This window comes from Chionomys nivalis, chromosome 3, assembly GCF_950005125.1.
Source record: "Chionomys nivalis chromosome 3, mChiNiv1.1, whole genome shotgun sequence".
NCBI classification, from domain to species: Eukaryota; Metazoa; Chordata; class Mammalia; order Rodentia; family Cricetidae; genus Chionomys; species Chionomys nivalis.
In genome coordinates this window covers 103,918,413-104,051,266 of record NC_080088.1, presented here as the reverse complement: position 1 = coordinate 104,051,266, position 132,854 = coordinate 103,918,413, and the positions used below count along the sequence as shown (strand labels likewise).

General features: G+C 44.6%; 2 protein-coding genes across 3 annotated transcripts; both read left to right on the top strand.

Annotated features, from left to right (window-relative positions):
* The first annotated feature begins 15,009 nt into the window (after window positions 1-15,009).
* Window positions 15,010-71,678, top strand: Tpst1 (tyrosylprotein sulfotransferase 1). 2 transcript variants are annotated; one of them, XM_057765753.1, is made up of 6 exons: window positions 15,011-15,253; window positions 35,859-36,807; window positions 50,111-50,309; window positions 65,652-65,702; window positions 70,487-70,530; window positions 71,169-71,678. In XM_057765753.1, exons 2-5 carry the CDS (start codon window positions 35,963-35,965, stop codon window positions 70,502-70,504), a joined length of 1,113 nt encoding a protein of 370 aa, XP_057621736.1. In that variant the 5' UTR covers window positions 15,011-15,253; window positions 35,859-35,962; the 3' UTR covers window positions 70,505-70,530; window positions 71,169-71,678. The 2 variants fall into 2 exon arrangements, with proteins under 2 accessions (XP_057621737.1, XP_057621736.1); XM_057765754.1 differs by lacking the exon at window positions 65,652-65,702 and having other exon boundaries at window positions 15,010-15,253.
* A 40,694-nt stretch (window positions 71,679-112,372) lies between these two features.
* Window positions 112,373-127,433, top strand: Kctd7 (potassium channel tetramerization domain containing 7). Its single transcript, XM_057765038.1, has 4 exons — window positions 112,373-112,702; window positions 115,641-115,810; window positions 120,181-120,359; window positions 120,796-127,433. The coding sequence occupies exons 1-4, from the start codon at window positions 112,559-112,561 to the stop codon at window positions 121,170-121,172; spliced, it is 870 nt and encodes a 289-aa protein (XP_057621021.1). The 5' UTR covers window positions 112,373-112,558; the 3' UTR covers window positions 121,173-127,433.
* The last annotated feature ends 5,421 nt before the right edge of the window (window positions 127,434-132,854 follow it).

The window sequence follows — 132,854 nt, the reverse complement described above, 5'->3', positions numbered from 1 at the left end:
TTCACCCAGGCATTCTCTAGAACCTGCTTCCACGTCTCTGAGAGCGCAAGCGCATTCTGTTGCACCCAGCTTTCTTCCCTGGGGTCTGGAGGGTAAAATTCAGGCCCTCATGCTTTTGTGACAAGCATTTTAGCAACTGAGCCACCTCCCTAGCTTTTCTAGTGACTGGATGCTGAGGCTTTGTCGTCTCTGAGAGTACTGGGTCGATTCTGTGCTTCAAGCCCAAGGCTGGAGCAGATCAATGTGGATGGGAAGTGTCTGCTTCGCTGCAGGATGGGGTGAGAGGAAGGCCAGCCAGCATCCTGTGACAGCCCAGCTGGGGCGCTGAACCCCTTCCAGAGTAAAGTGTGCCACTGGCGATTCTGCCTGGTGTGACCAGAGGCTCCCAGGCCAGCTTCTCCCGAGTCCTTAGATGCTCCTTTATTATCTAACCTCCCTTCCAACACTCAGCAGAGTGTAATTTCTAACATCACCAACTTGACTGAAGCCACCAACGTCTGGGTGTGGCGGAGAGGAAGTTTCTAGAGAAGGTTCATGAGGGAGGAAGACCCGCCTGAAGTGGGCAGCATTGTTACCTGAGCTGGGCTTCTGAACTACATAGAAAGGAGGTAGTGAGCTGAGCGCCATCGTGCGTCTGTCTGCTTTCAGATAAGATGGAATGGACCAGTTGCCTCATGCTCCTGCCCCGTGCCTTTCCTACCACAGAAGCCTGTACCTGCTCGAACTGTGAGCCAGAACAAATCCTGTCATCTATTGTATTGTGTCAGGACTTGGTACCAGCAATGGGAAAAGGTTGGCTTACATACCGGTCTTTAATGTGAGGCTTGCCATAGACTCTCTATGGTCTTTTCTCCAGATCTGAATGGGTGGGGTTGGGGGGGGTTATTTTAGTTACTGTTCTCTTTGTCATGACAGAGCCACTCAAGGAAAATTCTCATTGTGGAAGTCATGGTCACAAAGCACCTGCTGTCGGGAAGCAGGGAAAATGAATACGGGTGCTTGGATCACCTTTTACTGTTCTGTTTAGCCTAAGCCCTCAACCCCAAAGCTGGTGCTGTCTACATTTAGAGCGAGTCTTCCCTCCTGGGTGAACACAGCCTAGAAACTCACGGATGTGCCTGGAGGTCGGTTTCCATGGTGATTGTAAATCCCATTAAGTTTGCGAACAAGGCTAAGCGGCATAGCTTTAAAAGCAGTTTTGGTGGCACACACTTGTCAGCCCAGCACATAAAAGGCTCAGGCGAGGAAATCGTGAGTTGGAGGCCAGCCTGGACTACAAAATGAGTTCTGGGGCAACCTGAGCTACTCAGAGAGACTCCACCTCAAACCAACCAAATAAACAAACAAGCAATGAGCCAGACTGAAGGGTGTGTTTACAGCTCTGTGTGACATATGAGATCACTTTTTACGCTTTGTAATGCCGTTCTGGATGAGAAATGAGCTCTGGTTGGGTTTCAGAAGCACAGGGGAAATAGGGTCATAGCTGGACTGTGGAGGCGGGCCTCCCCGATGGCCACCAGAGCCAGAGAAATGTGGTCTCTCTGGAAGGGGGTAGCCGCTGGATTCTCTTCTCGCTCCTCACACCCTGCTTGCATACGCCCTTCCTGAGAGCTGGCCACCGTGCAAGGGCCCAGCGTTCCCTCCACGCTGGCCTAATTCTTCAGTGTCCTCCATCAAGAAGGCCTGGAAAAAGCGAGAGGGCAGGGTTTCTTGGAAAGCAATCTGGCCCGCATCAACGCTAATGAGTAAAATGTGTCATCGTCCGTTCAGAACTTACAGTTCCAGCTTTCCTATTTCCAGTTTCTGAAATCCGGATCCTTTTCACTCCAGGGAATGTAACCTAGATACAATTGCCCGGAACACTCTATAGGCTCCCTGAAATTAAATTATCTATCTGTCTGTCTATCTGTCTATCTATCTGTCTGTCTATCTACCCACCTACCTACCTACCTACCTACCTACCTACCTATGTACCATCTCTAATCTCTTTTCTTGTTTTCTTCCCAAGTGATGAGATTATAGGTTTCTTTTTTTTTTTTTAAATTGATGTTTTTGAGACAGGATCTCTCTATGAAGATCTCTCAAGATTTTCCTGCTTCAGCCTCCTGAGTGCTGGGGATTATAGGAATACACAACCTGCTCAAGGGCTATCTATCTATCTATTAATCATCTATCTATCTATCCATCCATCCATCTATCAATCATCTGTCTATCTATCCATCTATCAATCATCTATCTATTCATCTATCAATCATCTATCTATCTATCTATCTATCTATCTATCTATCATCTATACTGTTTTTCAAATCTGTCATCTATATGATCTATCAACTCTATTATCTATCATATATCACCTTTCCTTTTTAATGTGTCACTCATACATAAGATGAATCCTTTAAAGAAGAAGCAAATCAACTTGTACATTATGCATAATTTTTTATAAAAATGTCACTATATTCTTCCTTTTGGGTTATTTTTTTTTTTCTGAGACAGGGTTTCACTGTAGTTTGGAGTCTGTCCTGGAACTAGCTCTTGTAGACCAGATGGCCTCGAACTCACAGAGATCCACCTGCCTTTGCCTCCCGAGTGCTGGGATTAAAGGTTCCTTTTGAGGTTTTGAGACAGGGTTGCATTCGGTAGCTGAGAGTAGCCCTGGAGCTCACTGTGTGTGAACTCATAGGGGCGCTCTTCCTTCTGTGTGTGAACTCATAGGGGCGCTCTTCCTTCTGTGTGTGAACTCATAGCAGAGCTCTTCCTTCTGTGTGTGAACTCATAGGGGTGCTCTTCCTTCCAGCCCTGGAACTCACTGTGTGTGAACTCATAGTTGAGCTCTTCCTTCCAGCCCTGGAGCTGGAACTGGAGGGGATCACATGACTCAGCGTTATTCCTAATAGAGTTCAGTAAATGGATTTTAGGCTTATATGAAAATGCACTGCAGGAACCTGGGGAGATGGCTTCATGGAAGAAGGTCATTGGCTAATAAAGAAACTGCCTCGGCCCATTTGATTGGCCAGCCTTTAGGTGGGTGGAGTAAACAGAACAGAATGCTGGGAGGAAGAGGAAGTGAGCTCAGATGCAGGGCAGCTCCTCTCAGAGCCAGACACGATGAAGCAAGCCGCCAGGTCAGACATGCTGAATCTTTCCCAGTAAGACTGGTGCTACACAGATTATTAGAGATGGGTTGATCGGGATATGAGAATTAGCCAGTAAGGGCTAGAGCTCATGGGCCAGGCAGTGTTTAAAAGAATACAGTTTGGGTGTTGTTATTTCGGGGCATAAGCTAGCCAGGCGACCGGGAGCTGGTTGGCAGGAACACAGCCCGCAGCTCCTACAACAATGGCTCAGTGTTTACAACGCTTGGTCTACAAGTACAAGCTTCTTAGTTCTCTCCTCAGAATCCACATGAATTCTGAGTGGATGTGGTGGCTTACCTGTAACTCTGGCCCCAGTTACAAAGGCAAAGACAGGGGATCCCCAGAGCGTGCTGGTTAGCAAGACTCTATTGGCAAGCTCTGGGCTTGATCTAGAGACCTTACTTCAGTGAATAATGTGGTAGAATAATCCAGGCTGGTGCCTAACATTGCCTTGGGCCTCCATATGCACAGATGCACACACACCTACACGCATGCTCCCTCACCCCACACATGCAAAAACATGCATGCACATCACACACACACAAGAAAAATGAAAAAAGAAAAAAATGTCAAAATTAAATTCAAATAGTCAAAAATCCCAGTCTTTCTAGAAGCTCTAGTCTGTGAGGTGATCTGTGTCTGACACACTGAAGACGTGATAAGCACAAAAATGGAAGTCAGATGTGGTGAGGCAGGCTTGTAACCCAGCACTTGGAAAAGTGGAGCAGGAGAGTCAAGCGTCCAAGGCCAGCCTAGGCTAAATTGTGAGTTCCAGACCAGCCTCCACTATAGGCTGTATGAGACACACCTTCCCCACCCCCCCTCTCTGTCTCTGTCTCTGTCTCTCTCTCTCTCTCACACACACACACACACTCCTAATGGTTTATGAATATATTATTTTATATGGCAGTGCTGTGGGCATCACTATCCTTATTAAGGTGATCCTGGACTGTATAAGAAACTGGTCAAGCCTGAGACTTTGAGTAAACCAGCAAGCAGCATTTCTCCATGGTCCCTGCTCCAAGTCCCTACCTCCAGGTCACTGCCTCCAAGTCCCTGCCTCCAGGTTCCTATGCTGCCCACAGTGGGCTGGGCCCTCTTGCATCAGGTAACAGACAGTCCCCCAGCGACATAGCCACGGGCTAATCTGACTTAGCCAATTTCTCAATTGAGGCTCTCCTATCAGATGACTGTAGACTGTGCCTCATAGACCATAATACCTAAAAGAAGCCATGTATTGAAGGAAAGTGCAAATTTGGGATTTGCAATTCTAGGGTGCTTCATTCCATATCTATCTGTCCTCATGTGTTTGAGGAAGATGTCATGATAGTGGAGGCATGTGAAGGAACTGTTCATGTTCCAGCAGACCAGGATGTTGGCAGAAGTTTCTGTCATGCACGGTCCCACAGCCATTTAGTCCCAGCAAAACACACAGAGGTCTACATTAATCATAAACTGGTTGGCCTATTAGCTCAGGCTTTTGATTAACTCTTATAACTTACATTAGCCCATAATTCTTGTCTGTGTTAGGCACATGGCTTAACACCTTCTATCAGCTAGGCAGTCTCATCTTGCTCCCTCTGCAGCTGGGTCATGACTGCTGATTGAATCTTTCTTCTTCTTCCCAGAATTCTCCTGTTCTCATTGTCCCGCCTCTACTTCCTGCCTGGTTGCCCTGCCTATATTTTCTGCATGGCTACTGACCAATCAGCATTTTATTAAACAAGTACAAGAAACAAATCTTCACGGGTAAAACCATCGTCCCATAGCACCAGGATGCAGAGAGAGAAGGGCAGGAGCCGAAGCTGAGTCCTGTCTTCAGAGGCACACCTCGGAGGGACTGGAGAGTAGTACAACCAAGAGGGACCTGAGTTTGATCCCCAGAACCCCTGTGTTAAAAAGCCATGCGTGAAAAAAAAAAGTCACGCATGGGCTGAAGAGATAGTTCAGTGGTTCAGAGTTCCTGCTGCTGTTCCAGAGGACCTGACAGTTTGGTTTTCAGCACCCATGTTAGGTGGCTCACAACCTGTATATTTAACTTCATGGTGATCTGACACCTCTGACATGAGGGTAGCCTGTACACACATGCATGCACACACACATACACACATACACACACATAAATAAATAAATTTTTAGCTGGGTGTAGTGCACACACCTTTAGTGCCAGATCAATGTGAGTTCCAGGTCAAGCAGGGCTACAGAGTGAGATCTTGTCTCTCTCTCTCTCTCTCTTTCAAAAAGCAAAAGAAAAGGAAGGAAGGAAGGAAGGAAGGAAGGAAGGAAGGAAGGAAGGAAGGAAGGAAAGAAAGAAGGAAGGAGAGAAAGAAGAAATGTTACCTTCAGGTTGCGCTTGTCAAATGGTGCCCTAGGAAATTAATAGATCTTCTGTCAAGCCTACAGTGACATGACTCATGGCCAACTCGTCCAGGTTTGTTTGTATCCTGTGGGCTTCACGCCCACTTTCCTCCCCCATTCCACACTGACCATCAACCCAAGGCCTGCAGCAACTGCACAGCAAGTATTTGCAGCAGCTGAGCAAACCAGCAGGGGCATGTGGAGTTGCCGCGGAGGAGGCCACACCAGACCCAGAAGCCTGCTACCCTCCTTGGAATCGGGAAATGATGCTGCGCTTCTGTCTCTGGCATATTTACCCCGAGGGACCATCAGGGACCAGTAGAGGGTGAAGAGGGACTCGTTGGTCTCCAGCCCCTTCCTTTCCTACAAACAGGCCCCCCTCCTAGCCACGAAGGCAGAAAGGTAAGCCTCACTGATGCCTGCTCCACTGAGACCCTGCTCAGCATGCAGTCTGTCCATGGTCCTAAGCACAGATTTCTGCTCTAGTTACTCTCCCTTCCCTGACCCACCTGGCACCGGATCTTGGTCACCTCACATCCTGAGCACTGACTAGCTCCGCTTTCCTTGAATGACTGGCGAGCATAGTAGGGCCAGGCAGGGAATCAGCAGTCGTACTAGAATATTTCCGTGGACTCAAAGTAGCTCTTAACTTGTTTGTCACAAAGGCCTATGGGGACATGATACTGGAGACACTCAGCAGATTCTGCCTTCGCCAAAGGAGGTGCATAAAGGCGGAGTCCCTCAGCTGGGACAAACAACGACCATACCTTCTCACCGGAAGAGAGAGGACATGGTCCAGAGTAAGAGAGACAAGATAATAATTCAGGAGAAATATTATGTGAGAATGTTGTTTGTTAGATAACAGAATCAAATTAATGCTAGATTTCTTATCTTTTTTTTTTCAGGTATGGTTTTACTATGTAGCCCAGGTTAGCCCAGGACCCTTCAGCTTCAGCCTCTTTCCTGCTGGGTTTGCAAGCATGCACCAACATGCCCATTTTAAATTTCTTTCATTTTGTCATTATATAAGAGAATGCGCTGTGGCTTGAGAGATGGCTCGGCTGTTAAGAGCAAATACTGCTTCTCCAGAGGACCAGAGTTCAGTTCCCAGCACCCACAATGGGCAGCTACAACCATCTGTAACCCCAGCTCCATAGATTCAACTATGTTTTCTGGCCTCCGTGGGCACTACACTGGCATGGTATACACAGACACACACTTGAGAATTAAAAAAATAAACATGGGGGCTGGAGAGATGGCTCAGTGGTTAAGAGCATTGCCTGCTCTTCCAAAGGTCCTGAGTTCAATTCCCAGCAACTACATGGTGGGTGGGTCACAACCATCTGTAAAGAGGTCTGGCGCCCTCTTCTGGCCTTCAGGCATACACACAGACAGAATATTGTATACATAATAAATGAATAAATATTAAAAAAATAAACATAGATAAAATGTTTTTAAAAGAATACTTTTATTGCTAGGTGATACTGATGATGTCTCTGGGAGAAAAGAACAAAGACCGTCTGAAGTTTACCCTCAAATGGATCAGTAGTGGTAATGATGGTGAGGTCTGTCCATCTGTCTGTCTGTCCATCTGTCAGTCATTTACCTATCAGCTGTCTATCTAGCCATCCGTCTATCATTATCCATCCATCTATGTTGGCAGAAGGATCGCTTGTTCGCCCCGGCCGCCCAGTCATGAAATAACCACTCAGAAAACCATATTATTTGCAATACTGTTTGGCCAAGAGCTTAAGCACATTTCTGGCTAAACTCATATCCTAAACTAACGCATCTCTATTCTTCTGTGTATCACCATGTGGCTGTGGCTTACCAGCTAAAGTTCCCAGCGTCTGTCTCAGGTGGCAGATCCATGGCTTCTCCTAACTCTGTCTTCCTCTTCCCATGCTGTAGGCCAAGCCAGTTTTCTTTATTCATTAACCAATAAAATCAACACACAGACAGAAGAACCTCCCACACCACATCTATCATACATTGCCTATCTGTCTGCCTGTCAGCCATCTCTCTTCCATATTCAACAAATATGATAATTATTCACACCTACTGCTCCCACAGCTCGTTCCCCGCTAAAGAGTAAGCACCGCGGAGTTAATTTCACATTGGTTACTTCTCACCATTTATTTTATTGCTTACTATGTTTTCTAAATAAAGGTTCGACTGTTCTTTTTCATTTTTGTTTTTTGAAGCAAGGACATACCATGTAGCCCAGGCTAGCCTTGCATTCCTGATCTGCCAGTCTCTCACTGTGAATGTAAGCCCATTGCACCCAGTCTTTATTTTTTTTAAGGATGTGTAAATGTATATAAAATTTTGAACACTAGTTCCAGGACAGGCTCCAAAACCACAGAGAAACCCTGTCTCGAAAAACCAAAAAAAAAAAAAAAAATTTTGAACACTCACGAAGCACGTGAACCCAGTAACTGCATCCTAGTTGAGGGACAATCTCACTGCCATCGCAGCAGCGGCAGTGCTGACCTGTGTCCCCGCCTCTCTGCCATCACAGCTGTGCTGACCTGTGTCCCCGCCTCTCTGCCATCACAGCTGCGCTGACCCGTTGTCTACGTCTCTGAAGGCTAATGCAGGAGAATCAAGAGCTCCAAACTATCTTTGGTAATATAGTAAGTTTGAAGCTATCCCAGGACACATGAAACTCTGTCTGAAAACAGAAGAAAACAAATTAAACAAAAGCAAAAGTAAATGAGCAAAGCCAGGTGCCATAGCTCATCTCTATAATCCTAGCAATCAGGATACGGAGGCAGGAGGTTTGCCACAAGTTACAGGGCTATATGATGAAAATGAAATAAAACAACCAACCAAACAAACAAACAAAAACTCCGAGTAAATCTAGGGGATGCTTGAAGTTTTCAGCCTGAGGCTTTGTTCTAGGCTCATCCTGGTCTGCCTTCCCGTCCAGGTAGTAAGCATTTCCTGTCTGTGGGGTCTGTAGAGCATGTGATGGCATCTCCTGGGGCATAGGACATCCCATTGGCTGGTTCTAGCCTGGGCATGTGGCCCTGGTTCCCTGGCATGAGTTACTCAAAGTGGTATTTTTGGAAGGTGCAGAGTTCTGCAGCCGTTTGGAAAATGCCTGCTCATAGGTTGGGCTGGCTTTTAAGTTGCTGATGTGGCCGAAGGGCCTGACCTGGCCAGGGCTCTGGGATCTAGAGGTGGGAAAAAGCAAGGAGGCACGCTCATTTTTCTCTTTTTCCTTGAAATCATATCACTCGTTTCTTTTTGCCTCCACTCAGCCTATGCCACAAGCTTCCAATGGACCGTGAGGGGTCTCCTGCTGCCGTCTGCCTCTTTGATGCTATCTGCAGGTAAGCGAGCACTTTCTTGTCCCAAATTAGCCAAGGCTCTTGGATCCCTTTATGGAATGCAAGTTTAACCCTCAGTTTGTACATCACAGATCTTGGCTCTGATGCCCTCACCTAGAATCTCCCTTCGTTCCCCTGGCAGGACCTCACTACTCTTCCGTTTCTTCCCCGTGCCTCTGGCCCCCACGAATGGCTACAGAGCTGTCATTCATTTATTCCTTGCTCACCCACGCATCCACCCACCCCCATCCAAGCAGTGGCAGGTCAGAGTGGAAGGTTGGACAGACAACCATCTTTGCCACATCATTTCTGTGCCCTTCACAGCCCTCTTTGTAGCCACAGTCTCCCTCATGGTCATGTCTGTGTGCACCTCTGAGGTACCTTCCCTCCCCCCGAGGACCATTTCCACATGTGAGCCCTTTGCTGCAGTCTTCCCATTCCTAGCTTCTCGGGGGCTCGGTTTTTCACTTCTGAGCTCCCCACCTCCCCCTCTGCCCCACTATACCATTCTTTTGCTAAGCCAGATCCTGGAGCAATGATTATAACAGGAGCCCTGTCAGGTTTTAGGTTTGTTTTGTTTTCAGTTCTGGGGATGGAACCCAGGCATTGAGTGAGCTGGACAAGGCCTGTACTGTTGAAGTTCCTCACTGGAGATTCTAGGTAGGTGCTATACCACTGAGCCACACCCCAGCCCCTCACTGGGGGATTCTAGGCAGGTGCTCTACCACTGAGTCACACCCCAGCCCCTCACTGGGGGATTCTAGGCAGGTGCTCTACCACTGAGTCACACCCCAGCCCCTCACTGGGGGATTCTAGGCAGGTGCTCTACCACTGAGCCACACCCCAGCCCCTCAATGGGGGATTCTAGGCAGGTGCTCTACCACTGAGCCACACCCCAGCCCCTCACTGGGGGATTCTAGGAAAAGCTCTCCCGCTGAGCGGTGCCCCCAGTCCCTTACGGAGTGCAAGTAAGGCTCTCTTTGTGGCTTTTATTTTTTGAGGCGAGGGCTCATCAAGCTACCCAGGCTAGCTTTGAACTCGCATTAGAACCCCAGGCTGGCCTTGAATTTTCAACCCTCATGCCTTAGACTCTGAAGTAGCTGAGATTACAGAGCCGTGCTACCAGGCTTCGGCATTTTTGTCTCTTTCAAAAGCAATGCTGTTAACCAACCGTGAGTGCTTGAGGTCTATGGTGCCTTTTCATCCATCCTCAAACATTGCCGTAGCGAGATGTGATGTCCTTAACCTCAGCTGACCTTCTCTCCGACGAAGATGCACAGCTACTTCCCTGAATGGGACACGCTTCTGGCTCCTTGCTCAGGTACCAGCAAGCACTTCTTCTCACTTCTGAGACTGTGGGTACTGCTGGGGCTATTCCCCGAAACAGACAGGAGCGATGCCTTCTGAACTCCTCAACAACATTCAAGGGCACCTGTAGTCTGTGGTCTCTGGGGAGAGTTTAGGAGTCTGCTCTGGTCCTCTGGAAGAGATAAGGCTGGAGCAGGAAAATAGATAACACAGGCAGGATCACAAACATATTCAGGGCGTTAGCTTTTTTTATTTTTATTCTTTTTAAAATTGTGTATATAGTATTCTGCCTGCATGAATGCTTGCAGGCCAGAAGAGGACACCACATCTCATTACAGATGGTCATAAGCCACCATGTAGTTGCTGGGAATTGAACTCAGGACCTTTAGAAAAGCAGGCAATGCTCTTAACCACTGAGCCATCTCTCCAGCCCCTATTTTTATTCTTTAATTTAGTGTAGTATCACTCTTAACCACTGAGCCAGTTCTCCAGTCTAAGAATATTTATAGTCAGGATGAGTCTTGGTTGATTCAGCTACTTAGGAAGCTGAGGTAGAAGGATCACAAATTCAAGGCCAAACTGGGCTAGCCACGCAGAGTGGTATACACTTAAACCCAGAACTGAGGAGGGTGACGTAGGAGGAGTAAGAGTTGGGACATCTTTGGTCATATATCAAGTTCTTGGCCAGCCTGGGCTACATGGGACCCTGTCTTATTTGTTGTTACTTATTTTGTATTTTGTATTTTGTTTTTGTACTGGGGATGGAACCCAGGGCCTTTTACACACTAGACAAGTTCTTTACCACTGAGCTATATTCCTAGCCTGAGACCCTGTCTCAAAACAGAAATCAAACAACCAAAATGGCTAGCTTGCAGACTGCTGAGATTGCTCAGTAAGTGAGGATGTTTGTTGCCAAGTTTGGCTTCCTGAGTTCGATCCCTGGGACTGGCATGATAGATAGAAGGAGAGAATCAACTTTTGAAAGTTGTCTTCTGACCTTTGTGTGTGAGCCATTTCCACACAAATAAATGCAATAAAAATCTTCTAAGATTATATTAAAATTTTTAATTGCATGTGTGTATGTCTTGCATATGAAGGTATGTATGTATGAATGCAGTGCCCACAGAAGCCAGAGGCATCAGATTCTTTGGATCTGGCATTACAGGTAGTTGTGAGCTGCCTGATGTGGATGCTGGGAGTTGAACTTGGAGTCTTCTGCAAGAGCAGTGCGTGCTCTTAATCACTGAGGCATCTTTCCAGCCCAGCAACAACAAAAGGATTCATGGGAAAGACACTGACTGCCAGGCTGGACAACCTGAGTTCATTCCCTAGGAACCACGGGGTGGAAAGAGAGAGAACCAGCTTCCACAAGTTGTCGTCTGATCCCATAAGTATGGCATAGCACTTGTGCACACACACACACATATACACACCACATGCACACATAAGCTCGCTTGCACACACACATACACACACACACAAAAAGTAAAATTTTAACAAATTTAAAGGCCATCTTGGGCAAATTAGTGATACTTATCTCAGATTTTACAAGGAGGGACGAGGGGTCCCAGGACTACACCTCAGTGATAGAGCACTTACCCAGCAAGCAGAGATGCTAGGTTCCAAGAGCAGTGTGTCATGGAGCTAGCTTCTACATGCTTTAACAGCAAGTTTTCTAGATAAGGCTTGTTATCTTTAAAAAAAGCCAGATATGGTGGCAAATGTCTCTCTCTCTCTCTCTTTTTTTTTTTTTTTTTTGGTTTTTTGAGACAGGGTTTCTCTGTAGCTTTGGAGCCTGTCCCAGAACTAGCTCTTGTAGACCAGGCTGGCCTTGAACTCCCAGAGATCCGCCTGCCTCTGCCTCCCGAGTGCTGAGATTAAAGGTGTGCGCCACCACCGCCCAGCCCGGTGGCAAATGTCTTTAATCCCAGCACTCAGGAGGCAGAAGTAGGCTGACTTCAAACTTGCTGTATAGCCAAGATTGTCCTAAATCCCTACGATTTTGATTCAACCTCCTCAGGACTGCCTGTAGAGGAAGACTCAGCTCAGGAACAGGAATAAGAAGATGTCAGTGATGGGTGGGCAAGATGGCTCAGGCCAATGAAGACCGGCAAGCTGAGTTCGATCTCTACGACCCAGGTGGTGAAAGGAGTTTCCCAGGAGCTCTACACGTTCACTGGGGCATGCATGTGCTCACACATACATCTGCACAGACCTCCAAACAGATAAATTTAAATTTTTATTTATTATTGTGTATGGGGCATAAGTGGTGTGTGTGTGTATGTATGTGTGCACATGCGTTTAGAGTTCAGAGGACTACTTTGTGAAGTTGGTCCTCTGCATCCATCAGGGTTCTGGGGGTCAAACTAAGATTGCCCAGCCTATGCGGCAAGCACCTTTACTCACTGACTCTTCGGTTATTTTAAAAATTTCAATTATTGTCGGGCGGAAGTGGCGCACGCCTTTAATCCCAGCACTTGGGAGGCAGAGGCAGGCGGATCTCTGGGAGTTCAAGACCAGTCTGGTCTACAAGAGCTAGTTCCAGGACAGGCTTCAAAAACCACAGAGAAACCCTGTCTCGAAAAACAAAAACAAACAAACAAACAAAAAAAAAAACAAAAAAAATTCAATTATTATTGTTACTGTTGTTTTTCTTATTTGTGTATGTGTGTAGGCATGCTTATGCCATTGTGTGTCTGGGTAGGTCGAAGACAACTTGTGAAAGCTGGTTCTTTCTCCCTCCCCGCGGGCCCTCGGGTCGGAGCTCACGCTGTCAGGCCTGAACAGCAAGCACTTTTGCTCACTGAGCCGTCTTGCTGACCCCGTGTATCAATTCTTAATTCTTTTTTTTAATGATTGACCATGATCTTGTTCATGTTTTGATTGGTATGAATCAGTTGATGAGCATCGTGGTTGGTTTTAGCTTTTTAATACATTTATATCATTTATCTCTGTGTATATGTTTCTCTCTGTGTATGTGAACACACATGCGGGTGCCTATGGAGGCCAGAGAGAGTGTCGGATCCTCTGGAGCTGGAGTTACAGGTGGTCGTGAGTCGTGTGACATGGGTGCTGGAAACCAAACGCTGATCCTTAGCAAGACATAGCAATCTGTATCATTGACTCAACTTGTTTTTGAGTCAGGGTCTCATGTAGCCTTAGGGTACCTCGAAGTGGCTTATGTAGCTAAGGCTAGCCTTAAATATTTACTCTCCTTTCTCCACCGCCCAAGTGTAGGGAGTGTATGAGTATAGCCATGAGCCACAGAGACCCACATTATGGGCTCCTCTTCTCTTTTTCTTTTCCTTTTTTTTTTGAAGCAGGGTCTCTCTATGTAGCTTGGAACTCTATATAGTCCCGAACTCCTGATTCTTCTGCCTTAGGCTCCTAGCGCCAAATCCATCTTGAATTTTACTCTTTTGTGTGCAGGAGGAGGAATATAATAACTGATGTGGCCACGAACATTCATGGCTCCCTCCTTTAGTCTTCTCAGTAAATTTCTAAGATTGGACATCATTCTCTAAGTGACATTTGCTCGAGGATGATGACAGGAATTTTGGATTTAGCATCTCGGTCCTTGAGCCCATGCTAACTCCCGTCCATATCGGTAGAGTTGAAATTGCGGCTTTTGTAAAACCTGGCCTCAGTGTGCTTCGGGGTTGGTTGTAAGCGGAAATGGCTGGTTTTCAGTTCTGAAATCCAGCCTTCTCGCCTTCTCACTTCTCTTCCCTTTCCACAGTGTCCTTCTTTTGTGTAATGATTTGCTTACGTATTTATTTATAGCTCAGACTGGCCTCAGATGCAGTACGTAGACAAGGCTGACCCTGAACTCCTTGCCTTCCTGTCTCTGCCTCCCTAGTGCGTCACCATTTCTAGCTTATATCGAGCTCGAGAGGCAGCTCAGGGCTTTCTGCACACAGAGCAAGCATTTGAGCATCTGAGCTCCATCTCCAGCCTTCCTGTTTGAAAAAAATTAAACTCTGAGACAGATCTTGCTATGCAGCCCCCGCTGGTCTTAAATAACACCCTGCTTTGGCCTCTTAAGTCTTGGGGTAATAGGTGTGCACCACTTTGCGTGGCTTCTGGGCAGGGAGCAAAGGGAGGCTGGGATAAGATCTCCTGTAATATACGCTTTGGGGCTGGAAATCGCTTTGTATCCCAGACTGGCTTCAAACTCCTGGCAATCCTGCCTCAGCCTTCGGAGATATTACAGATACGGGTCATCACAGCTCCTTTCATTTATATGCTTTATCTGTCTCCAGACAGGCTCTCATGCTGTCCAGGATGGCCTCAAACTCCCTGTGTAGCTGAGAATCCTCTTGCCTCCACCACCTCAGTATTGGGATCAGAAGCATGTATCACCATTTCCAGGTTATGCAGTGCTGGGGATGGAACCCAGGGCTTCACTCTGGGCAAGCACTCTACCCACTCTACCCATCCTCAGCCCTCATTTATACTTTCCTGTAGTATGGAATATTGTGCAAACTGATTTGTGTGCTTAACTGCTGTGTCAAGCGATGGCCAGGCAGGGAGGGAGCCTTGCTAGGAAGGCTCTTTTGTGTGTCACTGCCTGGGTTTCAGGGATGTTGGTCTTCTTGGACATTCAGTGAGAGCTCCTGGCCCTGGCCTGGTTCCCCTCCAGTTAGGGCGCCAGCTCCGTTGCTCTAGCAACGCACGACCCCTGCAGGTAGCGGCGGCGGGGGGGAGTCCCCCCACCTCCGCTCCGCCTAGCTCGCCAAACGTTGGGCCCGGATGTCAGACCCCACCCACCCCTCAGCGCCGTCCCCACCGGCTCTCTCCCAAACTCCGCCTCCCCTCGGAACCGACAAATCAGAGCGACAGACACATCGCGCGGCCAGAGTCCGAGTAGCCAACGGCGGCGGGCGTGAGATTCTGCGGCCACGCGGCGGCGGGCGGCAGGCGCTGGAGGCGGCGACAGCGGTCAGTCGCTGCTGAGGCGGCCGCGGGTGCGCTTCTCGGCGGGGCCGGGCAGGGCCGTCGCCTGGCGGTGAAGAAGCGCTCCCGGGGAGGGCGCCATGGCCACCAGCTAGGGCGGCGGGAGAAACGGCCGACCCAAGATGCCGGAGCGGCGTCACGGCTGCGCCTCCCCCATCGTAGGTAAGCGCGGCGCCGCGCTCCGGGCGCCGAGCCCCGGACGCCTCCATCCTTCATCCCGCCTGCCCCTTCCCCCATCGCCCCGGCTGGCCGCCCGTCGCGTCCCGCTGCCTTTGCCCAGCAGTCCCTGGCGTTGCTGCCGCCCCCGCATCCGTCCAGCAGGCATCCCGCCTCACCTGCGTACACTCCCTCGGCATCCCTAGCCTGACGGAGACCGTCATCCCGGTTTTTGAGACAACCCCCTCCCTCTTTTATGAGACATCGCACTTTGTAGCCCAGGCTGGCGTTGAACTCAGTCATTACCCCTTGGTGACTTCGAACTCAATTCATGATGGTGCAGCCCACATTGTCTTCGGCCTCATTGCGTGTAGCTTAGGTTGGTTTCAAACTTAACTGTGTAGCTCAGGCTGACCTCGGAATCACCGTTTAGCCCAGGCTGGCCTCCGGCTCATCATGTAGATGGCTGATGGCAGTCTTCGTGTCTCCATCTTCTAAGTCCTGGGATGGCAAGCACAAGCCGTCGTGACTCCTCCCCCTTTCCATGGCAGTTGCTGGTTCCGCTTCATGGGGAATCATACCTGGAGACCCTTCATTTCTCTCCTCTGCTCAAGTCTTCTGACTTTAGTCAACCTCCAGATCTTGCCTTTTCTTCCTCTCGACGCTCGACCCTTCAGACACTTCCCACGATTCTAACGCCAGTTCCTTTCCCCCTTTCTTTTTAAAGATGTATGCATGTTTTGTCTGCATGTATGTATGTGCACCGCGTGTGTGCCTGGTGCCTCAAGAGGCCAGAAGAGGGCATTGAGTGCCCGGGAGTTGGAGTTATGGATGCTTGTGAGGCACCATGTGGGTACTGGGAACTGAACTGTCATCCTCTGCAAGAGCAACAAGTGCTGGGACCCCCTGAGCAATGGCTCTAGTTAGCGCTCTCCCCGCTTGAGTTAAGACCTCAAACTGGTTCTAGGTTGCCCAGAACAGACTGTGTAGCCTTGAACTCAACCCAGTTTCTGCCTCCCACTGTTGGGATGACAGGCGTGAACCACTGTGGGCAACTGAGATCTATGCTTTAAACACTGCTGGGGACAAGCAGATGGCTCAGGGAGTAAAGGCTCTTGCCGCCAAACCTGACCACCCAAATTAGAGTCTCAGAGCCCAAAATGTGGCAGGAGAGACCTGGCTTCTGCACGCTGTCCTCTGACCTCCACTGGAGCCTCCCATACCCTAATAAATAATGTAAAATATATATCGTAATTTGTCCTTAGGTAAGTTGTACTGGATGGTGACTCACACGGTAGGCCTAGCACATGGAAGGTAGGCCCAGCTTTGCTTAGAGTACTTGAAGATCCTTTGACACCTCTCTCTCTCAGAGAATAGAAGAAATTGGTGGGTATTAGGTCTCTTAAGGGCTTACCTTTTTTGTCTGTCGTTTGTGCTTATTTGATTCTGATATATCCTTTTATCTCAGAAAGGGGGTCCTCATCCCTAAAGAGAATCAACCTGTCTCTGCCTTCTGAGTGCTGGGATTAAAGGTGTGTGCCACCTTGCCCAGAGGATTTATGGTTTTCTTTTCCTCCCTCTTCCTCCTCCTCCTCCTTCTTCTTCTTTTTTTTTTCTTGAGACAGGTTTCTCTGTAGCTTTGGTGCCTATCCTGGAACTAGCTTTTGTAGAGCAGGCTGGCCTCGAACTCACAGAGAACCGCCTGCCTCTGCCTCCTGAGTGCTCAGATTAAAGGCGTGCGCCACCACTGCCCAACTATTGGTGGTTTTCAAAGATGTTTATTGAGTCTCCATTTCTGGTGAATATCAGGTCTCAGTTTTCATCTTTCCCCTCTCTCTCTTCTCTCTACCCATGGTCTCTAAGCATATGCACACACACACACACACACACACACACCCATTTCTCCTTAGAAATCTTAGAACCAGGGAGTTGTAGCTAGCAGTGACTCGGGAGTGAAGAGTTTGTACTAGTCTTGAAACGGACCTAAGTTCAGTTCCCAGAACCCATATCGGGCAGTTCACAATGGCTCACAGGATATGGTGCCCTCTCCTGCATTCTAGGGCATCTGCACCCACATGCAAGTACCCACACGCATGCACACATTCATGCACAAAATTAAAAATAAATCTTTAAATATGCATTTATTTATATATACACTGTGTGTCTGAGTGTTTGCACATGTGTGTGTATTGGGGTTGCTTGTGCCAGTACAAACATAGAGGCCAGAAGAGAGCATCTCTGGTCTCTATGGCTGTACAGCAAGCACCCTTTTCAAAAAAATATTTTTTTATAATTTATTTATTATTGTTTTGTGTGCATTGGTATTTTGCCTGCAGGTATGTCCATTCAAGGGGGTTGGATCCCCTAGAATGGAGTGACTGACAGTTGTGAGCCACCATGTGGGTGCTGGGAATTGAGCCCAGGACCTCTGGAAGAGCAGTCAGTGCTCTTAACCTCTAAGCCATCTCTCCAGCCCCCAGCAAGCACTCTAAACAGTGGAACCGTTTCCTCAGCCTCCAAAAGGAGTCTTGACCCTTTACCTGAAGACTGATATGGGAGACAGCAGAATGGATTGGGGATTCCAAGTGTAATCAAGAGAAAGAAAGGGGCTGGGTCATATCTCTTTGCGTATATAGTTTATAGAAAAGCTTTTCTCTTCCTCCTTTTTGGTTCTTCAAGACAGGGTTTTTCTGTGTAGCCGTGGCTGCCCTGGAACTCACTCTTTAGACCAGGCTGGCCCCAAACTCTGAGATCCTCCTGCCTCTACCTCCCAAGCACAGAGATTGAAAGTGTGTGCCACCACCTCCCCTGCTTATAGAAAACCTTTCAATTTGCCTTCCTTTTTGGATATTTGTGTGAGTGTGGATACACACGTGTTCGGTCCTCACCTTCTACCTTTTGTTTTGTCTAAGGCAAGGTCTCTTCCAATTCTCCACCATATATGTCAGGCTAGCTGGCTGGCAAGCTTCCAGAGATCCTTTTCTCCACCTTCCACCTTGCTGTAGGAACATTGAGGTTATAGGCACACACTACTGTGTCTGGCTTTGTATGGGTTCTGGGGATCTGAGCTAAGGTCCTCATGGTTGTGTGCAAGCACTTTACCCCACTGAACCATTTCCCTAGCCATCTTGTCTTCTCTTTCTCTGTCTCTCTGTCTCTCTGTCTCTCTCTGAGTAGGATCTCATTCTCAACTCAAGCTGGTCCAGAGTTTGCTACAGTCTTCTTGCCTCAGGGTCCTGAGTGCTGAGATTGCAGATATGAGCCACCACATGGGTTATCTTAATGCTTAATGTCCACTGTGTTTATATATCTTTTTTTCTCTTTCTCAGCCCTAAGGGTAGGCTTTGAAATCAAGATGGACTTCCACTTCTACATCCTCTGCTCTAGCAGGTTACATGAATGGCCATTGAGAACAGATTTAAAAAAAGATTTATTGTATTTTTAATAGTATGTGTATCTCTGTGTGTGAGTGTATAGGTTTGATGTGGGAGTCCCCTCTCTGCTGTGATTACCATTAATGAATAAAGAAACTGCTTTGGACCTATAGCAAGGCAGAATTTAGGTAGGCAGGGAAAGCTAGGCTGAATGCTGGGAGAAAGAAAGGTGGAGTCAGAGAGATGCCACGGAGCCACTGCCAGAGTCAGACATGCTGAAACTTTACTAGTAAGCCACTGTCATGAGGCAATACTCAGATTAATGGAGATGGGTTAAATTAATATGTAAGAGTTAGCTAATAAGAACCTAGAGCTAGTGGGCCAAGCAGTGATTTAAATAATACAGTTCCTGTGTGATTATTTCGGGACTAAGTGGCCGGGAACCAGCAAGCGGCCTCCTGCTACATAGGTTTGCGCATATGAGTGTAATGCCTGTTAAGGCCAGAAGAGGACGTCAGATCCCCTGAAGCTGGAGTTACAGGTGGTTATGAGCTTCCTCACGGCTGGTAATCAAGCTTGGGTCCTCTGCAAGATCAGCAACCGCTGAGCCTTCTCTCCAGCTTGGAGGATCTGTTCTGAGAAGAGTTTTCTGATACTGGTAGTGCTGTGGAAGATGAGTTAGACAGAGACAAGACTGTCTTCATGGAGATCACCACAGTGCTGGATGCAGGGGGTGAGACCAGCGAAGCTGAGGAGTAGATTTGAGGATGGAGAGTTTGGGGGACTTGGCATTTTAGGGTCTTGTGTGTGCTAAGCAAGCATGCTGCCACTGATCTGATTTACATCTGAAGCCCTAAGACTTCTCCACTTGGGGCTTTGGTAGCTGCCCTAATGGTGTTTCTGTTCATCCTGTTAGGAAATACCAGAAAAGGAACAAGTTTCGAAGGGAAAGGGAGCGACCCAGTGCCGTATCTATCTGTTACAGAGCTCACTCTGCTTGCTGAGTGTCAGCCTTCTTTCTTCTGTAAGCAGTCCCTGGATATTTGTAAGCCTTTGGTGAATTTTCAGGGTGCTGAAAAAGCTGGTGGTAACCAGTTTGTCTACTTCCATGCAAAGCAGACTTCGGAAGGCCGTACTCCAGCATCCTAGAAGTGCTTGTGTGTGTGTTGACACTCCTTTTGACCACTGTGCCTTAGTACACATCTCCTATTTGCACAGAGCAGCAGGTCAATCAGCTGAGAGACATTCGCATGCATTTGGGGGCTTTTCTAAGCTCTCTGAATATCTCATTCCCCAAATCTTTAGTCTTGATTGCTCCAGTTGTGGTTGCTGTTGCCTCAAGCCGTGGCACTAACTAGTTGTCTCTGATTATTTTTAGCAAATGCTTTGGGGATGTGACCGTCCATATGAAGGGAGCTCCAAGTCCACTCAGCACTGTTTTTCTGGGAGCTGTAGCTCTGCTCTGCCCCAGCCAGTGGCTACTGGTGTTCCAAAGATGGCTATGAGGCTGGTGGTTTTCAAGGTTTCCTCAGAGCTGGGGGAAGGTGGTGAGGCCAGTTATAGTGCTAAAGAGCTCACTGCTTGCTGAGCGTCGGGCTTCTCTCTTGTATAAACATTCCTTGGATTTTTGTAAGCCTTTGGTGAATTTTCAGAGTTCTAAGAAAGCTGATGTTGAGGATTTTGTTGGTGTGCCTGTACTCCCATGAAGAGCAGACTTTGGAAGGTCCTAGGTTGGACTGCTTCCTCCTTCCTACCTCTCCTTCTGCTTATGAAGAAGACGGGGTTCAAGCATTAGGTTTTAACACATTTGTTTAGGCCGCTGGTAACTCTGAAACGCTACAGATCTGTTTTTCTGTCTCTGTTTTGTGCTGTTATTTCTGTTCACTGGGAGTCAGCTGACTGTTTAATAGTCCCTCAGTATGTGTTTCTGCCCTCTTCTGCTCGTGCCCTTCCCCACCAAAGTGGGGCTGTTTCGGATCCTCTGCTGTAGTGCCATTTTCTCTGTCCTGCCCTTCCTCAGCCCATCAGCCTAGCTCTTCCCTAAACTTCTCAGACGTCTGTTCGTACCTCCCGTGTGACCATCATGGCACGCGGAGGATCTCTTGTCTTCTTCCCCACCAGCTCTTCGTAGGCAGATGGTGAGTCACGTTTGTTTATGTGCTCTGTGTGTTTGACTGAAATGTAGGAGTCAGATTTCATGGCAAAAACAGCCCACGTTTAAGATATTGTTACTCTGGATTGCATTTTAAATTTTCAGTACCGGATTGAAGGATGTTTCCTACCCTAGAGAAGTTGTACAGGCCGCTGTCATGAAGTCCTCAGAAAGGTGCAAGAAGATAAAATAATAATAAGGCATTTCCATGTTGCTCATAAACATTGCAATTCCATGTCTGTCTTCTCAAGAAGAAGACGGCAGAATTTCTTCTGTGAGTAACTGGGTTGGTGGCACTGATTTCCCACAACAGAAGTGGAGAGCGGATGTATGTGGGATAGTGAAACTACGCTGGGGCTGGAGAGATGGCTGTTATGTGCACGTACACCGTTCTGTTGCTGTAAAGAGACACGTTACCAAGAGCATTTAGCTGGGGTCTGGCTTACAGTTTCAGATCCATCTGCATCATGGCAGGGAGCAAGGCGGCATGCAAGCAGATGATGGAGCCATAGCTGAGAGTCACATCATGATCTATGGGCAGAGAGAGACTCTCTGGGCTTGGCGTGCACTTGAAGCCTCAGAGCCCATTCCCATTGACACACTTCCTCCAACAAGGCCACTCCTCCTTTCGAATAGTGCCACTCCCAGGTGACTGAAGCATTCAAATATGATCCTGTGGGGGCCATTCTTATTCAAACCCTCACATTGCTTTGCAGAGGACCTGGGTTTGGTTTTTAGTGTTCACATCAGGCAGCTCACAAACTGCCTGTAACCTCACATTCAGGGTTTTGATATCGACTTCTGGTTTCTGAAAACACTTGTGTATGAAGTACTCATAAACTTACGCAGGCACATAAATGTGCATAACAAATTCTAGCTGGGTGCAGTGGTGGTTACTTCTTTATTCTTAGTACTCAGAAGGCTGAGGCAGGTGGATCTCTGAGTTCTAGGTCAGCCACGGTTACATCGTAAGACCTTGTCTCAAAAAACAAAACAAAACCACAAACAAGACAGGGTTTCTCTAAGTAGCTCTGACTGTCCTGGAACTTGCTCTGTAGACCAGGCTGGCCTCGAATTTACAGAGATCCACCTGCCTCTGCCTCCCCAGTGTGCGCCACCACCGCCTAACAACAACAAAAAATCCTACCCCCTCTCCCCCCAAAAAAATCTAACAGGAAAGACACTTGTATGTGCACTTTCTATTCTCCATATAGATCTGTTACCTCAAGACCAGACCTAGCTCTCCAGCCTTAGACTTATGCAGGTGCAATCTGTGGAGAGGCAAAACCCGTGGGGAATGCATGCTTTCCACCTGTGAAAGTGAAGCGTGCGTGCGTGGATTAGGTTTTTATATTTGAGATGGTTCTTCCAGAGAAAATATGAACTGTTTGCTTATGGAAGACAACTTTAGAAAATCTTAAATCTGCTTCGTTTCTCTAACAGTGCACGCATAGCTTTTGCTCATGTCGTCCCTAGTGTGTCTGTCTGGGAAGCACCGTGATACAAAGTCAGACCTAGCTGACTTCTGGCTTCACCAGCAGTTTGCCAAGTAGACTCATGAAGAAAATCATCCTTCTGAGCCTCAGTTTCTTCACATCTAAAATTATTCTTAGAAATGTTTCTTTAATTTGGTGTTCCCTCCCAATTCCACAGTGCATGAACTTGTTATTTTTTGCATCAAGCATAAGTGATCAAAATAAAGGTAAGATTCTGTCTTATGTATTAGTGAGAGTGTGAGTTGATACAAGCAGATGTAATAGACAAATAGATAAAGAGCGGATTAGGGGCTCAAGAGATGACTCAGTGCATAAGTGAGTGCTCCTGTTGCTCTTCCAGGTGACCCAGGTTCAATTCTCAGTACTCACACGGTGGCTCACAACCATCTCTATCTCCAGTTCTCGGATACCCAGTGCCCTCTTCTGGCCCTCACAGACATGGGGCATGCATGTGATGCCTAGACATACGTGCAGGCAAACATCATGTACAATAAAAAAATGGGTTCCCAGGCCTGGGGCAATGACACAGTGCATAAAGCGCTTTCCACACAGCATGAGGTTTAGAGTTCAGACTCCTGGAACCTGTGTAGAAACCAGGAAATAATGGCAACTGTCTGTTTTTCCAGCACTTGGGAGCCAGAAACAAGATCCCGGGAGTGAGCTGGTTGGCTAGACAAGCCAAAGTCTATGAAAGATCCCACTTGAGTTAACAAAGTGGAGAGTGATTAAGACTTTGAGTCCTAATCACATTCAAGCACACACACGCATGCATGCATTCCACAGACATGCACGTGCAAAAGAAACCAAACCAGTGGTGGCTCAAAGGAAAAGAAAGAGAAGGTGAACTTTGTGTTTCTAGCCTTTCTAAGGGTGGTGAAATTAGAACGTTAAGCTTGGAAGAGAGGACCAGTAGTCTAACCTTAGGAAGGTGTTAGCTGCCTAGAGTGTTGGTGAGGACGTTTAATGTGACTACTCTGTGTTGTAATGAATAGCCACTATGCGTATACTATAGTATGCTGTAGTCTGTGGAATAAGCCAAAGGGTGAAGTGTTGGCAGCATCTCCAGGAAATCACAACAGGCTCTAGTTAGAGCCATCACCAGCACCACTAACTTCTCGGCAGTCGAAACTAATGCATTCAGAACAAATTTGTTCCAGTTTTGGGGGCTTGAGAGATGGCTCAGTGGTTAAGCGCACATAGGATCTAAGTTCAGTTCCCGCACTCACGTCAGGTGGTTCACAGTCGCCTGTCACCCCAGCTCTAGGGGATCTCCAGGTGCTCTTGTCGCCTGTGCGGACACTGTACTTGCATGCACACACATACTCATATTTAAAAATAAAAAAATAAAAAGTCCTGCTTTCAAGGAGCTCAAAGTTGATTGGAAAAGCAGACAAATTAACCATCTAATGGAACAGAGAGGCGTGGTAGATGTTAGTACCATGGCGCTGAGGATGGCATTGAAGTTGAAAGGATGAGTGGGGGTTAGGTATAGATGTGGTGTTACCTTGCACAAACACCTCAGAGATGTTTCAGTTGACACGGGCAGCACTGGGTGAGAGAAGGGGAGACCAGAGCTGCTGGTGAGAGGAGTTAGAGGCCAAGGCAGATGAAGGCTGGGGCTGGATCCCAAAGACGTCTTATGTTTTGGTTGTGGGTGATTTTCTGAGAGGAACTGCCCACTGGAGGTTTTAGGCAGGGGATGGTGAGTGCATTTTCACCCTGGGGTAGTGAATGAACTGACTGAAGAAAGTTGAGGCTCAGCCACAGGCTGTGGATAAGTTGTTTCTATTTTTATCTTGTGTGCACACATGCCACAGTGCAAATGTATAGAAGTCAGAGGACAACCTGAGGGAATTGCGTCTTTCCCTCCTTGGGATTGAGTTCAGGTTGACAGGCTTGGTGCCAAGTGTCTTTGCCCACTGAGCTGTCTTGCTGCTCCTTCCGTGAATTCTATAGTTAATTTTGTTGATTAGAGAAAAAGAAGGCCAGACAATGGTTGGGCATGCTTTTCATTCCAGCACTCAGGAAGCAGAGGCAGGTGGATCTGAATTTGAGGCCAGGCTGGGCTACAGAGTGAGTTCCAGTACAGCCAGGGCTACACAGAGAAGTCCTATCAAGAAGAAGAAGATAGTGAACTAACAACAAGAATAGGGCTAGAGAGATGGCGCAGCAGTTAAGAGAACTGGTTGCTATTCCAGAGAACCTGGTTTAATTCCTAGCACCCACATGGTGGCTCACAATCATTTGTAAGCCTGGTCCCAAGGGGTCCAACATTTTCTTCTGGCCTCCATGGGCATCAGGGCATAAGTGGTACACACACAAAATACATCGCTTTCAGATGATTTTGTTTGTGTTTACTTGTAGTTCTTTGTTTTATTTTGGTTATTTTGTTGAATATTTCTTTGTTTCAGATGACTCTATAGGTGTTTCTAGAAGATTTAGGAAACACTTTGCTTCATATTTACCCATGGGTTCCTGGTTTTATCCTCACCTACTGTTCATGTATCCACAGCATACTGGATGATGATGGGTTTTCACCAAGATTGCAGTCTGCTGGAGTAAACTAACCATTCACAGTGGTCTGTCTGAGTGAACACAAGATGTTTTTACCCAGTCGTTTGAGGTTGCAGAAAGGGGAAGTGGTTGATTTGGGGCTGGAGGATGGAAAAAGAGTACCCAGAGACAGCGGCCCTCCCTGAGGAGATGTGTGAAGGAAAAGGGGAACAGCACAGGAGGCGAGCACAGGCAGTTGTCAACAAGCTGGCGCTGGTGTGAGTAGTCCTGAAGGCGGGCAAGGTGGAGGACAAGGACCAGCATGTGTGGGCGCCTTGGAAGCTACTCTTTAGAAGGGAGAGAGCCTTGCAGGTGTGCTGTTTCCTCTACTCCCTGCACCTTCCTTCCATAATTCCACTCTGATTGCTGTGAAAGGGTTTGTCATTGCTCTTGTTCTGTGGATGAGGAAACTGTGACTCAGTGCTTTATCTCATGCCGTGACTCAGACCGAGCTCAGCTCCCATCTCCTGTGACTACCTGGCTGTGCGACGGACTCGGCACCCCCTTCTCGTCTGCTTTCCCTTGTCTGGATTAATTCTACAGAGTTGCTAGGAAGGCATAAGCTTGATTGAGTGGCCGAATGGAAATAAACTGTTGGATCAGCTCTCCCTTGTGTGTGTGTGTTTGCGCACAAAAATGTGTTGATTACCATGGGTTATAGCTGACTGTTAGACTTGAGTTGAAGAATGCAGAAGAGGACTGAGTCAGCAAAACCGCCTGCATGTGTGCGTGTGTGTGTGTGTGTGTGTGTGTGTGTGTGGTGCGCGCGCGCGCCATGGTGCACTCGTGGAGAACAGAGGACAACTTTCTGGAGTAAATTCTCTCACCTTTACGCTGGTTCTGGAGTTAGAGCTCAGGTCCCAGGCTTGCATCACTGGGGGCAAGCACCTTTAACCACTCTGCAGAACCATTTTGCTGGCCTCATCTTATTGTCTTTTGACAAATGTCCTATGTATCTAAAAAATGGATCATTATATTGAGCCAACAGTGATCCTTGCTGAGTTTTAGCAGGTCAGCTCACTAGTCTCTTGTTAGAAGTCCTCCTCCAGTCACCTACCCTCCAGAGTTCTTCTGTTTGTTTGTTTTGGTTTTTCCAACACAGGGTTTCTTTGTGTAGACATGGCTGTCCTGGAACTCACTTTGTAGACCAGGCTGGCCTCAAACTCAGATCCACCTGTTTCTGCCTCCCAAGTTCTGGGATTAAAGGTGTGCACCATCACCACCTGATGCCTCCAGTGTTCTTAATACAACTCCCAGACATTATTTTATTTAACTTGAACTTTCAAAAGTGCTTGGGCTTTTAGCTTGTATTTCCCCTGCGGTGGAATGTATCCTGGATGTTAGGGGCAGTTCTTAATGCCTGGCCAGCTCGCATTCCTCCTGACCATAGCATGCTTATTGAAGTGTGCTGCCTCCAGTCAGGTCCATCCTTGGAGTTCTTTGTCTAGGGTTGAGGCCTCCTGAGCTTTCCTTCTTCCACGTCAGCATATCTGTAGGTGTCATCCTTGTTCACACCATGGTTGGGCATCCACGTTGGTGCAGCTTCATGGTGTAGCTTCTCTCACGTTCCTAGAAGAGGAAACCTCACAGCAGCTTCCCGCCCTCTGGTCTTACAATGTTCCTGCCGCTCTTCTACACTTATTCCTTGAGCCTTAGCTTTAGGAGTTGTGTTGAAGACGGGAGATGTATTTATTTTATGTCACACATATGGGTGTTTTGCCTGCAAGTATGTCATGTGTATCACATGAGGGTCTCGTGCTCACTGAAGCCAGAAGAGGGGTCAGTTCCCTTGGAACTGTAGTTATAGACAGTTAGGAGCTGCCGTGTTCTGGGACTTAACCCAGGTCCTGTGGTATAACTTGATTTCTAATTGATCTTAATAATAAGATAAAAACCCAGAGTCGGATATTAGGGGGTGAAAGCTGAAAGATCACAGCAGAGCAGCCAGCTACTAGCTCTCACCTCTACGAGATCCTCGGACCAAATAGGTATCCTGTCTCTATAAGTCCCCAGACTGAATGCCGTCTCTATGAAACCTCAGACCGAGTCCTGAGCTCCTGTCTCCTCCCGCCTTACATTCCTCTCTCCACCCAGCCACATCACTTCCTGTCCCCACCTCCCAAGTGTTGGGATTAAAGGTGTGTGCCACCACTGCTTGGCTCTGTTTCTTTTAGACTGATTCAGTCTAGCATAGCCCAGGGTGGCCTTGAACTCCGAGAGATCTGTCTCTGGAAGTGGTGGGATTAAAGGTATGTGCCACCACTGCCTGGCCTCTATGGGTAGCTCTGCACTCTGATCTTCAGGCAAACTTCATTTGTTACAGCACAAACAAAATATCTCTAGAAGAGAAGTCAATGTTCTTAACTGCTGAGTCATTCCTGCTCCCTACTCCCAATCAACAACAAAAAAAAACTACAGAATCCGTAGCAGGGCCAGCAAGATGAGTCAGTAGAGACACTTGACACCAAGCCTGTCAACCTGAGTTTAAGCCCAAGGAAGGAAAGAAGCAACTCCCTTAGGCTGTCCTCTGACTTCTGCACATGCACAGTGTGGCATTTTAATTTCACTGATTTATTATGTGTATATGTATATAGGAGAGGTGGGTGTGTGGAGCTTAGAGGATAGCTTGCAGGAGTCTGTTCTCTCCTATTTTAATGTGAGTGTAGAGAATTGAATGTAGATCGTCAGATGTGGCAGCAAGCACCTTTACTCATGAATTCATCTTGCTGTCCAGTCATTACTGGTTTTATTTTATTTATTTAATTCATTTTGCTTGTTTATTTGTTTGTTTATTTATTTATTTGAGATAGGGTCTCAAATATGGCCTTGACTGGCCTGGAGCTTGCCACAAGGCATGAACCCAAAGAGACACAATTGCCTTGGCTTCCCGAGTGCTGTAATTAAATGTGTCCCTGACCACATCTGACAGTGCTGTTTTTAATATTTATATATTCTATGAGTTTGGTGTCTTGCCTGTTTCTGTGCCTGTGTACCACATCCATGTAGTGCCCATGGAGGGCAGAAGAGGAGGATTCCCTGCGCCTGGAGTTACACAGAGTTGTGAGCTACCATGTGGGTGCTGGAGTCAGACCTGGTTCCTCTGAGAGAGCAGCCAGTGCTGATCACCTCCGAGCCATCTATCTCTCCAGCTCAGTGCTGAAGTACTTTGGAAATTTTGTGGAGATTTTGGGGAGTGCAGGTGGAATGCTTGCCTAGCATGGAAAGCCTTTTCCTTGTTCTCCAGGACTGTACATAAGCAATGAAAGGGGGGCTGGAGAGATGGCTCAGTGGTTGAGAGCATTGGCTGCTCTTCCAGAGGTCCTGAGTTCAATTCCCAGCAACCACATGGTGGCTCACAACCATCTGTGGGGAGGTCTGGCGCCCTCTTCTGGCCTTCAGACATACACACAGACAGAATATTGTATACATAATAAATAAATAAATAAATAAATAAATAAATAAATAAATAAATAAGAAACCATAAGCAATGAAAGAGGAAGAACAGGCTGCAGTGGACCAGTTCTGGTCAGAGTGTTAAGTTATGTTTTACAGCATGTCAGTTCTTTGTCTTCCTCTTGAAGCTAAAAATGAAACTAAGCATTCTAAGGTCTGTGCTGATTATATTTAGCCTTATCTCTGCAAAGGCCCCAGCTGAGAAAACACTGCTCCTACTTTTTTGAAAAGACATGATGCAGCATTTAAGGTGCTGGGAAAAGGCCTCTCTCTTATCACAGGGATGTCCATATACACTTACAAGTATACACTGGTAGATGTGTAAGGAAATGGTCAGGCCAGCCTTTTCTGTGCTTTTTTCTTTTCTCTTTTTTTGACTGACTTAGCCTTTCACAATTTCATATATATAATATATATAAAATATACAAATATAACATACTCACATATAATATATGTAGTATTTATGTGAAATATTTGCATATAATATATTCACATATATAAAATATTTCACTATGCCCTCCCATGGTCCTCTCTTAGGTCCTTCTCCTACTGGACCCTTCCCAACAAGTCCTCCTACTTCCATGTCTTTTAAGAAGATTTATTTTTATTATTTTAATTATGTTCATGGGGGCAGTATGTGAATGTGTAAGCAAGTGTCCACAGAGGTCAAAGCTATTAAGATTCCCCCTGGAGCTGAGCTTACAGTCAGTTGTAAGCTGTCCTCAGAAAGAACAGTATGTGCCCTTTGTTTGTTTGTTGAGACAGGGTTTCTCTGTGTATCCCTGACTGCCCTGGAACTTGCTCTGTTACCAGACTGGCTTCAAACTTACAGAGATCCTCCTGCCTCTGCCTCCTGAGTGCTGGAATTAAAGGTGTGCACCACCACTGCAGGCCAGTATGTGTTCTTAACCATTGAGCTGTCTTTCCAGCTCTGCCATGTCATTTTTTTTCTTTTTAGGGTGTGTGTGTGTGTATGTGTGTTTGTGTACCTGTGTGTGTGTAGGCCTGGACTCAATAGTGTCTTCCTCAATCTTTCTCCACTTTATTGAGGCAAGGTCTCTCACTGATTTGGCGAGTCTTAACTGGCCAGCTTGCCTTGGGGAATCCCTGTCACTGTTTCCCAAGTGCTAAGATCACAGGCAGCTACCGTGCCTGCCCAACTTTTTTATGTGGGCTCTAGGCTCCGGCTCTCACACTTGCCTGGCTAGGGTTTTATCCACTGAACCATATCCCTGGCCCCATGCTTTCTTAAAGGGCTACTTGCCAAGGCTTTGAGAGGAATAACATCACAGTGTGAGTAGGGACCTCATGCTTGACACTGTCTCCTAGCTAGAGAATGTTGCTGCCAGATAGGTCCTTTTGGAAGCTCACTGAAGATGACTGCATATGATGAGCTGCTGTGGAGCGTAGACAGAGTCTTTGGGCTTTAGGGATTGAACATCTTTTGGAGTAAATACAACATGTAAGATAAAATGCAAAAGGACATTTGAAGATTTGGTGAGACTAGGGAAGTGCTGAGGAGAACATACTGCCTGAGCCTCAGCTTGGTCATCTGTGAAGCAGGGTGACTCGAGGCCCCTTGTAACAGAGCTGCAGTCTGGACCTGTGGTCTTCCAGCTTGAGAAACATCCAAAGAGGAAGTCAAACTTCATAAGTTAGTAAAAATAAGGAGAATGTTTGCAGACAGAAAACATTGGATTTTTTTGGTATTTTTGTCTGGCTAACGTGTCCAACTGGTCCTCCTGTCTTAGCTGGAACACCCGTTTGGTGACCTTGATGGCCTATTAAGTGTGCAAAAGTCACATGTAGGGCCACAAAGATCTATGCTCTGAGATACACTCCGATCAGTATGCTCAGGATTGGTAGTTGAGATGTTTAGTGGGAAACTGATAATGGTATAAGATACTGTAGGCATCAGCTATGTTAACCTTTTTTTTTTTTTGAGCTAGAGTCTCTAGGTCAGGTTGGCCTCCAAATCCACGCGTAGCTAAGGGTGGCCTTGAAGCTAAGATTGGCTTTGAATTCCTCATCTTCTTGCCACAGCTTTTAAGTACTGGGACAGTAGCCATGGCCATCTTGTTTTTTTTTTTTTCTCTTTGACTTGAGACAGGGTGTAGCCATGGCTGTCCTGGAACTCTCTCTGTAGACCAGGCTGGCCTTGAACTCAAGAGAAAGATTCACCTGCCTCTGCCTCTGAGTGCTGGCATTAAAGGCATGCGACACTATGGCCAGCTCACCTTGTTAATTTTTGGTAAGCATCTACTTTTTATTTTTGATTTTAGAAGGGTAGCTAGTTGTTTGTTTTTGTTTTACAACTGAGTGGATTTTCCCCCCTCAAGGGGATAGAAGCCAAGGCATTATGCATGCTGGGCAAACACTACCACTGAGTCACACCCCTGCCTTCAGTTGACTTTCCTTGCTGCTAAGGTAATGTTGAGTCATCTGTCATCCATTGGGTCCCGACAGTTGTGAAAAGTGCAAGTTAAATATAATTTAAAATATGAATTGTGTAAGTTTTTATCAGAAAGCCTTGCTCGATCAGAATAATTCTGTATAGTTTTGCTTCTCTGCTTTCGTAGCATGCTCAGAAAGCCCTGAAACAAATGGAGCCTGTTAGGAAGACACTCCTATGACAACCCAAAGATAAAGCAACCATTGTTAAAGCCCCGATAATTAGCTCTGCTCTGTTTCACTGAGTTGAGTGTGCTTTGTCCAGATTTCAATCATTTGGAAAATTTCCTTGAAGAATTTGTGAACTAGACTTGAGAACTTTTCCTAGGATCATTTCTCTGTCGGCATCAGTCACACTTGTCATCCACTTCGTTCCCTGCCACCGAGTACTGCTTGGTCAATTCACTTTCTTGTTTCCCATGAAAATATCACAGTTTCCCTCAAATTTTCCTTCACTAAAAAGAAAAAACAGGAGCTTGAGAGACGGCTCAGTGGTTATGCTCCTGCATAACATGGATTCTGCTCTTGCACCCATGTCGGGCAGATCTCACAACTTCCTGCAGCTCTAGTTCCAGAGCATCCGACACCTTCATCTAGACTCCTCCAGCACCTGCACACACACACACACACACAAACACTAATAATAATAAAAGAAGAATCAGGCTGGGCAGTGGTGATGCACACCTGAAATCCCAGGGTTTCTTTAGTGAAACCCTGTCTTGAAAAACCAAAAGAGAAAAATAAAAGAAGAACGAAAACTGACATATAATAAAGCTGACCTTTTTCTACACAATCTTGTGACTTTTGTTTGTTTGAAACAGGGTCTCTTGTATGTATGCAAGGCTGGCTTTGACCTCCCGATCTTCGTGCCTCCACCTCCTAAGTTCAGGGGTTGCAGGCATGTACCACCATGCTGGGTTTATGTGGTGCTGGGGATGATCTCAGCGCTTCATGCATACCAGGCAAGCACTCTCCCAGTTTCGATCTGTCCGGTCTACATGTGGGCACACATGTGTTGGGAGGCCAGACGATCACCTCCAGTGTCGTTCCTCTGGTGCCCTCCGCCTTTTATTCGCCAAGCAGGTTACACAGGCTGACCAGCACTGTCTCCACCTCCCTTTGCTGAGATTACACACAAATGTGTGCATGTGCGCATGTGTGCACATGTGTATATAAACAGTGTATGTGCAGGTAAAAGAAAAAGCACTGGAAGACAGCTCTCTGCTTCTACTGTGTGTTGGAGGAATTGAATTCTGGTTTTCTGGCTTGCATGGCAGATGCTTACCTGTTTACAGGCACATACACGTGTGTGCCTTAGCATGGATTCTGAGGGTGGAAATGTGCTAATGTTTTCAAGGCAAGCATTTTGCTCCTTGAAATATCTCTCCAGCCCTCTGTCTTTAAACAGTTCCCCTTGAATGCCCTGTCATGGCACATGAGTCCTGGGTCACGCACGGTCTCTTGCTATTTCCAGATAAACTCATTGCTCCGGACGGTCTCTGTTTCTCTTAGTCTTTTAGGTCGGCATCATCCCAGTAGCTTTGTACTTCTGAAACTTCAAAGTGGGAGCCCTTCAGCTTTATTCGTTGTCAAGGTTGTTTTGCCTAGAATGATCCTAAGTCTGATCAAGTGCCTCTTGCTTACAGTCAGTCACATTTAAAGATGCTGCACAATCATCATCCTGACTGGCACTGTGAGGTTTGGAGTCCAGCCCTGCCTGCTTTTGTCTCTTCATCTGCCCCCTTGTTCCCTGCCTTGGAACTACATTGACCTTTTCTCCTTGACAGTGTTCGAATGCCTTCTCAACATGGGCTCTTGAGCTCAGCGTGCCCTTCACTTCATGCTGCCTCACTCCTTCCTACTCATTCTTCAAATCGTAGCCTAAGTGCCACTTTGACAGAAAGACTGGGGGCTGGAGAGATGGCTCAGAGGTTAAGAGCACTGCCTGTTCTTCCAGAGGTCCTAAGTTCAATTCCCAGCCACCACTTGGTGGCTCACAACCATCTATAATAAAATTAGATGCCTTCTTTTGGCCTGCACGCATGCATTGCGGATAGAATACTGTATATATAATAAGACACTGTATACTTAATTAGTAATTTTTTTTTAAAGGAAAGATTGATTTGAGGGAAGGCTTTAGTAATATACTTGCCTAGCAAGCACAAGGATGTGAATCTGACCCCCAGAACCCATGTAAAAAAACGCCGAGTGTGGTGGTGCTTGCTTGTAATCCCAATGCTGGGAAGGTAGAGACAGGTTGAGCCTCGGGGCTCACTTCACTGGCTTGTCAGTGTGACAAGTGGTGAGTTCCAGGCCAAGAGAAATCCCTGTCTCAGGAGGTGGCTGGTGCTTCTGAGGATGACACCATGGTTGACTTCTGACTTCTATATGCAGACACACACTCACACACATCATACACACACACGCACACACACACAAGGACAAACATTGAGTTGAGACATCTGGCACCAGCTGGTTATTTGGCCCTTTGGTTCTTTTTTGTTGTTGTTGTTGTTTGTTTGTTTAATGTGCATTGGTGTTTGACATGCATGCCTGTGTGAGGGAGTCAAATCTTCTTGAGTTACAGAGAGTTGTGAGCTGCCGTGCAGGTGCTGGGAATTGAACTCAGGTCCTCTGGAAGAGCAGCCAGTGTTCTTAACCACTGAGCCATCTCTCTAGCCCCCTTCTTATATATTTTTTTTTATGTCCTGCTGAGTTATTTCCTGTATGTTTAAAATTGTCATGCTGTGTGTCATCCTTGGGCCTGCTGTCATTTGGGTGAAGCAGACCCTCGGCTCTATAGGATGCCCCCTCTTCTGGTTTGGGAAGGTCCCCATCACCCTTATAACATAGTTCTAATTTCATCAACCAGAACGTTGCTGTTTCAGGGTTGACTCTTACTCTGTTTTCTGCTTCTTGGTCTTCTTGCCATTGTTTTTTTTTTTTTTTCCTTCCCATATACTCCCTTTTAAATTAAATCCTGAGATAACATCTTAAGAGTGCCTTCCATATAATGGTTACTATTTTGTATTAAGACTTTTTAATGCTGCATTGCTACCAGTTGTCTTAATTAATGCTTTTTATTTGTAGTCTTTTTTAACTAAGTCAATCTTTCTTTTAATCTCAACGTATTTCTCAGGGTTCTTGATTGAAGTTTGTGCAGTGCCTGACAGAATACTAGGCACTTCACTGCATCAAATGGATTAGTAAATGAATAAACGAAAATCAGATCTTGGTTAGTATAGCTCACTGAGACCATTAAACCATTTTTAATTATGTATTCAGTTTTAGAAAACAGCTGTGTTGAGGTGTGATTTGTATGTCATAATACTCACCCATTGTTAGAGTTCAATTCAGTGATCTTATTACATTTATAGTTGTGCAACTGTGACAGCAGAATAGTCAGGAGATTTTCATCTGCTGGACAAAGTCCATACTGCTTGTTGGGCAGTTAAATTCCTGCTTCTGCAGACTGTTCTGTCTGTAAGCTTGTCCGTGTAGATACACTGTGTACTGTGTGTGGGTGTTTGATTAGTGCATGGCTTAGACCACTGAGACATTCAGCTCTTCCACCTGTACATCTTGCCTGGAGCAGGGGAGCTGTCAAGTTCAGGCTGTACATCTACGTCTTCCTTTTGTGTTCCCTTCCTTTCCCTTTTTCTTTTTCCCTTTCCCCCTTCTCCTTCTTTAATTTTTTTTTCAGACGGTATCTACTAGTCCAGTCTGACCTAGATCTCAGTATATAGCCCAGGCTAGCACCAAACTCCTGGCATTTTACCTGCCTCAAAGTCTTAGGATTGTAAATCTGAGCCATACAAACTTCTCCATTCCCGACTTCTTTGTGCCTGCGTTGCTCAGCCGGCACAGCCTCAGCCTTCTAGAGTTGCTCACTTTGTTCAGCTTGACAGTGCACTTGGGCACGTGTCTTGTTCCCCGCCACAGATTAACAGGCTCCCTCCACTTAGGGGCAAAAACTACCAGTGCCAGCTGTTCACTGTCCTGCTGCCCATGTTACCTACTGAGCTGGGGGGTGGCGGAGTTAGACTCGTTGTTCTGACCTGCGTTTATAGTGTCCAGTTGTAAATGTTCTTAGGTTGTTTTAGTCCTTTGATTTCCAGAGCACTGAAAGGCCCAGTTGTTAATCAGGCTATAATTGCCGAGGGGAGGTGGGATTGGCTGCGTTGTCACTGGGCCAGAGCTGGAAGTCCTGACTCTCAGAATATATTCTCCTCCTCCTTTTCTAAGATTTTTTAAAATTTTTATTTTATGTGTGTGGGTATTTTGTCTACGTGTGTGTGTGTGTGTATGTATGTATGTATCACATGTTCCTGGCACCCAGGAGAGTCCATCAGATCCCCCTAAAACTGGAGTCATAGATGATTATTAGCCACCATGTGGGTGCTAGGAATTGGACCCATGTTCTCTGCAAGAGCAACAAGATGGCTCAGCCATCTCCCCAGCCTAGAATGTATTTTTTCTCTAGTATATCCAATCATTTCTCCACCTAGATTTTTTTTTTACTGTTTTAGTTAGCATCCCGCTGGAAAACAGAGTCAGTAGGGTATGTTTAGAGAACACGGACACACACACACTCACACTCATACTCTGTATGGGTAGGGAGGATAGAACAGCTAGAAGATTGATGTGTGTGTGTGAAGCAATTTGAATACAAGTGGAATGTATTAAATATTTGCTAAATTTGCTGTTAAAAATGGTTTTGTTTTTCTGTTATGAGCCAGGTGCATAGCTTCATGTTTGTTAAAAAAAAAAAAAGCTGTTTCTAATTATAAGCATTTTTTGTTTGTTTGAGGGGATGGGGCTCTCTTCTAGAGGGTCTTCATGGTAGGCAAGCACTCTGCCATTAGGCTGTATTCCCAGCATCCTTTTACTTTGAGACGACTTACAAAGTTGCCCACGCTGTCCTCGAATGTAGACTGGCCTTAATACAGTCCGCTGGTCTCAGCCTCCTGAGTAGCTGGGTTACAGACCTGCACCATGTGCCTCACTGTTTGCTCACATCTGTGGATCTTACGTTCTTAGGAGAGTCAAGCATCCAGGTCGCTTCTGCTGCTTTCTGGCTAGAACCATTGCTGACTGGTACAATCATAATGTAATCTTTGTTTTTCTACCAGATGCTGACCATCCTTCTGAAGTAGAATCTCCATGGCCTAAACATTTCTTGACAAAAATAATTTTGAGTAAAATATATGTTTAAAAAGAAGATAACCACATCAAGATGGTGGGAAAGCTGAAGCAGAACCTACTTTTGGCATGTCTGGTGATTAGTTCTGTGACAGTGTTTTACTTGGGCCAGCATGCCATGGAGTGTCATCACCGAATAGAGGAACGCAGCCAGCCAGCTAGACTGGAGAACCCCAAGACGACTGTGCGACCTGGCCTGGACATCAAAGCCAACAAAACATTCACCTACCACAAAGATATGCCTTTAATATTTATTGGAGGAGTGCCCCGGAGTGGAACGACGCTCATGAGGGCTATGCTGGATGCACATCCTGACATCCGCTGTGGAGAGGAAACCCGGGTCATCCCTCGGATCCTTGCCCTGAAGCAGATGTGGTCCCGGTCCAGTAAAGAGAAGATCCGCCTGGACGAGGCTGGTGTCACTGATGAAGTGCTGGATTCTGCCATGCAAGCCTTCCTTCTGGAGGTCATTGTTAAACATGGGGAGCCAGCGCCTTATTTATGTAACAAAGATCCTTTTGCCCTGAAATCCTTGACTTACCTTTCTAGGTTATTTCCCAATGCCAAGTTTCTCCTGATGATCAGAGATGGCCGGGCATCAGTGCATTCCATGATTTCTCGAAAAGTAACCATAGCGGGATTTGACCTGAACAGCTACAGGGACTGCTTGACCAAGTGGAATCGGGCCATAGAAACCATGTACAACCAGTGTGTGGAGGTTGGGTATAAAAAGTGCATGATGGTCCACTATGAACAGCTCGTCTTACACCCTGAACGGTGGATGAGAACGCTCCTGAAGTTCCTCCAGATCCCATGGAACCATTCAGTTTTGCACCATGAGGAAATGATCGGGAAAGCTGGGGGAGTGTCTCTGTCAAAGTGAGTACATACAGCATTTCTTCTTCTTTCTGACCCTGTATCCAAGTGATAAAGATGTAGAAGTGTGCCATTCACTCAGGCCACCCCCCACCCCCCACCCCCCCACCCCCCACCCCCCAGCCCCTCATCCCACCCCCACCCCGCACCTCCCTCACCCCGTCACCCCCCCACCCCCGGGACACAGAGACAAGCTTCTTTGAGTCCAAGGCCAACCAGGTCTGTGATGTGTTGCAGAGCAGTCAGGGCCACAGAGACCCTGTCTCAAGAAAGAAGAGAAAAGATACAGGCAAGTGTGTTTGTGCAGTGCTGGGGACAGGGCTGCTGGGCAAACCCTGTACTGAAGTCACATCGCCAAGCTGAATTTAGAAAATGTCACAGGGGTGGATAAGGACATCATTATCTCCTGCAGGTAGGAGGTTGATCAACCACAGAAAGAGCAAGGCCAGAGTTAGACTCCAGAGCTTGCCCCTGGTGGGCTCTTATATTTTTCCAAAGGACTGAACCGCATTCCTTGCTTCTTTGGGTATGTGAAGGATACATTGTGTTTTTACAAAAGGTTAGACAATCTCCAAAATTTGGGCACCTAGTTCATATAAGAAGATTGTTAGTTCAGTATGCATACAACAGTGATTTTAGCATTGGTGACATGTCAGTGTCTGCTTTCTTTCTCCTGAACTAGCTGTCCTGGCACTGATAATCTGTTGGTGACTTTTATTCCTACAGTGAGGTCATGCGAATAGAAGTTGCTGCTACATTCAGTAGAGTAGGGGCTGGAGAGACGGCTCAGTGGTTAAGAGCATTGACTGTTGTTCCAGAGGACCCCAGTTCAAGTCCCAGCACCCACATGGCAGGCAGCTCATGATTGTCTGAAACTCAGGTTCCAAGGAATCTGACACCCTCACACAACAGACATACAGGCAAAACACCAATGCACATAAAATACAAATAAATAAATTTTTAAAAAATTGAGGAGAGTAAATTGGTTATACTTAAATTTCACTTTTATTCCTATATATTCCCCTATAAAATTAAGATAAAAAAGCAGATCATATACTTCCAGCATACAGTGGTACAGAATATACATACATTCCTGCTCCACAGTGTAGGGAAGGGGGCACAGTGAGGAAATATTGGACCAAAGCAAGACCACAAACCAGTTAGGCTAACCCCAAACTCTGTGTGCTCTCTTTCTTCTTTGTGTGTGTGTGTGTGTTTACTGGTGATCTTACTGTTTTATTCTGGAAATTCATTCATCTTTTTAAAAAAAGATTTATTTTATTTGTGTGCTATGAGAGTGCAATACCAGTAGAGACCAGAAGAGGCTATCAGGTTGTCTGGAGTTGGAGTACCAGGGTTGTGAACTGCTCGACATGGGCGCTGTTGGCCAAGCTTGGGTCCTTCCCAAGAGCAGCAGGCACTCTCACTTTGACAGCTTTCCAGCCCCTCTTCCATCTTATCTTCTGCAACAAACTCCTCTACTAATTAAAAAGAATGCATGATACTTTTCAAATTTTTATTAGATGATGGGTATGGTAGCATATATCTTGACTCTCAGAGCTCAGGAGACAGAGTTTGAGACCAGCATGACACATATAGTGAGTTTCAGGCAAGCCAGTTGACACCCTGCTTAGTTGAGATCCTTCCTCAAACGAAACAAAAACCTCCAAAACCTATCAAGATTTTATTTGAGCTAAGAACTAGTGGCTGGATGTTGTGCTTCTCTGATCTTTCAGCTTTCAGCCCTACTATCTGCCTACAGGATTTATGAATAAGATCAGTTTGCACTACATCTAAAATCTAATTTAAATAAAAGGCTTCTTCTTAAAAAAAAGATTTTGAGTTTTTTCTTTTTTTCTTTTTTTTATTGTTCACGTCATTGCTTGGGTAACTATCTATGGAATAGCTTTTAAATGTGTTTCATAATCCTCCATTTATTCATGTTTTGTTTGATTATTTTTCTCATTACTCATTACGTTTTTCTGCTTATTTGTGCGCCAGACATTGTGAATATTACTATTTTTTGTCTTGGATATTTTTGTACTTTCTATAAATACTCTAAAAGTATTGAGCTTTGTTCTGGAGTTCATTTAAATTACTTGGCCAGATTGAGTGTTTAGAATTTTGTGTCTATGGTTTGTTTATTTGGTAAGTCAAAGAACTGCTTTATGCTTTCTGTGAATAAGGCCTTCTTGAGTACTGTCTACTGGGTAGAGTTTCCCACCTGCTGGGTAGGAGCAGGCTCTGTTCTGTTGCCATAGAAGGGCTGGACAGAATTCCCTATGCATTGTTTTGCATGTTTTCCCCCTTATCACAGCTCCAGAATCCCTCTGTCTCTGTTCTCAAAGCTCCAGCTACTCGCCTTTCATTGGACTTTTGGTTCCATTTTTTTAAGTGTCTGCTGACCCAGCCTTCATGGTGGGACGTGTATCATATAGCCCAGAGTGGCCTTGAGCTCCCTATATAGTTGTATCAGTCAGGGCTCTCTAGAGTAACAAAATCTATAGAATGATTCTCTGTCTCTGTCTCTGTCTCTCTCTCTCTGTGTGTGTGTGTGTGTGTGTAAAGAGGATTTATTGGAACGGCTTACAGGCTGCAGTCCAGCTAACCCAACAATGGCTGGCCGTGAATGTAAAGTATAAGACTCTAGTGGTTGCTCCGTCCACAAGTCTGAATGTGTCGGTCGGTCTTTAGTGTATGCTGGAGTTCCAAAGAGGTTCCAGTGCCAGTGAAAGAATGAGTGTGCTAGCTAGCAAGGCCAGGGCAAGCAGACAAAGAGCAAAAGCTTTCTTCTTCTATGTCCTTAGATAGGTTTCCAGCAGAAGGTATGACCCATTAAAGGTGGGTCTGTAACAGAGGTTTCTCTCCTGTCCACCAGTTCCCGAATAACCACTCTGAGGCTTAATACTAATTACTTAACTTAAAACTTAAAACTGTTTGGCCTGTTAGCTCAGCCTTATTATTAACCAACTCTTACAATTTAAATTAACTCATTTCTATTATTCTATATTTTACCATGAGACTTGTTGCTTTGTTCCTCACATCTTGCTTCCCCGGCAACCAGAAATAGCCATCACAATAGTCAAGCGTGGTCTTGAATTTCTGACCCTCCTACTTATATTTCTGGACTGTTGGAACTTGAGGAACGTGCCACCAATCCCATCTCGTCTTCCTGTCATGTGTTAATATGTTCTGGTTTTTATAGTTGCAGTTTTCCTGTTCTGAGTGCACAATTTTCTGCTCTGTCTCTGTAACATGATTGTGTTACTTTTCAGTATGTATTCCTAATGTGTATTGGCTGCTTGTGTAATAACAGCTTCTGGACTCCATGCAAGGGTCATGGTTACTGCCGTTTCATTGGAAATCCAGTATCATTTATCACATTATTTGAGTGCAGACTTTTCTGTTACTGTTTTAGCATAGGTTCACAACATTGTAAATTCGCATTAAGTTGATTTAATAGGAATCGAGGAAAGAGGCATCTTCAAATGGTTTTAAATGTTTTGCTGGGGACTGGAGTGGTGGTTCAGTGGTTAGAGCACTTGCTGCTCTTACAGAGAACCAAGTTCAGTTCCTGGACTCCCAGTGAATGATTCACAACTTCTCCAGGTTCGGGGGCTCTGATTTCTCTTCCGCCTCCACTGACAGCTGCACACATGAGGTGCACACTTACAATCCAATAAATAAATATCAGTAAATCTTCAAAGAAAGACTGAAATGAGGCTGGGAACTAGCTGTTCTTACTGACTCTCATCATGGCTTACAGCAGTATGTAATTCCAATCCCAGGGGGATCCTAAGCCCTTTTCTGGCCTCTGTACATATTAGGCACACACATGGTGCAATACATACATGCAAGCAAAACATTCATATACATAAAATAAAAATAAATCAATCATAAAATGTTTTCTGGAGACCCGTGAGTTCTCAGCAGAGAAGGCTGCTTTCCATATCCATGGAAGGAGAGAACCAGTTCTTCCAAGTCCTCTTGCCTCCATATTCTTCATTGCACGGTCACCTAAAAATGCACATGATAAAAACTGATTTTGAAAATGTTTCCTGGGCAGGTGAGATGACTCTGGCTAAAAGCCAGTCGTGTGTTCAAGGCTGATGACCCGAGTTTCAGTCTGATCCCGGGACCCAACTGGTAGAAGAAAACTGACTCCTTACAAGTTGTCCTCTGATCTTCATATGTGCAACACACATACATGTGTACACACACACACGCTCACACGCAAAATAAACAAGTAATAATTAAAAACAAAATATTTTGCTGTTTAGGGTGACATCAGAAAAAAGATGATGCAGGAAAGAACTGGGATTTTCTTCTTCCATGTGAGAAACACACACGTACACAACCTACGGGAAAATAACCTAACCTGTGAGAATCAAGTTTTTTAGAAATCTAGAGATTACACAAAAGCTCAAAACATCTAGGGGGCCGGAGAGATGGCTCAGCAGGTAAGAGCTCTTGTTCTCGGAGAGGAGCCTTGGGTTTGGTTCTAAGCTCTCCAAGCCTCTGATAACTGTCACTCTGGCTACGGAGAGTCCGACACTCTTCTGGCTGCAGCAACAGTGCATGACTGTAATGCACAGACATACATGCAGGCAACACTCATACATGTAAAATAAACATCTGTTAAAAACATCTCGGGGAGTACTTATTCATAAAATATCTGAATTTCATGGGAAGGGTGATACTTATGATTTTTTTTTTTTTAATTTACCTCAGCCCTGATCATCATTCTATCAGCTGGGCTGAATGGACAGCCTGAATTGGTACTTGTTTGCTTTTTTGGTAGTTCCTTGAAAAGGTCTCTCTATTCCTTTTGACCCAGAACTGGTTTGCCCCTGAAGCTGCTGAGAATATTGAGGCCTATTACCAGAAACATCTAATGGTTTTGGCCTGCTGCCTAAGGCAATAGATAACAATGTGGACAAACTCCAGAAACCCTGAACATGTACAAGGTCTCTGACGTGTTCCTGACAGCGCAGATGGCCAAGGTCCTGGACTTGCGTGCATGCCTTCTGGCTGGTCCCACGGCTCCACAGAAACAGAAAACACAGGCAAGGGCAGAGTTAGAAACCAGCTGCCTGAATGCTGTGCCCCAAACACACACAGAGCTCTTGTGGGTTTAGGCATATAAAAAACTTTATCTAGTCAGGCAGTGGTGGAACAAGTCTTTAATCTCAGCACTCAGGAGGCAGAGGCAGGCAGATCTGAGTTCAAGGCCAACCTGGTCTACAGAGTGAGTTCCAGGACAGCCAGAGCTACACAGAAAAAAAAAAAAAAAAAAAAAAAAAGACAGAAAGAAACTCTGTCTGGTTGTTGGCTAACCACCAGTTTGACAAACAGACTTCAGTGCCACACATCAAAAAAGAAACTCAGACTTTGTAGAGTCCATTCTGAAGAAAATTATACACTAAGCAACAACTAGGGCAAAGTGGAGTGTGTGTTCATTTATGTGAGTTACACCTATGTGCTGAAGCCTATGCTCGTGTATGTGTGCCTGTGGAGAAGTCACTGGGTGGTTTCTCAAGGGCGGTCCACTTTTGTAGTGAGGAGGCGAGCAGGCTGCGTCCCGCCACCCGGCTAGCTTTACACCCGAAATAATAACACGGAAACTGTATTCTTTTAAACACTGCCTGGCCCATTATCTCTAGCCTCTTACTGGGTAACTCTCACATCTTGATTAACCCATTTCTATTAATGTGTGTAGCACCATGAGGTGGTGGCTTACCGGGAAAGATTCAGCATGTCTGACCTGGCAGCTGGCTCCATTGAGTCTGACCCAGAGAGGAGAGGCATGGCGATTGCCTCACTTCCCTCTTCCTCCCAGCATTCTGTTCTGTCTCCTCCACCCACCTAAGGGCTGGCCTATCAAATGGCCAAGGCAGTTTCTTTATTAACCAATGAAATCAACACAAAACAGAAGACCCTCCCACATCACACCTTGGTTTCTGAGCCCCAGGGATCTGCCTGTGTCTCCTGCTCCAGCTCAACGATTGTAAGCACGTGCTGTTTTACATAGGTTCTGAGGATCAGACTCATCTCCACACTTGCAAGGCAAATGCTCCATGGATGGAGCCAGCTCCCAGGCCCTGAATAATTTATTTATTCATTTATTTTTAAATTAACAACAAGCCAGAAGCAGGTAGATCTTTGTAATTTCAAGGTCAGCTTGGTCTGGTGATAGTGAGTTCCAGGACAGCCAGGTTTATATAACCCTGTCTCAAACAACAACAAACAAAAAACCAAAAACATCAACCTAAATCCAATTATGAGTCTGTTGGTTTCCCTTTCTGCTTAGTTGGGGTTCTTTTGTTTTGTCTTGTTTTTGTCTGTTTAACCCAAGCCAGGGTCATTTTGGGAAGAGGGAACTTCAGTTGAGAAAATGCCTCCCAGGGGCTCTGTAGAGATGGCTTACAGCTAAGAGCATTTACTGCTCTTGTAGAGCGTCCTGATTCAGTCCCCAGGCCCCACACAGTGCTTTATAACTATGCAGCTCCAGTTCCAGGGGATCTAACACCTTCTGATTTCCACAGCACTCAACACATATGGTGCACATACATGCACTCAGGCAAAACAGTGACACACACAGAATAAAATGAGTAAGTCTAAAAAATAAAGAGAAAACATTTGCGGGACTAATGATTGTTGTTGGCAGTACCACCCTTGTGCAAGCCGTCCTTGGTTCTGTAAGAAAGCAGGCTGAGCAAGCCATGGAGAGAGCAGTTCAGTAAACAGTGGCCTCCATCTGTCTCTGGTACAATTCATGCCTCCTCCAGGCCCCTGCCCTGTTTTAGTTCCTGCTCTGACTGCTCTCAGGGATGGACTGTGATTGGGATGTGTAAGCCAAATAAATCCTTTCCTCCCCAAGTTACTTTTGGTCACGGTGTCTTATCATAGCAACAGAAAGCAAATCAAGACAGTTCACATACGGGATTTTAGTTAGCATTTTAGCACTGGCCCCTTGTGTTACTCCTGAAGTCCAGAACAGGCTCTGCAGAATTGTAAGCAGCATTGAACCACAGTGATTGTCACTTCATGCTGGAGGGCTAAAGCAGAACGTGCTAGTGAGGGAACATTTGAAAAACGGGATGCAGTGTTTTTACAACCGCATTAGGTCGTTAAAAAAAAATGAAATCAGATTTGCTGTTTGCAAAGAAAGCAGGGCTGGCTGGCCACACACCAAGATGTTGCTTCACAGAGAAAATAAGGCGACCAGGGACGAACTGCAACAGGGCTGCTTTGTCTCCACGCAGAAGAATAAAGGCTGAGGCACGGCCCGCGTTGGGGGGGGGGGCTGAAGAGCAGACCACAGGAGGCCGTTTTCTCCTTATTCTTGCATTGACCGTTCCTGTAAACTGAGACGTGCCCTTTGTTTCTTGAAGAATAGAAGCAGATTTCCCCAGTTTCTTCTATTCAGTAGATGAGGAGAAACAATCAGATATAAAATATTTGAAGCAGTCATGAAAATGCATTTTTATTCATTTCATTCTAGAGACAATCACTGATTTTATAGGATGGATATTGAATTTAAACAGATTGATTAGCATCAAAGAAACTAAAGGCGGTGAAGAGATGTCATATGTAAGGTGATCATAACTAGATTATTTCCAGCCATTAGAGAACAGGTAGTCTAATGTTACATAAATCACGTTAGGTCACGAGAGAGGGAAGGATTGTGGCTGACGCCTGTAACCCGAGGACACGAGCTAGAGCTAGGAGGATCAGGAGTTAAAGGCTGCCAGGGTCTGATACATGGAGAGTTGGAGGCTGTCTTAGTCAGGGTGACTGCTGGCTGTGATGAGAGGAAGGGTTTATTCGGCTCTCACTTCAGCATTGCTGTTCAACATCAAAGGCGGTCAGGACAGGAACTCAAGGCAGGAACCTGGGGGCAGGAGCTGATGCAGAGGTCATGGAGGAGTCTGCTTATGGTCTTGCTCCTCATGGTTTGCACAGCCTGCTTTCTTACAGAACCCAGGACCAACAGCCCAGGGATGGCACCACCCACAGTGGGCTGGGCCTTCCCCAGCAATCACTGGTTTAGAAGGTGCCCCACAATCGATTTTATTGGAGGCATTTTCTTTGTTGAGTTTCTCACCTCTCAAATGACTTTAGTTTGTATCAGGTTAACATAAAACTACCCAGGACAGACACCAATGGGGCTACTGAAGACCTCATCTCAAAAGCAAAGAAAACTCAGGGAAGGGGGTGGAAAAATGACTCAGTAATCATTAGGGAGTACTGCTTTTGCAGAGGACCCGAGTTACTCCCAGCACCCATGTCAAGGCAATTCACAACCACCTGTAATTCCAAGGACTGTATTGTGTGTTGTTTTAATGTCAACTTTCCACAAGTTGGACTCCCCTGAGTAGGGAACCTTACCAGAGGAACTGTCCTGTTGGCCCTGATTGAAGTGGGAAGACCCACCCCACTGTAGGCGGCACCTTCTGGTGGGCGCCTAGATACAGGGACAGGGGAGACTTTCGTTTGCTTGTCTTCCCTCCTGATGCTGGGTGGCTTTGCCCTTTGGTTGCTGCTGTCTCCTTAGATGGTAGCAGAACCCAGCAGCCCTCCAGGAACCTTCTAGGCTTCTGGATCCAGTGCCCTCCTCCGACCTGTGTGCATGACCACACATGGGACGCACAGACATGCGTGCAGGAAGGGACCCATACGCATAATAACTAAGTTTTTTTCTTTATTTTTTTGAGACAGGATTTTTCTGATAAGCTCTGGCTGTCCTGGAATTCATTTTGTAGACCAGGCTGGCCTCAGATTCAGAGATCTGCCTTCCTCTGCCTCCCAAGTGCTGGGACTAAAGGCATGTGCCACTATTGCCTAACTTTAAGAAAAAATTTTAAATCTTTAAAAAAAATGTCATTTCATGAAACCTTTATTTAGTCACAATTTTCAGTGGAAATTGTGGGAAGGAAATTTCAGATAAATTTTTAAAATGTCTGCCAGATGCTCAAACCATAAACAATAGCAATGAAAGGAATTCAACTGTATATCAAAGACTGGTAAGATATCATGACCAAATAACTTTTGTTTTAGCAACTGTCAACATAATTTACTCGATCTGTGAATTAAAGAATAAAGACCCACTTGATTATATCATTCAGTTCTGAGCTTTCTTGGTTAAAATTTATTTGTCTTAAGGAAGGAAGCGATAAACTTGAAATGTGACCATTACTTTTATTTCCTGCGTTTTCATTGCACATCCTACTCCTGCTAGGTAGTGCCCCCCACGATGGGCGACAGCGCTAACGAGGCATACACAGCACAGCTTCCCCTCTTGGACTCTTATTAGCACTGAGAAGCCATCCAATAAATAAGTTAAAAGACAAGCGAAAGGTGTTTTGTGAGATGATAAGCAGTAAGGCAGAGGGATGGCTATTTGAGAAACGGCTGGAGGAATGTCAGGAAAAGCCTGTGACATTTGAGTGGAGAGGTGCGGGGTAAGTGGATGAAGCAGACAAACAAAGCAAGATAAAGGCTATATATGAAGTAAGAAAACCGTGTGTTGGAGGCTGTAATGAAGAAGAGAAAGAAAGAAAGCAGTGATGAGAACAAGAGTTGTAATCTGCCTGGCTACATGTGATGCCCTGCCTCAAAAACCAAACACTAATAACCTGACGTGCCTTAATTACCTTCAGTCTGCAGGTTTCCAGGTGCTCCATTCCTTTCTTTACCACACATTTAGATTTTTAAAAATTTTTATTTTATGGCTCTATATTTATATGTCCGTGTTTGTGTCTTGGTGAGTGTATGTCGCATGGGTGCTGGGAGCTGCTTGGTGTGAGTGCTGGGCCCTGAGCCCAGGTACTCTGCAAGGGTAGGAAACACTCCTAACTGAGCTGTCTACCACACATTGAAGGTTTTGTTTTCGGGGAAAGGGGAGATGGGGAGAGGAAAGTGAGAAGGGGAGGATGGGGAGAGCTTGAGGGAATGGGATGGTTGGGTTAATGGAAGGATGGATATGGGAGCAGGGAAGTATATATCTTAATTAAGGGAGCCATCTTAGGGTTGGCAAGAGCCTTGACTCTAGAGGGGTTCCCAGGGGTTCAGAGAGATGTACCCAACTAGGTCCTTGGGCAGCTGAGGAGAGAGAGCCTGAAATGGCCCGATCCTATAGCCATACTAATGAAGGTTTTGTTTTATTTGTTGAGAGAGGCGCACTGTGTAGCCTTGGCTGACCTGGAACTAGACATAGCCAGCCTCAAACTTAACAGAGATCCAAACTTCCTGAGTGCAGGGTATTTTTATTTTTATGTGTTTCTATGTCTCTCTGTGTGTGCTATGTCTAATTGAGCCTGTGGAGACCAAGAAGGGTTGATGGAGCCCCTAGAGCAGAGTTTCTCAACCTATGGGTCTCGACCCCTTAGGGGTCAAATGACCCTTTCATGGGAGTTGTCTAAGATGACCAGAAAACACAGATATTTATGTTAAGATTCACAACAGGCTGGATCGAGGGCTCAGCATTTAGGAGTACTGGCTGCTCTTCCAGAGGTCCCGAGTTCAATTCCCAGCATCATAATGTAGATCACAGCCATCGGTAGTGAGATCTGATGTCCTCTTCTGGCCTGCAGGGTACATGTAGATAGAGCACTCATATACATAAAAATAAATAGATCTGAAAAAAGATTCGTAACAGTAGCAAGATTATAGTTACGAAGTAGTAATGAAAATAATTTATGTTTGGGGCCACCAGAACATGAGGAACTGTATTAAAGGGTCGCAGCATCAGGAAAGTCAAGCACTGCCCTAGAGCCACCTGTTGTGTTGGCTGGAAAGGGAGTGTGGGTCTCCTGCAAGAGCAGCGGCAGTATTACCTTAGAGCCATCGCCAGCCATTTTTTTAACCATATACTTTATTTTTGAAGGATACATAGTCGTCTGAAATGTTATTTGTGGCATGCTGATTCCCCCACACACATTTTTCTCAGTTCTATAACAGTTGGCAGCTGAACCTCGAGGCTTAGGCAGGCCCACAGTCTGATTTGACAGTGTTATTCATCAGTGTGTGGTTCTTTCTTTTGTGATGTTAGCAGCTCTTGATCTTCGGTGCCTAGATTTATCAGTTTGCTCTATCTTGCATCTTTTTATAATCTGATTTCTATTTCTCTTTCATATGTTAGTTATAAAATTTTATTATCCCACTGCTGGTTTGTTAGCCTTTGTTCATGAGTTTTGTGTGCACATGCCCACATGTGTAAACAATTATGCTATAAATACCATCTGTATGTAGCACATATATTTATTTTTAGGTTTATATATTTTGCTTTATGTGGATGAGTTCTGTCTGCGTGTATGTTTGTTCACCATCTGCGCGCCTGGTGCCTGTGGAGGTCAGAATAGGGCTCCACCTGGAACTGGAGTTACAGATAGTTGTGAGTTGCCATGTGGGTGCTGGGAGGTGAATCTTGCTCCTTTGCAAGAACAAGTGCTCTTAACTACTGAGCCATCATTCCAGCCTCCAATATAACATGCTTTTAAAAAGATTTTATCTATGCATATGTGTGTGTCTTTGTGTACACCCATGTGCTTTGTGGGTGCACACCCAGGCCAGAAGAGGATGTTAGATCATCTGGAGCTGGAGTGACAGGCAGTCGTGAGCCACCCAAAGTGCGTGCTAGGGCCTGAACTCTGGTCCTCTTTAAGAGCAGCAAGTGCTCTAAACTACTGAGCCGTGTCTCCAGTCCCATAGCACCTGAATTTCTGGTGTAGATACATTTAAAAGTATTTTGAGCTAGGTGGTGGTGGCGCACGCCTTTAATCCCAGCACTCCGGAGGCAGAGGCAGGTGGATCTCTGTGAGTTCGAGGCCAGCCTGGTCTACAAGAGCTAGTTCCAAGACAGGCTCCAAAGCTACACAGAGAAACCCTGTCTTGAAAAACAAACAAAAAAACCCCAAAAGTATGTTTGTTAGAATTATTAAAATTACATGTATTTATTTATGTGTGTGTCTGTGTATATACACATGATACTATGTGTATATATGGAACTCAGAGGACAACTTGTAGGAATTAGTAGGTTCTGGGGATAGAGCACAAGTCATCAGGTTTGGTGACAAGTGCCTTTTACTGACTTAGCTATCTTCCTGGTCCTAAGCATTTTAAAACCAGCTTTCACAAAGACAAAACCTGAACATTTTCTAATATTAGTCTTTAAAAATATGGCTATTGGTGGCATTTCATGGTGTATTTCCCTGTGGTCATCTGGCTTTGGTTTCTTGACTTCTGTTCTTCCTCTTTGCATGTCCACTCCAACACGGATGCTTCAAATGGAGGACTTGAGTTCTGGTAGTAGTTGCTGCACATTGATTCAGCTGCGACTTGACAGACAGTCTGACTGTGGACAGCTTTATTAGTGGGTGCTGAGCAGAGGCTGGACTCTCATGACCCATCGGTGGGGTGCTGACTGGTTCACGTTGGTTAGGTTTTTTGTTTTGTTTTGTTTTGTTTTTGATTTTGTTTTTTTTTGGTTTTGTTTGTTTTTTTGTTTTTGAGACAAGGTTTCTCTGTGAAGCTTTGGAGCCTGTCCTGGAACTAGCTCTTGTAGACCAAGTTGACCTTGAACTCACAGAGATCCACCTGCTTCTGCCTCCTGAGTGCTGGGATTAAAGGGGTGCGCCACCACCGCCCTGCTGGGCTGTGGGTTTTGAATCACACCAGTGTGTCAGATATTGTGTTTTAAGGTTCCGGGGAGACAGAGTGCCAGAATGGTAACTGAAATCCCTAGTACATGTCAAGACCACATGTTGTGCCAGAATGGTAACTGAAATCCCTAGTACATGTCAAGACCACATGTTGCCTGCTTTCTAAGACTGAAGAAAACACTTGTCTCCTGCCCATTCTTTTACATTTTTATTATGTTTATTATTGTGTGTGTGTGTGTATGTTAGAGAGAGTGTGTATGTTAGTGAGTGTACATGGGCACATCGTTTGGCTCAGCGGGGAGAGAGAGAATAAATAGTGACACACTTTATGAGTCAGAAGACAAGTTTTGAGAGTTAGTTGTCTTCTGTTAAGTGCCTTTAAACCCACTAAGCCATCTCTGCAGCCCTGACAAAGAATTTAAAGCTATCAAATAGAATTTACAATTGTTTGACTCTTTTCTCTTTTTGTCCCATGCAGTCAGGCTGACCTCTGACTTGCTTTTACACACTGGGGTAATCTGGACTCCTGATCCTCCTGCCTCTGCTTTTGGAGTGCTGAGATTATAGGTGGGTACCACCATGTTTTTGTTTTGTTTAGATTTTTGGTAAGTAATTGTTCATGTTTTGTTTTTTTTTTTTTCCAGAGTGGAAAGATCAACAGACCAAGTCATCAAGCCTGTCAACATGGGGGCTCTATCAAAGTGGGTTGGGAAGATACCCCCAGATGTTCTACAAGACATGGCAGTAATTGCACCCATGCTTTCTAAACTTGGATATGATCCATATGCCAATCCCCCTAACTACGGAAAACCTGACCCCAAGATCCTTGAAAACACCAGAAGAGTAAGTGAGATTCTCAAAGTAACTAAGGAAACTAGACATGGAATTTGGCTTTGAGTAGATTTTTCTTGCTTCGTTTCTTACTTTTTATGACCAGAAAATTATTTCAAATTACCATTGTTCTAACTTACTGAATGCTTTATCATCAGAGGTCTGCAATGTCAGCAAAACCCTTCTTTCAAAGAGCTGTGGGGACAGTTGAGTCATGTGCTCTGCTCAGCTTGTAGGATGTTGTCCTTTGACTCCCATTTGCATGGTGACATTTGTTCCCGTAGCTGACTACCCCAAATTTGCACAAACAACAGAATTATATGGCTTTACTTCTGGTTCCTTTTTCTTTCCTTACGTGTAAGAAACACTTTACTTTAAGGCTTTGTTTAGATGAGGTCTGATTTCTTGACCCCTGAGGGCAGATATTATACTATCCCCTGCTGGGGAGATGGCTCAGTCCTTAAAGCTTGTTGCGCAGATGTCAAGTCTTGGGTTCAGTCCCCAGAACCCACAGAAAAGCTGGCATGATGTCCACCTCCATGCACATGTGGGCATGCACTCTCCCCAATATATATAAGCATTACACATAATAAAACTAGATACAGATTATCATGGAGAGATGTCTCCGCAGTTAAGAGCACTGGCTGCTCTTGGAGAGGACCTGGATTCAGTTCCCAGCACCCACATGGCAGCTCACAACTGCCTATAACTTTAGCTCCAGGGGATCAGATGCCCTTTTTTGGCCTCTAAGGGCACTGTATACATGTGGTGCACTACATACATACAGGCTAAACATTTAAACATGTATAATAAAAATAAACAATAAACAGGGTTGCAGCTTTACTGAATATTGTTTCAGACAGCTAAAAACTTAAAGAACTAACCTGAATAAATACATTAGTGGTAAAGTCTGGTTTCAAATCAGAATTTTACATATCTGCTAAAAGTTTTTGTTGGGTAAGATAAACATAACTCTTAAACTTTTTTCTGGCATCTGTGTTAGGGAAAGGATTAGACATAGTCTCCTGTGGCTCAGGCTGGTCTTTAACTCACTAGATAGAGGAGGAGCTGGGTACTGAACTCAGGTTCTATATTTTAGGGTTTTTATCAAGGTTAGATTAATAAAGGTGAAATTAAACCAGTCAAAGTGTCTGAGATTTTTTTTTTAGTTACTTGATATATGTTGCTGAACATATGTGTATACTGTAGAAATTATTGAAAACCAATATAATAGAAGCAATTTGTTTTAGATTTTTGCTAATTTTAATAGGTTTTATTGATTAATGTAATTGAACATTTTCAGTTTATTAGCTGTCTATATGTGGGTTTTTGTCTCTTTCTTTCTCTCTCTCTCTCTCTCTCTCTCTCTCTCTCCTTCCTTCCTTCCTTCCTTCCTTCCTTCCTTCCTTCCTTCTTTCTTTCTTTCTTTTTTATTACGTAGATAGTGTTCTGTCTGTATGTATCCGTGCAGGCCAGAAGTGGACACCAGATCTCGTTACAGATGGCTGTGAGCCGCCATGTGGTTGCTGGGAATTGAACTCAGGACCTTTGGAAGAGGAGGCTCTTAATCCTGAGCCATCTCTCCAGCCCCATGTTTTTGTTTTTTCAAGACAGGGTTTCTCTGCCCTGGAACTCGCTCAGTAGACCAGGCTGGCCTTGAGCTCAGAGATCCGCCTGCCTCTGCATCCAGAGTGCTGGGATTAAAGGTGTGCGCCACCACCATCAGACTGTTGGTTGTGTTTTATGAACTGCCTCTTAAGTTTCTGAAAGTTTTATTGTTTCACATATTGAAGTTTTGAACTGCAGTTTGCTAACAGCAAGCCAGCATTAGTCTAGCCTCTCACTTGGCAACCCCTGACAGTCTTTTTGTAATGGGCTGGTAACTGGTAGCTTTCTCCTGTGCGCAAGACTAGATGGGATTTCCGTGAATTAAGACAGGTGTGTTAGTAATATTTCAAGGTTTCCAGGACCGTATTCAGTACAGTTTCACACGTGCAAGTTGTCTTGGCTAGATTATTTTTTACTTTCTTGAGTGGTAATTGGGAAGAATGCTGTGGCTTGAACCCATGTGATTCGAGAATGTGTTTTATGCCCACTGTGGCTTTTGGAAGGGTTTCACAATGCATCCTGGGGGGTCGAAAGTTGAGAAAGAAAAGATGGATTCCATTTTTGATCCCTCTGTAATAATGTATGCAATACTAACATGCTTAGATTTTTGTTTCTCATTTTTCTTTTACTGTGTGTATGGCATGCACGTGGAAGTCAGAGGACAACTCTGGAGAGGGTTCTCTCCTTCCACTTTGATGCAGGTTCCAAGAGTCACACTCAGCTTGCCAGACTGCCAGCCATTGGAGACTAGTGAGCCATCTTGCTAACCCCATCCTTGTCTTTTGAATTTGAATTTCATTGTCTGTCTTAGCAGTTAGCTGCATTTCAAACCAAATCCTGTGTATCTTCAAAACTTTTTTTTTCTGTTTTGCTTTGTTTTTTGCCTTTGATGACTCAGATACTGATAATCTGCAGCAGTCGTGAGCTGTATCATGATCATATAGTTCCAAAGACATCTCTAATGCAGAGTCTGGTGGCTGCCTGCAGAAGTCGTGCCTTTACTTATGCTGGGGAGAGAGGAGGACGGGGTAGGAGAACAATCACATTTTGACTGGGAATGTAGAAATCCCCATCTACAGACCTAAAAATGCTGGTTTTCACAGAATGTACGAAGCCCAGGAGTCAGGATGTCTGAGTCAGCACATCTTAGGGATACATTGCCCAATTCTAAATCAAAATCATGTGTGTTGAGGTTGCCCTGATTCACACAGTAAGCTGGAAATGAGATACTAACGCATCCCACGCCCTCTCCCCACCACTCTCTAATCCCCAGATTGTGGCACACTTTTATAAACAATGCTCCCTGGGTCACATTTCAGCTTCTCCCTCTTCCATACTTTTTTTTTTTTTAACCTTTTTAGACCTAGGAATTTGTTTGAGAATATGACCAAATATACTCCCTTCCTCAGAAATATAGGCTTATGCATACATTGAATTTCAGTGAACAGTTTCAAGTTTCCTGTTTCATAGTGTTCTTGTCAAGCTCATCCACCCTCAAGGCTTTAATTATTTTTATTATAACCCATTTGCTGATGGGGTTTTCTGAAGAGACTTTGGCTGAGCTGAAGGTTCATTGTTCCTAACTGCTACTTGGGTGCATGAAAGAACCTCATATCCAGTGTGGAGAAAAACTTACTGTCTAAACTTCTTGCTGACTAGAGAGTTAGCTGCACCTGTTCCCGTCTAGAAGAAATGCAGACTAGGTAACAGGAGTGCAGCTGTGACGGTCTGCATGCTGCATGCGTAGTCTGCCAGCCAGAGAGTTGATGCACACAGGGCAAGCCTGATGTTGTTTAAAGACCTGGTTGCTAAACTTAAGAGTCAGGATGTTGTTTGTAGCATGTTTTACATGTAGATAAAACATTCATTCACATAAATAATTTAAAAAGAAAAGCTATATAACAGCAATAATTGAAGAGGTCATGAATTTGGGAGGAGTAGGGGAGACATGGAAGGAGCTGGGGTGGGGAGAAGATGGGGTAAAGTGTTGTAAATGCAGAACTCGTGTAGGAGACCCCCCAAATAAAGATAAGTATTTCTCCTTTTTTTTTTTTTTTTTTTGGTTTTTCGAGACAGGGTTTCTCTGTGTAACAGTTTTGGCTGTCCTGGAACTCACTGTGCCTGCCTGCCTCTGCTTCCCAAGTGCCGGGATTAAAGGCCTGGGCCACCACCCCCAGCTTTGTTTCTCATTTCAAGAAAGCAAAGAGCAGCTCCAAGTATGAATGGTGTAGCCCTCGTCCACCCTAGTGAGAAAAGAGGAAGTCGTAGTTGGTGGGAAAGCAGGGGTCAGGGAGCAGAGGGCACAGTTCAAGACAAGGGGGAGCTTGCAGCGAGTGAGGAGAGCGGGTTAACGGCCGGGACCATGCAGCAGAAGCCACAGTTGGTAAAAAGCTCTTGTCAGCCTGACCCATGGTGGATGGAGAACACCTACTACTGGAAGTTGTTCTCTGACCTCCATACATACAGCATGGCACACCTGCACACACGCACACGCACACGCAGCAACACGCACGCTTCATTAGATTATTTTAAAAAGAGAGAAACTGCAGCAGGTGAGACAAAGAGTTGCTAGAGCCTGGAAGGTGCTGCTGCATGGAAGGGGCTGCTGCATGGAAGGGGCTGCTGCATGGAAGGGGCTGCTGCATGGAAGGGGCTGCTGCATGGAAGGGGCTGCTGCATGGAAGGGACTGCTGCATGTTGAGGTGTAGCCAGCTGCTTCTGCTTGTGTCTGTCTCCGTGCATGGCATTCTAGTTTGTCCAGCTCTTCACCTTAGACCACCTAGCACTGCAGATCCCATGGGAAAATTCTTGAGTGGGGGCTGGAGAGATGGCTCAGTATCTGAGAGTGGTTGCTCCTCCTACAGAGAACCTGCACATCACGCCTCCGACTCCGCTACAGGAGATCTGTACCCTCCTTTGTCCTCTTAGGCTAGACTTCTTAGAACAAAATTTACTTTTAAATATTTGGGGATTTTGTTTTTGGTTTTTGATCCTGGTTTTAATTTTTCTCTGCTCAGAGAACATACATACTATGGTTTCAATTCTTTAAATATGCTTAAAATTGCTCTGTGGCCAGCGTGTGGCCTCACGTTAATGCGAAAAAACTGTTCTGCAATTGTGATATTCTGTAAATGCCATCATATTGTTTGGTCTGATAATTCTTAGTTGATTTATAAATGTGAGAAGAGTGCTATGCTTGTGGCTTTTCTTCTTTCATTGCCCCCTGTGCTTCATGCATTTGGATCTGTGTTGCTAAGAGAAAAACTAGATAGAGCTTGAGGAATTAGAATTAGCTCTTGCCATGAGGTAGCCCCAGCACTGATGTCTTTCCTAGGAGTTGGCCTTGTCTGATAGGAGCAGAGCCGCAGTGCGGTCTGTTTTCCTCATCCTTCAAGTTTTTTAATCTGTGTCTTGATATTGAAAGTGACTGAAGTGATGGTGCTGTGGCTAATGTAGTCTGACAGTCCCTTTGTTTTGAGTGAGGTGTTGATTTCCTTATATGTATGGGAACTACTGATCTGGTTGAGCTGAATGAAATCTGCCATCAAGTGTTTGTTTCTTATATTTGAGCTGTCTATCTCTGTTCCTTTGTTTTCCTGGCTTCTTCTGAATTAATCAAGTATTTTTTAGTATTTTGTTTTATTTGCTGTGGCAATTATCTCCTCATTTTAGCTATATTTGTGTTTGTCTATTATGTTTGCTGTAGAACAAGGGCTGCAGTTTTTCTGTAAACAGACAGTTATTAAATATTTTATGCATTTTGGGCCACATGTTTTTCTTGATACAGATTTCTTCCCGGCATCTTTTCTCTTCAGCCAGATGCCTGCCTTATTAGGGTTTACTAGCTGCTAATTCTCTTAGCTAAATGTTTTGCTTTGGGAATTTTAAAATTACATTTATTTATTTTGTATGAGATGAGGTGTAAATGCAGCCCCATGCCTGGCTTTAAGTATGTGTATCTTTGTGTGTGTGTGTGTGTGTGCGTGCGTGCGTGTGTGTGTGTGTGTGTGTGCGCGCCAGAGGCTCCACCTTATTCATTGAGGAGGGTCTCTATTGAACCCAGATCTCACAGATGAGACTAGCCAGCTTAAGCCGGGCAGTGGTGGCTCACGTCTTTAATCCCAGCACTCGGGAGGCAGAGGCAGGCGGATCTCTGTGAGTTCGAGGCCATCCTGGTCTACAAAGGGAGTTCCAGGACAGGCTCCAAAGCTACAGAGAAACCCTGTCTCGAAAAACAAAAACAAAAACAAAACAAAACAAAAAAAGACTAGCCAGCTTGCTCTGGGGAATCCCTTGTTTCCATCATCCAATCACTGGGATTGCAGGGGAGACACCACAGCCGCCCAGTATTTATGTGGGGGTCATGCAAACTTAGGTCCGCATTCTTGCAGAACAGCACTTTATCTACTAAACCATCTCCTATTTCCTTCTGGCTTTTTATTAGTTTTAAATTAAATGAACCTATTTTTTATTCACTGATCCTTTTATCTTCTGGATCTAATTGGCTGTCCAGTGATGTTTTCATTTCAGACAATGCATTTTCCAGTTCTTGAATTTCCATTTCTCTTCATTATGTTCATCTTTTCATGTTCTTCAGCATGTCGGTGACACTGGCCAGAAACAGATCTCTGTGCTGTTGCCTGAGGAGTTTGTTGTCTGAGATCTCTACTCAGGTGAAGTCCAGATTATTGATGTCCCTCCGAGCTAGTACGAGATGGAGTTGAAGATTGTTACTTAAAACATTGATTTGAGGTTAACGTAGATTTAGAACTAGAGATGCTCAGAGACAGATCAGGATAGGATACACTCCGTGTGAGTTCCCTGAGAGACACTTGTCCATTGTCTTTTTGCTGCTTTGTGTATAATTTTGGAAGGTTCTAGATTGTCTCTTTGAAGGAGTGCTGAGGGATTTCAGTGAGATGCCCGAGTGGCTCCTGCATGGGATCCCAGCTGAGAAGGCAGATGACTGTGCTGTGACTAAACAGTCCTGTCTGTGAGATTCTCAGATGTTTCATTTGGGAAAAGAGTGAAGCCATAGTCAGAATCATAGTTGCTCAGGTGTTAAGCCTGGTTTGTTGCTGTGCTGACATTATCTGAAGTATCTCTGTATAAAAGGCCTCCTGTCTCCATGTCAGCAGCCTTCACAGCGATGTTGCTCATTGATTCGCAGCTGGTAAGAGACTTCAGCCATACTGCTAAGAGAGGGGCCTTCCCTTCCCACACCTGCTTAAGTTTGTCTTTCTGTCCCAGGCCAGTGCTTCAGAGATAGCCTCACAGTCAGGATTCCTGGCCGCTAGTGTAGCTGAATGGGGGCACCATTCAGTGAGCTGTCTGAGAAGATATAGAGAGCGCTAGAGGGAAACACTCAGCATTGACCTCTGGCCTCTGCATGCGTGTGCACATGTATGTACACACGAACACACTCATGTGAACATGTGTGACACACACACACACACACAAATAGGAAGTGAAATAAATACGTTTTCCCCAAACTCTTGTCTTTCTTCCTTCATTTACCTGGAGTGATCATTCAGATCCCACAGTGAGCTTCTCTGGGGTTGAACACCGCTAGTGACCCTTAGCCCAACTCTTTGTTCCCGGATGCTCAGCCACAAAATAACCACATAGAAATGGTATTAATTAAATCACTGCTTGGCCTATTAGCTCCATCTTCTTATTGGCTAGCTCTGAGTTTAATCTGTGCATCACCATGTGGCTGTGGCTTGCTGGCAAAGTTTCGTCCAGCGTCTGTCTCTGGCAGGGCTACATGTCTTCTCACTGACTCCTCCTTCTTTCTCCCAGCATTCAGTTTAGTTTTCCCTGCCTATCTCTATTCTGCCACACACAGGCCCAAGACAGCTTCATTATTCATTAACCAATAAAAGCAACCCATACACAGAAGGACTTTTCATACCACCACACGACATGTGCTGTCTAGATGAAGGACTGATTTCCTTGGGAAGTAGTCAGCTGCCTCTGCAGTCCAGCCTTCCAGCTCCTCCCTGTCACCTCTTTCCCTGCAGAACCCCCTTGGAGACAGTGCCCACCAGAGATTACTCTTGGTGTCCTTCCACACTCTTTCTGTTGTTGGAGGCAGTCTCACTGTGTAGTGCTGGCTGGCTTTGACCTTGCTACACAAACCAACTGCTCTAACTCACACAGCTCCTCCTGCCTCTTCCTTGTAAGTGTTGGCATTTTTTAAAAAAGGGGGTGTAAGGTTCTGGAAATGTGGATTCACCATGCTGCCGGGCTGGACCTTCTAGGTTTACTTAATCCTCCTATCTCAACCCAGCTCATGTGCTGCCATGCAGACTTCTGCTGTGGGGTGTTGGTGGTTGTTGTTTGTTTTGTTTTTCTTTTTTTTTTTTTTTGAAGCTAGGGTTTCATGTAGTCTAGGCTTGCTGGAACTCCGTGTGAAATTAGGATGACGTTGAACTGCCTCTGCCTCCCAAGTATTGGAGTTATAGGCATGTGTTCCTTACACCCACCAGCTGCACTGTAGGTTTTTCTTGTTTGTATTTAGATTTATGTATTTAATTCTATGTGTATCAGTGTTTTCTCGTGTGTATGTATGTGTATCACATGCATGCTCGTTGCCTGCATAAGTCAGAGGAAGGCACTGGATTTCCCTGGGACTGGAAAGATGGGTGGTTGTGAGACACCATATGGGTGCTGAGAACCAAACCCAGGTCCTCTGTAAGAGCAACAAGTGCTCTGAACCACTGAGCCGTCTCTCCAGCCCTTCCACTCTGTTTTCAAGGGATTAAAAGTATTAGGAAATGAAGCTGGGTGGTGGTGGCCTTTAATCCCAGCACTTTGGAGATAGAGGCAGGTGAATCTCTGTGAGTTCGAGGCCACCCTGGTCTACAGAGCGAGTTCTAGGACAGGCTCCAAAGCTACAGAGAAACCCTGTCTCAACAATCAAAAAGAAAAAAGAAAAAGAAAAGAAAGAAATAAAGAAAAAAATGATTTGTTCACAGGGTCAGTGTAAAAATGAAAATCCCAAAACAAGGCCTGGCTCATCCTTAAAACTTAAATTGTTCAGCTGGTGGTGGTGCCGGGAGGCAAAGACAAGAGGACCTCTGGGACTTCGAGGCCAGCCTGGCCCGCAGAGGAAGTTCCAGGACAGCTTCGGCTGTCAATAGAAACCCTGTCTTGAAAAGCCAAAGCAAAAACAAAAACAACAAACCTTGTCACATCATTCTCGTCTCTCCTGGCTCCTGTTCTTTATGTCTTTGCGTCAGTTCTTTCCTGTGCTCCTCCTGTTGGCTTTACAAAGCAGTCTGCCCTCCTTTTCTGTGTGCAGCAGGGAGCCAGCCCCTCTGTTGTGTGTTTAGGTTCTTTTAAGTCATTCACGATGTCTTCTGTCTTCTTGCACAACTGTTCATTAACCCGTCTGAAGGCTCTGGAGCCTCACACAGAGGAGCAGGTTCCAAGCCTCCTCTGCCTTCTTCTTCTGCTCTCCTTAAGTTAGGGCTGACTTTTGAAAGCTAGGTGGGTAACTACTTACAGTTGTCCCAGGAATTTTAAAGGATAGCTGTTCTCTTTCTGTCAACAGACAGCTTAGAGCTTTCAAAATTAATTGCACTAACCATCAGTGTCTAACTCTTAGAAGACCCAGCATCTATGGGGGAAGGGGACCATAGTAAACCAGTAATTTAGAAGTTTTTTTAAAGACCCGTGCTGCTGTTCATGGCACAGTGTAGAAGATGGCACCTGGTTAACTGGGTCTGATTTCCAGTTCCTGAAATACTTTCTTCAGTTCAAAAAAATCCCTAAAAATAACTTCATTTCTACCTGGCTGTGGCATGTACTCCCGTAACCAGTACTTAGGAGACTGAGTCCAGAGAGAGCCTCGGTTATATGGTGAGTGCCAGGACAATCAGAGTTGGGGTTCTGTTTTATTCTAATCTCGAACTCTACCCTAAATTTTTAAGACATAAAAAAGTCTCTGCTAGAGAGTGAGCAGTGTTTCCACTAAGTTTGTGACCGTGACTTGTAACTCCTTAAACACAGCCATTTTCTAAAGCAGGGAGACAAAACCAGACTGACTCCCCTCTGCTGCACCTCTCATCCAGATCGGAGGGGCTACCCAGTCTAGAGTCAGGCAACTCAAGGGACAAACCAGCCTGTGAAGACGCCAGCCCTGACTTTCCCCTCTAGCCTCTCCTGTGCACATTGCAGGAGCAGGGCCGTGGAAAGACAAACAGAACCGTAGAAATGTCCAGGTGAGGAGGCTGGAGGGGTGGCTCTGCCATGAGGTTGCATGGTTAAGAGCACTGGCTGCTCTTCTAGAGAACCTGGGCTCAATTCCCAGCATGCTCAAAGTGGCTCAGAACCATCTGTAATTCCAGTTCTCTGGACTCTGAAACCTTCTTCTGGCCTAGGTGGGTATCAACTATACACATGATACGCAGACTTACATGCAAACAAAGCACCCATACACACTAAAAATTTTAAAGGTGATAATTAGCAAAAATTCACGCACATGAAACGCAATGGAGGGATAGCCAATGAGTAATAGATGCCCCCAAAGGAGAGGACAGGGTAATGGGAAGCTTTCTGAGCTGGCCGCGACCTGGCAGGTGCAAGCTCTCACCATTCTGAGAAGCACTGTGAAAAGGCGGCAGAGCCTGGATAGAGTTTGGTAGTGTTTTTAAATTTCAAGGATCTTGGGCAGCTGCTACCAAGGAAAAGAAATGGAGGGAGGGGGGGTTGTCAGCAAATAGAAATAATACTGGCTGCAGTGTTCTCACTTGTGATACTACATGTTAGCCGACAGCAGACACGGCAGTGATTGCTAGCTGCACATGTAATTTCTTACTAGCGTTTGAGTAGCTTGTACATGCCGTGTTCCTTAGCATCTGGTTTCTTTTCATTCATTCATTTTCAGAGTGGGTTGTGTGTGTGTGTGTGTGTGTGTGTGTGTGTGTTTTGAGACAGAATCTGGCAGTGCAGCCTGAATTATTCAGGAATTCACTATATAACCCAGTCTGTGCTCAAACCCACAGTCTACTGTCTTAACCCTTTGAGTGCTGGAATTGCTGATGTGTGACACCAAGCCCTGTCCACTGCCTTTTAGAATTTTTATTTTTAGATTTTTGAATTTTTATGTGAGTAAGTGTTTTGCATGCATGGATGTCTGTGCACCACTTGAGTGCAAAGTTCAGAAGGAGTTAGATCCCCTAGGATTGGTGATTGTGAGCCATCATGTGGATGCTGGAAACCAAACCCAGGACCTCCGTAATAGCAACAAGTGCTCTTAACTACTGAACCATCTCTCCAGGTCCTCCATTGCTTTTTAAGTAGTCTAGTGATATATCTGAGTAGGAATAGCACCTGCTGCAAAATAGTATCTTCTAAACATGGCAGGGATGCTGCCCAATGAAATCTCAGCAGTAGAGTTTCCTAAACAGGATTTGCATGGTGATCACACCAGTCAACATGCCAGTGTGGTTAGGGGAAATTTACTAAGGTCCTGCCCCCACTAGGTAGAAGAGCTCCAGCCAATCATTGGCTACTGAGGTAGGGATCTGTTTTCGCCAGGGACAGGCCCCTTGCTGTGTTATCCAATCCCAAGTAGTCAGCCCTAAACATATGTTCATACAAGCAACACTAAATGGACTTAGGATTTATACATACATGCATGCACACATATATATCTCCCTAGCCGTTCCACAAGAATAGTAGAGCTGGGCCAGGATACCAGTCTTAATATGACAGTTAACTAGTTCTTTGGTATTCAGCGTTCATAGCAATGTGTCTATCATAGTCCTCTGTAGTGGGAAGCCACTTGCTGGTTCCCGGCCGCACAGACTCGCAATAACTACACAGAAACTGCATTAATTAAATCACTGCTCAGCCTATTAGCTCTAGCTTCTTATTGGCTAGCTCTTCTATCTTAATTTAACCCAATTTTATTAATCAGTGTATCGCCATGTGGTTGTGGCCTACTGGCAAGGTCCCAGCACATCTGTTCCAGGCTGAGACTACATGGCATCTCCTGACTCCACCTACTCTCTCTGTGTATCTTTTCCAGCCTGGCTATATTCTGTTAAGCCATTGGCTGAAAGCAGCTTTTTTATTCATTAACCAATAAAAGCAGCACGTGCACAGAAGGACTTCCCACACCAGTCCTCGACAAGCATGATCCAGCACACTCATCATGAACTGTCATCTTCAGAACCCTATCCTGGGGGCTAGAGAGGTGGTTTCACAGTGAAGAGCACTGGCTGCTCTATCAGAGGACCTAGGTTCAATTCCCAGCACCCACATGGTGACTTAGAACTGCCTGTAACTTCAGTTCGGAGGGGGTCTGATACTCTCTTCTGGGCTTCATAGGTACTACATGAATGCCGTACACAGACATACATGCAAGCAAAGCACCCATACACATACATTGAAAACAAACAAACTATACAGACCAGGTTTGCATTGAACTCACATATTCTCTTCCCTTTCTACCTCCTAAGTTCTGGAATTAAAGGCATTTGTCACCATCCTGGGCCTGAAAATCCAAGTCTTAACGATAACTTTCATAAGTTGTTACTGCTTACTGTGATAAGGAAGTTTCTATTTTATATGGACCATGTAGTCCCTATTAGTCACTCATCTGCATCCAACAGTTAGGGCACTGTAACCTTTCTTTTTGTATTAAAGATATGTTTAGAGTGGATTTTCGTGCTTCTGAGCTGATTAATGCATTTTCTTCACAATGGTGGGAAGCATTAACATCATTCCCACTGCTTCCAGACAGGACAAGACTGTTGAACTTTCTAAGAACCCAGTCTGTGATGTGCACAGCTGCCAGAACACTTAGATGAGAACATGTGAACACGCATGTCACCAGCTGTTAGACAGCATTTCTGTTTGGGCGATAAGGAGTCTCTCTGAGTCACACAAGCCCAGAGGGACTGGAAATGTAAACTTCAAAGCTAGCTCCTTCCTGTGTTGTCATTCCTGGCTAGAGTTGTGTTTTCTCTACGTGTGAAACTACTAAGTCATAATTCCCCAAGGGAAAGTGATAGAAACAATGAATTGTATTAATGGTGAATAGCAGGCAAAACATGTCCTGTTGGTGAGGGTCTGTCAGGAACTGAGACTTAAAATCAATCCAGTTCTGTACAAAATTATGTTTAAGCTAATTTTGGCTGGAGACCTGTCTCCTCACTCGTCCCCAGACCCAAAGGAAGAGCCAAACTCAAGTCCCTGTCCTTTCCTTCCTGTGTGTTTTCCCTATCCAAATTGCTGGCTTCTCTGTGTCTAATTCCTTCAGCTAGTTGTGGGTTCAACCCCCTGATTCAAGGTAAACTTTACTCAACAGTGTCGGATATCACAGTGTGATCAAATTTCCTGAAACAGAATCTAGTATCAAATTCCTTCTGTGTTTGTTTGTTTGTTATTCGCCATTTAGAGCATTTCTTTGTGTGCTCAGAAGCTATCTGGTGACTAGTCAGAATCCGTAGGTTCTTGTCACAGTAATTCTGAACTTGGCAGCTGTCAGACTCTGTGTGCATGTGTGAATTTTTGAGACAGGGTTTTTCTGTGTTGCCCTGGCTGTCCTGGAACTCATCCTGTAGACTAGACTAGCCTTGAACTTACAGAGATCTGCTGCCTCTGCTTCGTGAGTGCTGGGATTAAAGGCGTGCGCCACCACGCTGGTGTCAACCTTTTTTTTTTTCAACTTTTTTTAATAGACTGCTTTTTCATTCTTTATGACATTAATAGTTCTACTTAAAACCAAAAAACCAAACAGAAGCAAAACTACTGCAAACTGTTGAAACAAACATTTTTATACTTAAACAGAGGGTATATATGCATTTTAGTAGCATTTATTTATTTATTTGTTTGTTTGTTTGTTTGTTTGGAGAGAAACATAGGTTCTCACTGTGTAGCCAAAGCTGGCCTCAAACTCAAAATTTTTCTGCTCCTGCTTCTGCCTTTCAAGTTCTGCATACCAAATATGAACCTCCCCAACCAGCAAACAATAACTTGTCAACATTATGCCATTGAGTTAATTTGGTTATCTGATTTTTCCTATTTAAATATATATACAAAGAAGTATACCTAGCATATCAATAAAAGATCACACCTCATAATACTACAAAATTAAGACAGTGTATTTCTTAGGATCTGTCTCCCCCGATACACACTGTCATGATTATGTGTTGAGATTCATCTATGTCGTTAGTGGTATAACAATTTATATTATTTTCAGTGTAGAGTATACAATATATGCATTGACTGTGTTTAATAATTTATTATTATTTAGTGACCCTCAGGATTAAAACTAGGATATCATACACATTAGGATATTACAATACCAATGAGTCACACCCATTTTTAGACAGGGTGTCATTGTGTATCCCTGGCCAGCCTGTATCTTGCTATATAGACCAAGCTGCCCTCAAACTCAGAGAGCCACCTGCCTCTGCTTCCCAAATGCTGGGATTAAAAACATGCGCCATCACATTCTGCCTATTTGGAGTTTTTTTGAGACTCGGTGTCAAGTAGCCTGTGCTGACCTTGAACTCTCTGTGTAGCTGAGGCTGGCCTTAAACTTGAGATGCTCCTGCCTCCACCTCCCAACTGCTTGGATTATAGGTGCCCATCCCTGTGCCTGTTTTACGTGTCCATTCTGAGTGTGCTGTTCCTCAGGACTGCTTTTGTCATACTGTATCTGGAAGTTAGGGTTTGTTACAGTGTATGCCCTTATGTAAAACTTTATTGTCCTAATTATAACTACTTAATTAGTTTAGCACAAATTTGTGGGTGTGTGTGTTCGTGTATGCATACACACTGGATTAGTTACTTTCAATTGCTGTAACAAAACACCAGTACATAAGAGAAAGCATTAATTGGGCTTAAGGTTTCAGAGGGCTGGAGTCCATCATGAAAGTCGGCACGGCAGCAGCAGCAGCAGGCGTGCTGGCACCGGAGCACAGCTGAGAGCTCATTTCCCAGTCCACAGACAGGAAGCAGAGACAGCACAATGGAAATGGTGTGAATTTTTTGAAATCTTAAAACCTGTCCCAGTGACTCGTCCTCCAACAAGGCCACTCCTTCTAACCCTTCTGAAACAGTTCCGCCTGCTGGGTGGGGGGCGGGGAACCAAGTATTCAAACTTATGTGTGTGGAACCAGGATGTAGCTGAGTTTGTAGAGTGCTCACCTGGTACGCCCAAAGCCCTGGATTCCATCCCAGGACTGTATAAACCAGGCACAGTGATTCAAGCCTGAACCCCAGCACTGCCACAGTGGAGACAGGCAGGAGGAGTGGGAGCTCAAGGTGATTCTCGGCTAAATAATGCATTTAAGGCCACTCTGGGATGGCCTTGTCTCACAAGAGGAGATCTATGAGCTTTAAGTAGATGTTACTCTAAGAATCATCTAATATTTCTTAAATAGGCTTTTTGGGCAAACTGAGAAAACTGCTGTTGGCTCAAATCCAGGATTGTAACTGGAGAACTGATGGGCAGCCAGGAGGAGCGCACTCCTAACCAAGCTCTGGCACTTGATTGTGTTTCCTACCCGACATGGCCCGCCCCTTCCCAGCCAGACAGCCCAGGAGCACTGGGGCAGCTGCTGCCACGGAGTCTGAGTGAGTTAGCTCTCACTGAGTTCTGTTTCCCTCGCTGGCCCTGAACTGGCAGGTCGCTCTCTCATGAGTGAAGCAGCAGCCCAGTGGCTGTGATGTGCACCAGGAGGCTCCCGTTTGCTTAACTCACTCCTGCTCTGTTCTTTCCAGGTCTATAAAGGAGAATTTCAGCTACCTGACTTTCTGAAAGAAAAGCCCCAGGTACCGTACGTACACCACTTCTCCTTCCTCTTCTTTTCTGTAAGAGCTGGCTCTTCCACAAAGTAAGCTTTGGAAAAGACAATGAAGTATAAAAAATGAAAACAAGAAAATAAAATCCAAGTGTGCTGCTTTGTACCCGTAATGCCAGCCATCAGCTGAGAGGAGAGGATCAGCACAAATCCAAGGCAGCCTGGGCTACATAGTGCAGTTCCAGGCCAGCTCCCTTCTCAACGTGCCAACAAGCAGATAAGTAAGGGAAGTAGAAAAGACAGTGACCTGTGCTGGCGGTAACGAGCGGCTGGGATTTGAGAGAGTTTAGGGTCTTCCGGAGCTAGGGAAGCGCACACTCAGCCACACAGATTTCACATGGGAATGGGGAGAATGCCTGAGCATCTACTTTGCATTAAGATGCAAAGTAATAATAATAATAATAATAATAAGTACCTTTGGTATTTTTGTTATATTCATGTTTGAGGTGTTTGAGCTGTCCTCACATTGGAAACTAAAAGACCTATGATACATAATGCACACAGCAACTGGCTGTTAGCAAATGTGAGAGTCCAAAGCCTGTAATCCTTGTTTTTAAAAATAAATGAAACCAGCCAGGCAGTGGTGGCGCACACCTTTAATCCCAGCACTCAGAAGGCAGAGGCAGGCGGATCTCTGTGAGTTCGAGGCCAGCCTGGTCTACACAGTAAGTTCCAGATCACTCAGACTACATAGTAGGACCCTGTCTCAAAAACAACAACAAAAAGAAACCAATCTATAATTACAACTGTAATGTTTCAGCTCACTTGCATTCCATTTTTATGTCCAGAATTGGAGGAAAACCAAGATTATCGTGGTGGTTGTGCCTGGAGTAGCACAGCGTGTCCTGTGGTCCCCTGTCACTTGTGTAACAGCTGGGAGAAGAGGCATCACTGCCTGTCATTAGCCTTGCTGTTCTGCATGGGCTGAGGCATCCCATCTCTAGGGTGCTGCTGTCCATACTGAACTCAGTTTCTAAAAGTGTTTGAGTTAGGATTGCAGGGGAAACATTGCCTTTTGCGTCGCATGCAGCAAGCCTGGAGTAAGCAGGCCTCCTCTGGAGCTCCGTGACGCTGTCTCTCACCAGGAGTGAAGGCCGTGCCCGACCTGACCACTCTCAGTTACCAGCCGTCCGGAATGATGTGTGGTACCAGAGGGTCTCAGAGTGCATTCAGGGCATATTCTTAGCAGTGTCTGTTTAACTCTTTCCCATTCTTTTCATGTATTCAACAATTGTTGCTAGGGGTCTGCTAGGAGTGAGAAATTAGGATATGTCCGCAGGAGTTGGGAGAAACGGAGCCTTCTCAAGGAACTCAAGGACCTGATGCTTGTATAGAGGGAGAGCAGGGCCAGGCCCAAAGTGTGCATGACATCCCAGAGCCCTGGGTGGATTCCCGAAGAGGCCATTACTCACAGCCTTGGAAATTGCCAGAAAGCAATCTAAGAGGCAGAATAAACTTGAAGAAACCAAGAAAGGGGATTTGAGACCGAAACTGACAACTTCCCTGTGCTTCAGCACACACCCAGTAGCTCCAGATGGAGAGGGGGTGGGTAGAATCATGCAAGAGAAAGTCCCCGAACTTAGAGGGGAAGCCGTCTTCAGTCATAGAGACATGGTCGTGAGTTTAAAGATTGATAGAGTGCAGGACAGTGGCGCATGCCTTTAATTAATCCCGGCACTCGGGAGGCAGAGACTCGTGGATCTCTGAGTTTGAGGCTAGCCTGGTCTATAGAGTGAGTTCCAGGACAGCCAGGAATACTCAAGAAACTCTGTCTCCAGTGGGGGGGGGGATGATAAATTACACATCAGAGTTGAGAATATTTGCTTATTAAAACTTGCCGTAGCTGGATATAGTGGCACACGTCTGCTTCCCCAGCACTGGGAAGTTGGAGGCAGGAGGATTATATGCTCAAGGCCAGCCTGGGCTATAGAGCCAGACCCTATCCTAAACAAGCAGAAATAACAAATAACGCTAGAGTTGGTGCGGTGGCTCAGACGGTAAAGGCATTGCCCCCCAGCCTGTCAGCCCGAGTTTGATCCCACATAAAGGGGGAAGGATGAACTGACTCCTGCCATCCACATACATGCTGTGGTACGCACTTCCCCACAGAGCATTCACGCAAACACCCGTCTACACAAAGCTAAGTAAGCAAATGAGGAATTTTTAAAAATGAATGCCAGAGTTGGGTATGGTGATACACCCTTGAACTCAGCACTTGGGAGACAGAGGCAGGTGGATTTCTATGAGTTCAAGGCTGGCCTGGTCTATATACAGAGTTCTAGGCCGGCCAGTGGTACATAGTAAACCCTGTCTCAATATAGTAATCTAATATTAAACTTACAATTATTATTCTTAAGTGTATGCCTATTTTTCCTGCATGCATATCTGTGTACCTCATGCATGCCCGGTGCCCACAGAGGTCAGAAGAGGGTGTCATATCCCCTGGAACTGGAGTTAACAAACCTTTGTGAGCCGGCCTGTGCGTGTTATGAATCAAACCTGAGTTCTCTGGAAGAGCAACAAATGTACTTAACCACTGAGACGTCTCTCCAACCCAATAATAAAATTGGTTTTTGTCTTTTGAGACAAGGCCATTTTATTATGTAATGCTCGCTGTCCTGAACTCACTGTGTAGACCAGACTGACTTCGAACTCATAGAGATATGACTGCCTCTGCCTCCCAAGTGCTGGGATTAAAGGCGTGCACCACAATGCCCAACTCCAAAAATAAAATATCTAAGAACTGCCGGGCGGTGGTGGCGCACGCCTTTAATCCCAGCACTCGGGAGGCAGAGGCAGGCGGATCTCTGTGAGTTCGAGACCAGCCTGGTCTACAAGAGCTAGTTCCAGGACAGGCTCCAAAACCACAGAGAAACCCTGTCTCGAAAAACCAAAAAAAAAAAAAAAAAAAAAAAAAGTCCAGCAAAATATCTAAGAACTATAAATAAATGGTAGGAAACAAGCCTTCAGGAGGACAATATTTTTAAAAAACAATAGTAATTTGTAGAATATAGAGAAGTCTTGTAAGGCAATAAGAAAAAGCTTTTAAATGCCTTGATACGCACTCACTGAGGTGACTTTATTTCATCTTTCCCACAGACACATTTAGAACATGGAAGATTGTGGTTTCGGGGCTAGGTGCCTTAGTGGTTAAGATTACTGGCTTGCAGAGGAGCTTTGTTCCGTTGCCAGCACTCATGCCGAGGGATCTGACACTCTCTTCTGACCCCTTGGGACATCACACTCACATGTATGTACTCTTACACAGGCAGAAAGACACACACATACACACATGTTAAAAAATAGAAATATTGAAAAAGTGTGCTATAGCAATGGATCAGCAGTTAAGAATGGTTGCCCTCCCAGAGGACCCAGGTTCAGTTCCCAGCCTTCATGTGGCTGTAACTCTATGTCCAGGGGATCTGATACCTTCTTCTGGTTTCTTCAGGAACCAGGCATGCACATGATGTGTAGACATACATGTAGGCAAAATACCCATACACATTAAATAAATAAGCAAAATTTAAAAGAAAGATTATGGTTTAATTAAGAAATGGGTCCAAGTGTGGGCACATGCTTGTAGTATCAGTACTTGTGAACTGGAGGCAGAAGCATCAAATTCCAGGACATCTTCAGCTACACAGAGTGTTCAAGGCCCTGTGGGTTACACGAAACCCTGTCACAAAAAAAGAAACAGAAACTTGATAAGCTTGACAGCACATACTGGTAATCCCAGAGTGAGGAGGCAGAGGCAGGGGGACCACTGCAAGTTCAGCCAGCCTGCTCCACATAGTGGAGTTCAAGGTCAGTCAGAAGTGAGGAGGTACAGGGGCTGGGTCTTGGAGGGCCCCAGAGACACTGCGTGTCCTGTCCCTGTGGAGTCATGCCCACACTCCCTGTGCTCGTTCCTATGCGAATAGCCAAAAGCTCCAGCATTTGACTTGAGGCCAGGCTGACTGGAAGGTTCTGAAAGTGAGCCCATCCTGTCATCTCGTGTCCCCACACAGACTTATGTGGGACTCGTGAGGAACAAAGGCATCCTTGTTACTCGGGTGATGCCAAGGATTTAGTCTGTCCCTGGAGTGTGGGAAAGGCCAGTCCAGTTTCTTTCCTTAGAACAGTTACAGGCTGAGTTTATCTAAAACTCTGAGCAGACGCTGTTAATGGGTCTGGGGTCGCTCAGAGGGTCATTCACCATGACCATGAATATATTTTAGTAAGGAGAGGCTTTTTATTTAGGTGATGGCCCTCTTTGTGGGGCCAGGACTGCACCGGAGAGCTCTCCCAAGGTGCGGTCCCCAGCCATATCAGCCCAGGATGTATAAAGGCAAACCTGTAAAATGATGTGTATTGTCTGTGTGAAGGCAGGGTCTTACTCTAACATATATGTCTTGCAGTTGTCCTGGTGATCTTTTTGAGCAGAGTAAGCAAGCTTAATTACAAAAGCAGAAATAGCCGTCAGTGTAATGACCTACTATTTTGCTAGAACAGCAGATTTGACAAGGCCAGTCAATTTTAAGAATAGTATTCAGTGTCTTGGGAAGGGGGAGTGGGCCGCTGGAGCACAGCCTTCACAGGCCACGGCCTGCGTGCTAGAGGCTTGCTTTTCTCCAGTCTCTCAAGCATGGTAAGTTTAAACCTTAGATGTAATGTTAGCCGTCAGTCCTCTGAGGCATGGCTGCTGTGTTGGTGAGAGCAGTCGTACCTCTTCCAGCTGACTGCAGGACTTTAACGTATCTATGGTTCCTTCCACAGACCGAGCAATTGGAGTAGCTGAGCCTGGAACTTCCCACAGTGAGGTGAGGCCCGTCGGGTGCTGCTGGGTGGGAGTCTCCACTTGAGCCGACAGAGACAGCTGTGTGTCCGGATAGTGAGCACAGCTCTGGCCTCGGGCAGCCTGGGTTGGCATTGGCTCTGTCACCTCCTGGCACCAAGCAGCTTAACTCCGTGTCTGTTCCCTTATCTGTGAAATGAAGCGTGGAGTAAGTGTGGAGATGGCGTTTGGAAGGGGTCTTTAATGTTAGGAGGGACCGAGAGACTGAGAGCCCAGTCACCTAGGGCTGACGAGAAGAGTGATCCCGGAGAGCCCATTCATCTCCTAAGGTCACGGCACATAATGAGAAGTCAGCATGGTGGCTTTGCACGTTGGACGTTAGTGGTAGCTGCGGATGCAGGTGACTGTCACCACCATTAGAAAGCGTCTGTAGCAGCCCTGTGTTCTCTTGCTTTGTACCTTGAAGTTATTTGCAGGCACTGGAAACAGCATAGATGGCAAAGTGTGTCCTCCATGTCCCTCCGAGGCGTGGTTGTCCGTCCTCCTGCCCCTGAACTGCAGGAGCCACCTAGCCCCTGGTGCAAACAGGGAAGCAGGCGGGGATGGTACAGGAAGGGCAGCTTTGATCTGTGCCCGTGACCACATGCTGTGTGTTTGCCCTAGGGATGACTGCTGCCTTTTCTACAGAAGGGAAATCTCTGGAACTGCTGTCTCCTGCAGGGAGAAGTGCTGTGACCCAACCCATCGCTCCTGCTCACCTGCCAGCCTCCTGTCCCTGGGGAGGTGCTACAGCCCACCTCCCTGAGTGATGGCTCTCGAGCCCAGTGACTCGCACAGCCCTCAAGATGAGGAGCCCAGCAGGGACGCGGTTCTGTTACAGCTCCTCTTGTCCTTGTCGTTCTTACCAGATTCCAGTCTTAATTTCAAGAGAAGGAGAGTTTAAGGAAGGCATTTGGTTAACAAAATTGGCAGTCTCGTTCAGATCGGTTGTCTGTACACGTTCCAGTGTTTTGTAGAACACTTGTGCCTGTTTAAATATATTGATGTGGATAATAGTAAATACCTTAATTATTTAAATAATTCATTGTATTGTTTCAGAGACGTTGGGAAATTACTGTATACATTTACAACCTAATGACTTTTGTATTTTATTTTTCAAAATAAAAGCTTAAATGTGAAGCGTTCGAGTGGCTTTGTTTTCGGTACTGTCATTCGGAGCACAAACCGTCTCAGACGGTGCTACAGCAGCTTCCTGTGGGCTGTGCTGTAGGTTCCCTCCCTCGCTCCCTCCCGTGTGTGTGCATGTGTGTATGTATTGGGGGGGGTGTGGATGTTTAAGGTCAAAGAACTTACTGTTTCCAAGAAGCCATTATTGTGGAACACAGAATAACAGAGGTAATAATAATCACATTTATTGATTATTATTATTATGTTTCAGGTGCCAGGCACGGAACAGGATGTTTTACGTATTATTCCATCTTCACACTTGTCCCTGGTTTAGTCACGACGTCTATGTCACCAACCACAGCACTTTCAGCCTGAAACCTAAAGGTCATCTCTGCTTTCCTCCTCTTCTCTTGCCCTCCGCGCATGTACGAGGGGACAAGACCTTTGACCCTACCTTCATGTATTTATTGAAATTATCTGCTTGCCTCCAGCTCCTCTGTCCCAGCCCTAATTAAAGAATCCACCCTGTCTTCCTGACACCATTACAGTAGAGGATCGGAACAGTATCTCCACACCTTCTCTTGCCCCATCCACTCCACGTACGACTTCACTGCCCCCTTGGGAATAGAGCGCACACGCTGCTGTGATCCAGCCCTAGCCAGCTCTCTGCTAAATCCCACCATAGGCCTCTCTCCCTGGAATGTCATCTTTCCCTCTGCTCCTGGCCTGGTAGCTACCTCCTTATCCTGAGGTCCCTGCAAGTTCTGTGTCCTCAGGAAGATTCCTAGCTCTTGTACTAAAACTAGTCACCTGCAGTGGTTACTTTTGCGTTGCTGTAACCAAGATACTTGACAGAAACAGCTTCACGGGAGGAACGGGTTCTTTTGGCTTACGGTCCATCCTGGAGAGAAGGCATGGAGAGTGGATGCTGAGATGTTGAGTCCGGTTGGCCAGGAAGCACAGTGGCAGGAGCCAGGCATGGGCAGAGCCTTTAAAGGTGCACCCTGGAAGAAGGTGATGGCCAGACCACAGGACTACCGCAATCTCCCCTCACATTCCAACAGGCTCCTTACTCAGACACTGTCAGGGCTAACAGGCTTCCATGTGACCAGATTTCTGACTAGGGGAAGTTAGCTAACACTAACGGGGGTCTTGGTGGCCACCCTACTTTCTGCCTCCTACCTGTAATGGGAGAGCGTGGAGGATTATGTTGCCATCCTCAGAAAGTTAAAAGGGACCCCTGCTTCTGCCATGTAGGCCCTGGCTTCTGCCTCTAGCTAGCACATCATGTTGTCTGTCTGTGATGGCTGGGGCCTGAATTCTTTAGAGCTACGGCATGTTTTGTCTGTCTATAGCTTTAATAATTCTTATCCTCAACAGTCCTTCTTACTGCCCCTCTTAAACCCACGTCCAAGCCGGGCTGTAGTGGCACACGCCTTTAATCCCAGCACTGGGGAGACAGGGAAAGGCAGATCTCTGTGAGTTCAAGGCCAGCCTGGTCTATAAAGCTAGTTCAAGGACAGCCAGGACTGTTAAGCCCACGCCCAAGCCCTTCCATAGCCCTGATGACATGTTAAACCTCCATGGGGCTCCTGCAGAATGGAACCGCTTACATCTGGCCAAAAGTCCATGATGTGGCCTCTGTACCTCACTGACACCCCTACTACACCCCTTCTTCATAACGTCTTTTTTCCTGGCCTAAGTATATTTCCTTTTCCATTTTCCTTTTTCGACCCACTCTCACCCAGGCAAGGTTTCTTAGTGTAGCCCTGGCTGTCCTGGAACTCGCTCTGTAGACCAGACTGGCCTTGAACTCATAAAGATCTGTCTACCTCTGTTTGCCTAGTGCTGGGATTAAACATATGGGCCACAATCTCGTGGCTCTTTTTTCTTATTTTGAGATAGGGTCTCAGTCTATAGGCCAGGCCAGTCTAACTATGTAGTCTCAGCTAGCCTGAATTGTAGCAACCCTTCTGCCAGGATTATAGGTGTGAGCCACTATGCCTGGCTGTAGTCTAGCATATATTTCCTGAGCTCCACGAAGGAAGGCCTTTCTCTTCCCTATGACATCACAGATCCCTTCCAGCATCTTATTCATCTACTTACTAGTTTTTCAGACAGGATCTTCCTTGTTCTGCATAGCCCAGGCTGACCTGGATTTCACTGTATATCCTAGGTAGTCTTCAGCCTTGTGGCCGTCTTTCTGCCTTATCCTACCAAGTGTCCTCGGTCATTTAATAAACATTCTATGTTTGTGGAAGGTCAGTGTTTCAATAAATCAAATGAAGCCCTACAGAGTGACTGAAAAGTGACTAGATGAAACCGAATAGAATACCCGGATGTCAATCCACACATCTTCCAACACCTGATATTTGATAAAGAAGCAAAAAATATCAAATGGAAAAAAGAAAGCATATTTAACAAGTGGTGCTGGCATAACTGGATATCAATATGCAGAAAATGAAAATAGACCCATATCTATCACCATACACAAAACTCAAGTCCAAATGGATCAAAGACCTCAACATAAAGCCAGCCACACTGAACCTTATAGAAGAGAAGGTGGGAAATACACTTGAACACATTGGCACAGGAAACCACTTCCTAAATAGAACCCCAGGAGCACAGACACTAAGAGAAATAATTAATAAATGGGACCTCCTGAAACTGAAAAGCTTCTGTAAAGCAAAGGACACAGTCAGCAAGACAAACGACAGCCTACAGAATGGGAAAAGATCTTCACTAACCTCACATCAGACAGAGGTCTGATCTCCAAAATATACAAAGAACTCAAGAAATTGGACACCAAAAGAACACATAATCCAATAAAAAAAATGGAGTACAGACCTAAACAGAGAACTCTCAACAGAGGAATCTAAAATGGCTGAAAGACACTTAAGGAAACGTTCAACATCCTTAGTCATCAGAGAAATGCAAATCAAAACAACTCTAAGATTCCATCCCACACCTGTAAGAATGGCCAAGATCAAAAACACTGATGGCAACTTATGCTGGAGAGGTTGTGGGGAAAAGGGAACACTTCTGCACTGCTGGTGGGAGTGCAAGCTGGTATAACCCCTTTAGATATCAGTATGGTGATTTCTCAGAAAATTAGGAAACAACCTTCCTCAAGACCCAGTAATACCACTTTTGGGTATAAATCCAAAGGATACTCAATTGTGCCACAAGGACATGTGTTCAACCATGTTCATAGCAGCTTTGTTTGTCATAGCCAGAACCTGGAAACAACCTAAATGCCCCTCGATCGAACAATGGATAAGGAAAATGTGGTTCATTTACACAATGGAGTACTACACAGCAGAAAAAAAATGACAGCTTGAATTTTGCAGGAAAATGGATGGAGCTAGAAAACATTATTTTGAGTGAGGTAACCCAGACACAGAGACAATTATCACATGTACTCACTCATAGGTGATTTTTAAACATAAAGCAAAAAAAGCCAGCCTACAAACCACAATCCCAGAGAACTTAGACAACAATGCGGATCCTAAGAGAGACATACATAGATCTAATCTACTTGGGAAGTAGGGAGTAGAAAAAGACAAGATTTCCCGAGTAAATTGAGAGCATGGGGACCTTGGAGGAGGATTGAAGGAGGGAGGGGAGAGGAGCAGAGAAAAATGTAGAGCTCAATAAATATCAGTAAAATTAAAAAAAAGAAAAGAAAAGTGACCAGAGTAAAGCTGAAGAATACAGTGGATAGAGCCAAAATGTAGCAATTGGGAAGCTGAGGCAGGAGGATTATGATTACTGAGACCAACTAGGGATACATACTGAGGTAAGGCAATGGAGGGAAATATGTATGCTACAAAGTGAAAACTAGTAAGTAGGCTTGGTAATAGACACTGAAAATTCAATCACATGGGTGATAATACAAGCCTGTAATTCCATCTCTTGGTAATAATGCCTATAATTCCATCTCAATAATACATGCCTGTAATATCATCTCTTGATTATACATGTCTGTAATTCCACCTTGGTAATACATGCCTGAAATTCCACCTCTTGGTAATAGTACATGCCTGTAATTCCATCTGGTGGGTGGTAATACATACCTGTAATTCCAGCTTCTGGGTGGAAATACATACCTGTAATTCCATCTCTTAGTAATACGTGTGTAATTCCAACTCATGGGTTATAATACATGCCTGTAATTCCATATTGTGGGTGGTAATACATGCCTGTAATTCCATCTTTTAATAATACATGTCTGTAATTCCATCCTGTGGGAGGTAACACATGCCTGTAATTCCATATCTTGGTAATAACACATGACTGTAATTCCATCTTGGAAATACATAACTGTCATTTAATCTCTTAATAATACAAGCCTAAACTTCCATTTCTTGTTAATAATACATGCCTGAAATTCCATCTTGTGGGTAGTAATATATACCTGTAATTTCATCTGGTTGGAGGTAATAAATATCTCTAATTCCATCTTGAAGGTTTATAATACATGATTGTAATTCCATCTCGTGGGTAGTAACACATGCCTGTGATTCCATATCTTGGTAATATCACATGCCTGTAATTCCACTATGTGGGTGGTAAAACATGCCTGTAACTCCATCTCGTGGTAATAATAAAACCTGCAATTGCATCTCTTAGGTGGTAATACATGCCACTAATTCCATCTATTGGGTGGTAGTGCATGCCTGTAATTCCATCAATTTGGTGATACTCCAGCCTGTAAATCCATCTGGTGGGAGTAATACATTCCTGTAATTCCATCAATTGGGTGGTAGTACATGCCTTTAATTCCAACTAGAAGGTAGTAATACATACCTGTAATTCCATCAATTGGGTGATAATAAAGCCTGTAATTGCATGTGGTGAATGGTGAGACATGCCTGTAATTCCATGTAGTGGTAGTAATACATGCCTGTAATTCCATCGTGTGGGTAGTAATACATGCCTGTATTCCATATGGTGTGTTGTAATAGATACCTGTAATCCCATTATTGAGTGGTAAAACATGCCTGTAATTCCATCCTTTGAGTTGCTATACATGCCTGTAAGTCCATCTGGTTGGTGGTAATACATGCCTGTAATTCCATTAATTTGGTGATAATACAGCTTGGAATTTCATCTGGTGGGTAGTATACATGCCTGTAATTCCATCAATTGGGTAATAATAAAGCCTGTAATTCCATATGGTGGGTGGTAATGAATGCCTGTAATTCCGTGTGGTGGTAGTAATACATGCCTGCAATTTAATCGATTTTGTGATAATCAAGCCTGTAATTCCATCTGGTGGGTGGTAATACATGCCTGTAATTCCATCTGGTGGGTGGTAATACATGCCTGTAATTCCATGTTGTCGGTGGTACTACATGCCTGTAATACCATCAATTGGGTGATAATAAAGCCTGTAATCCATCTCGTTGGGGATAATACATGCCTGTAATTCCATATGATGTATGGTAAAACATGCCTGTAATTCCATTAATTGGGTGGTAATACATGACTGTAATTCCATGTGGTGGGTGTAATACTTGCTTGTAATTCCATATGATGTGTGGTAATATATGGCTATAATTCCATCTTGTGGGTAGTAATACGTGCCTGTATTCCATATGGTGTGTTGTAATAGATGCCTGTAATTCCATCAATTTGGTGATAATACAGTCTGTAATTCCATCTGGTGGATGGTGATACATGCCGGCAATTCCATCTGGTAGGTAGTAAAACATGCTTGTAATTCCATCTGTTGGGTGGTTATTCATGCCTGTAACACCATATGGTATGTGGTAATACATGCCTGTAATTCCATCACATTGGTGGTAATACAATCCTGTAATTCCATCTAGTGGCTTGTAATTCATGCCTGTAATTATATTTCGTTGGTGGTAATGCATGCCATTAATTCCAACTGGTGGGTGGTAATACATTCCTGTAATTCCATCTCATTGGTGGTAATACATGCCTATAATTCCATCTGGTGGTTGGTGAGACATGTCTGTAATTACATGTGGTGGTAGTAATACAATGCCTGTAATTCCATCGTGTGGGTAGTAATACATGCCTGTATTCCATATGGTGTGTTAAAACAGATGCCTGGAATTCCATGATTGGGTGGTAAAATATGCCTGTAATTCCATCCTTTGAATTGAAATAAATTCCTGTAATTACATCAGGTGTGTAGTAATACATGCCTGTAATTCCATCAATTGGTTGATAATAAAGACTAATTCCATCTGGTTGGTTGTAATACATGCCTTACATCCATCTTCTGGGAGGTAATACTTGCCTATAATTCCATATGGTGTGTGGTAAAACATGCCTGTAATTCCATCTGGTGGGTGGTAATACATGACTGTATTTCCATCAATTGAGTGGCAATAAATACCTGTAATTCCAACTGGTTGGTGGTAATACAGGCCTGTAATTCCATCAATTTGGTGATAATCAAGCCTGTAAATCCAACTGGTTGGTTTTAATACATGCCTGTAATTCCATCTGATTGGTGGTAATACAATCCTGTAATTCCATCTAGTGGCTTGTAATTCATGCCTGTAATTATATTTCGTTGGTGGTAATACATGCCTGTAATTCCATCTCATTGGGGGTAATGCATGCCTGTAATTCCATCTGGTGGTTGGTGAGACATGCCTGTAATTCCATCGTGTGGATAGTGATAATGCCTGTATTCCATATGGTGTGTTATAATAGATGCCTGTAATTCCATGATTGGGTTGTAAAATATGCCTATAATTCCATCCTTTGCATTGCAATACATTCCTGTAATTCCATCTGGTGAGTGGTAATACATGCCTGTAATTCCATCTGTTGGGTGGTAATTCATGGCTATAATTCCATATGTTGTGTGTTAAAACATGCTTGTAATTCCATAACTGAGTGGTAATACATGCCTGTAATTCCATCCTTTGGGTTGCAATATATTTCTACATTTCCATCTCTTGGGTGGTAATACATGCCTGTAATTTCATCAATTTGGTGATAATCAAGCCCATAATTCCATCTGGTGGGGGGTAATACATGCCTGTAATTCCATCAATTTGCTGGTAATACATGAGTGTAACTCCATCTAGTGGGTATAATACATGCCTGTAATTCCATATGGTATGTGGTATATATTCTTATAATTCCATCTTGTGGGTAGTAATACATGCCTGTATTCCATATGGTATGTGGTAATACATGCCTGTAATTCCATAATTAGGTGGTAATACATGCCTGTAATTCCATCTTGTCAGTGGTAATACAGGCCTGTAATTCCATCCATTGGGTGATAATAAAGTCTGTAATTCCATCTCGTTGGGGGTAATGCATGCCTGTAATTCCATATGGTATGTGGTAAAACATGCCTCTAATTCCATCTGGTGGGTGGTAATACATACCTGTAATTCCATCTGGTCAGTTGTAATATATCACTGTAATTCCATCTCAAGGGTGGTAATATATGCCTGTAATTCCATTTTGTCGGTAACAAAACATGACTGTAATTCCATCTAGTGGTTTGTAAGACATGCCTGTAATTCCATCTGATGGTAGTAATACGTGCCTGTAATTCCTTCGTATGGTTAGTAATACATGCCTGTAATTCCAACAATTGGGTGGTAATACATGCGTGTAATTCCATCTGGTGGGTGGTAATACTTGCCTGTAATTCCATATGGTGTGTATTAAAACATGCCTGTAATTCTGTCTGGTGGGTGTTAATACATGCCTGTAATTCCATCTCGTTTGTGGTAATATATGCCTGTAATTCCATCTCGATTGTGGTAATATATGCCTGTAATTCCATCTTGTAGATAATAACATATGACGGTAATTCCATCTGGTGGGTGGTAATATAGCCTGTAATTCCATCTGGTGGATGGTAATACATGACTGTATTTCCATCAATTGAGTGGTAATACGTACGTGTAATTCCAACTGGTAGGTGGTAATAAATGCCTGTAATTTCATATGCTGTGTGTTAGTATATGCCTTTAATTCCATCTTGTGGGTAGTAATACATGTCTGTATTCCATACTGCGTGTGATAATAGATGCCTGTAATTCCATAACTGTGTAGTAATACATGCCTGTAATTCCATCCTTTAGTTGCAATACATTCCTGTATTTCCATCTCTTGGGTGGTAATACATGCCTATAATTCCATCAATTTGGTGATAATCAAGCCTCTAAATCCAACTGGTTGGTGGTAATACAGGCCTGTAATTCTATCAATCTGGTGATAATCAAGCCTGTAAATCCAACTGGTTGGTTTTAATACATGCCTGTAATTCCATCTGATTGGTGGTAATACAATCCTATAATTCCATCTAGTGGCTTGTATTTCATGCCTGTAATTATATTTCATTGGTGGTAATGCATGCCATTAATTCCAACTGGTGGGTGGTAATACATTCCTGTAATTCCATCTCATTGGTGGTAATACATGCCTATAATTCCATCTGGTGGTTGGTGAGACATGCCTGTAATTACATGTGGTGGTAGTAATACAATGCCTGTAATTCCATCGTGTGGGTAGTAATACATGCCTGTATTCCATATGGTGTGTTATAACAGATGCCTGGAATTCCATGATTGGGTGGTAAAATATGCCTGTAATTCCATCCTTTGAATTGAAATAAATTCCTGTAATTACATCAGGTGTGTAGTAATACATGCCTGTAATTCCATCAACTGGTTGATAATAAAGACTAATTCCATCTGGTGGGTGGTAGTGCATGCCTGTAATTCCATCTGGTTGGTTGTAATACATGCCTTACATCCATCTTCTGGGAGGTAATACTTGCCTATAATTCCATATGGTGTGTGGTAAAACATGCCGGTAATTCCATCTGGTGGGTGGTAATACATGACTGTATTTCCATCAATTATGTGGTAATAAATACCTTAATTCCAACTGGTTGGTGGTAATACAGGCCTGTAATTCCATCAATTTGGTGATAATCTAGCCTGTAAATCCAACTGGTTGGTTTTAATACATGCCTGTAATTCCATCTGATTGGTGGTAATACAAACCTGTAATTCCATCGAGTGGCTTGTAATTCATGCCTGTAATTATATTTCGTTGGTGGTAATACATTCCTGTAATTCCATCTCATTGAGGGTAATGCATGCCTGTAATTCCATCGTGTGGGTAGTAATACATGCCTGTATTCCATATGGTGTGTTATAGTAGATGCCTGTAATTCCATGATTGAGTTGTAAAATATGCCTGAAATTCCATCCTTTGCATTGCAATACATTCCTGTAATTCCATCTGGTGAGTGGTAATACATGCCTGTAATTCCATCTGTGGGGTGGTAATTCATGCCTATAATTCCATATGTTGTGTGTTAAAACATGCTTGTAATTCCATAACTGGGTGGTAATACATGCCTGTAATTCCATCCTTTGGGTTGCAATATATTTCTACATTTTCATCTCTTGGGTGGCAATACATGCCTTTAATTTCATCAATGTGGTGATAATCAAGCCCATAATTCCATCTGGTGGGGGATAATACATGCCTGAAATTCCATCCATTGGGTGATAATAAAGTCTGTAATTCCATCTCGTTGGGGGTAATGCATGCCTGTAATTCCATATGGTATGTGGTAAAACATGCCTTTAATTCCATCTGGTGGGTGGTAATACATACCTGTAATTCCATCTGGTCAGTTGTAATATATCACTGTAATTCCATCTCAAGGGTGGTAATATATGCCTGTAATTCCATTTTGTCGGTAACAAAACATGACTGTAATTCCATCTAGTGGTTTTTAAGACATGCCTGTAATTCCATCTGATGGTAGTAATACGTGCCTGTAATTCCTCCTTGTGGTTGGTAATACATGCCTGTAATTCCAACATATGGTAATACATGCGTGTAATTCCATCTGGTGGGTGGTAATACTTGCCTGTAATTCCATATGGTGTGTGTTAAAACATGCCTGTAATTCTGTCTGGTGTGTGTTAATACATGCCTGTAATTCCATCTCGTTTGTGGATATTTGCCTGTAATTCCATCTCGTTTGTGGTAATATATGCCTGTAATTCCATCTCGTTTGTGGTAATACATGACTGCAATTCCATCTCATGGGTGGCAATACATGCCTGTAATTCCATTTTGTAGATAATAACATATGACGGTAATTCCATCTGGTGGGAGGTAATACAGCCTGTAATTCCATCTGGTGGATGGTAATACATGACTGTATTTCCATCAATTGAGTGGTAATACATACCTGTAATTCCAACTGGTAGGTGGTAATACATGCCTGTAATTTCATATGCTGTGTGTTAGTATATGCCTTCAATTCCATCTTGTGGGTAGTAATACATGTCTGTATTCCATACTGCGTGTGATAATAGATGCCTGTAATTCCATAACTGTGTAGTAATACATGCCTGTAATTCCATCCTTTAGTTGCAATACATTTCTGTATTTCCATCTCTTGGGTGGTAATACATGCCTATAATTCCATCAATTTGGTGATAATCAAGCCTGTAAATCCAACTGGTTGGTTTTAATACATGCCTGTAATTCCATCTGGTGGTTGGTGAGACATGCCTGTAATTCCATCGTGTAGGTAATAATACATGCCTGTATTCCATATGGTGTGTTGTAATAGATGCCTGTAATTCCATGATTGGGTGGTAAAACATGCCTGTAATTCCATCTGTTGGGTGGTAATTCATGCCTATAATTCCATATGTTGTGTGTTAAAACATGCTTGTAATTCTATAACTGGGTGGTAATACATGCCTGTAATTCCATCCTTTGGGTTGCAATATATTTCTACATTTCCATCTCTTGGGTGGTAATACATGCCTGTAATTTCATCACTTTAGTGATAATCAAGCCCGTAATTCCATCTGGTGGGGGGTAATATATGCCTGTAATTCCAACGATTTGCTGGTAATACATGACTGTAACTCCATCTGGTGGGTATAATACATGCCTGTAATTCCATATGGTATGTGGTATATAATCTTGTAATTCCATCTTGTGGGTAGTAATACATGCCTGTATTCCATATGGTATGTGGTAATACATGCCTGTAATTCCATAATTAGGTGGTAATACATGCCTGTAATTCCATCAAATTGGTGATAATACAGCCTATAATTCCATCTGGTGGGTGGTAATACAGGCCTGTAATTCCATCCATTGGGTGATAATAAAGTCTGTAATTCCATCTTGTTGGGGGTAATGCATGCCTGTAATTCCATCTGGTGGGTGGTAATATATACCTGTAATTGCATCTGGTCAGTTGTAATATATCACTGTAATTCCATCTCAAGGGTGGTAATATATGCCTGTAATTCCATTTTGTCGGTAATAAAACATGACTGTAATTCCATCTAGTGGTTTGTAAGACATTCCTGTAATTCCATCTGATGGTAGTAATACGTGCCTGTAATTCCTTCTTGTGGTTGGTAATACATGCCTGTAATTCCATGAGTTTGGTGATAATCAAGCCTGTAAATCCAACTGGTTGGTTTTAATACATGCCTGTAATTCCATCTGATTGGTGGTAATACAATCCTATAATTCCATCTAGTGGCTTGTATTTCATGCTTGTAATTATATTTCATTGGTGGTAATGCATGCCATTAATTCCAACTGGTGGGTGGTAATACATTCCTGTAATTCCATCTCATTGGTGGTAATACATGCCTATAATTCCATCTGGTGGTTGGTGAGACATGTCTGTAATTACATGTGGTGTTAGTAATACAATGCCTGTAATTCCATCGTGTGGGTAGTAATACATGCCTGTATTCCATATGGTGTGTTATAACAGATGCCTGGAATTCCATGATTGGGTGGTAAAATATGCCTGTAATTCCATCCTTTGAATTGAAATAAATTCCTGTAATTACATCAGGTGTGTAGTAATACATGCCTGTAATTCCATCAATTGGTTGATAATAAAGACTAATTCCATCTGGTGGGTAGTAGTGCATGCCTGTAATTCCATCTGGTTGGTTGTAATACATGCCATAAATCCATCTTCTGGGAGGTAATACTTGCCTATAATTCCATATGATGTGTGGTAAAACATGCCTGTAATTCCATCTGGTGGGTGGTAATACATGACTGTATTTCCATCAATTGAGTGGCAATAAATACCTGTAATTCCAACTGGTTGGTGGTAATACAGGCCTGTAATTCCATCAATTTGGTGATAATCAAGCCTGTAAATCCAACTGGTTGGTTTTAATACATTCCTGTAATTCCATCTGATTGGTGGTAATACAATCCTGTAATTCCATCTAGTGACTTGTAATTCATGCCTGTAATTATATTTCGTTGGTGGTAATAGATGCCTGTAATTCCATCTCATTGGGGGTAATGCATGCCTGTAATTCCATCTGGTGGTTGGTGAGACATGCCTGTAATTCCATCATGTGGGTAGTAATACATGCCTGTATTCCATATGGTGTGTTATAATAGATGCCTGTAATTCCATGATTGAGTTGTAAAATATGCCTGAAATTCCATCCTTTGCATTGCAATACATTCCTGTAATTCCATCTGGTGAGTGGTAATACATGCCTGTAATTCCATCTGTTGGGTGGTAATTCATGGCTATAATTCCATATGTTGTGTGTTAAAACATGCTTGTAATTCTATAACTGGGTGGTAATACTTGCCTGTAATTCCATCCTTTGGGTTGCAATATATTTCTACATTTCCATCTCTTGGGTGGTAATACATGCCTGTAATTTCATCACTTTAGTGATAATCAAGCCCGTAATTCCATCTGGTGGGGGGTAATATATGCCTGTAATTACATCGATTTGCTGGTAATACATGACTGTAACTCCATCTGGTGGGTATAATACATGCCTGTAATTCCATATGGTATGTGGTATATAATCTTGTAATTTCATCTTGTGGGTAGTAATACATGCCTGTATTCCATATGGTATGTGGTAATACATGCCTGTAATTCCATAATTAGGTGGTAATACATGCCTGTAATTCCATCAAATTGGTGATAATACAGCCTATAATTCCATCTGGTGGGTGGTAATACAGGCCTGTAATTCCATCCATTGGGTGATAATAAAGTCTGTAATTCCATCTTGTTGGGGGTAATGCATGCCTGTAATTCCATATGGTATGTGGTAAAACATGCTTGTAATTCCATCTGGTGGGTGGTAATATATACCTGTAATTCCATCTGGTCAGTTGTAATATATCACTGTAATTCCGTCTCAAGGGTGGTAATATATGCCTGTAATTCCATTTTGTCGGTAATAAAACATGACTGTAATTCCATCTAGTGGTTTGTAAGACATGCCTGTAATTCCATCTGATGGTAGTAATACGTGCCTGTAATTCCTCCTTGTGGTTGGTAATACATGCGTGTAATTCCATCTGGTGGGTGGTAATACTTGCCTGTAATTCCATATGGTGTGTGTTAAAACATGCCTGTAATTCTATCTGATGGGTCTTAATACATGCCTGTAATTCCATCTCATGGGTGGTAATACATGCCTGTAATTCCATCTCATGGATGGCAATACATGCCTGTAATTCCATCTTGTAGATAATAACATATGACGGTAATTCCATCTGGTGGGTGGTAATACAGCCTGTAATTCCATCTGGTGGATGGTAATACATGACTGTATTTCCATCAATTGAGTGGTAATACTTACCTGTAATTCCAACTGGTAGGTGGTAATACATGCCTGTAATTTCATATGCTGTGTGTTAATATATGCCTTTAATTCCATCTTGTGGGTAGTAATACATGTCTGTATTCCATACTGCGTGTGATAATAGATGCCTGTAATTCCATATTGTTTAGTAATACATGCCTGTAATTCCATCCTTTAGTTGCAATACATTCCTGTATTTCCATCTTTTGGGTGGTAATACATGCCTGTAATTCCATCAATTTGGTGATAATCAAGCCTGTAATCCAACTGGTTGGTTTTAATACATGCCTGTAATTCCATCTGATTGGTGGTAATACAATCCTATAATTCCATCTGGTGGCTTGTAATTCATGCCTTTAATTATTTTTCGTTGGTGGTAATACATGCCTGTAATTCCATCTCATTGGGGGTAATGCATGCCTGTAATTCCATCTTGTGGTAGGTGAGACATGCCTGTAATTCCATCGTGTGGGTAGTAATTTATGCCTGTATTCCATATGGTGTGTTGTAATAGATGCCTGTAATTCCATGATTGGGTGGTAAAATATGCCTGTAATTCCATCCTTTGAATTATTATAAATTCCTGTAATTCCGTCTTGTGGGTGGTAATACATGCCTGTATTTCTATCAATATGGTGATAATACAGCCTGTAATTCCATCTGGTGGGCTGTAACACATGCCTGTAATTCCATCTGTTGGGTGGTAATTCATGGCAATAATTCCATATGTTGTGTGTTAAAACATGCTTGTAATTCTATAACTGGGTGGTAATACATGCCTGTAATTCCATCCTTTGGGTTGCAATATATTTCTACATTTCCATCTCTTGGGTGGTAATACATGCCTGTAATTTCATCACTTTAGTGATAATCAAGCCCGTAATTCCATCTGGTGGGGGGTAATATATGCCTGTAATTACATCGATTTGCTGGTAATACATGACTGTAACTCCATCTGGTGGGTATAATACATGCCTGTAATTCCATATGGTATGTGGTATATAATCTTGTAATTTCATCTTGTGGGTAGTAATACATGCCTGTATTCCATATGGTATGTGGTAATACATGCCTGTAATTCCATAATTAGGTGGTAATACATGCCTGTAATTCCATCAAATTGGTGATAATACAGCCTATAATTCCATCTGGTGGGTGGTAATACAGGCCTGTAATTCCATCCATTGGGTGATAATAAAGTCTGTAATTCCATCTTGTTGGGGGTAATGCATGCCTGTAATTCCATATGGTATTTGGTAAAACATGCTTGTAATTCCATCTGGTGGGTGGTAATATATACCTGTAATTCCATCTGGTCAGTTGTAATATATCACTGTAATTCCGTCTCAAGGGTGGTAATATATGCCTGTAATTCCATTTTGTCGGTAATAAAACATGACTGTAATTCCATCTAGTGGTTTGTAAGACATGCCTGTAATTCCATCTGATGGTAGTAATACGTGCCTGTAATTCCTCCTTGTGGTTGGTAATACATGCGTGTAATTCCATCTGGTGGGTGGTAATACTTGCCTGTAATTCCATATGGTGTGTGTTAAAACATGCCTGCAATTCTATCTGATGGGTCTTAATACATGCCTGTAATTCCATCTCATGGGTGGTAATACATGCCTGTAATTCCATCTCATGGATGGCAATACATGCCTGTAATTCCATCTTGTAGATAATAACATATGACGGTAATTCCATCTGGTGGGTGGTAATACAGCCTGTAATTCCATCTGGTGGATGGTAATACATGACTGTATTTCCATCAATTGAGTGGTAATACTTACCTGTAATTCCAACTGGTAGGTGGTAATACATGCCTGTAATTTCATATGCTGTGTGTTAATATATGCCTTTAATTCCATCTTGTGGGTAGTAATACATGTCTGTATTCCATACTGCGTGTGATAATAGATGCCTGTAATTCCATATTGTTTAGTAATACATGCCTGTAATTCCATCCTTTAGTTGCAATACATTCCTGTATTTCCATCTTTTGGGTGGTAATACATGCCTGTAATTCCATCAATTTGGTGATAATCAAGCCTGTAATCCAACTGGTTGGTTTTAATACATGCCTGTAATTCCATCTGATTGGTGGTAATACAATCCTATAATTCCATCTGGTGGCTTGTAATTCATGCCTTTAATTATTTTTCGTTGGTGGTAATACATGCCTGTAATTCCATCTCATTGGGGGTAATGCATGCCTGTAATTCCATCTTGTGGTAGGTGAGACATGCCTGTAATTCCATCGTGTGGGTAGTAATTTATGCCTGTATTCCATATGGTGTGTTGTAATAGATGCCTGTAATTCCATGATTGGGTGGTAAAATATGCCTGTAATTCCATCCTTTGAATTATTATAAATTCCTGTAATTCCGTCTTGTGGGTGGTAATACATGCCTGTATTTCTATCAATATGGTGATAATACAGCCTGTAATTCCATCTGGTGGGCTGTAACACATGCCTGTAATTCCAACTTGTGGGTAGTATACATGCCTGTAATCCGTCAATTGGGTGATATTAAAGACTAATTCCATCTGATGGGTGGTAATACATGCCTGTAAATCCAACTTCTGGGAGGTAATACTTGCCTGTAATTCCATAAGGTGTGTGGTAAAACATGCCTGTAATTCCATCTGTGGTTGGTGAGACATGCCTGTAATTACATGTGGTTGTAGTAATATATGACTGTAATTCCATTGTGTGGGGAGTAATACATGCCTGTATTTCATATGGTGTGTTGTAATCGATGCCTGTAATTCCATGATCGGTAGTAAAACATGCCTTTAATTCCATCCTTTGCATTGCAGTACATTCCTGTAAGTCCTTCTGTTGGGTGGTAATTCATTCCTATAATTCCTTATGTTGTGTGTTAAAACATGCCTGTAATTCCATAACTGGGTGGTAATACATGCCTGCAATTCCATAATTAGGTGGTAATACATGCCTGTAATTCCATCTTGTCAGTGGTAATAACATGCCTGTAATTCCATCTTGTCAGTGGTAATACATGACTGTAATTCCATCCATTGGGTGATAATAAAGTCTATAATTCCATCTCGTTGGGGGTAATACATGCCTGTAATTCCATATGGTATGTGGTAAAACATGCCTCTAATTCCATCTGGTGGGTGGTAATACAGGCCTGTAATTCCATCCATTGGGTGATAATAAAGTCTATAATTCCATCTCGTTGGGGGTAATGCATGCCTGTAATTCCATATGGTATGTGGTAAAACATGCCTCTAATTTCATCTGGTGGGTGGTAATACATACCTGTAATTCCATCTGGTCAGTTGTAATATATCACTGTAATTCCATCTCAAGGGTGGTAATATATGCCTGTAATTCCATTTTGTCGGTAACAAAACATGACTGTAATTCCATCTAGTGGTTTGTAAGACATGCCTGTAATTCCATCTGATGGTAGTAATACGTGCCTGTAATTCCTTCTTGTGGTTGGTAATACATGCCTGTAATTCCAACAATTGGGTGGTAATACATGCTTGTAATTCCATCCGGTGGGTGGTAATACGTGCCTGTAATTCCATATGGTGTGTGTTAAAACATGCCTGTAATTCTGTCTGGTGGGTGTTAATACATGCCTGTAATTCCATCTCGTTTGTGGATATTTGCCTGTAATTCCATCTCGTTTGTGGTAATATATGCCTGTAATTCCATCTCGTTTGTGGTAATACATGACTGCAATTCCATCTCATGGGTGGCAATACATGCCTGTAATTCCATTTTGTAGATAATAACATATGACGGTAATTCCATCTGGTGGGTGGTAATACAGCCTGTAATTCCATCTGGTGGATGGTAATACATGACTGTATTTCCATCAATTGAGTGGTAATACGTACGTGTAATTCCAACTGGTAGGTGGTAATACATGCCTGTAATTTCATATGCTGTGTGTTAGTATATGCCTTTAATTCCATCTTGTGGGTAGTAATACATGTCTGTATTCCATACTGCGTGTGATAATAGATGCCTGTAATTCCATAACTGTGTAGTAATACATGCCTGTAATTCCATCCTTTAGTTGCAATACATTCCTGTATTTCCATCTCTTGGGTGGTAATACATCCCTATAATTCCATCAATTTGGTGATAATCAAGCCTGTAAATCCAACTGGTTGGTTTTAATACATGCCTGTAATTTTATCAATTTGGTGATAATCAAGCCTGTAAATCCAACTGGTAGGTTTTAATACAGGCCTGTAATTCCATCTGGTGGTTGGTGAGACATGCCTGTAATTCCATCGTGTGGGTAGTAATACATGCCTGTATTCCATATGGTGTGTTGTAATAGATGCCTGTAATTCCATGATTGGGTGGTAAAATATGCCTGTAATTCCATCCTTTGAATTATTATAAATTCCTGTAATTCCATCTTGTGGGTGGTATTACATGCCTGTATTTCTATCAATTTGTTGATAATACAGCCTGTAATTCCATCTGGTGGGTTGTAATACATGCCTGTAATTCCAACTTGTGGGTAGTATACATGCCTGTAATTCCATCAATTGGGTGATAATAAAGACTAATTCCATCTGATGGGTGGTAATACATGACTGTAAACCCAACTTCTGGGAGGTAATACTTGCCTGTAATTCCATAGGGTGTGTGGTAAAACATGTCTGTAATCCCATATGGTGGGTGGTAATGCAGGCCTGTAATTCCATTTGGTGGTTGGTGAGACATGCCTGTAATTACAGGTGGTGGTAGTAATATATGACTGTAATTCCATTGTGTGGGGAGTAATACATGCCTGTATTCCATATGGTGTGTTGTAATCGATGCCTGTAATTCCATGATTGGGTGGTAAAATATGCCTGTAATTCCATCCTTTGCATTGCAATACATTCCTGTAATTCCATCTGTTGGGTGGTATTTCATGGCTATAATTCCATATGTTGTGTGTTAAAACATGCTTGTAATTCCATAACTGGGTGGTAATACATGCCTGTAATTCCATCCTTTGGGCTGCAATATATTTCTACATTTCCATCTCTTGGGTGGTAATACATGCCTGTAATTTCATCAATTTAGTGATAATCAAGCCCGTAATTCCATCTGGTGGGGGGTAATATATGCCTGTAATTCCATCAATTTGCTGGTAATACATGACTGTAACTCCATCTGGTGGGTATAATACATGCCTGTAATTCCATATGGTATGTGGTATATAATCTTGTAATTCCATCTTGTGGGTAGTAATACATGCCTGTATTCCATATGGTATGTGGTAATACATGCCTGTAATTCCATAATTAGGTGGTAATACATGCCTGTAATTCCATCAATTTGGTGATAATACAGCCTATAATTCCATCTGGTGGGTGGTAATACAGGCCTGTAATTCCATCCATTGGGTGATAATAAAGTCTGTAATTCCATCTCATTGGGGGTAATGCATGCCTGTAATTCCATATGGTGTGTGGTAAAACATGCCTCTAATTCCATCTGGTGGGTGGTAATATATACCTGTAATTGCATCTGGTCAGCTGTAATATATCACTGTAATTCCATTTCAAGGGTGGTAATATATGCCTGTAATTCCATTTTGTCGGTAATAAAACATGACTGTAATTCCATCTAGTGGTTTGTAAGACATGCCTGTAATTCCATCTGATGGTAGTAATACGTGCCTGTAATTCCTTCTTGTGGTTGGTAATACATGCCTGTAATTCCATCAATTGGGTGGTAATACATGCGTGTAATTCCATCTGGTGGGTGGTAATACTTGCCTGTAATTCCATATGGTGTGTGTTAAAACATGCCTGTAATTCTATCTGATGGGTGGTAATACATGCCTATAATTCCATCTCATGGGTGGCAATACATGCCTGTAATTCTATCTTGTCAATAATAACATATGACAGTAATTCCATCTGGTAGGTGGTAATACAGCCTGTAATTCCATCTGGTGGATGGTAATACATGACTGTATTTCCATCAATTGAGTGGTAATACTTACATGTAATTCCAACTGGTAGGTGGTAATACATGCCTGTAATTTCATATGCTGTGTGTTAATATATGCCTTTAATTCCATCTTGTGGGTAGTAATACATGTCTGTATTCCATACTGCGTGTGATAATAGATGCCTGTAATTCCATATTGTTTAATAATACATGCCTGTAATTCCATCCTTTAGTTGCAATACATTCCTGTATTTCCATCTTTTGGGTGGTAATACATGCCTGTAATTCCATCAATTTGGTGATAATCAAGCCTGTAAATCCAACTGGTTGGTGGTAATACGTGCCTGTAATTTTATCAATTTGGTGATAATCAAGCCTGTAATCCAACTGGTTGGTTTTAATACATTTCTGTAATTCCATCTGATTGGTGGTAATACAATCCTATAATTCCATCTAGTGGCTTGTAATTCATGCCTGTAACTATATTTCGTTGGTGGTAATACATGCCTGTAATTCCATCTCATTGGGGGTAATGCATGCCTGTATTCCATCCGGTGGTTGGTGAGACATGCCTGTAATTCCATCGTGTGGGTAATAATACATGCCTGTATTCCATATGGTGTGTTGTAATAGATGCCTGTAATTCCATGATTGGGTGGTAAAATATGCCTGTAATTCCATCCTTTGAATTATTATAAATTCCTGTAATTCCATCTTGTGGGTGGTAATACATGCCTGTATTTCTATCAATTTGGTGATAATACAGCCTGTAATTCCATCTGGTGGGCTGTAACACATGCCTGTAATTGCAACTTGTGTGTAGTGTACATGCCTGTAATTCCATCAATTGGGTAATATTAAAGACTAATTCCATCTGATGGGTGGTAATACATGCCTGTAAATCCAACTTCTGGGAGGTAATACTTGCCTGTAATTCCATAGGGTGTGTGGTAAAACATGTCTGTAATCCCATATGGTGGGTGGTAATGCAGGCCTGTAATTCCATTTGGTGGTTGGTGAGACATGCCTGTAATTACATGTGGTGGTAGTAATATATGACTGTAATTCCATTGTGTGGGGAGTAATACATGCCTGTATTCCATATGGTGTGTTGTAATCGATGCCTGTAATTCCATGATCGGGTAGTAAAACATGCCTGTAATTCCATCCTTTGCATTGCAGTACATTCCTGTAAATCCATCTGTTGGGTGGTAATTCATGCCTATAATTCCTTATGTTGTGTGTTAAAACATGCTTGTAATTCCATAACTGGGTGGTAATACATGCCTGTAATATCATAATTAGGTGGTAATACATGCCTGTATTCCCATCTTGTCTGTGGTAATAACATGGCTGTAATTCCATCTTGTCAGTGGTAATACATGCCTGTAATTCCATCATTGGGTGATAATAAAGTCTATAATTCCATCTCGTTGGGGGTAATGCATGCCTGTAATTCCATATGGTATGTGGTAAAACATGCCTGTAATTCCATCTGGTGGATGGTAATACATACCTGTAATTCCATCTGGTCAGTTGTAATATATCACTGTAATTCCATCTCAAGGGTAGTAATATATGCCTGTAATTCCATTTTGTCGGTAACAAAACATGACTGTAATTCCATCTAGTGGTTTGTAAGACATGCCTGTAATTCCATCTGATGGTAGTAATACGTGCCTGTAATTCCTTCTTGTGGTTGGTAATACATGCCTGTAATTCCATGAGTTTGGTGATAATCAAGCCTGTAAATCCAACTGGTTGGTTTTAATATATGCCTGTAATTCCATCAATTGGGTGGTAATATATGCCTGTAATTCCATCTCTTGGGTGGCAATACATGCCTGTAATTCCATCTTGTCGATAATAACATATGATGGTAAATCCATCTGGTGGGTGGTAATACAGCCTGTAATTCCATCTTGTGGGTAGTAATACATTACTGTAATTCCATATGGTTTGTGGTAATATATGCCTGTAATTCCGTAATTGGGTGGTAATACATGCCTGTAATTTTATCTTTTGAGTTGTAATACATGCCTGTAATTCCATCAATTGGGTGGTAATACATGGCTGTAATTCCATAGATTGGGTGATAATAATACCTGTAATTCCATCTGCTGGGTGGTAATACATGCCTGTAATTCCATCTCATTGGGGGTAATGTATACCTGTAATTCAATCTGTAGGGTGGTAATTCATGCCTGTAATTCCATATGGTGGGTCATAATACATGCCCTAATTCCATCTTGTGGGAGGTAATACTTGAGTATAATTCCATATGGTATGTTGTAAAACATGCCTGTAATCCCATCTTGTGGGTGGTAATACATGCCTGTAATTCCATCTCGATAATACATACCTGTTATTCCATCTCTTGGTAATAATACATGCCTGTAATTACATCTCGTGTATGGTAATACATACCTGTAATTTCATCTCAGTAACACATGCCTGTAATTCTTATCTTGGTAATAATACATACCTGTAATTCCGTGTCTTTGTAGTAACACATACCGACAATTACATTTCGAGGGTAGTAATACATGCCTGTAATTCTATCTCATTGTAACAATACAAGCCTGTAATTCCATCTTGTCGGTCAGCCTACAGAATGGGAAAAGATCTTCACTAACCCCACGTCAGACAGAGATCTGATCTCCAAAATATACAAAGAACTCAATAAATTGGTCACCAAAAGATCACATAATCCAATTAAAAAAAAAAATGGAGTACAGACCTAAACAGAGAACTCTCAACAGAGGAATCTAAAATGGCTGAAAGACACTTAAGGAAATGTTCAACATCCTTAGTCATCAGAGAAATGCAAATCAAAACAACTCTGAGATTCCATCTTACACATGTAAGAATGGCCAAGGTTAAAAACACTGATGACAACTTATGCTGGAGAGGTTGTGGACAAAAGGGAACACTTCTGCATTGCTGGTGGGAGTGCAAGCTGGTACAATTCCTTTGGATGTCAGTGTGGTGATTTCTCAGAATTTAGGAAACAGTCTTTCTCAAGACCCAGTAATACCACGTTTGGGCATCTATACAAAGGATGCTCAATCGTGCCACAAAGACATGTGTTCAACCATGTTCATAGCAGCTTTGTTTGTCATAGCCAGAACCTGGAAACAACCTAAATGCCCCTCGATCGAACAATGGGTAAGGAAAATGTTGTACATTTACACAATGGAGTACTACACAGCAGAAAAAAATAATGACAGCTTGAATTTTGCAGGAAAATGGATGGAGCTAGAAAACATTATTTTGAGTGAGGTAACCCAGACACAGAGACAATTATCACATGTACTCACTCATAGGTGGTTTTTAAACATAAAGCAAAGAAAGCCAGCCTACAAACCACAAACCCAGAGACAACAATACATGCACTAAGAGAGACTTACATAGATCTAATCTACATGGGAAGTAGAAAGTAGAAAAAGACAAGATCTCCTGAGTAAATTGGGAGCATGGGGACATTGGGGGAGGGTTGAACGGGGAGGGGAAAGGCAGGGAGGGGAGCAGAGAAAATGTAGAGCTCGATAAATATCATTTAAGAAAAGAAAAAAGAAATGCTTAATAAACAAAATGGGGTAATAAAGAGCCCCTGAGGAAAAAAATTCCATCTCGTCTGTAGTAACACATCACTGTAATTCCATCATAAGGGTGGTAATACATGTCTGTACTTGCATCCCTTAGTCATACCTGCCTGTAATTCCATCTCGTGGCTGGTAATATATGCCTCTAATTCCATCTTGTGGGTAGGAATGTGTGCTTATAATTCCATCTTAGAAATACATGCCTGTGGTTTCATCTCTTGGTAATACATGCCTGTAATTCCATCTCTTGATAATAATACATGCTTGGAATTCCATTAAGTGGGTGGTAATACATGTCTGTAATTCCATCACGTGGGTAGTAATACATACCTGTAATTTTATCTTGGTAATACATTCCTGTAGTTCCATCTCTCGGTAATACATGACTGTAATTACATCTCTTAGTAATACAAGCCTATAATTCCATTTTGTGAGTGGTAATACATGCCTCTAATTGCATCTCGTGGGTAGGAATACATGCCTGTAATTCCATTTCTTAGTAATTCATGCCTGTACCTCCATTTGTGGATGGTAGTATAAGCCTGTAGTTCCATCTCGTGGGTAGGAATATATGCCTGCAATTCCATCTTGGTTTTAATGCCTATAATTCCATCTCTTGGTAATTCATGCATGCAATTCCATCTCTCAGTAATACATGCCTGTAATTCAAAATTTTGGTAAGAATACATGCTTGTAAATCCATCTTGTGGGTGGTAATACATGCCTGTAATTCCATCTTCATAATACATGCCTATAGTTCCGTCTTTTGTAATAATACATACCTGTAATTCCATTTTGAGGGAAGTAATACATTTCTGTAATTCCATCTTGTTGTAATAATACAAGCCTGTAATTCCATCTCATGGGTGGTAATATATGCCTGTAATTCCGTCTTCAGTCAGCCTACAGAATGGGAAAAGATCTTCACTAACACCACATCAGAGGTCTGATCTCCAAAATATACAAATAACTCAAGAAATTGGACACCAAAAGATCACATAATCCAATAAAAAAATGGAGTACAGTGGAGAGTCTGGGACCTTCCAGGAACTTGGCCAGAGCCAGGACCTCTGCCAGCCTGGGTGTGAGTGAACCTGGGTCCTCTGAGGGAATAGGCAGGAGCCAGAGATCACAGCGGAGCCAGGTGTGAGTCTGGGACCTCAGAGAGAATAGACCTGAGCCAGGTCCTCTGTGGGTTCAGGCATTGGTTTGGGACATCAAAGGGAATAGGCAGGAACCTGGAACTCCTGTGGGTCCCAGCACAAGTCTGAGACCTTTAAGGAAGTAAGCAGGTCCTCCGCAGGTTTGGACACACCCGAGCCCAAAACTTCTCAGGCAGTAGACCAGAACCAGAAACCTTTCCAGGTCCAACTCCAACCTAGGGACTTCTGCAGGAGAGAATCTAGACTAAGATTTAGAGATACAGGTCAAAACCGGTAACCTAAGCCAAAGTTGCCCTGAGGAACTCCACCTTGGGCAACAAATTCCACAGGAGTGGAATTGAATGAGACTCCTAGGACAGAGAGAGCTGGAGGAAACAAGCTCCACCCGGAGCAGAAGCCAGGAGTAAACCCAGCCCTGGGAGCCAACCCAGTCCTGGGACACTGGCAGTCCAGGATTGAGCCAAAAACACCAATGATAGCCTTTGCTGGAGAGGTTGTGGAGAAAGGGGCACACTCATTCATTGCTGGTGGGAATGCAAACTTGTGCAACCACTTTGGAAATCAGTGTGGCGATTTCTCAGGAAATTTGGGATCAACCTACCCCAAGATCCAGTAATACCACTATTGGGAATATACCCAAGAGATGCCCCATCAAATGACAAAAGTATCTGTTCAACTATGTTCATAGCAGCATTGTTTGTAATAGCCAAAACCTGGAAACAACCTAGATGCCCTTCAATGGAGGAATGGATGAAGAAAGTGTGGAATATATACATATTAGAGTACTACTTAGCGGTAAAAAACAATGACTTCTCGAATTTTGCGCGCAAATGGATGGAAATAGAAAACACTATCCTGAGTGAGGTATCCCAGACCCAAAAAGAGGAACATGGGATGTACTCACTCATAATCGGTTTCTAGCCATAAATAAAGGACATTGAGCATATAATTTGTGATCCTAGAGAAGCTAAATAAGAAAGTGAACCCAAAGAAAATCGTATAGTCATCCGCCTGGAGAGGGGAAGTAGACAAGATTGCAGGGCAAAAACTGGGAACTTGCAGGGGAGGTGGCATGGGGCAACGGGGAAATGGGATGAGAAACATGAGAAGGGGAGGATGGGAGGAGCTCGGGGGATTGGAATGGTTGGGATATAGGAAGGGTGGATACGGGAGCAGCGAAGTATATATCCTAACTAAGGGAGCCATCTTAGGGTTGGCAAGAGACTTGACTCTAGAGGGGTTCGCAGGTGTCCAGGGAGATGTCCCCAGCTGGTACCTTGGGCAACTGAGGAGAGGGAACCTGAAATGACCCTATCCTATACTGATGAATGTCTTACATATCACCTTAGAACCTTCATCTGGCGATGGATCGAGGTAGAGACAGAGACTCAATTTGGAGCAACGGTCTGAGCTCTTAAGGTCCAAATGAGGAGCAGAAGGAGGGAGAACATGAGCAAGGAAATCAGGACCACGAGGGATGCACCCACCCACTGTGACAGTGGATCTGATTTATTGGGAGCCCACCAAGGCCAGCTCGTTTGGGACTGAATAAGCATGGGTTGAAACTGGACTCTCTGAGCATGGCGGACAATGAAGGCTGATGAGAAGCCAAGGACAATGGCACTAGGCCAGAAATGGCTCCATAGGTAAAATGCTTACCATCAAATCTGATGACCTAAATTCAATCCCAGGACCCACATAGTAGAGGGAGAAAACCAATTCCTATCTCTAGATGTCACAGATACCTCAATGTCTCCAGGTAAAGGAGCTGTTGATTCTACATGGCACTGCTGTGTAAGCCCTGTCAAGCATCACTCTGATCTGACATTTACACAAGAATGACAGAATCAGTTTGTTCATCTCAACAAAAGCTGAACCTTCATCTAGCTATGGATGGAGATAGAGACAGAGACCCACACTGGAGCACTGGACTGAGCTCCCAAGGTCCTAATGAGGAGCAGAAGGAGGGAGAACATGAACAAGGAAGTCAGGACCACAAGGGGTGCACCCACCCACTGAGACAGTGGGGCCGATCTATTGGGAGCTCACCAAGGCCAGCTGGACTGTGACTGAAAAAGCATGGGATAAAACTGGACTCTCTGAACATGGCGGACAATGAGAACTGACGAGAGGCCAAGGACAATGGCACGGGGTTTTGATCCTACTTCATGTTCTGGCTTTGTGGGAGCCTAGACAGTTTGGATGTTCACCTCCTAGACCTGGATGGAGGGGGGAGGACCTTGGACTTTCCACAGGGCAGGGAACCCTGACTGCTCCTGGGACTGGAGAGGGAGGAGAAGAGGTGTGGGGGGAGGGGGAGAGGGGCGGGAGGAGGGGGAGGGAAATGGGAGGCGGGGAGGAGGCAGAAAATTTTTTTTTTCAATAAAAAAAAAGTTCTCTCGCCACATAATAAACAAAACACTAAACATACAGACTAAAGAAAGAATATTAAGAGCTGCAAAAGAAAAAGGCCAAGTAACATATAAAGGTAGACCTATCAGAATTACACTTGACTTCTCAGTGGAGACAATGAAAGCCAGAAAGTCATGGTCAAACATTATTCAGACATTAAGAGACCACGGATGCCAGCCCAGACTACTATACCCAGCAAAATTGCAGATAACCATTGACGGACAAAACAAGATATTCCATGACAAATCTAGATTTCACCAATACCTAGCCACAAACCCAGCCCTACACAAAATACTAGAAGGAAAATTCCAACCCAAGGAAGATGACTACATCAACAAAAACACAGACAATTGATGATCTCATCACAGCAAATCCCGAAGAAGAAAAAATGCACAAATTAACATCACCAACGATGAAAACTAAATTAACAGGAGATAGCAACCACTGGTCATTAATATCCCTTAATGCAAATGGACTCATATCACCCATAAAAAAGGCACAGGCTAACAGATTGGATACGAAAACACAATCCATCCCTCTTCTGCATACAAGAAACACATCTCAACCTCAAAGACAGACATTGTCTCAGAGTAAAAGGTTGAGAAAAATATACCAATCAAATGGACCTAAGAAACTAGCATGTGTAGCTATCCTAATATGTATCAAAATAGACTTCAAGCTAAAATCAATCAAAAGAGACAAAGAAGGACATTTCATATTAGTCACAGGAAAAATCCATCAAGAGGAAATTTCAATACTGAACATCTATGCCCCAAATACAAGGGCACTCTCATATGTCAAAGAAACACTTCTTTATCTAAACTAACCAAAAGGCAGAGAGAGAATATCCAAATTAACAAAATCAGAAGTGAAAAGGGGACAACAGACATGGAGGAAATACAGAGGATCATCAGGTCATATTTTGAAAACCTGTACTCCACAAAATTGAAAAACTTAAAGGAAATGGACAACTTTCTGGATAAATATCACTTGCCAAAATTAAATCAAGACCAGATAAACAAATTAAACAGACCTATAACTGCTGAAGAAATAGAAACAGCCATCAAAAGTCTCACAACCAAAAAAGCCCAGGACCAGATGGTTTCAGCTCAGAATTCTACAAAACTTTCAAAGAGGAACTAATACCAATATTCCTCAAATTATTCCACACAATAGAAGCAGAGGGAACAATGCCAAACTCTTTTTATGAGGCTACAACTACCCTAATACCCAAATCACAGAAAGACAATACTAAAAAAGAGAATTACAGACTAATCTCACTCATGAACATTGATGCAAAAATACTGAATAAAATACTAGCAAATCTAATCCAAGAACACATCAGAACCATCATCCACATGACCAAGTTGGCTTCATCCCACAGATGCAGGGATGGTTCAATATATGAAAATCTGTCAACGTTACCTACCATATAAACAAGCTGAAAAATAAAAATCACATGATCATCTCATTAGATGCCAAAAAAAGCATTTGACAAAATACAACATCCCTTCATGATAAAGGTCTTGGAGAGAGCAGGATAGAAGGAACATACCTAAATATAATTAAGGCAATATACAGCAAGCCAACAGCCAACATTAAACTAAATGGAGAGAAACTCCCAGCGATTCCACTGAAATCAGGAACAAGTCAAGGTTGTTCACTCTCTCCATACCTATTCAATATAGTTCTTGATATCCTAGCTAGAGCAATAAGACACCAAAGGGAGATCAAGAGAATACAAATGGGAAAAGAAGAAGTCAAACTCTCACTGTTTGCTGATGATATGATAGTTTACATGTGACCCCAAAAATTCTACCAAGGAACTTCTACAACTCATAAACACTTTCAGCAATGTAGCAGGATACAAGATTAACTCAAAAAAAAAAAATCAATAGCCCTCCTGTACACAGATGATAAAAGGGCTGGGAAAGAAATCAGAGAATCAACACTCTTCACAATAGCCACAAATAGCATAAAATATCTCAGAGTAACTCTAACCAAACAATTGGAAGACTTGTATGACAAGAACTTTAAATCTTTGAAGAAAGAAATTGAGGAAAACACCAGAAAGTGGAAAGATCTCCCATGCTCTTGGGTAGGCAGAATTAACATAGTAAAAATAGCAATCTTACCAAAAGCAATCCACAGATTCAACGCAATGCCCAGCAGAATCCCAGCAAAATTCTTCAAAGACCTCGAAAGAACAGTACTTAACTTCATATGGAAAAACAAAAAACTCAGGATAGCCAAAACAATCCTGTACAGTAAAAGAACTTCTGGAGGCATCACAATCCCTGACTTCAAGCTCTACTACAGAGCTACAGTACTGAAAACAACCTGGTACTGACATAAGAACAGACAGGGGGACCAATGGAACCGAATAGAAGACCCGGATATCAATTCACACATCTTCGAACACCTGATATTTGATAAAGAAGCAAAAAATATAAAATGGAAAAAAGAAAGCATAATTAAGAAGTGGTACTGGCATAACTGGATATCAACATGCAGAAGAATGAAAATAGACCCATATCTATCACCATGCACAAAACTCAAGTCCAAATGGATCAAAGACCTCAACATAAAGCCAGTCACATTGAACCTTATAGAAGAGAAAGTGGGAAATACACTTGAACACACTGGCACAGGGAACCACTTCCTAAATATAACCTCAGCAGCACAGAAACTAAGAGAAATAATTAATAAATGGGACCTCCTGAAACTGAAAAGCTTCTGTAAAGCAAAGGACACAGTCAACAAGACAAAACGACAGCCTACAGAATGGGAAAAGATCTTCACTAACCTCACATCAGACAGAGGTCTGATCTCCAAAATATACAAAGAACTCGAGAAATTGAACACCAAAAGAACACATAATCCAATTAAAAAAAAAAAATGGAGTACAGACCTAAGCAGAGAACTCACAACAGAGGAATCTAAAACGGCAGAAAGACACTTAAGGAAATGTTCAGCATCCTTAGTCATCAGAGAAATGCAAATCAAAACAACTCTTGAGATTCCATCTTACATCTGAAAGAATGGCCAAGGTCAAAAACACTAATGACAACTTATGCTGGAGAGGTTGTGGGGTAAAGGGAACACTTCTGCCTTGCTAGTGGGAGTGCAAGCTGGTACAACCCCTTTGAACGTCAGTGTGGCGATTTCTCAGAAAATTAGACCCAGTAATACAACTTTTGGGTATATATCCAAAGGATGCTCAATCGTGCCACAAGGACATGTGTTCAGCCATGTTCATAGCAGCTTTGTTTGCCATAGCCAGAACCTGGAAACAACCTAAATGCCCCTCGATCGAACAATGGGTAAGGAAAATGTGGTACATTTACACAATGGAGTACTACACAGCAGAAAAAATAACAACAGCTTGAATTCTGCAGGAAAATGAATGGAGCTAGAAAACATTATTTTGAGTGAGGTAACTCAGACACAGAGACAATTATCACATGTACTCACTCATAGGTGGTTTTTAAACATAAAGCAAAGAAAGCCAGCCTACAAACCACAAACCCAGAGACAACAATACATGCACTAAGAGAGACTTACATAGATCTAATCTACTTGGGAAGTGGAAAGTAGAAAAAGACAAGATCTCCTGAGTAAATTGGGAGCATGGGGACATTGGGGGAAGGTTGAACGGGGAGGGGAAAGGCAGGGAGGGGAGCAGAGAAAAATGTAGAGCTCAGTAAATATCATTTAAAACAAGAAAAGAAAAAAATGCTTAATAAACAAAATGGGATAATAAAGAGCCCCTGAGGAAAACATAATTCCATCTCGTCTGTAGTAACACATCACTGTAATTCCATCATAAGGGTGGTAATACATGTCTGTACTTGCATCCCTTAGTCATACCTGCCTGTAATTCCATCTTGTGGCTTGTAATACATGCCTCTAATTCCGTCTCGTGTGTAGAAATATGTGCTTATAATTCCATCTTAGAAATACATGCCTGTGGGGGCTGGAGAGATGGCTCAGTGGTTAAGAGCATTGCCTGCTCTTCCAAAGGTCCTGAGTTCAATTCCCAGCAACCACATGGTGGCTCACAACCATCTGTAATGAGGTCTGGTGCCCTCTTCTGGCCTGCAGGCATATACACAGACAGAATATTGTACTCATAATAAATAAATAAATAAATAGATATTTAAAAAAAAAAGAAATACATGCCTGTGGTTCTATCTCTTGGTAATACATGCCTGTAATTCCATCTCTTGATAATAATACATGCTTGGAATTCCATTAAGTGGGTGGTAATACATGTCTGTAATTCCATCACGTGGGTAGTAATACATACCTGTAATTTCATCTTGGTAATACATTCCTGTAGTTCCATCTCTCGGTAATACATGACTGTGATTACATCTCTTAGTAATACAAGCCTAAGCCGGGCGGTGGTGGCGCGCGCCTTTAATCCCAGCACTTGGGAGGCAGAGGCAGGCGGATCTCTGTGAGTTCGAGACCAGCCTGGTCTACAAGAGCTAGTTCCAGGACAGGCTCCAAAACCACAGAGAAACCCTGTCTCGAAAAACCAAAAAAAAAAAAAAAAAATACAAGCCTATAATTCCATTTTGTGAGTGGTAATACATGCCTCTAATTGCATCTCGTGGGTAGAAATACATGTCTGTAATTCCATCTTGGTTATACATGCCTGTAATTCCATTCATGGGTGGTAGTACAAGCCTGTAGTTCCATCTCGTGAGTAGGAATATATGCCTGCAATTCCATCTTGGTTTTAATGCCTGTAATTCCATCTCTTGGTTATACATGCCTGCAATTCCATCTTTAAGTAATACATGCCTATAATTCAAAATTTTGGTAAGAATACATGCTTGTAAATACATCTCATGGGTGGTAATACACGCCTGTAATTCCTTCTTCATAATACATGCCTGTAGTTCCATCTCTTGGTAATAATACATACCTGTAAATTCATTTCATGGGTAGTAATACATGCTTGTAATTCCATCTCGTGTGTAGTAATACATGCCTATAATTCCATCTCGTTTGTGATGATACATGTCTGTATTTCCTGCTCAGTTATACGTGCCTGTAATGACATCTCTTGGTAATACATGCCTGTAATTCCATCTCATTATACAACATGCCTGTAATTCCATCTTATGATTGATGATAATACCTGTAATTCCATATCGGTAATACATGCCTGTCATTTCATCTTGGTAATACATGCTTGTAATTCCATCTCTTTGTTATACATGCCTGTAATTCCATCTCTTAGTAATCCTTGCCTCTAATTATATCGTGTGAGTGGTAATACATGCCTGTATTTCCATCTGGTGCGTGGTAATACATGCCTGTAAATCCATCTTGGTAATACATGCCTGTAATTCCATCACTTGGGAGGTCAGTCAAGGAGTATTCGGAATTAGAGGCCATCCTGGGCTACATGAGATCTTTGTCAAAATAAAAAAGGACTGGAGAAATGGTTCAGTGGTTAAGAATACTTACTGCTTTTTCACAGAGCCCAAGTTCAGTTCCTAGCACCCATAAGGTGACTCCCAGCTGTCACCTTTTCTGACATCATCCAGCACAGCACAGATGGTGTACATGCAAACATACAGCAAAACACTAATACACATAAAATTTAAAAATAGTTTTTAAAAATAAAAACAGAAAGAAAGGAAGGAGAAAAATATAGCAATGCCTTAACGAGGCATTCTGAGGAGAATTACCGAGTTCCTTCAAGGCCCAGTGTGAGACACTTTGCCTGAAGCTGGGGCCTGAATGATTGATCTCTCAGTGAGTGAGTGCTGTGCTGAGACCTATGTTTGTCAAGATAATTAATAAGTTCAGGGAAATAAAGTATCTTGCCCAACGCTGCCCATTGAGTAACTGTTGGGAGTGGAGCACAAATCCAGGCAGCCTGGACCCAGAACCTGGGTCTTAGTCATCACCTTCCAATGACCATCTTCAAACAAGACTTTTTTCCTTACTCATCATTAGTACTTCCGAGGACTTTTTAAATACCACCCTAGACTTAGTAATTTGACAGCCATGATTGTGTACTAAGAGCTTTAGGTAGATTACTGTCTTGAGGACTTCAAGACTGTGGAAATCAAGAAAAACATATGTAAACCCCTATTTCTTTTTTTTTCTTTTTCTTATTTAAATAATTTTTTTTTCACTTATTTTACCTACCTACCAGTTTCCCCTCCCTGCTCTCCTCCCATCCCTTCCCTTCCTCATCTGCCCCCTCCCCATCCACTCCACCTCCCTCCATCCAGAAAGGGACAGGCCCCCCACTGGCCGGTAGAAAGCCAGGCCCTTCAAATTGAGGCAGGACCAAGCTCCTCCCCCGACGTTGGGGCGGGGCCTGGTAATCCAAGGTGGGGAACAGGTTACCAGAAGCCAGCTAAGAGCCAGGGAGAGGTCCTGCTCTCCTGGTTGGAAGCCTTACTGTTGGGCTGGAGAGGTGTCTCAGAGGTTAAGAGGCTGCTCCTCCGGAGGTCCTGATCTGGCGCCCTCTTCTGGTCTGCAGGCGCACATAGTGGCAGAACATTGTTACGTAATAATTCTTAAAGGGGGGGGGAGAGACAAAGCTACGTGATTGGCGAGGACGGAAGGGAGCAGGTTGGGTGGGCTGAGTACTGGACGTAGGTTGGAGGCAGGATGGAGGGGGAAAGGAACAAAAGCGCCATCTTGATGGGGGTGGCTTTTGCCAGGGACCTACAAAGATGACCCCAACTAAGACTTCTAGCAATGGTGTGTGTGTGTGGGGGGGGGCTGTCTAACTGACCACCTACTGTAAGCAGATTGGTGACAAACTTAATTTATAGTATTAGCTCTCAAAAACTGGCCGGCAGGGCCGGGCGGTGGTGGCGCACGCCTTTAATCCCAGCACTTGGGAGGCAGAGGCAGGCAGATCTCTGTGAGTTCGAGACCAGCCTGGTCTACAAGAGCTAGTTCCAGGACAGGCTCCAAAACCACAGAGAAACCCTGTCTCGAAAAACCAAAAAAAAAAAAAAAAAACTGGCCGGCAGGTGATGGGCCAGGCAAGACATTCCTTTTTGCTTCAAAATCAGGCTGGGTTTTTGTTTGTTTTTTATTGAGTCTTTTTTTGTTTTTAAAGACTCATTTTAGTTTTCGCCTGTATGCATGCCTATGTACTGCTTGTATGTCTGGTGCCATAATGGCTAGCAGAGGGTGTGGGATCCACTTGAAGTTCCAGATAGTTGTGAACCACCATTGAACCAGATCCTCTGGAAAATCAGCAAACATTCTTAACCTCTGAGCCATCTCCGCAGCCTCTAAAGGTTGTAATTTGTAATTGTGTCTGTGTGTGTGCAGGCACATATGAGTTCAGTGCCCATGGAGGCCAGAAGGGGCCATCAGATCCCTTAAAGCCAAAGTTAAAACTGTTTGTGAGCCCCTTGATACATAAAATGGGAACCAAAATCTGGTTCTCTGTAAGAGCAGTGTTTGGGTTTTTTTGAAACAGGATTCACTGTGTAGCCCAGGCTGGCCCCAGTTTCCTGAGTGCTGGGATTACAAACATGCCACCAAACATCTGTATTTGTAAAGACTGAAAACCGTGTCCGTCTGCGGGGCTCTCCAGGTCCAGTTGCTTCTGCTACATTGTCGCTGTTCCCTGTGTGCCTTCCAGGACTTTGTGTCTTTGCAAAGAGAACACTATCTTACGTGGAACTGTGTGAGAGGTAAATTTTATTCCTTTAGAACTCATAATTTCTTTTTCTCCTTAAGGTTTGGTTGATTATTCTTGTATCTTTTGCTCTGTAAAGTTTAAATTATAACAAAATAGTTTGTGATTTTGAGTGTGCGCGCGGGGGGGGGGACTTGTATAAGGCTTATGTTTAATTTGTTTGTTTGTTTGTTTCCTGAGGTGGTCTACTCTCTGTATAGTCAAGGATGCCTTTGACTTTTCCATCCTCTTACCTCCGCCTCCCAGGTGCTAGGTGTCAGGAGTTCACTACCACGCCAGGCCCTGTCTTGTTAAACGAGTCTCATTCTCTCCAGGGTTATTAAAGATCTAACATTGGTTCATTTTCACAGCAAAGCCTCTGTTTTGTGGTTACATAGTGTAGAAATGACCTCATTGTGGGCTTTGGTGGAAAAGCCTAAAGTGCCCTCTGTTGGCTAAACATGGAATGACTGTGGGATTTTCAGAAATAGACCAACCAGAATGCGTCGGAAGCTGTGTCTACTTTGCGCCCAGTGAGCAGGCTGGTGAGTAGAGGCAGCTGCTGTCCAGCCTGGCCGCTTGAGTTCTATCCCAGGACCTCACGTGGTGAGCGACGGAACTGAATCCTGCATGTTGTCCTCAAATAAAGAGATGAAAGGGATTGTTTTTAATAAGAGGAAGCGGGGCTGGAGCTACGATTCAGTGGTCGGGAACACTTGTTGCTCCTGCAGAGGACCCCGGCTGTCTTCTGCACGTACCCGCTGTCTCACAACTGTCTGGAGCTCCAGTTCTGGGATCCGGCGCCCTATTCTCAACTCTTCGGGCGGGCGCTAGGCAGACATTCGGTGCATATACATAACACACATATGGGCCAGACATTCAGAAAAACAAATCTTTAAAAATTTTAAAAAATAACAAAAAGGAGAAAGTTTTGTCTACAAAAAGAGTCCACTGCGATGAGCCTCTTTTTTTTTTTTTTTTTTCGGGGTGGGAGTGGTGTTTTTGTTTTTTGTTTTTCCGAGACAAAGTTTCTCTGTGGCTCTGGAGCCTTCCTGGAATTCACACTGTAGATTAGGTTGGCCTCGAACTCACAGAGACCCGCCTGCCTCTGCCTCCCAAATGCTGGATTCAAGGTGTGCACCATCACCACCACCCGCAACACATTTATTTGCTAGTGACATATTACTTAACCTGCCCCTTTGAGCTAAGATTGGTAATATTGATGCTGTCAAGACATGGCTCTTTTTCCATCTTCACAACTAGATCATTGAAAGGTGACTTAAGGGTGAAACAGTCTCCTGTCCATAATGCAGATGGAGCTGGCTCGGAGAGATCACAGTGAGGCTAAGATTTATGGTTTCCTTTTACAGTGGTGGTAAATGATGACCAGGGAGCCGAGTCTGGCCACACACTCACTCATTTCGGTCTTGTCTGTGGCTGCACTCCTGCTACGATGACAGATACCAAAAGGCTTGCCAAACCTAGAAACCTTGGCTCTGTGGCTCTGGGCAAGAAAGCCTGGCCAACCCACACTCTTGGTATTTTAATCCTATATAGCCTTGGGACTAGCATCTAGCCAACCTAAAGAGTTCAGCTGAATTCAGTTCCAAATAAACACCAGAACTTAAGAGCTAGTAAATCAGGTGTGATGGTGTATGCCTGTGGCAGAGGCAGGAGGATTAGAAGTTCAAAGTCCATCCTGGGGCTGCTAAAGGAGTTCTAGGCCAGTCCTGGGATATGTGAGGCCCTGTCTCAAAATAAAGACTGGAGAGACGGCTCAACATTTAAGAGCACTGGCTGCTCTTCCAAAGGAACTGGGTTCAATTCTCCATACACACATGACAGCTCACAACTGTCTGCAATTCCCATTCCAGGGGATCTGACACCCTCACACAGACATACACGCAGGCAAAACACCAATGTATGTAAAGTAAAAATATTAAAAATTTTTTTCTTTGTGGAGAGTTGGCAAAACAATAGCATTGAGTGCCTAATTTCAGGGCTTGATGTCAAATGACTTGTTTATCCGATTCTTGGGGGAGTTCCAGGGCCCAACAACCTCTGTACTCTGAGAGGAGACCCACCAGCCCATCCTCAGCGCTCCCTGACCCTTCTGCACAGCCTCTGGGAGCTGCTGGGAGTGGTGTGGAGGCTCAGCAAGCAAACTGTCCACCCAGACATCTCCTTTAGGCCTTCCTACTTTCCCAACAGCCCGCACTCCAGGCTGCTGACCTTGGATTTCCCAAACCGTGTAAACAAAACCAAGAGGGAAAGTACATTCCTAAGGGAAATTCTTGGCAGAAAATACAAGAAAGCTCCAGCACATAAAAATGATTACGCAGGCATTGTCCCGCCTGACATTTTGGGGCTCTGTGTTTTCTTTCCTTTCTTCTTTCTTTCTCTCCCCCACTCCCATTTTTTTTTGTTGTTGTTGTTGTTAGATTTTTGTTGTTGTTGTTGTTGTTATTCTTTTGAGACAGGGTTTCTCTGTGTAGCCTTAACTATCCTGGAATTCTCTCTGTAGACCAGGCTGGCCTCGAATTCACAAAGATCCGTTTGCCTCTGCCTCCCAAGAGCTGGGATTAAAGGCCTGTGCCACCACTGCCGAGTCCACTTTCATTTTTGAGACAGGGTCTCACACAGCTCAACTTGGCCGCAAACCCGCTGTCTAGCTGAGAATAACCTTCAATTTCTGATCCTGTTTCTACCTCCATGGTGCTGGGAGTTACAGGTCTTATTTTTGTATTTCTTTGTGTGTTTGTGCACACATGCTCATGGAGGCCGTGGTGTGGGTGCGGAGGTTGGAGGACAGTTTCCAGGACTTGGTTCTCTCCCACCACATGGGCTTCAGTGTTCGCACACAGGGTGGTGGAACGTGCCTTGACCTGATGACCCACTTCATCAGTCCGAATTTTATTTTGATTATTGTCCCAGTTTCCAGTTAATATATTACTGGGGGTGGAACCCAGGGTTAGTGCATTGTAGGAACTCTACCAACTAAACTACAGCGTCAACGGTTTGTTTTTTAGGGCTCACTATGTATCCCCATCTGGCCTGGAACTCTTCCTGCCTCAGTCTCCCAAGGGCAGCGGTTGCAGGTGACTGCCACCCCCACTCGGATCCTCATCAGCCTTTCAGAATGTCTTCTCCATGCTCCTTAGCCACATGACTTTCTCACGCCGACTCCTAAGAGGGGAGAGGCCTTCTGGCAGAGTGGATAAACGAGGAAAATCGATCCAGCGAACCAACCTGGGCCTGCTCAGATTTCTTATTATGTATGATAAAATTCTTTCTGTTGCCTAAGCCAAAATCTGGTTGCAATTTCTGTTGCAATGGAAGCACTCTGTCATAAGGAAGAGAGGAAATTGTTTGAGTTGGCGGCTTTTGCTAGTTTGTGCTCCCCTGACAGGACTTCAGGGAACTCAGGCTGGCGTCTAACTTATTATGTATCTGAGGATGACTGTCTGTGTCCATCTCCCAGGTGCTGGCATTACAGGTCTATGCCCCTACGCCCTGGCTTCATTTTCCATTTCTGTCAATGGTATGAGAGTATATGAGGAACTCAGTGAGAAAGTAGTTTAAAATCTGAAGTCTGGGCTGGAGAAAAGACTCAGTGGTTAAGAGCACTGACTGCTCTTCCAGAGGACCTGAGTTCTGATCCCAGCACCCACACTGGGGCAGCTTAGATCCACCTTCACTCCAACTCCAGGGACCTGATGCCCTCCCTCTTCTGGCCTCCAAGGGCGCCTGTACATACTCACACACAAAGCAGGACAAAAACCTGACTGACTTCTCTGTCCCGGTTTTCTCTGTGTCAAAGTCCTGGTTGATTCTACAAAGGTATGCTTATCATTTGAGTCATCTGCCCGAACCTGTCCCTTCAGGATGGGCAAAAAGACGAATGGCTGAGGCATCTTACTGTCCCCTCGACACTGTCCTCCTCCAGGTGGATTCTCGGAACGGAAGAGACTCCCAGCAAAGACACCTACCCACAACCCCCTGGGAGCCATTGTCCACGATGGCAAGGCCACAGGGGAAGCAGGGGTGATCCTAATCAGCTTGTCTCCAGCTGAAAGGATTTCTTTGGACCACCTCACAGAATCAAAACCAAGACAACCCACTTGACTGGGGTTGCTTTATTTGCATACCTTGTCTCCTCTGCCCCAATTCATTGTCTACTTAAATCCCAAGTTCACGTCAATTATCAGATGAACTTGGAGGTAACAGGAGCCTCTTCCCAGTGTGGCTGCGTGGATTAACTCTCTGGTTTTCTCTTTAAGTGGTTTACTGAAATGGGCAACAAAGCCTGTCGGAGCTGCTGAAAGGTACAGGTTTTTTTTGTTTTTTTTTTTTCTGAAGGAGCCTCCCCAACAGATCACACAGTCCCCTGAGTGACTGAGGTGTGTTGCATCAATAGGTCATCTGGCTAGCTGGGAGGATCCTTCTGGACGAGCTTGTTTCCAACTGTGTCCTGGTGCAGAGGTCACGATGCCATAACGGTGAGGTCATCTAGAGCTGCAGGTATCAGTTCTTTTTCTCTGTCTGGTCCAAGAGAATGACACAGCAGGGGCGGCAAGGACTCAGCAGTCAGCCAAGTTTTACTGAAGTCATACACACAGCAAAAGACACACACTCCCTGCCAGTGGAGAAGGGATTCAGAAATCCAGCCTAAAGGTGGGCTTGAGTCTTTTCGTGGTATAGGGTGGATCTCCATCCCCTTAGTTCTGATTGGTCAATTTAAACGAACAGGAGGGAGCTGATAACCCATACTGTTATGAAAACTGAGTTACGTCTGGGCAGGTCTAAGAGAGAAAGGAAACCCTGCTGGCGGGGGTGGGGGTAGGGCGGTAGGGGTGGTGTTGAACTGCTGGCTTTTGCTTTTAGTGAAGCACCTGCTCTGTTTGCCATCTTGTCTACCTATAGGGCTTCTTTGCCAACCTGTCAGGAGAAGCTATCATTCATTGATCTCAGTGGGTCCTATTTTGGCTTTCCTTTCTTTTTGTTCCTCCATGATTTTTATTTTTATTTTTTCCTTTTAAGTATCTTTTTTCATCATGCAGCCCAAGGTGGACTCAAACACGCTACATAGCCAAGGCTGGCCTTGACTCCCAAGCCTCTCCCAAGTACTGGGATTACAGTGTGAGACACCATGCCCAACTCTATTGTTGTTGTTGTTGTTGTTATTATTATTAGAGACGAGTTGAATTCTCAGAAATCCTTCTAAGCCTCCCAAGTCGCTGCGATTAAAAGTGTATGCCACTAAGACTGTTTTTTTCTTCTTCTTCATTTTTCTGTGTGAGTCCACGGAAAAAGCCTAGCACAGCAGCCATGCCCTTGCGGTTCAAGAAGGGCCAAACCACATTGTTGCAGGGCTCTACTTCCATCTTCTACACCGCCGGTGCCCTCAGCCCTGCTCAGCGCATCCTCAGAGACAGCCTGCTCAGGCCTCTCTTTACTATGGAGACAAACCAGCCAGCACTGGATGCTTGCGGCTGGTGAAGACAAGGTGGCTTGGAGCTTCGCGCCCGCTAGTCAGAGAGCCAATGCCAGCCGGACCAAGGCGCTGCCCCTATGAGCGAGCTTCGTGCCCGTTAGTTAGATGGCCAAAAAGAGCGGGGCGACCGGCAAGCCGGCTGTCAGCTGTCACTCTAGCTCCAGGCTCGAACGTGTTTCCTCTAAGGTCGGACCAGACCTTTATCGGTCAGGGCGGGGCTAATCACACTCCGCCCACAGCGGGAGGCGGCCGGGTCGGGGCCGAGATGCTACCTGCGCCGCGGTCGCTAGGTAAGCGGCCTGGACCAGGGGAGGCTGAGCTCCCGTTAATCAGCGAGCCAATCAGAGTGGAACAAGCCGAACCCGCGACCTCGCCTCGAGGCCAAGCGTATTTCCGCTCTCATTGGACGAGTCCCCTGCCAATCACATCAGGAGCCAGTGAAATCTCGGCCGATAGCAAGAAGCGCCTGGTTCCGATTTGCGGCTTAGGGTCCACGCGGTGGTGGCTGATCGAGGTCGGCGCCTGGAGATCGCCTCCCCTTGGCCAAACCCTCGAGCAAGCCGGCGTCGCGCGCGCTCGTCCGTCAGCGAGCCAATCAGAGCTGGGCAGGCCAGCGGCCACTTCGGCTTCAGGCCGAGCTGTTTGCTCTGTGATTGGACGAGCCTCCCGACAATCAAGGCGGAGCTAGCGGAGGCTCGGCCAATAGCAGGAGGCGGCCAGGTCAGACCAACGACTAACTGTAGGCGCGGTGGTCGTTAGACGGTTGGAGGGCAGCGCACGACGTCCTGCCTGCTGCTGCGCGCTGGCCCTCGGCGTCGGGCGCCCGGCGGCGTCCCGTCTCGTCATGTCAGGCGCTGCTTGGCTTTAGTTCTCCAGGCCTCCGCCCACCCGCCTACCCGAAGCCGCGCCCACCGCCCAGAGCCAGAGGGATGGTGGTAGTCACCGGGCGGGAGCCAGACAGCCGTCACTCGGACGGTGCCATGTCCAGCTCCGAAGCCGAGGACGACTTCCTGGAGCCGGCCACTCCGACGGCCACGCAAGCGGGGCACGGGCTGCCCCTGCTGCCCCAGGAGGTACCTGGACCGAGCGATGGAGGGGGGAAGGGAGGACTGGTGCGTTTAGAACTGACCTTGGGAGGTGAGCCTCCAAAGGAGCTGCCCACCACTGATGCCACTGGTGCACGAAGTGTGTCCTCCCTGCCCGGGGTCACCTACACCCCGTGTGCCTCCTTCCTATAATCAGTAGCTACCAGGATGTCCAGTTCCATTCCTGTATCCTATCTCCCCTTTATCAGCTAGAGGAGGACTCGGGACTTTTCAACACATAGCACGTTCCATACAATCCAAAAGGAGGCCCAGGGTTGCCCAGGTGTATTCTCCAGCAGTCCAGACAGTGGTGTAGGAAGCTGTGCTCAGATAACCTACATGGTGCCTTGGTATGATTTGGGGAAAGGACACACCCGCGCGGAGCGACCTCTCCCATCCAGTTGCTTTCATGCAGTGAACAATCTGCATCACCACACGGGGCAATTTCATTTAGATGGACAGAAATGAGTGGTAGAGCATTGGGGGCAAAGAAAACAGCACGAACAAGGACGTAAACGCGATAAATTCGGGAACTAGCATGGGGCACTGAAGGCTTGAACTCTAGAGCAGAGATGGTGGGATTGGCCTGCTCAGTCATCTGCTACTGTGCTGTGGCACACGGTGACTTCGTTAGTAGTCCTTCATGTGTGTGATACTTTGCACCTGCAATGACTCTCGAGACAAGCAGGCAGATGGGTACAGAAGTGGAGACTTCAGCCCACAGAGTTGTCTGAAGGGGCCGGCTGGGTGAGGCTCTCAGGCAGCAGCAGCCAGTATTGCATTCCGGTTAGGAGCCCCGAATTGCCCACATCGTGGGAAACTTGTGAAAATAAGCAAAATTTTAGACATAACTGCAGTCAGGGAAAAGAGCCAATAGAGATACAGTGGAGTTTTTTTTTTTTTTGCGTGTGTGTGTGCACTGTCATTGGATAAAAGATGTGGTATGAAGGAAAGGGCGCGACTCTCCAGACTGCGGGCCAGGTGTTCAGTCCCAGCTTCCTATGAATCACATCCCTCCATGCAATACTGAGACCCTCTTCAGTGTTTTCTCTCACATATGGTTCAAAGAAGTGGATGAGTATGAACTCCCTCTAACACAGACTCCGGAAGTGCAAAGCGTTGTACCAAGACGACACTTGAGTCTTGGCACACATGCAGAGTGGGTTTAGAGTTTCTGTAGAAAAGTAGAAGGCATTTTGCACTGTGAGGGTTGAAATTTGCTGGGCATGGTGGTGTACACCTTGAATCCCCACACTCCAGAGGTAAAGGCAGATGGATTTTTGTGAGTTCTAGGACAGTGAGGACTACATAGTGAGACTGTCTCAAAAAAAAAAAAAAAGAGTTGAGTTCATACTTAGAATTGTACATCCTGTGTGTTTCATTAATTGATTTTGTGAATTTCAGTTTTTACTATAAGGCAGGTCTCAAGTATGTAAGTTTTATTTCATCACTTGCATTCTTTCTTTTTATGAGACAGGGCCTCTCTATGCAGCACCATGATTAGCCTATCTCACTTTGTAGACCAGGCTGGCCTCAAAGAGATTATCCTTCCTCTGCATCCCAAGAGTCAGGATTAAAGGTTTGCACTACCATGCCTAGCTGTGCCCTTCTTCTTCTTCTTCTTCTTCTTCTTCTTCTTCTTCTTCTTCTTCTTCTTCTTCTTCTTCTTCTTCTTCTTCTCCTCCTCCTCCTCCTCCTCCTCCTCTTCCTCCTCCTCCTCCTCCTCCTCCTCCTTTTCTTCTTTTTTTTTTGCAAAGGACTTGTGAAAACTGGGGGAAAGGACTTTCACCATAGCTAGAGTGATGTCATCACATTGAAAAATAAGAGTTATGCTGGGATAAAATTTTAGTTGATTTGGAGGCAGTCTATGGGAAAGTTAGATCGGAAACAGTTCTTTCATATATAGTTTAGAGAAAATAGAACATTGAAATTTTTTTTTTTAAATTCTCAAGCATTTCAGTAAGGGACCCTTGTGAGGGTCCCACAGCTAACCTTTACCGTCATTTTCCTGTCGTCACTTAGCCCTTGCCATGCAAACCTTAGGGGACTTAGAACCAATAAGTCACTCTGGTTTGAGAGGAGAGGAGTGGAGTGCAGTGGATGATGAGGATGGGGATGCTGAGAGAGAGAAGCTCAGCTGTAGATGCCCTGCGTAGCATGTGAGGTCTCTGGGTAAGAAAGGGATGAGGACCGGATGCCTCGGACCATTGGAACACAGCTGGTCCCTAGTAACCACCGGCAAGCACACAACACAGTCTCTGCACATTTAGGATGCGCATTAGGATGCCTGGTGTCTGGTAAAATGGGTTGACAGAGGAAAAAGATTGCCATTGCATTGTTCAGGTGCTGTAACAGAGGAGAGCATGGCATGCAGGGAAGACATAAAGGAGGACTAGATACAGAATTCTGTCCTGGGGACCTGTGAGGGAGGACAGAGCAGTAGTGGCTTCGGAACCTCAGAGAATAAACCGGCTGCCAGTTGACCTCGTGCCTTGGTGTGAATTAGAAAAGGGCACACACCTGGTTTGGTAGGCGATGCTCATCCAGGTGCTTGCACGGTGAACAGCCTATACCACCACATTTGGCAAGTTCATTGGCTGGCTGGACAGGAGGAGGCTAGTAAGAGCGTTTGTGGCCAAGGAGATGGCATGGATAAGGACATCGGGATGATACGTTCAGGAAGGGGAGGAGGATGAAGGCGGAGCAGTGTGGGGTTGTACTGAAGAGGGACCTGGTGTCAGAGCGGTCAGATGGAATGAGCAGGACTCCAGAGAAGAGGAGAGACGGGGAAAAGAGAGTATTCAGATGGTCCCCAAGTTTGGGGTGAATGAGTGGTGTGACATTAACGAGCCTAGGCAGACTGCTATGCAGGAGCCTGGCTCTCATTACCTTTGCCAGTCTGAAAGCTGTGCGGGTTCCTTTCCAGTTTCCTGAGGTCGTCCCCCTTAACATTGGAGGGGCTCACTTTACCACACGCCTGTCTACCCTGCGGCGCTATGAAGACACCATGTTGGCTGCCATGTTCAGCGGGCGACATTACATCCCTACAGACTCTGAGGGCCGGTACTTCATTGACCGAGATGGCACGCACTTTGGGTATGTCTCTTCCACTGCAATCAGCTCCATAATCATAGCAAGCAAGTAGCCTGGGATTCGGTCTTGAGTATTGCCGTATTCTGTGGTACCAGAGGAGATAGCCTGGTAGTGGGATTTAATAAATGTTCTTATTGACTTAGACTAAAACAGTTGCTTTGCCAGAGGGAGTGAAGAAAGCAAGAGAAAAACATTTTTTTTAAAGATTTATTTATTATCTATACAGTGTTCTGCCTGTATGTATGCCTGCAGGGCAGAAGAGGGCACTAGATCTCATTACAGATGGTTGTGAGCCACCATGTGGTTGTTGGGAATGGAACTCAAGACCTCTGAAAGAGCAGCCAGTGCTTTAACTACTTTTTTCCCTTTTTTTTTTTTTGTTTTATTTTGTTTTGTTTTGTTTTTTTGTTTTTCGAGACAGGGTTTCTCTGTGGTTTTGGAGCCTGTCCTAGAACTAGCTCTTGTAGACCAGGCTGGTCTCGAACTCACAGAGATCCGCCTGCCTCTGCCTCCCAAGTGCTGGGATTAAAGGCGTGCGCCACCACCGCCCGGCCAGTGCTTTAACTCCTGAGACATCTCTCCAGCTTTGAGGGAAAAAAAATTAAAATATTTGGAGACAGGGTTTTTCTGTGTAGCCCTGGCTGTCCTGAAACTCACTCTGTGGACCAGGCTAGCCTTGAACTCGGAGATCCGTCTGCCTCCCAAGTGCTAGAATTAAAGGCATGAGCTACCGCTGCCTAGACAATAAATTCTAATACTGGCAGGATTTTATGGAACTTTTCCCATCTCATTCAGTTTGAGACTTGGGGAGTTATCTCTATGGAGAAGAATGCATTTGAAGTCAGAGAATGTCAAAAAGCATCTTGGAGAACACCTGTACATTAAGATTCTGGGGCTCATTAATACCATGCAAGTTGGGTATGCGACACTCAGCTATAATCCCAGCTCTTGAGAGGTGTAAACAGAAAGATTGCAAGTTGTTTCTAGGGCAGCTTGGGTTATATAAGGAGACCCTTAACACTCCCAACAAACAACACCTACCGCAACACGGAGGAGGCCTGGTCTCTACCAGTCGTTCTGAGGCTTGCAGTGGCTCAAAACAAAAAGGATGAAGGGAAGGCTGGTGCCGGATTGCTACCCCTTTGTCTTGCTAAGAAACCCTTAAAAAGCAAACTTGTGTTGTTCCTGAGATTTTAACAACACACACACACACACACATACACACCACAATCTCAATGTATTTGATATATATAGTCTAAAGAAATGCATGTGTGATTTATACACCTTCCTATGAAAACACTTTGGCAAACCTTATAAAGAATGTCTCAACTTCATTGCTTTTGTTTGTTTTTTGAGACAGGGTCTCTGTGTAGCTTTGGTGCCTGTCCTGGAACTCTCCACGTGGATCAGGCTGGCCTTGAACTCACAGAGATGCCCCTGCCTCTGCCTCCCAACTGCTGGGATTAAAGGCATGCGCCACCACCGCCCGGCTCATTGCGGTTGTGTTTTATTTATTTATTTATTTATTTATTTATTTATTTATTTTTTAAGATTTATTTATTTATTATGTATACAGTGTTCTGCCTGTGTGCATACCTGCACCCCAGAAGAGGGCACCAGATCTCATTCCAGATGGCTGTGAGCCACCATGTGGTTGCTGGGAATTGAACTCAGGACCTCCGGAAGAACAGTCCATGCTCTTAACCGCTGAGCCATCTCTCCAGCCCCTGCGGTTTTGTTTTAAGATTTATTTTTTTTTTTTATGCATGTGTCTCTCTTGTGTGTATCGGATACCCTCAGAGGACAGAGTAGGATGTTGGATCCCCTAGAACTGGAGTCACAAACAGTCGTGAGCTGCCATTGTGGCTGGTAAGGACTGAACTTGGGTTTTCTGGAAGAACAGCAAGTGCTCTTAACATCTCAGCCATATATTTCCTTGTTGATATGAGAAATAATTGTAGCTGTCTGGTGGACTTGTCAGAGAGGGTTAAGTAAAGAGCCTGTATGTGGCCTCAGCTAGGTCACATCTTCAGAACACAGGGCTGAAGTCCTCTGCTCCTTTGGTCTAGCTGTAGAGATGACTAGAGGATTTGCCTTTGACCTTGAACCAATGGCAGGAAAGTGGAAACTCTTCAACTGATCTATACATCTTTGTGTTGACCTCCAGGAAGGTCTGCCTACAAGGGCCATTTTTGTCCTTAGAAAGGAGCCTCTGGCCGAATTCTTTGTTTTGCAGTGTCTGGTTCTCCCCAGTGGGCTATCAGCTGCCTCTGGTGGTGAGGAAACAAAGTGTCACATCACCCTGTAACTATAAAAAGATTTTTGTTTGCAGGCATTTGGGGAGGAAAGTGCTGGCCCCAGCTGGCAGCTCTTAGCTGGGCTTGGCCCAGGGTTCTGTTTGTCAGAGTGCATAAGGGTTTATTGACGATCCCAGAGGACTGAATTTCAGGGGGTGGGAGTGGCTAGAGAGATGCTCAGAGGTTGTGTACACTGCTCTTGCAGGGGACCTGAGTTCAGGCCCCAGCATCCATGTCCGGTGGCTTGAGTTTCCTGGGGTCTGGGCACCTTTACCCTTCCTTATCAGGGTGCCTGCACTCCGTACCCACATCCATTCCCACACACCAGACAGTGAAAAATAATAAAAATCTTTAAAAAGGGGCTGTGGGAAGGAAGAACAGGATCCAAATTAAGGCTTATATGCCAGTGCCCTGTTGGCCTCGGCTAGAAAGTGGCCAAAATATAACAGAAAGCAAGATGTAGGCATTGATGCATGGGTTGCTGGACTCCAGTAGTCTGGCTTATCAGCAGGAGATGGAGGTTCTTCAAAGGTTCACAGTATGAGGCCAGGGTATTAGGAAGGGTACACACACCTTTGCTGGCAGAGTTCATGCATCAACACTACCATCATGGGGACTGCTTGGGCCTCGGGGGAGTCCTTCCTTGTGTGGACAGCACTTTGGTTTGGCTGCTTCTAATGAAGTCAGGACCTTTGTTGCAGGCTCAGAGTCAGTTGTGTCCAGAACTGAGCCTTTGCCAGCTGTGGCTCCTTCAACAAATGTCTTCCATAACCTCTTAGGTCCCAGCCAGGCCCCATTTATGGACAGGAACTAAGAGAGACCCTGCCCTGGAATGTCATTAAAAGGATCAAATGGGTGGCATGTGATTAGTGACTAGTGCAGATTAATAGTTGGTGTTAAGCTGGGCGGTGGTGTTGACACCTTTAATCCCAGCACTCAGGAAGCAGAGGCAGGAAAATCTCTTGAGTTTGAGGCCAGCCTGGTCTATAGAGTGGTTTCCAGGTCAGCCAGGGCTATAGAGGGAGACCCTGTATTGAAAAAACAAAACAAAAAAACAAATAATGATGTTAGCTCTTGTCACATTATAATTCAGATTAACTATTGATGTAACAGACTTATTTAAGTGTTTCCTTACTGTCTTCCATAACCACTGGCAATAGGCCTGACTAATGTTACTCTCAGCACTAGCTAGAGAGTCTGAAGACGATCAGAAGGACTGAATATACCAGGCAGTGCTGGTGACAATTGTAAACCCAGCACTAGGGAGGCAGAGGCAGGCGGATCTCTGTGAAGTCGAGGTCATCTTGGTCTACAAAGCAAGTTCCAGGATAGCCAGGATAGTTACACAGAGAAACCCTGTCTCAAAAAAACAAAAACAAAAAACCAAAACAAACAAAAGGACTGAATATGTACTTTAAGAAACTACATATGGTTGGGTGGTGGTGGCACACGTCTTTAATTCCAGCACTCAGGAGGCAGAGGCTCAAGGCCAGCCTGGTCTACAAGAGCTAGTTCCAGGACAGCCACAGAGCTACACAGAGAAACCCTATCTAAGAAACTATATATGACTTTCCTTAGTTTTAAAACCAATTAATTCCCATGTTGTTAGGTATTTTGTCTTCTCCATAGAGCTACAGAATAACTAATGGTGAGGATGTGGGACAAGGAGAGTTTGTTGTTAGCACTGGGCGTGTAAAGCTCCAGTTACTCTACCACACCTGCACTTATGTTATGAGTGAGCTTTTTGTTGTTGCTCAAAAGACAGGTTTTCTCACTGTAGCCTAGAACTCATTCTGTAGACCAGGCTGGCCTCAAACTCAAGGGGATCCTCCTGCCTCTTGCCTCCCAAGTGCCGGGATTAAAGGTGTGCACCACCACAATCCTGTGAGGTACTTTTCTTATTTTCTTTCATCTTGTACGTGATGACACCCAAGGCACACAAAGGCCAAGTTCACGTACCAAAGTTATACAGCTGACAATGTGGCCCAGATTCTTCTCCAGCCACCTTGACAGCCCCACCCACCCACCTCCCACCCCCATGATCCTTATCTCCTTCTCACCCTTTTTCCTGCACAGAGATGTGCTGAACTTTCTGCGCTCAGGGGATCTGCCACCCCGGGAGCATGTGCGAGCTGTGCACAAAGAGGCCCAGTACTACGCCATTGGGCCCCTCTTGGAGCAGCTGGAGAACATGCAGCCACTGAAGGGCGAGAAAGTGCGCCAGGCCTTTCTGGGGCTCATGCCCTATTACAAAGGTGAGGGGTCAGCTGTCCTACACACCTGGGAAAAGGGATTGCAAGGCATCTTTCAACTCCCAGGCCTTTCCCAAAAGTGGGTGGGTTCAGAATTCATTCAGATTAGGAGAAAATGTTCCCCTCTTTCAGTAATGCTGGGACTTTTCAAGTTTGGGAAGGACATCTCCCGTACACTCCCGCAGTCCTCTCCGGACAGCCAGCAGATAGATAACATTTCAAGAGGATAGCCCTCACCCCGTGTGGGGTTCCTAGCTTTGGAATACCATGGGCCTTGTTGAAGTGTGCCCTTGCTGAGCCCATGGAGTCCCCTCATGAAATCAGCCTCTTCCCTCTGCATCTTGTCACTGGGTGTCTGTCCCTTTTTGTTTGCCTGTATCTCTCTTTCCCCCTCCTACTCCACCCTGCCCCTTGACGGCTGTTGTGTTAAACTCTATAGACCATTTGGAGCGGATTGTGGAGATTGCCCGGCTGCGCGCAGTACAGCGGAAGGCCCGCTTTGCCAAGCTCAAAGTCTGTGTCTTCAAGGAAGAGATGCCCATCACCCCCTATGAGTGTCCCCTCCTCAACTCTCTTCGCTTTGAGCGGAGTGAGAGTGATGGACAGCTCTTTGAGCACCACTGTGAAGTAGATGTGTCTTTTGGGCCCTGGGAGGCAGTGGCTGATGTATATGACCTGTTACACTGTCTGGTCACGGACCTCTCAGCCCAAGGCCTCACAGTGGATCACCAGTGCATCGGGGTGTGTGACAAGCACCTTGTCAACCACTACTATTGCAAACGCCCCATCTATGAGTTCAAAATCACGTGGTGGTGAGTACCAGTAGCCGAGTCCCATGAAAGAGGTGTCCATCCTCTCGGGCGGCTCTGGGAATCTGATCCCCAGAGGAGCTGCTGACTGTCCCCGAACCTCCTGAGGTGAGGACAGTGTGCTGAGGCACAGATGCAAAGGCTCGGGTGCTGCCGCAGCCCCCCTGGCTCGTCTACCTTGGGGACTCAATCTGCACTCACCCCATCTTTTCCTCGAGGCATGGCATCTTCACTGGAGGCCACAGGATTTAGTGGGGATATCATCGGAAGTCCGGAGAGGTTTGATACTTTCTTGACACCTTGCAAGAGAGCGTCTGCCCATTTTAGAGCCATGTTGCTGATGAAGGTGTCAATCACTTCCTCACCCTGTTTGAACATTCCTGTGCTCAGTGTGTCAGTCAGAATAAGGAGTGTGATAGGGGATTTACCCAAGTGTCCACCCTGTAGCCCTGGCCAAAGAAGAAAGAGTCCTTTTCTCCCCAATGTGCTCCTTGCTCTTCCAGTGACTCTAGTACCTTGTCTTAGGATGTGGAAACATATGTCCCGCACTTCCAGAACATGCCTGTCACCTTCTCTTTGAGATTAACCACAGCTGCCAAAGCCATGTACCAGTTGGGCCTTAGAAAAACCACAATGTTTACAGCCGTGCCCCGGGGCTTTGGCTTTACATTCTTTGCAGAGTTATACTCTTCATAGGACTGGAAGGTTTCAAAGGTTCTCTCCAAAGATTCCCCAAGTTAGGCAGACAGGGAGTCTAGGAACTCTTAACATGTAGCATCCCTCCAGAGGCCAAGATCACAGCTTGCTGCCAAGTCTTGTGTTAGGATCCAGTGTGGTGAACCTCTTTGGCACGGACACTCTCTTTCTCTGGAAGCTACTGTTTGGGCTTGAGGGAGAGGAAAGTAAGTCCCAGGTGGAGGCACGGCCATCCCAGGAGCTGAAGATGATTGTAGTAAATGTGCGTGTTCTACTTCCTGCTTCAAAAAGAGAAAACAGTCCACAATAATTTCTTGCTCAGTGGTCAGGGTGCAGCATGTAGCCCCCAAAGAGAAGTGTAGCTCTCTTCCGAGATCATTACATGTCCACACTGCACAATGGGTTCTATGTAATCATAGGTATCCTTGACCGTTTCTGGATAGTATTTTTTTTAATTAAACTTTAAAAAAAAAAAAAAATATATATATATATATATATATATATATATGGAATTGGCAGCACCCCAATATTAGTCCTGTAAAGTCAGAGTGGTCCAATCAGACACTTGGGGGTTAGAGGCATCCATGTGCCTCAGAGGACTAGAAGGCCAAGCCCTGGGCTCTGAGCTGGACTTCTTGGTGCAGGTGGAGGGGGTGACTTTCCGAGGCTCCTGGGAGAACACATGGTTTTGACCTTGTGCTTCACTCTGAGTGTAACAGAGGTAGAGGCTGAGGTCCAAGAGGGAGGGAGCAGCAGCCGTCTTCCAGGAGGAGTTCTCTCTGTAGTCCTCAGCAAACAATAGGATCTTCTGGGGTGATGAAGCCCCTGCTTGGCTCTTAGCCCAACACCGTGGCTCTGGCCTTGTCTTAGCAAAGAAGTTCTTTGTTTAAATAGGTTTTATTTTTATTTTGTGGACAGGGTCTCATGTAGCCCAGATTGGCCTCAAATTAGCTAAGGACACCCTTATACTCTTGACCTTCCTGCCTCTACCTCCAAAGCTCTGGGGGACATAGGCATGTCCCCCACACCTGGCTCTTGTGTTCATTTTTTTCTTAATAACATAAACAGAGTTTGCAGAGTAGCCAGCTGTCTGCATTACAACATACTACTCATGCTTAACTCACTCAGAATATACAAATTTAACTTTAAACCATTAGCTTCATGACCAAAACAGAGCAAGAAACATATTTGAAACTGGTTTTCTGTCCCTGAGGTTGCAAAATTATCCCTGAGAAATGGACTCACCTTGTAAGACCAATTAATATGGAGGTAGTTAAGTTCCTTTTGTGGGAATTTATGAATAATCAATACAATATACACAAGTCGTGACTGCAGGTCAAGGTCAGACCATAAAGGCATTTGCCCATCCATGGTGATGGTCCCATCTGTCCCAAAGTGCCACCCCTCCTGATTGTTTATTGGAGCAGTGGCCCCTATTAGGCTTGTTGGGAACTGGAGAATGGCTCCATTCGAAGTGGGGAAATCCTTGGTTCTACCAGTTCGCCTGTGGGGAAACAGTTGCCCCACCCAGAGGCCTTCATTGGCCATTATGCTCTGGTACTCCTGTTCCATTTTACTGATCTGCTCAGTTGTCAAGTTGGGTGTTATTGAGGGAGCACCAGTTGGGGACTTTAGTGGTATTTCTAAAGGATCTACTTGGGGTGATTGAGATGTTTCCTTGTCAATGTCCAAAGAAGGATAGACTGGGGGAGGTGGTGGCTCAATGAAGTAGGAATGGGTCCAACGCTGCCCGGGTTCAGGGATCGCAGCGAGGTTTTCCCTGGTTAAAGCAGGTGGAAGCTTTTGCCCTGAAGCATCTGGGCTTTCCTGCAACCCCGAGGTTGTTGCCGTTGTCTCATAGGAAAAGCCTGATCTTGGGGTGTCTGCTGACTAGTGTTTACTGAGTCGTTTTGGTAGCTTCTTTCTTCAGGTTGCTTAGTCTCATCAACTGGGCTCTTGTGTGACCAGTGAGGTCCAACCAGAAAATCAGGAGTGGCAATGAGTGAGCCATAGTCTTCTTCATATTCATCATCTGAGCTTGTATCCAAGATCTGAGAAGAGGGATCCTGGTCTTGCATATCGCTGCCATGGGTTATTATTGGATCTTTACCTCCTGCAGCTAAATCATCCAGGTGTTGGAGGCCTCGCTCCCGGGCACTGGTTTCCTGATCATCTGGGCCCCTAGTAGAGGTATTCGAAGGGGCGGGCTGCTGGGGTGCTGACATAGAAGAGCGTTGGGCTCCCTTCATTTGCAGTGTGAACCAAAGCTGCAAGTTGTTGGATTTTTTTCCCCCTCTTTGCTGCAAGCGCCATCTCTGCCTTGATGTCCAATGTCGTGGTTTTGGGGTTTTGGTTTTTTTTTTTTTGTATGGAAGTCCACCAGGATTCCCTGTTCAGCATGATCAAGGTCTAGTTGGTCTATCTCTTGCTCTTCAGCATGCTTCTTTGGGCGTCTCTCAGCCTCACTGGCAGCTTCCCAGAGTTGCTGGTATTGTTCTCCAACAGTAACACCCACTAGAGTGCCCGGTGCAACAGCTGACAACTGGGGAAACGGTCCGTGTTCCAGGCTGTTGACTCCTCAGAGGTTGAGACTCCGTGCAGACGGAGCATATTCTTGGCCAGCTCCTGCAGTGCAAGCTTGAAACTGTCAACCTCTGCTTGAACCATTACTGTCCAGACAAGAGTAGAGAGTGATCTGATTGCCTTCTTTGCGGAAGATGTGGTCTAAAACAGTCGTAACTGTCAAGAGACCTGAGCGTCTTCCTTGGGCTACCGGATTGGAAATACTGATAGCAGAATCATGCCCAGCTTCCACGTTGGTTCCTTGATGGGTCAACATGAATTTGAAGGTAAAGCTGGCCCACATGATCCCAGAGATCATCATCATGAACCCGGGAGTGTTCCAACCCTGGGGATGTTGTGTTAGGCCCTGCTCAGCATGAATGGGTATTTGGCACTGAACTTTTTCCAGGCATGCCCTCTCACCTACAACTAGCTTCGGTAAAAAACAGGCTACAGAAAGAAAGAAATTGCCCTACTTTCCAATGTTCATTATGGTTGTTGGCAAGAGCTAAGAGGGCTTGTTGTGTTCAGCTGCCAAGCTCTGTGTCAAGACAAAATTCAGTCAAGTTGCTGGTTGTCTTATTTTCGAAGATGTGGAAAAGCAGTCTGTGTCGTTCAAGTAATGTCTGGCTGCCCTTTGCTCAAAATTCCCCAAGTTTCCTTCTTAGGGATACTGGGTGCACAAAGTCAACAGGCAGCTGTCCAATAAGTCCCCTAATTCAACCCCCAGCCTGTTTAGCGTGGATTATCTGTAGGCATAGTTCAGTGGGTTCTGGGGCCCGGTGTGAAGGATTCCACTGGTTGTGTCCTGAAGTTGAATATGCTATGCAGCTCGAAGTCCTCTTGGGTTGGAGAATGAGAAGTGGGATCTGCCCCCAAATGGTTTCGATTTTGCCGTGTCAAGGATGCATCTTAAACCTGACTGGAAATGAAAGTCGGAACACTAGTGCAGTCAGTGTTAATGCCAGTGCTCGATGGATTGAAGAACTGAATCGTCCCATTTTTAAACTGTTAGTGAAGCACACTGTTGAGGATGATGTACAGATCAGCAGAGAGCTGACAATTGAGCGAGGGACTTCTAGTAACTAGGCCTGGGACCCTTTCTCTTCCTGCTGTAGAATCCTTCAGTGGTTGGAAATTTAGAGTCCACAAATATAAGACAGAGGGAAAACTGATCTGCTCAAAACCAGGCCCAGACTGATTGCTTAATACAAAGATGCTGGGGAAAGACATTGTCTCTGTACTTCCTGGAGAGAGTTTCTCCGTCTCCTTTTTTATTCTCAGGATGATAGGTTTTGTACTGTTATGGCAAGAGAATGTTCCAGGCCACTGGAGCAGACAGAGGAGGGGCACTAGATAACCAGCTCAGAATTCCCTCCCCTCCCCTTTCAATTCCTTTACTATTTTTTTTTAAATAGTTGACTTGATGTTTGCAATATTAGGGCAGACCGTATGCCGAATCTTCTTGTGTGTATGTGTTTTTTTAAATAACAAAACCCTTTTTAAGCCAGTGACTTCTGTACTTTCTTGCAGCACAGAAACTTTTCTTTGTACTATAAAGTATACTATAATTTTCCCTTGACTAGTGAAATATGAAATAAAGCAATATATATTGGGATCTGGGGTGTGGTTTCATAAGAGAACACACCTACCTACTATGCACAAGGCCCTAGGTTCCCTTCTCAGCACCACAAAAAATAAAAAAAGGAAAAGAAAAAAAAAAAGACAAGCATCATGTCAAACTGTATCTTTGCTATTTGGGGCTCTACACTCACTTTCTACTCTCTTGGAGCTTTTCTTAAACGGAATAAAAGAATTCATCAGCCTATTCTGGCCGTCTCTAACGAGAAGCTGAGCTCATTCCGAAATACGCTATTGTATGTGATGGCTGCGGATGGCTTCCAAATGAAGGGGTCGTGTCTGTGGAAATTACTTCCATCTGTCCGTTTCTTTCCAGTTGCAATTGCTTAGACCCAGACCAAAAGATTTGCAAGGAAAGCTTTTCCTTGATCCACAGGAAGTCCGTTCTCAAAATGATTTATGCGCCGTGTCAATGCCTCTCGCGGTGTGAGTGTGACCAGTTGTTGCTGAAGCAGATCCAAGTGCCTAGCCTTGAGCTTCCCTCCTGTTTGACTCTGGGCACTTTTTCTCCTGGGTGACATGCTCACTGGTTGGGACAGTGAGAGATTTGATAGCGGCACATGGTGCAACGTTAGAGTCGAGGCAGAGAAGACTGAGGGAGAGCCACATTGAAACAATATTCCAAGGTGTGTGTGTGTGGGTTGGGGGGGGGTTCATTGTTACTGATCTAATAAAGGAACCATCACCATCCATAACCTTTGTCTGTGTGTGTTCACCTGGCTGCCCAGTACTTCCAACACTGAAAGCCAACAATACTCTGGACCCTCCTGTTCATTTCTCTTGGGGTTTGGGCTGTTTGGGAACTAACTGCCTGAGCTCTGTGTCTTGGGCTGATCAAGTTCTGAGTTGCTCCCTGGAGGACTACCACACACCTGCAATAAAGAGCCAGCGGGGAGCGGGGTAGGGGGGAGGTGTGTGATGCTGGGCTGAGTCCTGAGACAGACGTCACCCAGCACACCTTTCCACGATGGAATGTCAAGTGTCCTTCTGCATAGTTTTAAACCATATTTGATTGTAATATAAACAGTTAAGCTCTCTCTCGGGCTTCGGTGCAGGCTCTTGCCTGGAGGGGATGCCCGTTATTCTTAAGGGAGCCTTCCCTTATCTAAAGGCAAGATGTTGGGAACTGGGATGGAAGAGACATTTGGGGGGGCAATTTTGGGGAAAAATATGTGTCTGTAGTGGGGAGGGTTAGATTGGGAATGTGGGAACAGATTGGGTGTCGGAACAGACATGGCCTTCTGAGTGTGGGAGGTCAGCTGGATCCATTGTCTTCATTTGCATAATTTTGTTTTTGGGTACTGACTATAACACTTCCTGTGTTCAATAGCACACCTGTTTGTGACTACTCTTGCATATAGAGCCTCGGTTCCGTTGGATGACATTAAAATCAAGAACTGGGTGCTGTGCCTTGCTTTACTGACTGAGGTCGTCTCCGCTTTGCCAGCAAATGTCTTGACCACTGCTTTAGATCTGGTGTTTGGGGATGCCACAATAAAATAATAAACACCAGTGCTGGACTTCTGGGCTAACAAAGTCGAGGGGAAGTCACCCCAAGAAGGCCCCTATGGGAACTCAGACAGGAGCGTGCCCACGCCAGCACAAGCACTGCTCAGTCTCTGTTGAAAGTGCCCAGGGGAGAACGCTCTGTCCAATCACCACCACTTTTTCAAGGGAGAAATAGTGGCTCGAAGCATGTATGAGCCTCAGTGTTTAAGTCCAAGACCCCCGAGGAAGTGAGTGGAATTTGTTTTCCCTGAGAGCAGAGTGTGGCACTTCCCTGGCTAACCTCATCAGGACACTCCTTGGAATCATTTCCTGGATTAACCATGCAGATGAGTTCTGAAGTCTCTAGGGATACACAACTGTCTAGTACAATGGTTCTCAACTTGTGGGTCACGACCCCTTGGGGGAGTCAAACAACGCTTTCACAGGGATCATGCGTGTATCAGATATTGGCATTACGATTCATAATAAAATCACAGGAAGTAGCAATATGGTTAGGGATCACAACATGAACTGTACTAAAGGGTTGGAGCATTGGGAAGATTGAGAACCACTAATCTCTTTGCTTCCCTCAAATCTCTGATTGGTCCATCTGTTAACCAAAGCTGTGCCTCACCCTTGCTGAGGGTTTTCCCTGGCCTGCTAGTGATGTGACATCTTAACCACTTTAAATGGGCTTCCCGGTGAACCCACAGAGCAGAGCCAGGCTCCCTCGTGCAGATCAGTAGCTGCCTCTGGGGCCTAAGCACGGAACCTTGAAAGGCACATACGACAGCTTCTTTGATACAGGAACCCGTGGGAATTTTACATCATGCAAACTAATTCCACTCACCTCCCAGTCCCTCCATATCCTCCCACCCCCTGCAGTGCCTCCGCCAATTAAAACACACACACACACACCCCTCTTTGCTCCATCTTTTCCACATTTCGAACACCTCTTTATTCATCCTATTGGCATTGGGAGCCAAGGTGTATCACACAGTATGTATTCTCTTTTGCTCAGTCAGCTTTACTTGGTATGGTTCAAGGCCTCTGAAAACCCTGACTCTTAATTGAAGGAGATCTTAAGCTCAGAACATTAAAGGACCCCTCAATTTATAGCCATTTTTTAATTTTTCTCTTTCTCTTTTGAAGCATGGAGCTTAATATGGCCTTAACCTTGGAATTCCACTGCTTCGGCCTCCCGAGTCCTGGGGTCACTTGTGGGTCCCACCTTGACATTGATTGTCCTTGTGACTGAGATAAGTGTCTAAGGTAGAGGAAGGCCTTGCTCCTGGGACAGTGAGGTCAGGATGACCTCCTTGTTTAGTGATGGCGTGCTGGTTGGACCCTGGGTCTGGGAAAGCCTGCGCTAGTGGAACTGCAGCCTTCTGGAGCTAACTGCACACACACACTGGTCATTTCACATGTGAGGGGCTATCTCAGGATACCTGTGGGGTTGGAAGAGCCGAGCTCCATACTCAGTTGCTCCAGGTCTGGCTTCGGCTCGTGGCCTTAGACCCAGGCTTTCTACCCTCCTGTGTGGACCTCTGGCTTAGTGGAGGTGTCTTGACTGAATTTACCTACCAGTTCATTTTTGGTTTGTCGTATTTACAGCAGCCCCCTTCACTTCTTTGTAGCCTGTCATGTTCTTTCTCTCGTTCTCCCCACCTCCCTCCTTTTCCTTCTTCCTATTTCCCTTCTCTATGTCCCTGCTTGATAGGTGTTTTGTTTGAGAAAGGAGCTTCCTGTGGAGCCCAGGCCAACCTCACACTCGCAACAATCCCCCTGCCTCTGCCTTCTAAGTGCTAGAATGACAGACGCGTGCCACCTTCCTCTCATGTGACCTTGAAACGAAGCCCACAGGTGAGAAGGAAGTGGATGAAGGTTGTTAACCTGAGCAGCTGCTTCTCCCCCAGTCACTTTGGAAGGCTCTTATTCTCTGGTGACTTAACATGCCTCATTTCTGCTTCAGTGAAGACCTGCTTCTAAAGTCTAGGAAACAGACAGTGCTACTGTAGAAGTCATACATTGGGGGTACCCACTCGATCCAGTAGCCTCTGTACTTCCTCTTCCAAAATCTCACACTCCCCAACATAAAATCACAGCCAGAGTAGCCTTTGGCTTGGGGCGGCTTAACGACTGAATGGCAAAGATTTCTGCCCGAACATAGTTGTTCAGAAAAAGCATCCAAAGATCTTGGGATCCCGCTGTATCAACTTCCTGTTCTGCAAAAACGACCAGGGGTGGGGGCTGGAGAGATGGCTCAGCGGTTAAGAGCATTGCCTGCTCTTCCAAAGGTCCTGAGTTCAATTCCCAGCAATCACATGGTGGCTCACAACCATCTGTAATGAGATCTGGTGCCCTCTTCTGGCCTTCAGGCATACACACAGAAAGAATATTGCATACATAATAAATAAATAAAATAAATTAAAAAAAAAAAAAACCGACCAGGGGTGGAGCACATCGTGCTCTCCTAGAGGATGTCGGGCAGATCACAACCACCTGTGACTCTAGCTTCAGGGGATCTGATCTTGGGTACTGGCCTCTCCGGGCCCCTGCATTCACATGCACATGCCCACACTCAAATAGATGAATGAATGAATGAATGAATGAATGAATACAAAAATATAAAAACTACTAGAGATAATTCATAGAAAAGGTTGATTTTGAGCCTGTGGTGGAGGAAAGCCATTCACTACATGGTTGGGAAGGAGAAGAGATCAGGACCTTAGAATCTGTCTTGAGGGAGCTAAAACGGCGGTTCTCAACCTGTGGGTCTCAACCCCTTTGAGGGTAAATGACCCTTTCACAGGGATTGCCCAAGACCAGAGGAAAACACAGATACGATTCATAACAGTACAAAACACAATTCCTAACACATTACGATTCAAAACACATTGCGAGTCATAATAGTAGCAAAATTACAGTTATGAAGTAGCAACAAGGGGGAGGGCCACCATACCTTGAGGAACTGCACTACAGGGTCACAGAGTTAAGAAGGCTGAGAACCTAAAGCCCCTTGGTAGGCCCTACCTCTGAAAGGCTCTATTACCGCTCAATAGTGCCAAGCTGGAGACAGGGTCTCGTGTCTCCTAGCTAGCTTTGAACCCGTGGGATCGAACACTCTTCTTGCTCCAGCCTTTAGAGACAGTGAGATTGTGACTGCATGCCACATACCCGGCCAGGGACCAGGCCTGCCTCCAGCCGTCACTAAAAGACACCTAAGGTCCAAGGCGTATCATTAAAAATCTTCTCCCACCTGTCACCAAGCGGAAACCGGGCATTTGTGTGCCAAAGGAAAATCCAGCCAACTATGTGAAAGACTCAGAACCATCCAGAAATACTCCATGCCTCAAGGGTGGAAACTGGAAGGAGATTCTGTGCAAATTTTCTAGAGTGTTCTGCCTTCCACGATATGATTTACCCTTCCACAGAGCATGACTTAGAGGAGTCTCCTGCTTTGTTGGACTCCTCTAAGTTAGAGCCTGTGGTTTGATTTTGAGTTTGGGTTTTGTCTTAGTTTTGAGCTGTTCTCCCGTAGCCTCGCCTGGCCTCAGACTTGCTGTATAGCCAAGGGTGACTTCGAGCTCCGAATATTCCTGCTTCCATATTCCAGGCAAGTAGGTGTCACTACACCTTCCTCTATCTTGTATTTATTTTTGTTGATACAGGTTCACATTCCCTGACTGGCTTGGAACTCATGGCGATCCTCCTGCTTCAACCTTCTGAAGGCTGGAATTACAGTTATGAGCCTGTTTTTAGACAGGGTCTCATGTATCCCAGGTGGGGCTGAAGCTCACTGGGTAGCCAAGGATGATCAGTAACTCCTATTCTTTTGTGGGCGGTGGTGGTGCACACCTTTAAAAGGCAGGTGGATCTCTGTGACTTCGAGGCCAGCCTGGTCTACAGAGCGTGTTCTAGGACAGCCAGGACTGTTACACAGAGAAACCTGTCTCAAAAAAAGGACATAGCCCCCTCCAAAAAAAAAAAAAAAAAAGCAAACCTCCTAATCTCCCACCTCTGCTTCCTTTCTGGATTACAGACATGAACCGTGAACCACCTTCCTAGTTTATACAGTGCTGGGGACAGAACACGTGGCTTCCTTGTCGCAGCCGCAGCCTTCTCCCTACCTCAAACTTCTCTTTTTGTGAGGCCTTTCATGTAGCCTAGGCTAGCCTCACAAGTAGCTGGGGTTGCAGGCATGTGCCACCACACACATCCAGACCCCGATGCCGTTGTGTTTTGCTTTGACTTCATTTACTGGGTGCGGTGGGGAACACTTGCAACACAGCACGTGGGGATCAGGGGCAGCCTGAAGACAGCATGTTGGGGTTCTCAGGAGGACCCTCTCACTGGCCCTGCTGCAATTTCTTAAATAAACTTGTGCATTCCATGTATGCATGTGAAGCAGCGTTCTCAGCACTGAGGATTATACAAAATCAGTTAGCTCTGAAACGCTGCTGGAGATGCTCGAATATTCAGCTAACATTTAGTTCTTTGTTCATCTTACTAGAAGGCAAATTTGCCTTCGTCTTTTATAAATGATGGTAAAATTGTATATCTGCACCAAAGGATTACCCTAAAATAAATTCTTTAATGATTTATTTTCAGGAAGTGTTTGACTTGTGTACCTATTTCACATACCCGTATGCCCAGTCATATAAAATGTCAAGGCCTATCCTTAGGGGTCAGGACTGTAACGAAGTTTAAGCCTTACCTAGAGTTGGGTTATAGGTCAAAGGAAAAATTCCTTTCTCCCTCCAAACTGAGGCCCAGTTCTTGTTGGAGAAGTCACGGCCATGGCTTACAAAGTGACAGAGAAGTCCCTGGATGCTTGCGTGGTTGGGGAGAGCACTTCGGATAGAACCACGGGAGAAGCGTGCTGGCTAACTGCGCTGTTGCTGGACCCTGCTTTTCCACGAAGGCAAACAAATGCCCGAACTCTTCCGTGGCTCACCAGCGCCCACTACCGACAAAGAGGAATATCACTTTTGCAAAAATCGAAAGGTCTCCCGTTTGTTTCTATTGCCCTCTCCTAGAAAAGGCAATGACAGGTGAGTTTGCTGCCGAGAGACAACCCGTTGATAAACTATCACATTTCTGTGTTGACTGACCCTGCTTTATAATCTTGTCTAGGCTGCTTTCCTCGGCTTTGAATATTACTACTTTCATGTCTTCGTGGGCGCTCTTTACCCCTCTCTGCCGCACCTTCATCAGTTTCCCCAATCTCAGGTGGCACCGTCCACCACAGCCAGCAAATCCCTGGCAGTCACCATTCACTTACACACAGCCCATTGCGGAG

What these genes read in the sequence shown, in the direction of transcription:
- Tpst1 (XM_057765753.1), top strand. Translation starts at nt 35,963, where the DNA reads ATGGTGGGAAAGCTGAAGCAGAACCTACTTTTGGCATGTCTGGTGATT. An exon ending in GGGGGAGTGTCTCTGTCAAA is followed by an intron (nt 36,808 to 50,110) that starts GTGAGTACATAC and finishes TTTTTTTTCCAG; the next exon opens with AGTGGAAAGATCAACAGACC. An exon ending in TCCTTGAAAACACCAGAAGA is followed by an intron (nt 50,310 to 65,651) that starts GTAAGTGAGATT and finishes TGTTCTTTCCAG; the next exon opens with GTCTATAAAGGAGAATTTCA.
- Kctd7 (XM_057765038.1), top strand. Translation starts at nt 112,559, where the DNA reads ATGGTGGTAGTCACCGGGCGGGAGCCAGACAGCCGTCACTCGGACGGT. An exon ending in TGCCCCTGCTGCCCCAGGAG is followed by an intron (nt 112,703 to 115,640) that starts GTACCTGGACCG and finishes GTTCCTTTCCAG; the next exon opens with TTTCCTGAGGTCGTCCCCCT. An exon ending in CGAGATGGCACGCACTTTGG is followed by an intron (nt 115,811 to 120,180) that starts GTATGTCTCTTC and finishes TTTCCTGCACAG; the next exon opens with AGATGTGCTGAACTTTCTGC.